This window comes from Diadema setosum, chromosome 10 (genome assembly GCF_964275005.1).
Source record: "Diadema setosum chromosome 10, eeDiaSeto1, whole genome shotgun sequence".
Lineage (NCBI taxonomy): Eukaryota > Metazoa > Echinodermata > Echinoidea > Diadematoida > Diadematidae > Diadema > Diadema setosum.
Genome location: NC_092694.1, coordinates 2,744,600 through 2,888,778, shown reverse-complemented (window position 1 = coordinate 2,888,778; position 144,179 = coordinate 2,744,600). Strand labels below are relative to the sequence as shown.

General features: G+C 37.9%; 5 protein-coding genes, 1 long non-coding RNA gene and 2 pseudogenes across 6 annotated transcripts; 2 read left to right on the top strand and 6 right to left on the bottom strand.

Annotated features, from left to right (window-relative positions):
* Positions 1-50,790: 50,790 nt before the first annotated feature.
* On the bottom strand, positions 50,791-52,680 carry LOC140233673 (uncharacterized). The gene has a single exon (XM_072313772.1). The coding sequence runs from the start codon at positions 52,678-52,680 to the stop codon at positions 50,791-50,793; it is 1,890 nt and encodes a 629-aa protein (XP_072169873.1).
* Positions 52,681-60,784: 8,104 nt separating this feature from the next.
* LOC140234127 (uncharacterized) lies at positions 60,785-62,668 on the bottom strand. The gene has a single exon (XM_072314202.1). The coding sequence runs from the start codon at positions 62,666-62,668 to the stop codon at positions 60,785-60,787; it is 1,884 nt and encodes a 627-aa protein (XP_072170303.1).
* A 2,155-nt stretch (positions 62,669-64,823) lies between these two features.
* Positions 64,824-67,515, bottom strand: LOC140233695 (uncharacterized). Its single transcript, XM_072313794.1, has 3 exons — positions 67,318-67,515; positions 66,453-66,770; positions 64,824-66,191 (listed from the first exon to the last, which is right to left on the bottom strand). The coding sequence occupies exons 1-3, from the start codon at positions 67,513-67,515 to the stop codon at positions 64,824-64,826; spliced, it is 1,884 nt and encodes a 627-aa protein (XP_072169895.1).
* Positions 67,516-84,332: 16,817 nt separating this feature from the next.
* Positions 84,333-86,183, bottom strand: LOC140234405 (uncharacterized; annotated as a pseudogene).
* Positions 86,184-86,656: 473 nt separating this feature from the next.
* LOC140234006 (integrase/recombinase xerD homolog) lies at positions 86,657-87,673 on the top strand (annotated as a pseudogene).
* A 15,115-nt stretch (positions 87,674-102,788) lies between these two features.
* Positions 102,789-108,503, bottom strand: LOC140234404 (uncharacterized). Its single transcript, XM_072314456.1, has one exon. The coding sequence runs from the start codon at positions 108,501-108,503 to the stop codon at positions 102,789-102,791; it is 5,715 nt and encodes a 1,904-aa protein (XP_072170557.1).
* A 1,334-nt stretch (positions 108,504-109,837) lies between these two features.
* LOC140234403 (uncharacterized) lies at positions 109,838-112,193 on the bottom strand. Its single transcript, XM_072314454.1, has 2 exons — positions 110,637-112,193; positions 109,838-109,867 (listed from the first exon to the last, which is right to left on the bottom strand). Exons 1-2 carry the CDS (start codon positions 112,191-112,193, stop codon positions 109,838-109,840), a joined length of 1,587 nt encoding a protein of 528 aa, XP_072170555.1.
* Positions 112,194-136,490: 24,297 nt separating this feature from the next.
* Positions 136,491-141,365, top strand: LOC140234158 (uncharacterized). Its single transcript, XR_011901591.1, has 4 exons — positions 136,491-136,625; positions 139,535-139,802; positions 140,120-140,343; positions 140,865-141,365. It is a non-coding gene; the product is annotated as an uncharacterized lncRNA (long non-coding RNA).
* The last annotated feature ends 2,814 nt before the right edge of the window (positions 141,366-144,179 follow it).

Here is a 144,179-nt window from a genome sequence, read left to right as displayed (position 1 = left end):
AAGCAACCCCAGCTGGCCAAGTCAACAACTTCAAGGAATCCAGATCCAGATGATGTGTAAGTAGAAGTCTACACATGAATCAATGATTGAAGTGGAATGACTTTTTCTAATCTAGTATCAGTAACTTTAGGGCATTTGCGTTTGATCGACAAGTAGGCCTATTTTTCTATGTATAATTCCGCGAAAAACTTCTCTAAGTTCTCATTTATGTCAAATTATGATAAGGCCGTAATTAAAATGACATTTGCTGGGTCAGTTTAATGTCATTAGTCCCATTGAATGAGAAGTTTTTCATATCAATCATGTTAAGCAAATTCCCCAAGAATATGATTGAGGATTTGCAAATAAATCTAAAAAAAAAAAAAACAAGGAAAAGTAGAAGTTACGCGGTGCGTAATATATGTCCCCGCCGGAAGTAGCATTTTGTAGCAAAATGTACAATATAGGTCAAAAATCAAGGTCAAAGGTCAAAATTCTGTGTAGAAGTTTTGAAGCGCTGACCTAGTGCCATCACATAAAGCAAACGGAATCAAAATCGTGTTAGAAATGGCGAAGAAGTAGCATTTTGTAGCAAAATGTACAAAAAATGTAGGTCAAAAATTAAGGTCAAAGGTCAAAGAAGTCAAAGGTCAAAATTCTGTGTAAAAGTTTTGAAGCCCTCACCTAGTGCCATCACATAAAGCAAACAGAATCGAAATCGGGTAAGAAATGGCGAAGGAGTAGCATTTCGTAGCAAAATGTACAAAACAGGTCAAAAATCAAGGTCAAAGGTCAAAGAAGTCAAAGGTCAAAATTCTGTGTAGAAGTTTTGAAGCCCTCACCTAGTGCCATCACATAAAGCAAACGGAATCGAAATCGTGTAAGAAATGGCGAAGGAGTAGCATTTTGTAGCAAAATGTACAATACAGGTCAAAAATCAAGGTCAAAGGTCAAAGGAAGTCAAAGGTCAAAATTCTGTGTAGAAGTTTTGAAGCCCTCACCTAGTGCCATCACATAAAGCGAACGGAATCGAAATCGGGTAAGAAGTGGCGAAGGAGTAGCATTTTGTAGCAAAATGTACAATACAGGTCAAAAATCAAGGTCAAAGGTCAAAGAAGTCAAAGGTCAAAATTCTGTGTAGAAGTTTTGAAGCCCTCACCTAGTGCCATCACATAAAGCGAACGGAATCGAAATCGGGTAAGAAATGGCGAAGGAGTAGCATTTTGTAGCAAAATGTACAATACAGGTCAAAAATCAAGGTCAAAGGTCAAAGAAGTCAAAGGTCAAAATTCTGTGTAGAAGTTTTGAAGCCCTCACCTAGTGCCATCACATAAAGCAAACGGAATCGAAATCGGGTTAGAAATGGCGAAGGAGTAGCATTTTGTAGCAAAATGTACAATATAGGTCAAAGGTCAAGGTCAAAGGTCACGACTGAAATTCTGTGTAGAAGTTTCAAAGCTCCCATGTAGTGCTATCATATAAAGCAAACAGAATCAAAATTGGCTAATAAATGACAGAGAAGTAGCAAATTGAAGATTTTGATCACACACGGACGCACACACGGACGGACGGACAGACGGACGGACGGAGACACGGACACACACACTTACGGAGCCCGTTTCATAGTCCCCTGCTCGAACTCGTTCGGCGGGGACAAAAATGAATAGATCTATCGCACGCTCCATCATACATGTAGTCTAACCCAATAGATCTGGTAGAACTCTAACGTTTAAACAGGGGAACTAAAGGTTCAAAGATGATAGATCTAACAATAATAGCTTCTAGTTTAGGCCCTACTTCGACTTGAAGGTATGTCGGTTGGTGCACGGCCCCCTTCTACCACGGCCACAGTTACACTGCGCAGTGCAACTGTGACCGTTGGCCCTGCACGGGCACAGTCGCTTCCCCGTCCTGAATTTACACACGCCAGGGCAAGTATGGTTGGACCTACTACTAATCGACCGCCTAATGTTTATCTGCTTGATAAGAATATTTAACACTGAAATTCACGTAAAAAAAAAAAAAAAAAAACTTGACCTACGTGATTGAGAAAATCCAGCACTATCAAATGCCGTTGTTCCGTTTTCGATTCGAAGTTTCAGTGCAAAAATATCGCCGACGAACTTGCGTGGCCTCGTTTCAGCTCCCCGCGGTAAATCGCGTTATTAGGATCGACCGCTGTTTTTGCATTGACAATACACGCAAACCGAGTTGTATTGAACACCGTGTTTTACGAAGCTTTTTAGAAGCCTTTTAGAAACTTCCATAGACATTACATTGTGCTGTCATTACGATTCGGTGAAAATATTCATTCGAAATTTTGTCCTTGATTAAAACCATTAATGAACAATGAATTATCGCGTTTTCCCACACCATCCTCATCTACCTTCAAAGCCAATCCATTTTAATGTGCTTTGCGCGCAGAGAAGTGCGTACTAAGTGTTCAGTGCGCGAATTATACGCGGTCGGTTTCAATAAGGGTGGTCGATATGTAGTAGGGCTACCATACAAGACACAGGGTCTCCGACCCAATCGTCCGCGTTCAGAATGGACAACTCGGCGGTAATCCGCTACCCATGACGATGTGTCATCGTCCATGATGGCCACCCTACCAGACCTATATATGATCTGATCTGACGATTACAGTGTAGTTAACGAGTGACGACGATCGACGGTGCGATGAAGAGAAGGCGTACACTGTAGTCGTACGAAGTATAGGCAGCTAGCTACTATAGCTCATGCGAACATTGCATCACACAGTACATACAGTATATACCATACATTCAATTCTCATTACACAAAACGTACTCCCCGCGCTCAGATCAATCAAGTGAGCAAACGAGATACTATAGCGCGATACATTGCTTTAGGGATGTCTTGCGCACACACACATTTCGCTTCGTAGCAACTTCGGAAGCGAGTTTACGTGCTGCCGCCCGCGGCTGAAATATGTCCATGTATCCTCGCGACTGGGTGTCTTTAAGTGAATCTAGTGTATTGGCTTGTCGGATGCTGATTGTTCCATAGTTTAGGAGCAAGAGAGGAAAAGGCACGATCACCATAACGTGTGTTGGTACGAGGTCCAGAGGATAACTGAAGATTGGCAGTGGTGGCGGAACGAAGACGTCTGGTTGTAGAGGATGTGGATGCAGAGCAAAGAGAAACAAGATCTTGAAGGTAGAGTGGTGCAAGGTTGTGGTTGATTTTGAAGATGAGAAGGAGAACTTTGAAAATGATTCTAAAGACCAATTGATTATTGTATAGGGTGTTCAGATAATGGCGTAAGGAAGATATGAGAGATTGAAAAAAAGGCGAGTTGCTAAGAGGTTACACCGTCAGATGAACTCCCTCAGCCCCTGAAATGTTCAAGTTCTTAAGTTGTGTTTGCGTGTGCGTGTGTTTGCGAAAAGGAAATAAAATTCGGTAAATTTGTGCATCAAATCTTTCCACATAAATTTCCGAAATCCCCAAAGCACCCTCGTTTGCCAGATGAATATTTCACCTGTTGAAGGTATTTTTCCCCCACCCCCTCAAAAAAAAAATTGTATATATATATATATATATATATATATATATGATTTTGGCCATTGCCGCTACGATAGTCTATTGGATCATCGAAAAAAAAAGACTCTTAGAGGCACATTACATAGTAAAAGTTGGATACAGCATCTTGCCCACCTTTTGGCATGATTCGGGTATGTTGGGTTAATTGGATCACAAAAGAAAAAAAAACGGTTTGCAAGTAAATTTCCCTCAATCAATTACAATCTTGATAGGGTGAAAAAATGCACCCTCCAGTATGTTATTTCCTCCTTCATGAACACCCTGTACATGCAGCTACATGATTGTAGATGGCGCTGTTCATACTGTCGGTTTCGTGAGTTTTCTTTAGTAGTGTCGGCCTCGTAAGCCTTATCTACGTAATGTCGTAGACTCGTGGACTGCATGGCTTGTGAGTCGTATAGCTCGTTGGCTCATGACTTGAAGAGTTTGTTCGCAAAAACCGATAAGTCCATATTTGTCAAACGAAGATATTTGCGATTAAAGGTTAAGAAAAATGAAAAAATAATAAGATTTTTTTTTTTGCTTCTTTTGACCAGAATTTCAAAAATATACCTTTATATGTAGTGACCAATATACCATTTTAAAGATATCATTTTGTACTATATGATAGAGACCGTACTTCAAAATCTTCAAAGACAGACTTATCGGTTATTTGCGAACAAACTCTTCACTTATAAACCTATCTTTCATGTCGGTCTCGTGGACCGTATGTCTCGTGGGTGTCGCTCTCGTGGGATGACCCCGAAAAAAAAAAAAAAATCACATTTCCTATGCGTTTCTTGATATTTTGGTAAAAAGCGTCCCCAATGTGTGACCTTCAGAAACTTAACGTTCGGCCATGTAGAATACATAACTTATTAGTTGCTCTACCTATGTGCCAAATATGGTGGTGATCCACCTCATAATGAAGAATTTCTATGGGGGGGGGGGGAGGCACGATGTGCCCTCCCCCTTGAACCTGGAAGGTGTCAAAAATAGCTTGGGCTTTATAGGGTTAAAGATGAAACGTCAGGGACTACGGTCTTTAAATATGTAAAACTGATCGAAATTGCCAGCAAAAAATAAATAAATAGATTAAAATGTATTTCTTATTGACTGAACTGAATACTCCACGAACTGGCATGATGGTGATACACTGCAGGTATTGTATTGTGCAGTTTCCTTTATTCAATTCAATTCAATTCAAAGGGGGTTTTTTTCCACTTCTTTCAACAGAATGTATAAACAGTAATAATTCGACATGCATTTGAAGGAAAAATACATAGGTAGCAAATAATAACAAGAATTTCTTAGTAGTTAGAACAAAGTGAGGCATTTTTCATACAAACATATTTAACAACAATGTGCATAATAGAACCTTCAACTCTGTTCATTAACATCGTACTACCAGTGAATTAAACACAGATAGAACGCTACGTCGGGGTGATCGTTAACAGGCCGTTAACGATCGCCCCTTTACTGTTCAGGAGTGCTAACCTGGAAATATGAGACCATTCTGAAGCGAATAATTTTTGCACAACAATAGATATATTCTTAAATGAATCCCACAAGGATTAGAACAATTATCCCCCAGCATTCCCGCTGATTCCCACTGATCAGTTACTAGCCATCCCCTTTAACAATAGATAGTTTAGGAATTGAAAGAGTTCCTTACAGGCAGCATCGTATGATAAGAAGTCCGCTCTTTGTCCACTGAGCAGGGTGGTAGGTGCCATTGTTTGGATGTTATACGAGATTATATCGAAGGAGGATGGTTCTCCATTGGTCTCCAGCGAATAAAACAACGTACTGTAACAAAATCAAAACATGTTAATGCATAAACGGATTCAGCGTACAATTTGAATAGTCATATGTCTTTCATTCATTCATTCATTCATTCATTCATTCATCCATTCAACCAAGGTAGTAACATCAGCCACGGTGACAATTCAACGCGTGCGAAAATAACATTCAAATGGAAATAAAAATTGAAATTGATCTGAAATTGTGAGTTCTCATCATACACATGATTATGATCATTACAGGGAATGCTTTTACACGATGCACGTAACGCGATGAAATCATCTTATGATTTTGTCAGAAATCATCTTAAACTTGTGAAAAGGTTAATCCTTTTCCCTGGGCATAATGTTCAATTGTCCTTTAATTGCAAACAAAGACATAGCTCCACTTTCTTTCTCTGGAAAAGTGTCAACAGGTTTCACATCTCAATTCGGAACAGTGACATGTCATATAGGCCCATGTAAGTATTTCCTACTGCAATTGTCTCCAGTCTCTATTAAACTGCTCATTCAAAGGTAGTGAACAGTAACAGTACTTCATGAAATTGCAAATACAGAACTTAAGCCAGTCCCAGTTATTACCATCCCATACCTCATGGAAATGAAAAAAAAAAAATGTATCACTTTGGATTATGTCAACTTTTTTCTTTTCTTTTTGATAATAGAAATAAATAAACTATCGAATATATATTGAATATTGAAATATTGAATGATTCGTGCAATGTAGAGCAAAGAGGATACCATTCCCTTTTCATTTTCGAAAACCTACCGAAACTCGCCGCACACACCAGTTACTTGTGATGTCATTAATGAAATTAGCAAACAAAAGCAGACTCTGTCCTTCCTAAAGACAATGCACAGGTCTAAAGGTGAGAAGGTGGAACTGTTTTCTTTGGAGAGTGTTTATGAAAATGCTCACTGTGCGACCTGAGCATACGATCTGGCCTGAGTTGATAGCGACCTCGAGCTCCAGCTCCAGATGCGACCAGCTCGCACCAGATCGCTGCGAGTTAGCGCGGGGATCTCATTGAGGACGCGATCTCTTCAATGCCCCCTGCACCACGTCATCATCTGACGGCGACGTTCCAGTGAAATACCTTTTTGCCCCATTTTTGCGCATGCGTGCGCGGTCGAAGAAAACGCAGATTCTTTCGCACGCCGAGTTTGGCGTGTGTCCGTGGAGGAAGGGCGGTATTTTGCCCATGTGGTTTTTGATCTAGGGATAGGTCTGGGGACCGTTTCATGAAAGTTGTCAGCGCTGACTAAATCGATGAAACACCCCACAGGCATGCCTTTTTTTTTTTATTACCTTCGCCAAGGGAGGAAGTTATGTTTTCGTTACCGTTGGTTTGTTTGATTGTCCGTGTGCAAAATAACTCAAAAAGGAGTCAACGGATTTGAATGAAACTTACAGGAAAGGTTGAGAATGACACAAAACGAATGATTAAATTTTTGTAGTGATCCAAGAATTTTTGGGGAATTTATGAAGGATTTTTTTATATTTTGACAGGTATACAGTCAATGAACTTGGGAGTTCAAGCTGCGCATTTTTGAGGTTTACTAACGCGTACTAAAGTGCGTGCTCTAGTTTCTGCAAGGGCGAGGCGCGCTGCGCCGATGAGGGTTTATGAAGTAACAAAGGCTATACAATTGGGAAATCGGGCGATTTTCACCATGTACTAGTATACCTATGAATGGAAATCACTGATCTCTATGGAAGGGCCCAAAGAGCTTTTCCCCAGTGGTGGAGAGGAGAAAGATCTCTTTGGGAAGAGCAAGATCATCGGTGGAAAGTAACTGCTTGCCGGAGGACTGTGCTCTGAGAGTGCTTTTCTAGTTTTATAATATACATTCCTGGTTTTTTGAACGCATGAGTGTTTTTTTTTTTTTTTTTTTGCTGCTTTTTTATTACAGGATTAGCTTCAATTACTCAGCATCTAGCGATAATGGGGCTTTAATGGAACAAACAGTGTTATCTCATTCATTGTTTTATGTGGCTTTGTAAGGAAAATCAGAGTGCATCTAAAAGTGAGTATAAAAGGAAGGAATAATTTTCTAGCAAAAACAATGAAAGTTTGATCACAATCAGATGAAATTAAAGAAAACAGTCAACGGTGAAATAGTGAAATCATGGTTCCACTTTTTTAACCGCTTGCCACGTAGGTTTTTCCTAGATTTTCACACTTCCAGTTTATCATAGGAGAAGAATTTTACCTGGGTTTGAAATCCTGGTCTAACTGATCACTATTCAAGCTATGCAACACGGAATAACGTCATATTTTACACTTTGATAAAAGAAACACCGAATGTTTGTTATTACTTTTGTATACTAACAATAAAGAAAATGAGAGGTGATGACATCGTCAACTCATCTGCTTTTAAAATACCAACTGTACAAGAACTGTGCTGCAGAAATACAATGGAACTGTCATGATTTCCTTTTTTTTTTATATTGGTCAAATCTTCATTGTTATACTTGTAAGATTTTAATCTTTCTTATCAGAATATCTTTAATTTGTCTTTAACAATTAACTTTCATACGATTTCCCCGTGTTCTCTACCCATTTGGAAGGACGAGCAGGTAGGTCCGAATACTTGCGAGCGTGCCCATCAGCTTGCGATCTAGGCCGACATGGGATCGATCAATGTGTTACCGGGATTGCGAGCAACATTTTTAAACATGTCCAAAACCTTGCTACCTCGAGCGACCTCCTCTTTGCGGTGACGTGCTGCTGCGATATGTTGCGCGCTCTCTCGAAGGAGATCGCTCCAGCTCGCGCCAGCTCGCAGGCTCACGGGCATGCACAGTGGGCATTGGGTGTTGCGACACGGATTGTCGCCCCTACACGGATTGTCGCCTCCTGCTCGGGGCGACAATCCGTGACGGGCGTTGGCGGCACGGATTGTCGCCCCCTACACGGATTGTCGCCTGGCGACAATCCGTGTAGGGGGCTGGCGGCACGGATTGTCGCCCGCCCTCGAAGCACATTTTGCTGGGTAATATCGTTCTGGACATAATCATTGAAATACTAACACATAACTTACATGGCTACATCCATGCAAATATGTCATGTAAAAAGTCATGGTGAGGTTTCATGGAAGTGTGTATGTGCGCGTGCACATGATAATTTAGTGTCCGTTTGTGTGTGTGTGTGTGTGTGTGTGTGTGTGTGTGTGTGTGTGTGATGGAAGAATGTGTTTATTATGTCAGTTTTTTGCGTATGTGTTTTTTAGCTGCGCGTGGGGAGGGATACCTAGTAAGCTGTTGCTGGCATAAACGTTGATATTGATTTTATCAGCAGCTTTGAATTTGATGAGTTTGTTTGGCAGATTTGTATAATTATGAATTCGGAGTGGAGCTTGCGTGCGGGCAGATGCTGCTTTTCTGCATACGGTCCATTATGTCTTATTTATCAACATTGGGAAATCGTTTCATCAGGAAGGAATGTGGTATCGGTTCGGGTGTGCGTCGGTATGTGGGAAGGGGGTTACATTTCGTTATTGCAAAAGTTTGTGACTCTGAAGGCTCATTCGTCCGAAGGCTCATTCGTCCGAAGGCTCATTCGTCCGAAGGCTCATTATTCCGAAGGTTCGTTATTCCGAATTTCATTTTTGGATCAACGAACCTCTAGGTATAGGAAATTGTGTGTTTCGGATATTAAAATGAAGCCTCGGAAAAAACGAAACTTCGGAATAACGGAACCTTCGTGTGTGTGTGTGTGTGTGTGTGTGTGCGTGTGTGTGTATTTGGGTTCGTGAATGTGGGTGTGGGATGATTTAGGTTTTGTTTAATCAGGGGTTGGTGGGTTTTGGATTGGATTTGAAGAAGGATAGTTATAAATGGTATGACAGATGTTGGTAGGATTTAAAGGGAAGGTAAACCCAAAGAGCAATGTGGATTGAGTGAAAGCAGCAACATTAGTAGAACACATCAGTGAAAGTTTGAGAAAAATCGGACAATCGATGCAAAAGTTATGAATTTTTATATAAAGGATATTCAACAAAAATTCACTTTTCTAGAATTATGAAAGAGCAGTGGACCAACCGCTTTCAGAAAGCAGGGGGAATTGCTACCCTTAACTTATGTCAATATCAAGTTGATGGAATTTGTAATTTTCATGAAAAATGGATTTTTGTAGTATTTTCTTTATATTTTCTTGATATTGTAGTCCACTCATACGTCATAACCTCTAGTAGTCTCCTCATCCAGCGGTTCCAACACCAAAACTTTAAAAATTCATAACTTTTGCATCGATTGTCCGATTTTCTTCAAACTTTCACTGATGTGTTCTACTAATGTTGCTGCTTTCACTCAATCCACATTGTTCTTTGGGTTTATCTTCCCTTTAATATTTAGGATAATTGTAGGCCCTAGATTTGTTTCGGATGGGGAGGGGAGGGGGTGGTCGGGTTTTTTATGACAGATTTCATTCTAGATTCGTGTAATGTATTTGTGTTTTTTTTTTATGTATATGCCCTTGTAAGTAAGAAGGTGTTACATGATCCAGACCAATGTTTTCAAGGAATATAGGTTTGGTAGGGCCCTACATGTCAAAACTTTCTCGTGAAGAAATTGTTAGTAGGGTTGGTCTATAATCGAGTTATCTATGTTGAAGTGAGATTATTTGTGGTATAAATTGACAAATGGATTTGTTTCTGTTTCGAATTGCCATTTGTAACTTTTTTTTTTTTCATGTTACACCCAGAATGAGTCGATTTATGAATGATTTGAATGAAATCAATGAATATCAAGGAAAAAAGTGTTGAGTTGGTTTATTTGCATTATGAGGATTTGTTTGAGTGTTTGTTGGTGTTTGTTTGTATTACGTATGTATTAGCGGTGTGCAATGGCAGTTCGTTTGTGCTAAAATCAACTAACGATTGACAAATTTTCTATGGCGTGTGGAAATTATTCGCTCATGCATAAAGCATGCCAAACCTATTCTGGGACAAAGAATAGTGGTATGGACGTTCTAGTTTGTAAGACTGATGGAAGAAAATGACTGCAGTGAAAAATGAACAAAGACAAATAACATTTGGGGAGGGTACCTCCCTCGTATGTATTTTCTCTCGGTCTCTCTCTCGCCTAGCCTGCCTCACCGCTGATATTGGTTCACACACCCATACTATTTTTAGATCAACGCTGGTGTGAATTTTTTAAACACGTGCTCATCCACTCTGAAGGCGTTTGTATTGCCACAGTAGCGCCGCTATATTCCACATACACACGTAAGCATACAGGCACACGTATACACACAGACAAACAAACCACTACCACTATGACCACCAAACATGCACAGTTTCTACATATTGTATTATTAAACTCCAAACACACACACATGCACACATTTACACACACACACACACACAGACACACACACACACAACAAATCATACACATCACATATCATGCACCTCACAATACACACACACACACACACACACACATACGTATAACTTACCAGTCATACCCATCCCATCAAAGCTTAACACGGGACGAACCACCCCAAGCCCGGGGCGACAATCTGTGACGGGGCGACAATCCGTGTCGCAACAAATTTTTTGCCAACACGGATTGTCGCCTTCGAGGTCAAAAACTGGGAACTGCACAAGCGTCACGGATTGTTGCCAGGCGACAATCCGTGTAGGGGGCGACAATCCGTGCCGCCAGCGCCCGTCACGGATTGTCGCCCCGAGCAGGAGGCGACAATCCGTGTAGGGGCGACAATCCGTGTCGCAACAATTGGGATTTAGTCGGGATAAATGCCTTACCAGTGCAGAGTGAATGAGATAATAATGATGATAATGATAATAACAATGAAAACAAACAACGACAATAATGATAATACTACTACTATAACAATAATAATGATAATAACTAATTTTTGTATAGCGCATTTCAGACTTGAAAAGAATTTCGATGTGCTTTACAAACAAATTATACCATAATATGAAATATGAAAACAACAAATGCAATTTACCAAACACAATACAATAACTATTTCTTTGATACATACATGCATAAGAGGTACATACAGCTGACATAACTACATTAATGAGTTCAAATTCAACAATCATGTGCTACTTTGTATTGATAAATTTTGAGTTTTTGTTTGAAATCGTCTATTCGCATTTGACTTCCCAGTTGGTGCGGCAAAAAAAAAGGCCCTCTCCCCATAAGGTACTCCAAGGGTTGACGTCTGCAAAGCCTTCGCCGAATGAAACCGAATTCATCCGAAGTGCTTCGGTTACCACAAACATCGCATGCATTTTCTTATTCCTCTTTTTGCATCTCCCGTTCTTGAATGAAAAAAAAAAACAAAAACAAAAAAAAACAATTATTTGTCCTTCTAGTTTCTATATAGCAAAACACAGCATTTGTATTTGTGCCGAACTGCCGAATGGCGATTTTATTTAAACAATAATTACTGCAAAGATTAAAAGGACCCGACTACCACATTTAAAGTCGGAGAGGAAACTGGTTAATTTGTTGTTTGTTTGTTTGTTTGTTTGTTTTTGTTGTTTTTTAATAGTCAGACTGGAATGCGTAACGTTGTTTGTATACCAGACCTCGAATGTATATTTCGTAAGACACTTGCATCATTGATTAGATTTCAAAAGACATACCCAAAATATCCAGTAAATGGAGAGAATAACGGGTTTAATATTATCGTTTTAGACCGTCCCAGGGAGTCTATGACATTTCTGAAGTTTTTATGTCACTCGTACTTTAGATATTATTATGGCCGTCTGGATTCTAACTCAATTAAACCCTTCTATACTGAATTCTGAAATTCTCATAGACTTGATACACAACTCATCAGGTTCCCGTATATAGTGAATTGGTTAATCGATCGTTCACAACTACATTAACAGGTTATACATTTGTATGTATGATTGTATGTATGTGTGACGTTCTCTCTCTCTCTCTCTCTCTCTCTCTCTTTATCTTCCCCTTTTTATCTTGACTTTGATAGTACTAGCCATAATTTCTAGCAATGACATCTGTCAGCAATTCTTTAAATAGACAACTCTTTGAGGAGTCAAGTAATGATAAAACAGATTTCATTTCGGTGCTGTCGAATATTACAGGGGCGGGTCCAGGAATTCCGTAAGGGGGGGGGGGGGGCAAAGCAAGAGATTTAGACCCGAGCCAGGCTGCTGGCTCCGTTTTTCAAAGTGGGAAGGGACAGATTCATGCAGAGGCCTACTATTATCTTAACCGGTTCCATGCGGGAACCTAGTGGCCTGTGTATTAAGTCTATTGAAATTTCAGAATTCCGTATAGAACGGGGAAAACATAAAGGGAAGAGCACTCAGTGCGTCTGCCGATTTTTTTTTCCCATTTTATTTGATAAAAGTACAACGAAATTAAAGGGGGCACGCCCAGTGCCCCCTTTCGCTCCGCCACTGTACAACAATGAAAAAAGAAGTCCAAAAGATATTGTATAGAGAATTGCTCAAAAATACTCACGAAGTGGTTTTGTCGGTTTCTATAGCTAAAATTTGAGAACATTGGCAGGTCATGCCATTGAGACGCTCCGTCGTTGTTTTAGTGCCTGCTCCTGTCGTTACAGATTGTACCTTAACGGGTCCGGTAGTGATCCAGAAAGCCAAACTCAGCATATCGTTTACAACCATTCCAGTCAGGGTGCCACCAACTGTAGCAGAGGATTTCATGAAAGAAAAGACATCATCAGCAAATGTTTCTACCAGATTAACCGCTCGATCATATGGCAAGCCTTTTTATTTATACATTCAGAGTTCATTTCTGATATCACGAATTCCATTTTGTGATATAAAAAAAATCAACTTTCTGATATCAAGAATTCAATTTGTAATATCGAGAATGAAATCTGTGATATCACAAATTCCCTTTAGTGTAGCACATGATCATAATTCGTGTCACAAATGTAATACACATTAGCAGTTATGTACATGTATCAAGACTGTATGCATGGTTGTTTTAATGCGTATGTACACAGGGTGACCAGATTAATGGAGAACATTCTATATTATATAGATATAGTACATACAGGCTCACCAGATCAGTGGAGAATTTTCTAGGTGGTATACAACGTAGCTACAGTACATGCATGTGACAGGAAATAAATTATAGCTCACGCAATCTAGAATGATTTTACCCATTCCAGAATGTTCTAGGAAGTGCTAACATATTTGGCTGAGTGAGGCACTGTCCTTGTAGCCCAATGTAATTGGTAGTTATTTTTGGTAGGATGTTATGCACATAGTTAGGCAGTGAGTCATCTAGGATTTCTGGAACAGTCTTGGACTTGCTAGTACATATAAGTATGTGGCAGCAGGTTGGAGAACATTACAGAATGTTCAAGAAAGGGGTGAATGGATAGTATATAAGCCGGAGAAATTCTGAGGTAGGCAGAGTACCCAACAACTCTGCTCTGAGAGTTACGTCACTTCTGGCTCTGAAGCGACTTGTTATAGTCAGTCCTGTGTTACCTGCTGACCTGCTATGTTTGTGGAGATAAGGCCTGGGAGACATTTTGCCTGCAGAGAATTAATTTGCCTTCATTGGAGATAAACTCCATATTTTAATGTCAACGGACATTGCTACGGCAAAGCTGTGACGGGCTGGATTCCTAGCTGAACATTATTAAGTGAATCATCATTCAACGCATCAACTGGAAGTGGTCGTCATAATGTTTGGATTCTGCACGTTCGCCGTGGACATATATCGTGGATTTTACCCCGGATTTATACCTTGGACTATCGTAACCTGCACCTCTGGATTAACGTCGAAGGTATCATTTATCGGTGCATCGTGGATCATTCATTTGTGCATCGAGCACCGTATTTGGACATTTGCAGGGATATTGCATGTAATACGTGTAAGTGATTCCATTACCGATTTGTATATTGTTTCTATTAATCATTATTGTACTGATGTGAAACCCGATTACGAGTCTGTACCCACAATATCACTGTTAATAAACCGCCTGACCATTAGGTGATTGTTTCTTTTGTGCGATCATTCTCAGAGTGATTTTGGTCGTAACATTCGTGATATCAAGAAATCGAATTTGTGATATCAGACAATCCATTCTTGATATCACATATTCAATTTGTGATAGCAGGAATTTGAATTCGGGATATCAAAATTCAATTTGTGATATCACTAAATGAATTTGAGATATCAGAAATTCGAATTCTTGATATCAAACATAGGTTTCACGTACAAAAAAAAAAAACCCAATGGTAATTCGTGATATCACTAAATGAATTTTTGATATCACAAATTCGAAATTCTGATATCATGAAGTAAATTTGTGATATCACCAATTTGAATTTGTGATATCAAGAATTCTTATTTGTGATATCAAAAATGCGAAATTCTGTATCACAAATGGAATTATTGATATCACGAATTCAAGTATATGATATCAGTAATTCACAGGGAATTCTAGCGTTAGTTTTGCGCTGAAATTCAACTGTGAATTCGAGCGTTAGTTGAGCGCAGAAATACACAGAGATTTCGAGCGTTAGTTCGGTGCAGAAAATCACTGTGAATTCAGCACTAGTGTAGCGCAGAAATACAAAGGGAACTCGAGCGTTGGTTTTGCGCTGAAATTCTCAACTGGTATTTTGTCTGTACCAGTATTCTGGATTCCGGAACGTTCCAAATTCTAAGTTTTGGCTTTAAATTCACTTCCCGGACAAGCCCCCAATTTTGTTACGACCAAAATCACTCTGATAATTACTTGAATTAGTTGAGCGCTGAAATACACAGGGAATTCGAGCGTTTAATAGTATTGCGCTGAAATTCAGGTGTGAATTCTAGCGTTGGTTTAGTGCTAAAATACACAGGGAATTCCAGCGTCAGTTTAATGCAGAAAATCGCTGTGAATTCGAGGATTAGTTAAACGCAGAAATACAAAGGAAATTACAGCATTAGTTTAGCGCAGAAATACATAGGCGTCTGTTTTGCGCTGGAATTCAACTGTGAATTGGAGCGTTTGTTTAGCGCAGAAATACGTAGGGAATAGGAACATCAGTCTTGAGCTGATATTCAAATGGAATGTATACTCCTGCTAACTTTTTTGAACAACGTTCAAAATACAAATAAATGTAAGGATATATGAGAGACTTTAATACACATCCATCATTCCCTAAATGATCATCAAGTTATATTTTTTGATGAATTATTGATACAAATCAAATTGTTTTGCAACATATCATGAATTCAATGATACTTTGTTCACTTAGGGCTTACGTTCAATTCATCGTTCCAGTCCACAAATTGTCGTCTATTTCTACATTACTGTTATTATGATACATTTTACATGTGTATTCCCACTGACAGTATGACTTTTCCTCTAAATCCCCAGAAATGTTTATTTCTTCTTTTTTTAGCGTGTCCCCTTTATGACACGTGGCTTTATCGTAACTTCCGTCTCTATTCATTGCTTTTTATTGTTGTTAACCCGGCATAAATCCGAAGAATTCAACTTGCGGATAAATGCGAGGGATCACCGAAGTTCAAGTTCAAGTTCAAGTTTAGTTTCATATTTTCACTCTCGCAGTGATGGGATAACAAAATGATTGACAATAAAACAAGAGTACAAATTATACAACCATATCTTTTGATTGGAGAAGAAATGAAAACAAACATATTTAACACAAATATAAATGCTCATTATCATCTGAGGGTATCGCAAGTCAATGCCAGAAATATGATGAGGCCTACATAAAAGCAATGATGCTTGTAAAAACTGTAGGTTCCCGAATTCATAGGCATGAAATTGTAATTATGGAGAACGGACGTGTTTATCTCGACCAACTTAAATTATACCACAGCAAAATCAATATTAAGAACGAACTATTGAACCACATAAATATCGCTTAATACCAGACTGCATATTTCGCCGTGTTTACAAAAAAAAAAAAGTGTTATAACGGTACCATCAAATAAGTGGGAGCTACGGACTAAGACAAAAGACTGGGAATATTAAAAATGAAAAAAAAAATTGCTTAAAGCCGGATAGTGTGTATCCATTAAGTAATAGCCGTTTTAATTTGTGTTTGAAGGTGAATAGGGATAAGGAAGAAGTAATATCTTGAGGGAGATCATTCCAGTATCTCGGTCCAGTAAACATAATTGTTTTCTTGGCAAAAATAGTGCGATTACGGGGAAGGTGATAGGCGTCGCTCTGACGAGTGAGGTAACAATGAATAGAGCGATTTCTTTTGAACATGTGGATAAAAACAGATGGTAATTCATTAGCTGTTTATACATGAAAATTCCGAGATTATAATAGGATAGGTCTGAAATTTTCAGAATTCTGCTTTGATGAAAAAGTTGATATGAGCAAAATACCCGGCGTGGTTTATGATTCTTATTGCACGCTTTCGAATACGAAGAAGGGAATCTAATAATAAATCAATTGGATTTCCCCACGCCAAAATTCCATAATTAAAGTGGGGAGATATTAAAGAAGAATACATAACTCTGCAAAATGATAAACAGGGAACAAATGTGTAAGCTTATTTAAAATTCCAATATTTCTGGACAAAATTTTGCTTACAAAATTAAAATCAGTTTTCCAGGATAATTCTCGGTCAATACAAAGCCCTAAAAACTTATTAACCAGTGTTAAATACATATCATTTATTTTGATGTCATGTGGGACAAGATTCAAAGAATTACCATCCAGGGATAATGTGTTCGCATAAATCAAGGACTGCACAGACCTGAGCTCAGTATTCATCATATCAATTAATGCATTAGGGTCTCGATGAAAACAAAACAAGCTTGTGTCATCGGCAAAACAAATGTCTGATAAAATTTGCGATGATTTTTGAAGATCGTTTATGTATAATATAGCTAAAAGTGGGCCCAAGAGGGAGCCCTGTGGGACCCCACATGAAATAGGTTTTAACTGCGAATCATAGCCGTTAATGCTAACAAATTGCTTTCTATCTGTTAGATAACTCTTGAACCATTCGAGAGGTGTTCCGCGCATTCCATAATGGCACTGTTAATAGAATAAAATTTCATGGTCTTAGTATCGAAATCTTTAGAAAAATCAAGAAAAACTCCAACTGTATGCTCAAAATTATCTATAGCATGAGCTACCTTATTTTTAAAGATAAGTAAAGCATGGGTGATGTGGTAATGTTTTCTGAAACCAAACTGAGAATCTGATAAAATATTATGATTTGTGAGAAATTTTAATAATCGCGTGTAAACTAACCTTTCAAGGATTTTAGAGATTGAAGTAAATAAAGAAATTGGTCGGTAATTGTTCATCAAATTTTTCTGTCCCTTCTTAAAGATAGGGAACACATTTCAAACCTTCATTTTATTGGGGACTTTACCATTAGATAAAGATTGATTAAGAATGTACTATGTTAAAGTAGAAATGATTTCATTTAAAACACTTTTTAAAAGAAATATCCTGATATCCTGAACTTTTTTTTATCGTTCAAGATCTTGACGATATCAACAATTTCTTCTTCAACAATAGGTTAAAAAAATATTGATTGAGGATTCCTACAGCTGTATTACCTAAGTATCTATAATATTCATTTGTGGATTTCGAGATTTTACTGGCAAGATGAGGACCAAGACTTGTAAAATAACCATTAAAAGATTCCGCCATAATAACCGGGTCGTTAATCTGCCGGCCGTCCGCTGAAATATATTTTGGAGGATCGGTGTTAGCTTGTGTTAGTTGAGTGTCTCGTTAACCACCTGCCACGTACTCTTCACATCAGATTTATATCCAACAAACTGTCGCGAAAAATAATTACGCTTGGCAATACGAATTAAGGATGTCAATATATTCCGATATCGAGTATATCTTAATTTGTTTAAGGGGCATGGATCTTTGCGATATTTATTTAAAAAGATTGTTCTTGCGGTTAATGGACCTGAGAAGAGATTTTGTTACCCATGGTTGTCGTGGTACTTTTTTGTAATTAAAATGGTGAGGCCTTTGAAGAGGAACACTAGAATCATAATTATTAATCAAAATATTCATAACATTTGTCAAAGGCTAAATCAATATCGCTTTGACTGTATACGGTGGACCAGCCTTCTGAACTTAATTTCTCCCTAAGGTTATTAAAGTTGGATTCAGACATTACACGAATACCAGGATTATGGGTGTGAAAAACATTAGCAGTCACAAAAGTGGACACAAGGGAATAGATTGGAAAATGATCAGTGACGTCAGAAACTATTATGACTGATGTGATGTCAGAAAACTAGTTATTTACAAAATTGTTATCAATAAGAGTAGATACATCACCAGTTATTCGAGTCGGTTTTCTTGTAAGGGGAATAAGTGATTTCGACAACACAAGGTTAAGTAAATCTGCGCGTAAAGGGTTATCATTGTAATTAAGAAGATTGAGGCTAAAATCACCCATGACAAAGCATGTCTTACTATCAAAATAACTGCTCGAGATAAGGCCGCATAATAACTCTGAAAGTTCAGCAGGGTTTGAGCTTGGTGGTCGATAAATCTCCCCAATTATAATATTACATTTACATTACATGACTGGTACTGTGGACAATCATACATCTTTGATAGCAACATGTTTGTACGGAGCCCCTAAGGGGACATGGCAAGAAATAATTTTCCTAAGTCGTTCCCTCGACATACGTAAGTCATTCCCACGACTTATAAGTCGTTCCCTCGACTTACTAAGTCGTTCCCTCGACTTTACGTAAGTCGTTCCCTCGACTTGCGTAAGTCGTTCCCACGACTTATAAGTCGTTCCCTCGACTTACGCATAATCTCATAGAGACTCGCCCCAACTACATCACAACTGTCTGCTGCCCTCTAGTGGTTTGTAATTCAACAAATCAAGGACATGAATAAGAAAAACTTCAAATGAAGGTAGTATTTTCTTTCAAACTTACGGAGATTACATTATAAAGATGAAATAAGGAATAATACACAAATAAGCGTGAAAATGTCCACATGTAGGACAAGAGGCTGGAGTTCATTTTCCTGAAATTTAGTTATAAATTAGATTGGCTTAAATTATACAGCTATTGTGCCTGTCTGAATAAAAGAATTCATTCAAGTATTCTATTGATATCCCCACAATTAAAAACAAGATAGCTATTGTATGGGGGAGGGGTGGAGGAGGAGCTTCCCCAGTTTTGGGGGCAATATCCACAATTCTATATTCTTAACGTGCAAAGGTATCAACAAACAATAGTTTATAATAATGTTTTCATTTAATATACATTGTGCAGCACCTTACAAGAAGTAAATCATCTCTAAGCATTTTACAGCTTTACGGAAGTTTGCGAATGTGTAAAGATCATTTGAGAATAATGCCATTTACCTATTAATTTCAAAATGGAGAGAATCCTCAGGCATGCTCCATCAAAAATGTGAAATTATAGGTTGAACATCTGATGGAACGTACATGTACATGTGTAATTGATTCATCAACATTGTTTGACAAAGCAGATCCTCTTTATGGTGATTAGAAAGGTGGCACATGAATCCTTCAGCACAAAACCTTTTCATGTTTAGAAGTCTGTGGTGCAGGGTCATTGTAGACATGTACTAACTCTGTATACTGGCTTATTGATACTTCAGTAACTAAATTCATTACAATTCCCGCACTTGCAAAATCCACCTTTCCAACTCTTTGGGGAGCATGCTGGCCAGAAATTCACCTTTCAGGGGCATGCATACCAAATCGGGTACCTATACCTAGAGGTTCTTTTGAAGTCATGAAATTCTTCCGTCGAAATGTTTTCATTGCAACTGATTGACAAAATGCCCTACATCGACGTAAATAAGCACTGAATTGATCAGTGTTTATTAGTAGTAGTCATGATAAAAATCATGGGCGTACATACACGAGCAGGATTCGATCCTACAACCTAATGATCACCGGACAGGCGTCATCTCCACTAGCTTTCGCCCGACAGCAAGTATTGGTTCTAAAACACTGATCAAAAAGATGCTTATTGCTAATCAATTGCAACTTTGCGATAGATTCAAGGATAAAAGTTGCAAATTTTGCAATAGATTGTAAATGTCATAATTGCGGCTGCTTATATAAATGCTGGGGAACAAATTTCCAAATTTATTCATTTCTTGTGAAAAAAAAAGAAGAAAATATTCCGTACAAATGACATTTTAATGAAATGTGTGATTGTGTAAGATACACCTTTTTTAAATACCGCACCCCCCCCCCCCCGCATACACAAAGTGTTTAAGGGGGTATAATAAGAATCAGCGTGTGGTAGGTCGGACGGTCCGTTGTAAATCTTGCGTCATGAACTCCGACAGTTTTGAAGCAATTTCGATGAAACTGGTTACATGATACATTGAGATGAAGATATTCAAGACCTGTTTTTTGTTTTGTCGGAGTAAGCGTTGCCATGGTGACCACAATTTTCCAAAAACTTTGTGGAGAATTACTTCCACAGTATTTGAGCAATTTATTTCAAATTTGGCATGTATAATGATGTATAGGTGTAGTTATGTAAGACACACTTTTTGTTTGTACCCTACAAGGCTTGCCATGTTAACAGCATATCATTTTCGTGAAAAATCTTGCGAACTGCATCCACAATTTTGAGGCTATTGAACTATGGTGTACATGATGACATTGAGGTGTAGATATGCAAAACAGTATTTTTTGTTCGTTTGTTCGTGTGTCGGAGAAAGCGTTGCCATGGTAACCACAATTTCCCCCAAACATTGTGGAGTGAACTATTTCCAGTGTTTAAGCAATTTATTTCAAACTCAGTATGTAGGGCCTACAATGATCTATAGGTGTAGTTATGCAAGACGCTCTGTGTTTGTACCTCACGTGTTGCCACGGTTACTGCAGCAGCCAAACTCACCAGGTACTCACAAAGTACTACACACATGTATACACACAGACAGACAGACACACACACACACACACACACACATACCAAAGTCAGTGCTAATTTGTGCTGGACACATTTTTCAAGAGTACAGTTGAAATTCTATTGCCATGGAAACAGTACATTTTGACCGTGAAATCAGGTTTAAAAATGTAGATTTAAATTCATCTGCAGTTCTTAAGAAATTCAGAAGAAATTTTGGCACATGTCGGGATGGTAACTTAGAGCTGCAGAAGAAGTATTTTTAAGCAGCTGTAAGCACTACAAGGACATTTTTTTTTCAATTAAGATGTAAATTATGAATATGATGCATTACATGCTATACATAATTATACACCATACCACACTAAAATTAACCTACTGTATATGCTCAATATTCTGCAAGGTATTTATCTTCATGAATTTCCCAAGACAACTGCTACATGTATCCATGAATTTATAAACACACAAAAATATCAACTCTGACACTGACATGAGAAGGCATCTGCATACATATACACTGTATTTGTACATTCAGTATTGTGTACCCCACAATCATGAATTTAACTACTTGCACAATTGTCTCAAAGTCTTGATAAATACTTGCTAAATATATGCCGTATACAGCATTGCAAATTAAGCTTGTTTCTCAACTCCCCCGCCCCCCCCCCCATTCATATACTCATCATAATATGAAACACTGATTACACCTACAAAAGGATAAGGGGTGAGTAAATCAAAGTGTTACATATTGTTATGATATTTAACATTAAACTACTAAAAAAAATTACTAGTTTCAATAATTCATTACTGCTGATAATCCGTATGTTTCTTACATGTTGCTCTTTACATAGCCCCCTGTTCACTGTGTGATTGACTCCATCACAGCTGTGAACAAAGAGTAATGATTTCATTAGTCCATTGCTTGTGTTTTTTGTATTTGTTTTTATTTTTTTTAAGTCAATAAACAATTTAACCCCATGAATACTTAAAACTGATAAATTCAATGTTCTTCGTATAATTGCCAACTGGGTGACAGCCTGCTGGAAACTCTTCAGTCAACTAGCTATCCTCATGAATAGGATTACTTCACATTCTCTCTTCTAAGGACATGTAGGGCCATCGTTAAATGTGTCAAAGACTCCACATTAAAATCTGTATTCCATACCAAATGTCTTCTCTGCAGTTCAGCACGAATGAACACATACATAAGTAGGCCCTACAGTGTGTGACATGAACATCTTCATGATAACATCATGCAATTACATCTGAATTACACCAAGTTTCTCTTCCCACTGCATAAACCCTTTCTATCCCAGATCCTATTTACACTGAGCTCAAAATAAACCCACATCTATGGCTGAATACATGGGCTCATGTGTGTGTTCCACACTGTCAAACACTCATGCACGTCTTTTAAGCATGCTTGGTTAAAGATGTACTAAAACAGCTGAATATAAATACAACCAGGTATAAAGTTAGCTTATCTACATGTAACTTATCTGCATTTGTATACTTGTGCTGTGATCTACTCATACAAACATGCCTTTATCAAGTTTATGGTAACCAAATGTTACACCGAAAAATAGTTCCAACATGCAGAACTGTTGATTTTGCTCAAAAATGTATGCAAAAATTAATGCCCTAGAAATGTGTACAATTATGTTACAATACCACAATGTCAGTTGGGAAACAACATATTAACAAAAAATAGATTTGCCATTTTTTTCACTATATAACTTTGTACAACTGATTAGTAATCTAATCTGCAGTTTGGTCCACAGCAGTATCTACTGATCCTTTATGCTAGTGTGAAACAGACGCAGCTTGTTGGAAAATATGGTTTATTACGTATCTCGTAACTACCTGAAGGAACCACCCCTGGACCCATGAATGCAATACAATAAGTGGTTTATTTGCTGATAAATCAAATTCAGCGCCATCTTTCCACATCACAGGTTCATCTGCCCCCAGGTTGTGCTTTATAATGAACAAAATCAACATCATCATAATTTTAACCAGTACTTATCTAAGAACTTTTTTCTTTTACCACCGAGAAACATGAAATGTCTCGCAATACATGTATACCTTGGCAGTTTTGAGTTCAACGATGTTCATTATTACACAGTGAAAGGATGATGATGTGTCTCATTATCCATGCTAATACTGCAGAATAAATGAGTTTCATCAGGGGCGAAATATCCAGAGAACTCTTCAATATCTTTGAAAAGCACAATGTGCTATTATTGTAATTATCACACTTGGATGCATTTGATGTAGCCAAGATTATTACTGCCCATGCACTTGTTAAAGCTCTGAAACACTGCTTGCTTCGTGTTTCCCTTGCTTTGTAAGGGTGATGACCTCAGCCTGATGAAATGTGTTTAACAAATCAGCGCCTTGTTTTGTTTGCACCTTTCCTCATTCTTGACAGCGAGCTGCTAAGCCTTTGCAGTGTATACCATCTCCTGACGTCAAGTTTGGCCTGTCTGCCCTCAGCTGCCATTCCCCTTGATTCACAGAAGTTATACCTATACATGATATAAGAAATATTGAAGAAATAAGAAATAGAAAATAAAGATAGCAACATTGCACTCAAAAAGTCATTTTGTGGAGATCTAAAAGGTGTTTTGTATAAAGGTATGATGGTGCCAACATCTTCATTTAAAAATGAGGGGAATTTCACATAACAATCAGTAAGATACTGATGAGTATTACATGCAACTTCATGCGCCAAAATTACACAATGTACCTGAATTATGAAGGCCTGTACTTCTGTCAGGACATGTAGAGTATTTTCAGTTTTCAGAGGGCTTTATGAAGAAATTTGAAGGTCCAAACTCTTTAGTAAACACAATATAAGCTATTACTGTTCAAAACACTCCTTTCATTATTGGTAAATTTGTGTTATGTAAATTTCATTGCATCATTTTAGCTTTGCAATCTTGAATGAACTGCTGTGAAGTCTTCTTTACTCATTACTATGCCATGCTGTACATTTTCTTGTTCAGTAGGATGAAGTCACAGATGTACAAGTATCCTCAAATGAGAAGACTTATAAGAACTTATCCTAAAACAATACAGACAGATTCCAACAAATCAATCTATGAACATTTCAAGCTGTGAGGTTCTTAACTTTTCATTCTCTCTCTATAACTAGAAATAATTGTACAATTTACAATGTTCACTTACTGTCTGTGTGCACTAGGTGGAATTCTTATGCTGGTATGAGTCTCGGCCGTGAAGAAACATGTTTTATTTTTTTTTCCTCTTTTTCTTCCTTTGCCTGTTTGATAAAAAAGATAACATTGTCTTATCATGCAGTACAAAAGAGGAATGATAATTTGCAAACAATCAACGTAGGAACAAAATGGACATCTGATGTTTAGAAGCAGGCACTTTTTTCTCAATATTACAATAATGTAAGAACATTCTTTGAACTGCTTTCATATCCTCCCCTCAGTAGCAATTTAACCCTCTATTCACCGTGCATATTAAAGTCAAATGATCACCAAAGTCTACAATCTTTTCACATCCTTTTCCCTTTATATTCTATGAAATTTAATCGCTCAAAAGCCAAATTTTTTTGAAGCCGAATCTATTTCTTTAGTCCAAATAAATTCGACTTAGGCACGGTTGACTGTACATCAATCCATCAGCCCCCACTCATATTCATATGCAGACATGTACAAAAATCGATTTTTAAAATACTTTATACACATGGTACATATCCTATATCCATCAGGCCCTCATGTGCCTTGCCTATTGCAAGCACTCTCCTCTCATGTTTCTTCATCCCCTAAATCCAGAGGTCACCGTGACTTGGGGCTTGAGTAGGCCTACATACAACTACACTATAGGTTGGCACACACCTTTTATTGAAAGTAGTAGAGTAGGCCTACTATGCAAACTCTGGTATCAATTTGGTAAGTGTCCATGATACCATTTGTTTTAATGCATTTTAACAAGGACTATTTGTTCTTTCCACAAACAGAGCATACAAAAGTCAGTTTGTTGTACTCATATATATAACTCCATCAAGTAAATCACTGGAAATCCAGGCCATTGTAGCTTTCAACGAATACCCCTTCAACCACTTGTTTTCAACAAAAGCACTGATAACTAGTTTTGCTTGGATATCCTACAGTCAGTTTGTTGATCTTATCGTACGCTTCTTGTCTGAAACGTCAGACATGGTGGCTATAGTCAGTACAGACCTAAACACTGTATTACAAGACTTAAGATTTTACTGGCAATGTTTAATACACTTTAACACTACAGTATCATTAAATCTATGATCACTTTCAGCTACTTGCTATGGATATGACTCAATTTCTCTTCCCTCCCCCCCCCCCCAAAAAAAAGAAACAAAACAGATGTACTTGGCCTCTGCTCATTGCACGTCTTACATGTAGCTTTTCATTGATCCAGCAAGTCAACACTAAATTCTAATTGTTAAGATTTAAATTGATCCTTCAAAAAATTCAGCAAGCTTTCGTGTCGCATGGACAGTAAACCTTACGAAATAACTAGCCTACAGCATGATCTGTAGGGCCTATATATGTACAGGAGGGGAATGAGGCCAAGGAGGTGGGTTAGGCCTATGTATATGGTAGTAATTAACTAGGTACCGGTATGTACCAGGTAATTATCCTTTATAGACGTAGCCGTAGGCCTAGCAGTAGGCCTAGCAAATCACGGTACGGATCACCATGCACCAGCACTCTACCGTGGCTCCTGAATCCTGCTTGAAAGTAGCGGTTTTTGACAATGAACATTATTTTAACGTCCTTTTCACTCTTTCTAGTCTAGTTGATATTGATTTTTTTTTTCCGATTTTCTTTTTTCTTTCAGAGCTAGCCTATACTGTACTAGACAGAGCAATGGCAGCAGAAAAAAAAAAAGGAGCTTGCCAATGCAACAACAAAAATGCCAACACAAAGAGCTATGTGTGGGACTATTATCGATGAACTGTGTGCCCACAGAGTGTTCGAGACGGCCACAACTTTGTCAGTTCTAGGAAAGACAAGTTTCTCATTTTCACGAAAATTCGTATAAGAAGTAAGTCTAAGGAACTAGCTCTTTTCAATACAAGACAAAATGAGCAAATAATGGGATCAAAATCGACAATTTTTTAACTTACTCTGTTTTGAATCTCCAGTGATCGCACAGCAGACCTCAACCACAGGAGAGACACAACACATTGAGCTATGGAGCATCTTTATGCATGAATTTAGTAAGTCGAGGGAACGACTTAGTAAGTCGTGGGAACGACTTACGTAAGTCGAGGGAACGACTTAGTAAGTCGTGGGAACGACCTAGTAAGTCGAGGGAACGACTTAGTAAGTCGTGGGAACGACTTAGGAAAAATATTTCTTGCCATGTCCCCTTACGGGCTCCGTATGTTTGACTCCGGGCCTTGCGTAAAGTTGCGCAGTGTCGCGTACTGAGTTCAGTGTTGCGTGACTACGCAACACTACGCAACTACACGTTGTGAGTACTCAACTCTAAGTAACAGTACGCCGAGGGACACACAATTAAGTGCGCGAGATGTACGAAAAAAAAAAAAGTAGAGTACTGGTATGTAGGTTTTACGTAATACTGAAAAATTGAAGATGCCAGCAAAGGATTTCACCTTCCCATCAATATTATTTTTGCTACGTAGTCGAACAGCAGACAATTCATGAGAGAAACGAGAAGAAGAGAGTATACTGGAGTAGCTCTGTACTCATGTGCGTACGCCCGCGATACGCAACTTTACTCGACTGTACGCAACAGCTGTACGCAGTCAGGGAGGAGTACGCCCAACTTAACCCTACTACTTGGGTACCTAAGGGGGGGTCACCGTGCATCCCCCCCAGGACTCCTCGAAACTTACATTTTCAGGATCCTCATGACATACTAAAACATAATCAAGATGTTAACAGGAACGAAAAGTGGCTGTTCTAGGTGAAATTTAATGTATTCTATTGTTTTTCATAATTTCTTATGTATTTCTTTGTTTTTCAACTTTTTCAACTTTTGTTTTTTCTTTGTTTTTCCATTGGAAATTGTCACTGACCACTTTTCTACCATAATGAGCACAAAACTAATCAATGAAAGTGATTAATTGTAAAAATAATCAGGTTTTCATGACTTTCATGACAGAGCACTGTTTTCCATAGGAAATGAACACAAAAGCACAAAATTGTGCCCGTTTTGGGACGACATTCCGTTACAAAAATGGGCGTGACTTTGCAAAAGTATACGCGGATGTTGCAAATTTGGTCTCAAAAGTTGTGCGAGACTTGACCAAACAAAGTCAAGAAGCCTCGCGACAGATTTATAGCGCGAAACTTTGAGGGGGGGGGGGCGGATCCCCCCACCCCCCGTCCTTATGTATGTATGTAATATATAATATGTACTTACATGTAGGGCCTACATAGTAGGGTACCTAAGGGGGGAGGGGGTCACCGTGCACCCCCCAGGACTCCTCAAAACTTACTTGACTTTGTTTTGTTCAAGTCTCACGCAACTTTTGAGACCATAATCTATTTGCAACTTCCCCGCATACTTTTGCGAAGTCACGCCCATTTTTGTAACGGAATGTCGTCCCAAAACGGGCACAATTTTGTGCTTTTGTGTACATTTCCTATGGAAAACAGTGCTCTGTCATGAAAGTCATGAAAACCTGATTATTTTTACAATTAATCACTTTCATTGATTAGTTTTGTGCTAATAATGGTAGAAAAGTGGTCAGTGACAATTTCCAATAGAAAAACAAAGAAAAAACAAAAGTTGAAAAAGTTGAAAAACAAAGAAATACATAAGAAATTATGAAAAACAATAGAATACATTAAATTTCACCTAGAACAGCCACTTTTCGTTCCTGTTAACATCTTGATTATGTTTTGGTATGTCATGAGGATCCTGAAAATGTAAGTTTCGAGGAGTCCTGGGGGGGGGGATGCACGGTGACCCCCCCCTTAGGTACCCGACTATACCCCCGGTATACGCAAAATAGACTACGTTGAAACCATGTCGCGTGATTGGCTTCGGGCGACCCTAATACGCAGCAATTGCACAAGTCGTGTAGTTTACGAGCAGCTTGCCAATGTTTTTGAACGTTATGAGTCATTCATATGAACGCGGTACAAATCTCCATTCATAAGTCTTACTTACGAACGCCGTAAGAGCCTTCTAGAAACAACTTAAGGCATTCTTTCGATTATTTCAAGAATTTGAGGTTTCTGGAATTGTGTAACGACCCTACGAATTCTACACGAATTTGCGTTGTTCTTACTTTGCTCTAAGACGTTCAGGAAAAAAAAAAAAGATCTTGCAAAAGACCATTAACCAGCTTAAGAAACTTACGAAAGGTTTAAGAAAGGTCTACGAAAGGTCTACGTAATCTTAAGAAATTGTTCTTATTCCATTCTTACCAGCTCGAAAAGGTGTTTGTGACCGACCCTTTAAAAAAAAAAAAAAACAGCACTGCTCTTTGAGAAACATGAATGAAGACAAGTGAGGAAAAACATACACTCCGTATCTTTTCCATGCCCCGTTGATACAATACCATATCATATATCGACTGCTTTAAATCATAAATCTAGGAATTGTCTAAAGATGGAGACAATTCTTAGCATGCCGCCAATAAAACATCGTAAAATTGCATCTTTCAGAACAGAGAGATAAAAGGTATCGTTTGCAACACTGATAGCAGTGACTTAAAATGTGCTCGATTATGTGTGGGTCAATTCTATATCACAAACCATCCTACCATCAAAAAAAAAAAATGCAATAAACTTATAAACTTAAAAGAGATATCACTACTTTTTTGAGTAAACCATAACTGTAGACGATTAAGTCTAGAAACAGTTTTCTTAAATAGATTATGGTTATATTTCGCATAATATTTAACATCGGTTATGATGATAAACATTTTAGCATTAGCTGATTCTATCATTAACATGCATTTTGGAAATATTGTAAAGTAACAGAGCTGGGTTTTTTTTTTCTGTATTTCAGCTACAAAGGGTGAATAATGTCTTTGATACTTACCGTTTGCCGTAGGCACAATGATTTCTTCGTTTGCCCCCGTTAGATCCATTCGTGCAATCCCCGTCGCAGCATCCGCGAAATATATCTTGTTGTCGACACTACTGTAGTCCATGAAATCTGGGACTACACTCATCGTGGGTGTTAAGGGAGTGAACATATTCGTAAAAATGTTGACCTCATTGTTCGGTACGGTCGCGGTAAGTATGCGCTGGTTATCTTTGATGAGAACCCGACCGCTCAGCGCTGCAAAAAGAATATGAACATGAGTAATCAACACTAAATGGTAATTAAAAAGTAGGAATAGCAGTTGAATCATTTGAATACAAATGCATTTGGCTATATGATAGTGCAACGATAATATGTAGGCTATAAAAAAAGAAAGCTACCTTTCACATTTCGTATGCAGCCCGTTGTTCTTGACCCTAGCCTAATGAATGTGAAATTATGCCTTTCAATTCTAATATACGGCTTATCAATGAAAAACAAGCGTTGTTCAATGTTTATTTTGGTGTGGACTTGATTATTCAAAATTCTTGATTTTGAACTTTACTGAAGGAGAAATTGCGTACACACAGAAGCAGGGGCGGATCCAGGGAGGACCGCAACCGGCGCACGCCCCCCCCCCCCCTTTAAAGGGACGGTACAGTATTGGTAGAGATGAGAACTGGGCTTTTAACTTTTTGCGAGATACGAAGAAAACACTTATGATATAGTACAGAACATACCATTTTAAGAGGAATTCAAAGTTTATTTGATGAGAATCGGGTTTGGAATGACTGAAACATCCAAAAACAAAGTAAACCAAAGCGATCGTAATAAAGTGTGGGTCCCACACTTTTTTAGAATCGCTCTTTTTGGATATCTCCGCTATTTCAGAACCAATTTTCATCAAATAAACAGTGAATTTCTCATAGAATTACACGCTCTTTCATATTTCATAAGAGGTTTCTCATTATTTCACCAAAAAAAAAAAAAAAATGTTAGGAACCTGAAATTAGGTCTCAACCAAAACTATACGATCCCTTTAATATTTTTAAACGCACCCCCTCTTTATGGAATTCCTGGATCCGCCCCTGCAGAAGACATCCGGGCAGGGAAAAAAGGAAAGTGTTACCCTCCTCCCACTACGCAACGGATATTTCCAAATGGATCAACGGACATTAATTTAGGGCATTTGAAGATGATTTGAAAGGTGATAATGAAACATCACGAGTCATTCCCGCCCACCCTGCAGTAGGCCATGATGGTGAGGAGTAGGGAACATCTTTGTAATGTTAATTGTGCTGTTTTGATTTTGGAGAGCAGTAATCGAACCCAATGTTCCGTAGCCTAAACCTTGTCATTTATATTCACCGGTGGCTCCATAGTGTGCCCAAACTTGGGTGCTTATTATTATTCTACCTCTGGAGAGACACAGTGTATGTTTTGAAGACAGGATATATCATAATAACATGTGTTATACTATAGGTGAGCGGAAATGCATGATTACTAAGTTTGAGCTGCATATAATGGAGAATGATTAATATTGGTGTCCGGCTACTGAAAAAAAAAAAATGACATTGATACTAAACCTCGCTAATGATGAAATTCTGATCCACAAAGCAACTTAAAAACGAATATAATGTGCTGACACAAAGGTGTGAACAATTGGGAAGCGTAATTATTCATAAAATAAGTGCACGGGAGATTTGGAACACACATCAGCCTTAGATATGAACGAATAAACATGTTGTTTAAAACTCATATATAAAATATCGTTGGTGCAACAGACTATATTATTGATTAATTAATGCATGGCTCGACATATTATCGGAGGCCCGGTAGTCCATGCAGTATCACAAAAATTCCTTAATAGTTATCTTTCAGTGGTCCATATCTTCGAAGGATATTTCATATCTCCTTTTGTTTCGGACCACTGTATTTTTATTCGGACCAATAATATTTCAAAACTGAAAAATATTAAGTGTAGAGCCCTACGATTATGAGCGCAGAGACTGATGTATACGGCAAGACACCGAGGTATGAATGACTTGTTTTCTTACCTGGTCTCGCCATGAAGAAGGCGATAATCAAAACAACTTTTGTCAAGGAAAACATGGTTCTGTATGTCGTCCTGTTCGGAATATCTTCTTATAAGTGATGAGGTGCTGCAGATCCAGTCTGTAGAGAAGTTTATTGTTTCATATCAGAGATATTTGCGATGTGATAACATGTTATCCCGGCTTCAGGTGGCCAGGTGGTGTTTTTGCACGGCGAACTCCTGCTGTATGTTGTAGGATATGATGACAGAAGCTTCCAACTCAAAAAAAAGGGGTGGAACCACTAAAATTGTTCCGTTTTAATAGAAGGTAATGGATAAACAGACATCCTTGAAATCTTGAATAAAAAAAAAATAAAAAAACGTAAACACTATTGTTCCGCAGATTTAAGATCCTCCATTCTGAGATTATCTAAGCATGCCTACACATGCCCTTGGGCACATTTTTGTCTGCGTGTGTTTGTTTTTGACTGTATGTGCGTACGTATGTGTGCTTGTGTACGTTATTATTAAAAAGTCAATGTTACTATGTATATAGACTATTAGTTCTTCTCGGTTATGACAAATGTTTTGAGTTAAGCTCATCTCCACACTTCAAGTTTGACGAAGTTTCCTTCTTTACGTTTATAATTATTCACTACATCGCATGTAGTAAGTGCACTTACAGAATGTTCCACTCACGCTAATTTCAACTGTTGCATACCACACAAAACAAAGAATGTCACCGATATTCGAATAGCTTTCACATTGAAATTTTCATATTGAAGTTTTCAGATTTCAAAAATAATCATCACAAGACTCGTAATAAAACGCAGCTAATTTCATTTTTCTTCAAATTGCGATTGGTATCTTTCAAAGAGTCTCAATGGTACATTGTAACAATTCTTTATGAAAATGATATAATTTTGTTGTGGATTTGTTTACCGTTTTTATGAAGACAACGTTTTGAAAGGTAATACCAATATATGTACGCATTCCAAGCAATACATTATAGGTTTCATATATATCTTTATATTGAAATGAATTACGCCCCCTTATGTTGACCATGAGAACTTTCAACCATAACAAATAGTGAAGATTGACTTGCTCTTCCTGTGTAGTAAATATGAAATGACTGATATAAGATAAAAACATATATACTAGGTATAAAGAAATAAAAAGAAAAAACATGATTTTAGCGTATTTTTTATGTATTTCTCTATATTTTGGGAAATAGCGCCCTCAGTGGATGACCTTGAGAAATTTCAAATATTGAGTCATGTGGAGCATGAGTTGCTCTACCCATGTGCTAAATATGACGGTCATACATCATATAATAAAGAAGTTATGTAGGCCCTTTGGGCCTGGAAGGGGTCTAAATAGCTTAGGCTTTATAGGGTAAATCATGTCAATAATGCTCACTTGATAAACTCTCACTGGCCCGAATTCACGAAGGTGATACAAATAAAACCATGGTTTAAACCATGGACAAAAACCATGGAGCACCAAGCGTCGCACGGTCGCTACGCGTCTTGTTGTTGTTCTTGTTCTTGCAGTTATGAACGCGTAATAATGTACGGACATTTGACATGTTGGAAGAAAACAGATAATTACACTTATCTAAATTCAAATTCTATTTCTTGTATTATTTTTTTTTTTGCGTACGATTGATTTCTGGTCTTTTTCTTGAAATCATGTCTCAACGATATTTTCTTTGGATTAAAAAATAAAATAGAGACTCGCATGATATAGAAACGACAATCGATGGCACAGCGTTAGGATTCCATTGTTGTTATATCATGCAAAAACAAAAGAGCCTTGAAACCAAAGTAAAAGAAGAAATGACGAAAACCAAACTATTAATAGTGACTAATTCAGTTTAACCTCGCTGTGGATTTTACAAAAAAGGCAGATTACCTGTATGACCCTGGATGCAGTGGTGTATTGTTACACTCATTATATTGTAGGCATTTTGTTTACACCGACTATACTTAAAATATTTGTCTCTCTGTATTCAAGTGTATATACGCGTATAGTACCGATTGGCATTGGAAATACCACGGCGTTTTAAACTCACACCGAAACCTTCTCTCTCTCTCTTTCTCTCTCTCTCTCTCTCTCTCACACATACACATACACACATACAAATATTATCACCGGTGCGAAACTGATGTCGTTATGACAAGATGAGATGTCAAAGATAGTCAGGACATTCATTACAAACAAACTTACAAAAAAAAAAAAAAAATATAAACGTTCTTGTTTGCTCTAAAAAAAAAATAAATAAAACGCAACAGGATATCCAGCTCTGTGCTGTTTTCATCTGACACATGATTTCTTTCTTTTTTTACAACAGTGCAGAGCGCTTAAAGTTTGTCTTGCAAAAATCGTCAACAATCATACCATTTCATCATGTCTTGTAATGTATAACGATTAACATAATTCTCAAGGTTCCATTTTTATGACGTGAAGCTCTGTTATGAAAGCGCTGTATAACTATTCTCTATCCCGTCGTGGTTCGAACGCGTGATGAGGTGTAGTCTGGGCTCCGTATCCTTTCCTTGGTGCGATAAACCAAGAGAGGGCGCAACTCGGGTGTCACGCCCTCACACGGCTTGTCGCGTACACTGAATCACCGCTACGAGTAAAAAGAGTCCAGGGCCCTGTTTCATAAAGCTGTTCGTAAAGTTTAATACGAACAACTAACGAGCGACTGGTGATCAGTTCTGATTTGCTATACTTATCAGAATGTCCATAATTCAGCACAAGAACTGATCACCAGTCGCTTGTAAGTTGTTCGTAACTTTACGAACAGCTTTATGAAACACCCCCAGAAGCTAGACTAGATGGAGTGGTGTGATGATGAAGTGTCGGGGTGAAGTGGTTTACTGTAAAAAAGAAACATGTATTTACACTTTAATTCCACTGTAAATGCTACATGTTTCATAAGCGACGGTATAGTTCGCCTTGCGTATAATTCTGCTTGGCGAGTCACTAATAAACATTAATCAATCATGGTTTGAATTTGAATCAATAAAGTTTGAATTTGAATTTGAATTTGAATTTGAATGGTACATTTACTTAATGAACATAAACATAACACTTTGACTTAATGATATTTACAAAGAAATCGGACAAAGTCTCATCGCTTCATCATTCTGAAGGGTTTGAACATAATAACCTTCCAATAATCATTATGTAAACTTTAAATGTCCAGGTAATGTGAACGGAGTGTTTATAATCCCATCATTGCATACAGTCATAACAATGCACGGATTTTGCGTGTGTATATATCCTTCATATAATTAAGATTTTGACGTACAAATTGCTCTAAACTTTCCAACATAATTTTATTACACATTTGTTATTATGCATACAAAAGTGGGGAAATGTTCAGCCCTGAAGAAAAATACAATAAACATATTAATCTTGCACACATACACACACACACACACACACACACACACATGTTTTTTTTTTCTAAAATTCTATTCTTCAACTGATAAACACGCGAAAATGGCGTTTCCCTTTACACTTTTGACCAATTTTCATATTACGAAGTACACCCCTCTCTATTGAGGATTGACGCATGTATCTGAAAGTATGCCCTTTTGCCAAATTTTCAAACGCTCTTTGTAAAATTCTGGTATATCTACAGATTTTTGTTTTGTCAAATACATAAAATTTGATTTCTTAAAAGAAGCTCAACGAATTGGCAATATCAAAATATCGGTCTCGAACACTTACCTAATAAGCAATATCATATATTTATATATGACCCTGCATCACAAAGATTAACAACAAGTCACCAGAAATGGATTTTTAGTCAAGAGCAGATTCTGAAAGAGCAGACTTTACGCTGATGCATGGATTCTCATAACCTCTCCTAACATTTGAAAGAAAACACACTTTGGAAAGTGTGAATTGAGAAGGCAGGCTCTGAAGTACAAGGCTTATTCGAGGGCTTAATCTTCACCAAGCTGTGCTAGCTGTGTGAAATGAATGGAAAAAAAAACCCAACAACAACAGGATGTTAACCACCGGAGCAAGTACAATGTGGGGGTTATTACATCAAACTGAAATCAAGCATGCTTTGTCAACACATTCTGCAAATGATTAATGTCAACTTTCAATGCAGTGGCATTATTCTTTCTAAAGTTATGGGAGTTGAAAGTGAAGAGTATGGACAGGGTTTTTTTTTTTTTTTTTTTAAGAATAGAATGTAAAGTTTAGGGGACTCTTTGAGAAACACCTAGTCACATATCCACCAAAACGTGTTCGAGCAAAACAGCTGGTACACAAGTTCCAGTCCTGTTTATGATTCCAAAATTTAGTATGATGTAAAAGAAAACTAGGTCTTGCTCTTTCAGAGAATATGAAAGACTCAAGATTGGCTGGGTTGACCCATTCCACCTAATTTAAGTCCTAACCTCAAATCAGTGCATGCAACTTTTTGTTGCTTTAGTAATGCACAGTCATATAAATTTATGTAGTATATTATGTGTGTCTGTATGTGTGTGTGTGAGAAGAGACTTCATAATACAAGACTACCCTATCTTTAGCAACAATGATACCATCGCAAAATATCTTTTAACTCTCTGGGGTCATTGTATTTTTCTTGGGGATTAGTTTGCTTTACAGTTTCCTAGACCAGGGAGCTCACGGGATATTTGTCAATAGGTTGATTTTATAATCATTGCTTTTCTCTTTTGTTGTCTGTTAGACTAATTCCGGTTATCGCTTAAAACATATGGTGCATGTCGCGCTATTACAAAAGCGTTGTACAACTCCCAAAAGAAAAAAAAAATGGCGGCCCTCTGCATAATCGTTTCTTAACTACAAATGTTATTTTTATCACTGCTGCGTAGACATGCATACTGTATATAATATCATTAATTTTCTGTCATATCGTTGTTTATGCAAGTCAAAAGACTGTGTTAAATTTATTTTATATGAAGAGTTTGTTCGCAAAAAAAAAAGTCCATTAAGTCCATTTTTATAGATTTTGAAGTACGGTGTCTGTCATAAAGTACAAAATAATACCTTCTAAAGGATATATTAGTCACTACATATAAAGGTGCCTTTTTGAAGTTATGGTCAAAAGAGGCAATTTTTTTTTTTTTATAATTCCCTTTATTTTTCTTGACCTTTAATCGCACATATCTCCATTTGGCAAATATGGACTTATCGGTTTTTTTAGTATTAATTTCATTGTTAGTTTATAATACACCAAATTACTTAAATATCACCACATTTCATCTATTATGTAATCATGTAACCAGCCATGAACTGTAACTGTTCACCTGTACCTCGGACTCTCAGTTACAAAATATTTTTGTTCATGCCTTACAGATCATTGATCCAGGTGAATTAACTTTGTGTAAGTGAAAGCAGACAGACCTCACCTTTCTCTTTCTCCTTTCAACTATCCTATCTCTACGCAAGTCATCCCTCCCTCCTATTTTTTTTCTATATGTGTATGTACGAGAGCTGCACGCCAATCAAGCCACGCTTAAGCTGTTAAGTAGCCCTACTTTATTACTCATTGTACGGTTGTATTGTTGATACGTTTCTGCTGCATATTGGGAAAAAATGTTCACAACTGATGTTTATGTATATGTATGGCTCTTTATATATATATATGTATATATATATATATATATATATGTATATATATATGTATATATATATATATATATATATATATATATATTATATATATATGAAGAGTTTGTTCACAAAAACCATAACAAAAAGTCCATATTTGCCAAATAGAGATATTTCATTTCATTTCATTTATTTCCACTTTCATAATTGGTTTACAAACTTTGCATTAAAAACAAACAGACAAACAAACAAACAAAAATACATGGTGTCAAATATGAAAGTGGCGGAATCATGAGAAGCACAAAGTAGGCTTATTGAAAATGATCCCTTAAGAAATATTGTGATGTAAATATATGTAATCATTTATAATCATTGGTTTGTAACTGAATTGAAACAAACATGAATACAAAATACGATAAGATTTACAACTTGAATCAATAAAAAAACGGCTACGTGTAGATATGAAAGTAGAGAAGAAAAGATTAAAGGTCAAGAAAAATAAGAAAAATTTTGCTTCTTTTTGACCATAACTTCAAAAATGTACCTTTATATGTAGTGACCAATATATCATTTAAAATGTATCATTTTGTACTTTATGACAGAGACCATACTTCAAAATCTTCAAAAATGGACTTATCGGTTTTTGCGAACAAACTCTTCATATATAGGAAGCCTTGGTTGAGGCTTTCCGTATTACCGTGCACTTTCATTGACTTATTCGCTATGCTTTACTGTAGGTATGATCGCACTTCTGACATGTTAGTACACATGTACCTCGATACAACTCTTTCGCATCAGTTTTCACCACTCGGCATTCTATGAGCATAATTCACACATATCATCATCGATTACTGTGAAATATTTTCAACGGAATTACAGTACAATTATCTACTCACAACGTTTGGCTCATCAAAAAGATTAATTCATCACCCCAACCTCATGATCGTCTGTCCATTCCAAACGAGGAACTTCAGTAGTATGCACGTACGTATACCGCGCGACCTACGGCGTGGCGTGCGCATGCAATTTTAGCTTTGCCATTGACCAAGTGCTCAACGGTCCACGCGTGCACGTATAATACGTGTACTTGTACTCGTTTGCTTTCTCTCTATGATAACGTCATTGAAATGATATTCTTGATCCCGGTGCGAGAAGAAAAAACAAATGTTTAATTCAAGTAGTAATTTTTTTAGTACAGTATTACTGATGACACTGTTACTCTTTAACAACGTGTAGTTATATTTTCAAATAAAAATATACCATAATATCCAAAAATAGTGTGGCATTTTAAGCAAACACCATTCAACACCCACAATCCTACATGTCAGCTTTCGGGAAAGACTATGGAATGGTTCCAAATTCGATCCCTTAAGACTTGGCTCCCTTTAGGGTTCGGATTTGCACCCCTACATCCATCCCGAACCCTATAAGGTGCCACTTAGTTAGATTTGCTCGTAGGGTGAAAATAAGAACCCTAATAGAACCCTAATTTCTCTGTGTGTAGGTCTTCGCGTTGGGGCGTTCCTCAGAATCACATATCGTGCATGGCTGAATGGCTCCTGCCATCTCGTCTACCAAAGACTGGACCTGAAGGTTAGTCTTAAGGTTTGATACATTCCCGTCTTCCACCTCCGTCTTCTTGCGGCAGAGTGGACAGGAAATATGATTGGGATTCCCGCCTGAAGCTTGAAGGAGACAGAGGCAGTCCTTGCAGAAAGTGTGACCGCATGACAAAAGTTTTGGTGTTTTCAGGAGATCGATACACAGTGGACATTGGAGACTTTTCGACACATCTTGTTCTAATAAAGACATTGCGATGTATTCTAAAGCAAAAACGAAATAAAACGAAAAATACATTTCCCTAAGTACGATATAAGAAAACTCTAAAGGATCAAGTAAACCCTTAACCTCTTCTCTTTTGATTCGTTCTAATCTCGTGTTCCGAGATTCGTAGCAGAAGAATTCTAAGGAAAAAAAAAATCCCTAACTGTGACATATTTAAAGGGAAAACTTACATTCCCAACCACAAACTTCACATTTTCTCCTAGACCTCACCTAGCGACATTTCTAAGCAGGTTTTGGCAAACATTGGTTTTGTGATGTGAATATAGTTTTTGAATTCAAACTGGCAAAATATCGTTTGAAACGAAAAAACGAAAACGCAGGGGCACTGCATCTGCTTGAGTTGTGAAGTCGACTTACTATATAGAGGGCCTACGTTTCGACTATGATATTTTCATACCTAACACATGATTATATATCACTTTCCACTAAGCAAGCAACAAATTGATCTTAACTGACATTGTAAAGGTAACTTCAATAACCAAACAATGTTTTGTGGCCAACATTACAGTCCGGCAATTATGTATAAGAATATAATTATCCACAATATTTCCCAGTTGAAGTTCTCTAAACAGCGATCAATTTCAATTCAATTCAATTCAATTTTTATTTTCCACTCATGGGGTGGAACACCCTCGTCAGCCAAAGGCTGGTTTTCAGAGGGGTCCACACATTGATTAAAAATACAAACATTATACGTACAGTATGACAAGGATATACATCACATAATATGCAAAGAGCAAGAAACAAGGTATATTCACCATGATAGCTTGTTTCAGACACAAAAGTAGAAAAGGAAAGAAAAACATTATCTACAAGGCCTTAGATTACAACATAAAGAAAAAGAAGAAAAAAATAAGGGCATGTAACACTGAATTTCAAATACAGAAGAGAATCGGTATTGCTGAGATATTTTGACTGTGAATTGATGAGTAAAAAAAGGGAATGGCTTAAACTCCATCCGGTTAAGCATCCTATATTTATACTTATTTTATATATTTATGTAATTGTTTTTTGAATGTATCAATAGAATCATCAGAAGAAACATGTCGAACTAAATCATTCCATAAAGAAACACCTTTATATACAAAACATCTTTTACCATAATCTGTTTTAGGGCGTGTAATATTCAATTGCATGTCGCCCGACCTTGTGGCATAATGTGATTGACGTACTCTGAAAAGTTGATTCAAATACGGTGGGGCAGTATGATGAACACATCGATACATAACTTGAGCTAAATGCTTTGATCTGCGAATGTGCAATCGATCTAATTTCAATGAAGAATACAATAATCTACTTCGGAATAACTGGTTCACCTTCAACACTGCCCTCAAGGATCGGTTTTGGAGAGATTGCAACTTATCTAAATTTGTTTTGTTGGTGTTTCCCCACACCACAGAACAATAATCAAAATGAGCTTGTATGACAGATTTGTAAAATAATTCAGCTGTTTTCTGAGTAATGAAATATCGTATTCTTTTTAATAGATACAGATTCTTCACTACTTTTGATCTCAGATATTCAATATGTCTATTCCATGATAAATTCCCATCAATATAAACTCCCAAATATTTACAAACATTCACTTTCATAATAGGTGTGTCATTTATATACACACAAAAATCACCACTTATATTGTTCCATTTCTTCAATCTATTTTCACACTTTGCAACATTTAAAACCAACTTATTAACGTTCAACCACTTTGAAATAATCTTCAAATCATAATTCATCATTTCATATATTACGTTTGGGTCCTTATTTGAATAAAACAAACACGTGTCATCTGCATATAAAGACAGTTTACACTTTTTTACTTTGATAGGGATGTCATTTGTATATAATAGAAATAACAGCGGCCCGAGGAGCGAGCCTTGGGGTACACTACAGGTTACATTTCTCACAGAGGATGAAATGCCATTTATACATGTAAATTGTTTTCTTTGACAGCACAAATAATTTTCAAACCACTTTACTTCTTTATCATCAAAACCATACAATTTCAATTTATGCAATAATATTGCGTGATCCACAGTGTCAAACGCCTTTTTCAGGTCTATCATAACAACACCAACTAATTCCCCTTTATCTATCTCTGAGAACCAATTTTCTGTTACATTAAGAAGAGCAGTCTGTGTAGAAAATTTTCGTCTAAAGCCGGACTGGCAGTTGGAAAGTATATTATTCTGTAATAAATAATGTTGTACCTGGTTACAAACAATTTTCTCCATTATTTTTCCAATTACGGAGATATTGGCCGGTAATTACCCAAAATACTTTTGTCACCACCTTTGAATATGGGGGTCACTCGAGCTATTTTCCATTGATGTGGTAAAATGCCTTCATCAAAGGATCGATTTATAACATGAGTAAGTGGTGACGCAATAATGTGTGCTATGGGAGGGATAACTTTGGCTGGTACACCATCGGGTCCGGTCGCCTTATCACATGGCAGAGCGGTCAAAAGTTTCATGACATCAATAACTGAAACAGTATTAAAAACAAAATTTGATGTTACTTTTTCAAAATGATCAGCTGCCTTTGATTCATGACTTCCGTTCTGAACACTAGTACCAATGTTTATGAAGAACTCATTGAAAGCATTCGCCAGCTCTTTGCCGTGAGTAGGCACATTATCGATCATAATACTATTTATAGGCTGACTATTTTTCTTATTTGGCGTTATATACTTCAGCGAGTTCCATATTTCTTTGGAACTGTTTTTAGCTGAGTTAATCTTCTTGGTTATAAATTCCCTTTTAGCTTTCCGAGCTGCCTCAGTTACATCATTGCGTGCCCTTTTGTAAATATCCCAGTCATGCGTAGAATTACTCTTTTTAGCTTTAGCTTTAAGGCGATCCCGGGAGCGAATCGAAGTTAGAATATCTTTCGTCATCCACGGCGATTCTTTTGTTCTTACCCTCCGCTTGTGTGCTGGTGCATGCTTATCAATGACTTCTATCAACAAAGATATAAAAATGTCATATGCTTCCTGAGGGCAATTGCATTCATACACAGAATTCCAACAAATATCACTTACATCACTGATGAATGCTTCAGGGCTAAAACGTCTGAAATCTCAATTTATCTTGTATCGATGGTTGTCTTGAGGTTCACTGGTTGTTTTACCAATAATACAATATATCATGTAATGATCTGACAGTGATATTTCAATGACTCCGCTAGAAGAACATTTATCCGGACAATTAGTAAATATCAAATCTACTGCAGTAGTGGAGGTCGCAGTTACCCTTGTATATTGCGAAATTAACTGAGTACAATTAAACAAATCCATTATATCAAATAGTCTGGTAGTTTGCCATGACTTTCTGTCACTCAATGCATCACAATTTAGATCTCCAAGTAAAATATAATCCACATTTAAATTATCTATGTTATTGATAACAATTTCAAAATCATTAAATACCTCAGCTTTGGAGTTAGGAGGGCGGTACCAATTAATAACAAAAAAGGGTTTGCTCTTACTTTGTTTGATTTCGATAATAATCATTTCCAGTTCTGAATTATGCTCAATGAGATCTTGCCTAGCGACAAAATTGATCTCATTCTTTACGTAAGAAGCTACACCCCCGCCATGGCGATTTCTATCACGCCTCAGTAAACAGTAACCAGGGACAACAAGTTCACCATCATCTATGTCCGCGGACAGATGAGTCTCACTAAGAGTCAGTATATCAATATTTGTTCGCAGTATAAAATTTCTAATTTCATCAAAATATTTTAGAAGAGACACACAATTTAAATGGGCTATCTTAAAACCCTTCACCTTGTTGAATTTACATTCAGCATTTCCTATAATCCCTTTTGATTCAGACTTGAAAGAATATGTATTTGCCCCTTTCTGACTGGCTTGGACGGGTGAACTGAGTGTGTCATGGAACGATGTGCACCTTCTGTTTTGTGTTATGGTTGGTACATCTGGAGATTCAAGAGGTGGTAATTGATCCCACAAACAGTTGTCACATATCCAATCAGCATTTGATGCGAAAAAATCTAATGACATGTTAGAACATTTCAGATGGCCCCAGTTATCACAGTACACACATCTCATAGCGTATTGATTATTTTTTACCGATTTTCTACAAACAACACATGGAAATTTTACGGGCATGCCTTGTATGAATGCAAAACAAATACAATAACTACAAAATAACCATTTAAATATGAAAAGCCAGAAAATTATTACAAAAGGACGTCGAGTATTGATAGTCAAAAAAGACAGCAGACTTATTTGGAGGCAAAAATCGACATGAAGTCAGCACATGGATGCAAATCATGAAAGCTTTAGAGGGAAGAAAGGTCAGATGCGTTGCGAATCATTCTGTTTATTGTTCTGTTGTTTGTCGCTTTGAACTTCGCAATCACTCGACCATCGCTTGTCCAAGCAGTTTCCACTTTCGGGTGTTTTTGTACATTGTTGAGGAGTTCGCGGTTCACTTTCGTCAGATGTTCCTGTATGACAACACCAGAGCCTTTCAATCGACGGCGATTTGAGATGACTAATTGCCTGGTCCTGTATGACACAAACTTGACTACGATTGGACGTGGCCGTTTCATTCCGTGCGGTCCATTGATGGATGCGGGCGCTTTGTTCGGGTTCCCAATTCGATGCGAACGGTCTATGTCACTTGCTGTCATGGTAACCCCCAGCCGCTTGTTGACAATGTCGCAGACAATGTCATCTGTGTACTTTCGGCGATCCCGAAGAACTGAAGGCAGTTTCTTCTCGAGTATTGCTCGAGCTCATCCGAGGAATGACGAAGATTGCCGAGTTCGCTCTGCTGCCTGTCAACAGTACTCCTGAGACTCTTGATCTCCTGCGCCAAAGTTGTGTTCTCACGTTCCAAATCCATGAGCTTGCTTTGCTGCTCATCCAGGCGATCGTGCAATTTGGAGAATTCCTTTTGGACTGAATCCTCGATTGTTGCTTGAATAGAACGAAGCATATCCTTGTTCTCGGCCTTAAAGGGCGCGAACATCTCCTCAATCAGCCTTTGTGTTGATTCTTGTGTTGATTCGTCAGTCGCCATTTTGGAAATGGAGTTCCCGAATGTAATTGATGCAAACACAGAACTTTGATAAGCAGTACAGGATACAGTTACACTTCAGTGTTAATTGAAATTGAATTGTCAAATTTCTATTGGTCACGCACCAAATAGTGAAACAACTGCTGAATGTGTAATTTTATTCAGAAAACGTGTCTTCGGGGTCGGCATTATCCAAAAGGAGCATCAGTTTCCAAAGTGACCAGGTACTTGAGGTACAGCAAAGTTGCAAATAAAGTATGTGCGTATAGCATATATCCGGTATGAGGTTGCAAATTATGACAGACTCAGAAATAGGAGCAGAAGGCTGATGTTGCAATGAAGTCGTAACAACAATGTCAGAGTCCCACATGTAGTATATGATACTCACAGAGTCACTGCTTTCTTGGAGCCCTTGGTAGTGCATGTGGGACTAGCAGGACTCCTCAGTAAACGATGGCACATTCATTCATGTTGCCGTCTTCACAAAAAGGTCGCAAACTTCACGTTATTTCCAACACTAAGTTCTTCATGAGTTCACATTTGTTCTTCCCAGGAAAAATATTTACTTATCACATATTAAGGTAGTAGTTTCCATGAAGAGCCGACATTTTTCTTTGTAGAGAAGCTTAAGGCGTTACATCCATGACGCAGCCCATCACGCAGCCCATCAAGCAGGGCTATGGAATGATCAAACAAGAAAAGGACAAAAGAGTAAAAAGAGAGAGAGAAAAGAGATGAGGGGCAGGAAGAGGAGGAGGAGGAAGAGAGGGTAGGGAGAGAGAGAGAGAGGTGGGGGGGGGGAGGAGACACGACATAACATCATTACCTTATATTATCCACAAAATTAAAATACATAATCATCATATTTATCCTGCTAAGGTATGGAGGAGACGTATAGAAGTTATGGTATTACTGTTGAAAAAGGGCTGGAAAAAAACTCGCAAAACAAAGCATAAGGAAGACAAGTATACAGGTAATACATGCCAGAAAATAATTCCAATGATGGTTTCAAAAATATAAGAACATTTGACAAAACCGTATGTAGGAGTCAATCTCAACAGAAACTAAGACGAAAAATGCAGTGATTACAAACTGAAATAGGATGTTGATTTTTCATTTCACTTACTCGTGAATGTGTATTCCGATAGATAATCCTGGTGTGTACTCACGGGGTTTCTGTACTGAACTCATACATAGAAAGATGTCTGCCGTAATAGTTCAAACCAAATCAGACGCTTTTAACCGTTTTTGTTCTAATAAGTCAATTTAATGTGCACAAATCTCACACACATGTCTATGGACAGGAAACAAACGTGACACACAAAGAGTTAAATCAGGATGCTCGAGAATCCCGAGTACATTGTGGCAAACGGATGTGAGCTAATGTGAACTTTGGATTAGTCACTGTGTACTTCTAATGGTAGTCTCATATTAATTTTGTTCCCCTCATAGTTGAAGGGAAGGGTCGGACTATTTATCAGTCTTTCGAGGGGAGAGTATAAGAATAATAGAACACATTGGAATTGTATTTCAATCTAACAAAACGCGCCATGGAAGTATCTTAATTATTTTTTTTTTTTTGCAAGACTCAGCCTAGTTCTAGCCAGATGGCTTCATTGCGCAATTACCCACAAACTGTCGTGAGTGACGTAGCAGCCTCACAATCGATCCTCTCGCAGTACACACACTGCGCTGAACTTGGTATCTCACTTTACTCACGCTATTATAGCATACGAGTGTTTGCCAATTTCAGCAGGACAGTTTTATTTCAATTGTGTATTTCACCCGTATGTAATATAAGAAATTTATGAAGCAAAATAAGTTATCATACTGTACATGGCCGACGAACGAAAATTGTAGGTATGGCGTCTGGCTTGATCATCTTTTTCGTTGATTGTCTTGTAATTCATCATCTTCGCAAACATGTCTTCCTAAAGCATTCTACTTCGAAATGATCTTCTCGACGAACGATTCTTACGATATATCATATACGTTTTAGGTCGTATCTGTTCGTTCCAATGCTCACTAGCCATATAGATGTTGAAGCAGCCCGTCCGCCAATAATCATGTACTAGTAGAAAGAGAAATATGTATGCTACATTCGTACCGTTGACCCCCCCCCCCCTCCCCATCCTCTTTACTCAATTTTAAAGTAAAATCTTCATTGAACTGTACTCACGATCATGTCGGGCGCAGCAACAAGTAGGCTTACTGCTGCCAAAGTCAACATGATGATAAATTACGTTTTCACACCTTAAGCACCTGAGACGAAAAGATTTGTTTCATAGATCGCTTAATGTGCAGTCGTCCCGCAGTCGGTCTGCCGTAACCTCTCCACTTCCCAACTAACGAATCGTGCCCATCTCATTACTTTTTGCCGCTTACCTTCGTAAGAGTGGTAATTAGTTACTATTTTGTTACGCAATATGCAGCATGCGATGGCCAATGCCACAAAATTATTGTATCTTGTAACTTTTTTTCCCCCTATGGAATATCAGAATAACATGATTTTGATATGACATGCGACGCGCTGTTGGGTATGATGTTTGCTTTACCATACGCTTCTAGTCGTGTGCCGGTTTGACCAGGAAAATACAAAAGAAAAATCAGATGTCCACTAATGATCATAAAAAGCTCCACTATTTCTTTGAAAACTTCCTTTTTTTCCATTTGTTCTCAATATTGTCTCTCCCTTAGCAATTGCTAAGTAGGCCCTATAGCAATAACTAAAAAGCCGAGGACATTGGCCTATAAGTTTTGATATTTTCCCTTCACTATACAGATGTCATTAAATCTTGTGTAAGTTCTGCCTTTTCTTCTAAAGTGTTTTCTACACTTCGAACAATTTGATTGACAATTTTGTTTCAAACTCTCGAAATATCTATAAATAAATGGTTTCATTCGATATTCATGTTTTGCATCCAACAAGAGCAAAATTTTCAACCTGAAAACAAAATTATTAACAACTGCCATGACTGCTGCTCAGTTAACAACCAAAAATAATTATCATTTAAAAGTTGTAAACAAAACGTTCTGATTATTGTTCATGCACATACTCTAAGAAAATTGAAAGTTACAAGGCAGATAAGTGCACATAGGCCAAGTCATTTCCTCCCATAATAGTTGCAATTTTGGAGTGAAGACCCATCTTCCTTGAAGCAAGGTTAAAGTGCAATACTAGCCAGGCATTACAACAGATATTTCACCAACGTCCTCTTTTGAGATTCTGGACAAGAGTCCCATATTCTTTTAGAACGTAACTGTCTATCCAGGTCAATAGCCCAACAACCAATTTTGTTGCCTCTATAACAAAAACTTTGTTTATATTTCTCTATTAATGATTTTTGTTGATGACACAAGTTCATTCGTTCATTCGTATTTATTTTGCTTCTCATACCAAATCACATCAAAATGAATTACATCAGTGTGTCAAATTTAAAGAAAATACAACCAAATGACAGAGGAGCAACACAAAAGTGCAGTTTATACTACATGCATAATAAATGTCTTTGTTAAACATTTATAGTTACATAATGTAATACAGATAAGGCAGTAAATTTGATTCAATAAGGAAGCAGGGAACCTTCAGCATAAGCATATCTTGACTTGGCTGATGGCCTCATTGGGAAATGTACAGTAATGTAGCAACTGGTCATTCGAAAGAGAAATTGAAAATAGATTCGTCATAAAATTTACATCGAAACAAAGTTTGGCATTCCTCTTTAACTTTGCTTACTATTATGCCCATCTTAACAGAAATTTGTAGAGGTTATACAAATTAGAAAAACAGAATTCTTTCTCAAAGCATGACTACCTTCGTGTCTCGGAATAACGTGGCACACAGGGGGTTTTCGCCATGGCACATAAAGAGTTAAAGGTTTGCCTCTCACAAAAAGTACAGTTTTTATATTTTCCTACTAATTGCAATATTATGCTTTAGAGGAAAAGTTGCATTTATAAATTGTGTCAGAGAATGAATTGATTGACTACTTACATGACTTACGTAGAAAACAGAAACCAGCCCACATGCTACAAAACTTAACAACATGCAAAACATTATAATAGATGATGGCTGGCGGGGAGGGAATATACCGAATGTTCCACCCGAAGGGTTTGAAATGCTATTGAAAAAGGTTATAAGTCCCGAGACGAAGTCGAGGGACTTATAGCCTCCCGAAATAGCATTTCAGACCCTGAGGGTGGAACGTTTGCTACATGTTCCCGACAACAAAAGTCATCATCTGTTATATTAATAATTATGGGTTTAACATTTAATAGTCAAATACGTCAAATACGTCAACGTCAACCACCAGCTCCAGCATAACGCACTCGATCTCTCGCTCGCGCAGCAAAGCAGAGCCAAACAAAGTTACTGTGCCCGCGGTCCATGGCCTTCTGTCATTTGTTACGTGAAAATGTTTTCCCATGGGAGAACGTTACCAGAATGTTCGCCCATGGGTGAACATAACGAATGTACCTCCATCACTTGACTGTGTTTTATGGGCGAACATAACGAGTGTACCTCCATCACTTGACTGTGTTTAGCCAATCACTAACCGGTATTTGACTAACCCATTTGATATTTTCAAATGAACCAGGACACTGCTGCCTGGGATACCCATATAGCTATGTGACTTGTTCTCAATTTCACAACGTTGCCAGTCTGAATGATTTAGCAATTACTCATCGTTCAATATTTCTCTTGAAATATTTTCAAAAGGGCTGAGGAGGGATGACGGAATAAAAAAAAAAATGGTAGCTCACTCACAATCCAGTAAACAACCAGCATTACCGGTATCATTGATGAGCAACACACATACACTGACATCATTAATGAGTAACAAACAAATACTGTCGTACACTGACATCATTATAATATGACATCTTATATCTAAATTCTTTATGGCTCAAATATACGTGCATTAGTGCAAACGGCGCTGTTGGGCTCAATTAATTATATAGACATTGATTTTATACAGTCTTAGTCTACATGTACTACACTTCCTGTATCATTTCGACGAATTGATCACATCATAGAAGATATCAACAAATCAAATACATGTATAATATATATTCAATGTGCTTTGGCTGGAACATCAAGCCCGTTATATAAGAATGGTTTAAATCTAAAACACCCTTATCAACCTTGTGATCGAGTTTGATTTACTCAATATAACAAACCTCACTATTCACCAAACTTCCTTGAAGCTCTGCACAATGTGACTGTTTGATATACCCTTGTGTTGGACATTGGTAAGTCTTTTCAACCAGGGATGTCACCACCCTAATCCTTCCTTGTTATCCGTCAAACATTTACCACAGGGTTTGAATTGCCCTGTCGACTCTTTTCTCGAACAGAAGTATACAGAGGGGACACAGATGAGAGAGTTCGAGCATGATATCCGTTGATACATAACAATCATAATCATAATATTAGGGCATAGAAATCAGTATTATTCATATTTTTTGTTATTGTTGTCTGTCAAAGTGTACAAGAGATGGAAATAATAAAAATAATAGAATAATACTTTATCACATGTATTGCTTTTTGTTCTTCTTCTTTTGTGACTGTAATTTTGGTTTTACATTGTCCTATTTATCATTGTTGTGTTTTCCAGTCTTTTTCGTATGAATAGCACCAGTGTGCTTTATAGAAACACATATATACAGTACAAATACACTATTGTATTTAAATGAACCCTGTTAACTAGGATACCCATAAGATATGATGCTTATGAAATAACACGTTCCCTATTTCACTCTCCATCAAATACAGCGCCGTTTAACAATTATCACTTATCACCCAATCTTCCTCTTTAATAGAATATTTACACAAGGGCTGAGAAGGGATGACGGAATAAAAAAAAAAAAGATTGCTGACCTCACTTACCATCCAGTAAACTGCCAACATTAGTAGCATCTTGATGAGCAATACACAAAGAAGTATATACAGAGACATCATTGACAAGAAACAAACAAATACATTGACATCATTATTATGACATCTAACATCTATATAAGATATAGCTCAACTATTCTTGGGGGGAAAAAAAAACTATTCTTGCATTAAAAAAATCGGCGCTGTTGCTGTTACATAACGTATACATGTACTACATCTACTAATTATTTCAATGAATGGCTCACATGAGCATAAAAGGAGACTTGAAGAAAATAAATATATACACTACTTGTGCTTACACACGACCATTACGCCGGCTATAAAGAATGATTTTCTTTTTCATCTTAAACATTCTTAATGCAACATAATGATCGAGTTAGATTTAGATAACAAACCTCGCAGTTCACTAAACTACCACGTTCCTGTAAGCTGTGTACAATGTGAATGTTTGATATTGCCTCCAGTATGGAAGGTGCTAAATTGGTGCAACCAGGGAGTTACCATGGGTAGACTGAAGATTTCTGTCTCCCTCATCCACTGACCAAGACACCGAGTTATCACGGAGCTTGCATTTCACTGTCGATTTATTCTAGTAAAGCAGCAGGAAAAGATGACCGATGAAGACAGCTCAAGTAGCCATGAAAAGATGCATAAAAAAAAATCTTATTTTAAACGGGACGTTAACAACAGTGTTAACGCACTTTGACTGCAATGTAAAAATACAAAGTAGTATTAAAGAGAAACGGATATGAATGTGGTTCCTCATTGCGGTTCAAATTCATTGAGTTAGCGCCAAGGTATAGTGCAGTGCAGATGTTAATACACAAACAAGCCGTGAATATCATATCCCATTACATCAGTAAAGTGTATTGACTTTTATAAGCGTAAAATGTCATATAGGCCTCCCTCTATAGCCTACATCTCTACAATGTTATAATATGAGCAAGACCCTATTGAATCACCTTCTTTCATGGGAATGCTCTTTTTCACATACATATGAAATGTCTCATGCCATTATTCATCATCCCGTCATCACTTCACCATCCCATACCAGTACACGCACATAATAACTTCGGATTTTATGTGTATGTATGTGTGTGTGTGTGTGTGTTATTCAAAACCAACGACAAATCTATTGTATCTTACAGTTCTGTTACTGATTTCTGAAAAATGTAGAGTTTGTCGGGTGTGCAGAAAGCAATGTCGTCTGAACTTTTGAATTGCTGCAGGCAGAACCACTTTCGCTCAGGGATGTCAATACGCTGACCATCAAAGAGTGTTTGCTTATACTTGAGGCCACTAGAGTAATGATCGATGCTAAGTACATTTTCTTTCTTATTAACCAAGGCTATCAAGATGGAGCCATCGCTGCAAACTGCTGGATAGGCATAATAGATGTCATCCTTCGTAACACTGCTCTTAAACGTGCCGGACTCGTCGATTACTTTCACGGAGTTATCATGGGTTTGCATGACAAACTCCTTGTTGGATTTCAACGGACAGTGATGTGAAGGTTCGTAGTCTTTGCAGGGTATCTCACGCACTGCCTTCCCACCTGACTTCATGAAAACTTTGATCAGCTGAGCTTCTCTGTAGCTGACATAAATGCGATCTTCACCGTCTACCGAAACATCGCACCATCCGCCCTCACTGTATGTCAAAGTGTCAAATTCTACGTCACACTTTTCACCGTTTACAGCGAAAAGGGACATGTTGTTTGACTTGTCAACAATGACGCGGCGACCATCTGATAGATACCCCATGCCTGAAATATTTATGTCCTTATGATCACTTGTCGGTGATAGCTCACCGTTGGGCGTGTAGTAATAAACCCCACCATTGCCAAATCCTACCGCAATCTGGCCTGTAGGTGTCACTATCATTTGGTTCATACGACCCTTTTTATAAAGCTCTTTCTCCGCGACCTTTCTCCACTCTACCCTCTCAAGTTTGCCAAGATAAAGCTCGTTGCTAGCTGCGTTTGACTGAAATCGAATACATTTTATACGTGCCGCGAGATGACTGATGTCAGTTAGATCTGGTTTATCTTTCCAAATTGCACACTTCAATTCGTCGAAAAGTGACTGGTGCATCGCAATTGTGCCGCCCTCTAACGGCGCCTTTAAACTCTTGTTTGCCAACTCCGAGGAACCTTTGATTCTTGAAATATGCGTCTTAGTATCATCCAATATATCCTTGAATTTTTGTTCTGCCTGCGTCTTCTGTTCCTCAAGTTGTCGAATCAGTTTTTCCTTCCTCATCGTCAGTTTCCTCACATATTCGTCGTAAGTCTTATTGATTTCTTTCTTTTTCTCGTCGATATGTGCGATGGTGTTTGTTTTCTTCTGACTTACATTTTTGATGAAAGTTTCTAAATCATCTTTACAAACTTCACTTTGCTCACTAAGTGCAGTAATTTCTTGTGATCTTCGTTTGTTGTACTCGGCGTTGCTCAAAACTTCATGACCCTTCGGCTGGTGATTCAGCATTCGACACCTCATACACATGATCTTCAGGCAATTAAGGCAGACATCCGAACAGTACTGCTCTCCTTCGTCCTCGTCATGACTAGGACATAAAACCTTCTTTTTGATGAGCGCCCCCCCCCCCCCCCCCTGTTTGATGTCTTCAACGGTGGCGATCAGGTGGGTGGTGTTTGCTGGCCACTCATTGTGCTTCACGTGACATTTAACACACATGTAAGCCTTACAATTTTGACAGTAGGTCTTAGCGTCAGGGCGATCCGCCGAGGTACATACCGTGCATGGCTGAATGGCCCCTGCCATCTCGTCTACCAAAGACTGGACCTGAAGGTTAGTCTTAAGGTTTGATACATTCCCATCTTTAACTCCCGTCTTCGTGCGGCAGAGTGGGCAAGTAATATGATTGGGATTCCCGCCCGAAGCTTGAAGGAGACAGAGGCAGTCCTTGCAAAAAGTGTGACCGCATGAAAGAAGTTTCGGCGTTTTCAGGACATCGAAACACAGAGGACATTGGAGACTTTTCGACACAGCTTTTTCCAAGGAAGACATTGTGAAGTATTCTGAAGCAAAAAAACAAAACAAAACAAATGAAAATTTTCTAAGTATGACAGGAAAATGAGACACTCCTTGCAGAAAGTGTGACCGCATGACAGAAGTTTCGGCGTTTTCAGGAGATCGATACACAGTGGACATTGTCGACTTTTCGTTACAGCTTTTTCTAATGAAGACATTGCAAAGAATTCTGAGGAAAGAAAAGACACCAACAAATGATTATCTTAAGTGAGACATGGGGGGAAATATACAGGACCAAGTAGAAACTTTACCTCCACTTTATAATTTAGTCTGATCTTTCGAGATTCTTAGCCGGACTTTTTGATATCTTTGAGCAAAACATTGAGAGCGAAATTACAAGACCATCCTGAAATGTGATTACAGTGTAAGATTTAGACTGTTGTTTTCAAGATAATATTCCTGCATTTGTGAGTTTATATATCTGCCATTTTCCAAGTTTCAATTTTCTCATAAACAAGACAGGTCGCGATTTGGAGGAAGTGGGAGAGGAAAGAGAAAGAGGGGGAAGTGGATCAAGAAAATTGATATTTTGCAGATGAAACTTAGGAGCCAGGCTGAACAGAAATTTAGATAGACGAATAAAGGATGTCAATATAACTACAAACTGATATAGGATAGTACTATTTCGCTTCACTTACCTGTGAATGAGTTTTTTTTTTTTCAGTAGATATTCAAGGCGTGTATTAACGAGGTTTTCTGTACTGCAGTAAGATGTCTGCGGTGATAGTGCAAACCAAATCAGGAGCCGTTAAATACATACTCGAGAACATACTCTTTTACATACATTGTACATAACTGCACACGGAGTGTGCGCGTATCATAAACCAAGATTTTAAGTCATTGTTCACTTGATATCATAATCCAATAATGTCAAAATCATTATCTCCTCGTAGTTAAGCTACTGTCCAATCAGATACATCGTAAAGGACGCTATATAATAATGACATTTCTCGAAGTCGTAAATGTCTAGGGCATTCGAGAATAGTCTGCATCAACGTGATCACATAGGTGTTATAACTAAGGCCGCAGTTAATTCGTCTTTTAGGATGCGTAGGACTTCCATTAACTCTGAAGGATACTACTGAATTAATTATGCTGTGTTTTGGGTATACTGTTGATCACGTGGTATGATGTTAGAGTGGCAAGGTCTCCTAAATGAGAAGAATGTGGAATGGTCTTGAAGCAGTTTTTAAGCAAAAAGAACTTTTTCTCTAAAGGTAATGTCATAATCATGTTACAGGGCGTTGCCACTTACACGTACTTCATAGTCAACATGAGAATAAAATGTTGTCTTTGCACCTTGAACCGAGACGATGGAGCTGTTTATGGATCCCACAATGAACTTTTGTCTTTTGTCTTTTGTCTGCGTACCTCTATCGGCACGCCAATGAATCTTGTACGTCACCTTATACCGTGTGTCAAAAAAAAACAAAACAAACAAACAAAAAAACGGTACCCTCCGCAACGATAACTTTAAAAAATAGTGAATTAATCCAAATACAATTTGAGTTTCAATTTCAATTTCGATTATTTGCCCACATCTTACAGAAAACCCCATTCGATTTCTTTCAGTGGTCAAAGAGAAATGAGGAATTTTGCAGAGTATGTCAAGAATCTCTTCCCTCCAAGTTCTGTCTAAGGTGTTCACAAGTTAGTATGGGAAAAATTTGCTAAAAACGTAGGAAAAAACCCACACAATTGAAATAAAAAAGCTCTATGAATTATGAGAATTGCCTGATCAAAAAAATTGTCATTTATGGTTTGTAAACGGTAAAAGAAAATAGAAATACATTTTGCATATTTGGGTTATTTTAGAAAACATGGCATTATACCCTCATCTTCTAGTGAGATAATTAGAAGAGTGAAGAGAGTTAATTCATGTGCGCTATTGGCGCATGAGGTCCACCTTTAATTCGTCAATAACACTTGGAATACATGTATGCATGAATCTTCGAATAGCGTCTACTTTGTAAAATAATCACGCCGTTTCCTCGGGTATTATGAGTATTTTGCGTGTTGCTTTTTTGTTTGTTTGTTTACTTGCTTGTTTGGTGATGCCCCAGTCACATAGACATCCCGGATCACCCCAGACCACCCCGAATCTGATCCGGAGTGATCCGGAGAGAGATCCGTTTTGACGCATTGGACATCCTTGGACATCCGCGTACGTCCGTGTAGATCCGGGGACATCCGGGAGGCCAACACTGCAACTTTTGGAGGTCAAAAACATCCGGCGTCATCCAGAGATTGCCGTGTTGGTAGAGCAATCCGAGATGGTCCGTGTGGCTGCCGTGTAGCTGCCGTGTTGATCCGTGTAGATGCCGTGTTTGTCCGTGTAGACGCTTGCTCTTCCGGCCTTATCCGTGTAGCTGCCGTGTTGATACCGTGTGTACAGTCATATCAACGCTTGTCGACACTTCATCGAGGTCGATACTATCCCGCATCCTAATTCCTGTAGCTACATGTATAACATAGCAATATTTAGTTTCTCTAGGGCAGATCTTGAAATCAAAAATAAATATTAAAACACTGTAGGGGTCTACATATGGATCTGAAATCATACTCTCATGAGGAGGCTCTTGCACATTGTAAGGACACAGTAAGAACAAACAGGAGCAAAGTCCAGTCATTTTTCACTCTGTACAGAGCAACATTTCTTCCGTCTTTATTTCGTCTCGTGGAGGGTGGCCTTTAAAAAACACAAAACATTACATGCATAACAAAAACCAAACAGGTATAAAATCAAATCCTTTTTGAATTCACACAAGCATCTCCCAGTTACCAACTTGAAGTAATTCGTTAACAAAACATAGGAATGGCCTACAGTGCATTATGTTTGTGCAAGAGGAAAATAATTTTCATTAGAAATGATTTCTGGCACCATCTTATCAACTGTACACTTTGGTAAGTAGGCAGCAGATTGTACACATCTCTGTAGATCGCCACGTCGTATCTCAAAAGGAAATAGAGGCCTTTAAATTTGCAACGGACGTATACAGTATGCTGGAGAAATAGAACTAGCAGGAAATAATTATATGCAGTTCACTGAAGCTTAAGCACAGTAAACTTAAACTGTTAAGACTACTGTAGTCAAATACACGGTAGCATGAAAAAAGAGTAACTGGTTAAATAGAAGAGCCCCACATATAATTTAGACAATGATCCTATCAATAAAAGATCGAAGATTGTCGGCAACAAACCACATCTGGTGTGTTCGTATTTCAGAAAAGTTGGGATTGGGGTCTCAATTTTCTAAAGGAATACGAGAAAAAGGAAGAATGTGTTCTTTTCTATTGGAAAGAATGAGTATGAACCTAACCTAGTCCGTGCATGAAGAGTAACCAGGAAGTTTTGTGGATGTTATTATGTAGTACACTGAACTACAGACAGTTTCTGAACTACTATGTCCAACTAAGCAGGAGGTGAGAATGATAATGGTAAGTTCATACTCATTTCTTTTCATTGTTTTATTCATATGTGGTAATCATGATGATGGAATGAATCCATCTCAAGGGGGCCGTTTAAGTGGAATTTGGCCACATTACAAAAGACGTCTCACCAACGTGGCCTATTGGGGTTCTGGGCAAGAGTCCAATTCTTTTGAAGGGGATGGCTAGTAACTAATTAGTGTGAATCAGTGGGAATGCTGGAGGATGATTGTTCCAATCCTTGTGGGATTCATTTAAGAGTACATTATATATCTATTGTTGTGTGAAAATTATTTTGCTTCAGAATGGTCTCATATTCAAGTAATATGCAGTTTAATGTTTCTATGTTAGCATGTCTGGTCAGTGACGGGACATTAATCTGCTTATTACTTGAATATGAGACCGTTCTGAAGCAAATAATTTTTCACACAACAGTAGATATATAATTTACTCTTAAGTGAATCCCACAAGGATTGGAACAATCATCCCTCAGCATTCCCACTGATTCCCACTGATCGGTTACTAGCCATCCCCTTTGACCTATTGAGGACGAGTCCCGAGTATATATATTCTGGCAGGTGTCTATGGGAAATGCATGTCGTAGCAAAATCAGACCGCCCTCAATGGGTTGATAGGCAGTTACCAATTCAGACTACATTGAATTAGCCTGAGAGTTCAAGTTATTTGCTGAAGTCATAATCTTGTGTAGCAATCATGGGTGTGAAGTTTTTATGGCACTGTTCATTACATTTTGGGGTTATACAGACACAAACAAAAACCAAGACATCCAAAGATCTTGCAAATGCCAAATAGGGAAAAACACACTGTGAAAAGTAAAGAATACATACATTTTCATGAAGTGTATTATCTTCACCTGGATACTGACATCTGATAGACTCACTTGTCTTTTTTATTGCTGCATACTGTATTTGAAGTTTCACAGCATTTCCTTTCTTTTGAGTCGAAAAGCTAGTACCCTTACCTTGAGGTCATTCAAAGTAAAATGTAAGATATTGTGGCTTACTGTTTCTTCAAAGGAAGTCGTAAAACTAGGGAATGTCTGTTTGTCAAAAGCGTATACGAGATTGAAATAATGAAAACTTACATAGGAAGCAGAAACCAACCAACACATTAGCAAACATTACAACATGCACCATATTTAAATTAACCCACAGCTAATTAAGTCGCCTTGGCAGATTACATTGTGCGGAAAACCTGCGGTCTTTTAAAAAGGCGGCGATGCGTCGGGGTATTCAAGCTTTCACTTTGGCCCGCTCTATACAGCGTTTCTTTCAAAACGCCGCGTGGGTCCTTTCTCATCCTTCAATGAGTAACAAACTCCAAGTAGTCAAAAGTGTGACAAACCACATTTTTTGACATTTTAAAAGACACCCATTTCTCTATTTCGCAATGCTACATAACGTACTGCAAAGTTTAACAAAAACCTATCGTTCAATCTTTCTCTTGAAATATTTACACAAGGGCTGAGATGGAATGACGGAATAAAAAAAGAGACCAAAGAATTGTATGTTGACTTCACTGACCAACCTTCAAACTGACAGCACTACTGTATCAATAACGAGTAACGCACAAAATACTATTTATCACGCTTTGACATCATTATCATATGACTGGTCATACGTAGAAAAGACGCAATTATTTTGATATGGCTAAAATATGTGAGCACGAAAGCTATCGGCGCTGTTGTGCTCGACATATTATTACATCACATACATTATTCAATACAGTCTCAGCCTATATCATTTATGAAATATACGGTGATGAGCAGCCGTAAATGTGATTCGTCGCTCTCTGTCCTTTTCCCTGAGATAAGGACATTCGAGCAATTAATGTCTACTTTCAGATAGACACAATGGCAGCCTTCACTCGGAAAGTTGAATATCTTTGGCTGAGTGTATGAAATTTGACAGAAATTGAAGATTTTAAAGGAAATTGTGTGATTTGTGTGTAAGTAAGTACTTCCTGCTTTGATATTTTAAAGGCCTGGATTTAGAAGGACCATTTTTTTTTTTTTTTTTTTTTTTTTTTTAGGAGTGATTGCTGGTTACAAAAAAAAAAGTACGGTAAGCAAACTTTGATAAAGGAACCAAGACGTACTGATGCATTACGTGTGGATAGATACAGTATCAGTGAGATTCAAAACAGATAAATCGAAGTGAAGTTTTGTCAAGAAGCAGTGGGCCAGGTGGCACTGGCCATCTCTTATCCATAAGAAACGGGAAAGCAAATCAAGAAAATTAACTCCAGCAGAGAAACGGTTTATCACCAACTTTGTAAAAGACAAGTGGGGTAGAGGTAGATCAAGCGCACTGGGGGATCCAGAGGGGGCGCTCGCTCCTCTTTATTAGTTGTAAAAACAAAAGAAATAAAAAGAAAAACATGAGATGAAACCCGGAAGTAGCACCAGAAATATTTTTTGCGCCCCCCCCCCCCTTTTTTTTTAACGGAATTCCTGGATCCACCCCTGAAGTGGGTTACTTGGAAATGGTATGTCAGTTCATTCCACATCTGTTCTCCCGTATGTTAAGTGTACAGTTCTGGTCGAGGTGAAGATTTAGCTTTTAACGTTTTGTGAGGTATTCAGAAACCACTCTATGAGATGTCAAAGAGCATGCAATACTAAGGGGAATCAAAAGTTTATTTCATGAAAATCGGTTTTGAAATGGCTGAGATATCCAAAAACAAGGTGAAACAAAGAGATACTAATAAAGTTGGGGCATGTCGCCTTTTATCATTAGCACTTTTTTGGATATCTCAGGCATTTGAAAACCAATTTTCATCAAATAAACGTCGAATCCTTCTTACAATTACATGTTCTTTTATATTTCATAAGAGGCTTTTCATTATCTTACTTAGGAATGTTCAAAACATGAATCCCTACCTCAACCAGTACAGTACCTTTAAGAGCCAGCCATGGGGTAAAAGTATTGTTATCATTGTGTATTTATATCATTGTTATTGTATAGAGACATCTATCATCTTTCAACGCACCACCGTTTACATAGCCTACATGCACTTATTTAGCCTACACGGATGCATCGTTTTCAAATGAACCCTACACACTGATAACTAAGACACCCATACAACTGTGTAATAACATGTTCTCTATTTAACAATGCTGCTTTACATACTTATAATTCATCAATCACTTATTACTAATCTTTCTCTTGAAAAATTTACACAAGTGCTGAGGAGGGATACCAGAATGAAGAAAAAAAAATGTTGACCTCACTTATCATCCAGCAAACTGCCAGCACTATCAGTATCATTGATGAGAAATACACTAAAAAATATATACAGTGACATCATTTATAAGTAACAAACAAAACAGTACTATACCATCATTGTCATAATTATGACATCTAATTTTATCTATATTTGATGTGGCTCAAATATACGTGCGGTAGTGCAAACAGCGACATATAGACATTAATTTTATACAGTCTTAGCCTAAATGTAATACACCTCCTGTATTTCGACGAATTCATCACATGACAGAAGACTTTAACAGATACATTTAAATTATTTTCACGTGTTTCCGCCAGAACATCAAGCCGGCTGAATGGTTTAAATCTAAAACAATCTTAACAACCTCATGATCGAGTTGGATTTACCCAATAAAAACAAACAACATTGTCAACCAAACTGCTCTGCACAATGTGACTGTTTGATATACCCTCCTATTGGACAGTGCTACATCGGTTAAACCAGGGATGTCACTCTGATCCATCCGATCAGAGAAAAAAAAAAAAAAACATTTACCACAGGGTTTGAATTTTCCTGCCTACTGTATTCTCGAGGTGACCCAAATGAAAGAGTTCTAGCAAGATTTCCGTTGATGAATAAAAATTATAAGTCACCAAACTACCAAACTCCTGCAAACTCTGCACAATATGACTGTTTGATGTAGTCTTCAGTTGGCACGTGGTAAATTGGTGCAACCACAGAGTTAGCATGGTTAGACTGGAGATTTCTGTCTCCCTGATCCATTCGCCAAGACAACGAGTTATCACAGAGTTTGCATTTCACTATCGACCTTATTCTTGTAAGGCAGTAGGGAAAGATTATGGATGAACACAGTTCAAGTAACCATTAGAAGATGCATATAGATCTTACTTTAAACGGGACACTGACAGCTAATGTTAATGTACCACAAATGCAATGTAAAAAATACAAAGTAGTGTTGAAGCGAAATTAATATGAACGTGTGTCCTTATTGCGCTTCATATTCATTTATATACCATTAGGATATAGTGCAGTAGAGTTGTTGATTCACATTAGAAAGGTACTTTTCTAATGAATACTATTCCTAATCAGTAAAGTGTAATAATAAGTTTTTTATCAAGGTGAATCTAAGCATTGAATATCAAAACCTCCCTGTATAGCCTACATCTCTACATTGTTATATCGTATCTTACATCCTCTGATTGTTGAATCTCTTTCTATCATGGGAATGTTCTTTGTGAAATGCATTCAGAATATGTCATGCCATTATTCATCATCCCATGTCATTACTGCACTCTCCCATACCACTACACCAACATAATTGGATTGTGTGTGTGTGTGTGTGTGTGTGTGTGGGTGGGTTATATTAAGAAAAAAAATCGTCAGGGTGAGAAATGTATTGTATCTCATACTTCCATTATTGATTTCTGAAAGATGCAGAGTTTGTCTGGAGTGCAGAAAGCAATGTCCCCTGTACTTTTGAATTGCTGAAGGAAGCACCATTTTCGCTCAGGAATGTCAGTACACTGAACTTCAACGAATGTTTCCTTGTACTTCAGGTCACTGGTGTAATGATCGATGCTAAGGAGATTTTCTTTCTCATTAACCCAGGCTATCAAGATGGAGTCATCGCTGCAAACTGCTGGATAGGCACTGTAGATGTCACCATCCTTCCATGCAGTGCTCTGAAATGTACCAGACTCATCGATTACTTTCACGCAGTTTTTAGAGATTTTCATGACAAGCTCCTTGTTTGATTTCAACGGGTAGTGTTGTAAAGGTTTGTAGTCTTTGCAGGGTATGTCACGTACTGCCTTCCCACCTGACTTCATGAAAACTTTGATCAGCTGAGGTTTCCTGTAGCTGACATAAATGCGATCTTCGCTGTCTACCGAAACTTCGCAAATTCCGCCCTCATCGTCTGTCAAAGTGTCAAATCCTACGTCACATTTTTCACCGTTTACAGCAAAAAGTGATATGTTATTTGACCCGTTAACAATGATACGGCGACCATCTGAAAGATACCCCATGGTTCGAATGCCGATGTCCTCATGATCACTTGTCGGTGATAGCTTGCCGTTGGGCATGTAATAATAAACCCCACCTACGCTAAATCCTACGGCCATCTGACCTGTAGGTGTTTCAACCATTTTGTTCATACTATCCTTCTTATGAAGCTCTTTCTCCACAGCCTTTTTCCACTCTGCTGGCTGAAGTTCACCAAGATTAAGCTCGTTGTTTGTTGTGTTTGACTGAAGTCGAATACTTTTTACACGTTCCTCGAGAGAACTGGCGTCAGTTAAATCTGGTTTATCTTTTCCAATTGCACATTTCAATTCGTCGAAAAGTGACTGGTGCATGGCAATTGTGCCGCCCTCTAGCGGCGCCTTTAGGCTCTTGTTTGCCAACTCCGAGGAACCTTTGATTCTTGCAATCTGCGTCTTAGTATCATCCAATATACCCTTGAATTTTTGTTCTGCCTCTGTCTTCTGTTCCTCAAGTTGTCGAATCAGTTTCTCTTTCCTCATCGTCAGTTTCCTCACATATTCGTCGTAAGTCTTTTTGATTTCTTTCTTTTTCTCTTCGATATGTGCGATGGTGTTTGTTCTCTTCTGGCTTACATCCTTGATGAAAGTTTCTAATTCATCTTTATAAACCTTACTTTGTTCATTTAATCCATAAATTTCTTGTAATCTCTGTTTGCTGTACTGGGCGTTGCTCAAGACTTTGTGATCCTTCGGTTGGTGATCTAGCATTCGACACCTCATACACATGATCTTCTGGCAATCAAGGCAGACATCCGAACAGTATTGCTCTCCTTCGTCCTGATCATGACTAGGACATAAAACCTTCTTTTTGATGTGCGCCCTCCCTTGTCTGATGTCTTCAACGGTGACAATCTGGTGGGTGGTGTTTGCTGGCCACTCATTGTGCTTCACGTGACATTTATCACACATGTAAGCCTTGCAACTTTGGCAGTAGGTCTTCGCGTTAGGGCGATCCGTCGAAGTACATACCGTGCATGGCTGAATGGCTCCTGCCATATCGTCTACCAAAGACTGGACCTGAAGGTTAGTGTTAAGGTTCGATACATTCCCGTCTTTCACCTCCGTCCTCTGGCGGCAGAGTGGACAGGAAATATGATTGGGATTCCCGCCTGAAGATTGAAGGAGACAGAGGCACTCCTTGCAGAAAGTGTGACCGCATGACAAAAGTTTGGGTGATTTCAGGAGATCGATACACAGTGGACATTGGAGACTTTTCGTCACAGCTTGTTCCAATGAAGACATTGCGAAGAATTCTGAACGAAAAATAAAATATCGCCAACAAGTTGTTATGACATGGAAGCTGCAAACAGTTAGAGCAGAAATTCCACACCTGTTTCTAGATTCAGTCTAAATTCAAGGCATTACGGTGTTTAAATAAGTATTCTGAAGAAAAAACAAAACAAAATAAAAACAAAACAAAGCAAAACAAACATGACATATAAATATAAATAAATATGACATCAGGAAAATGAAAAGGACCAAGTAAGCCAGTATATATTTTACCTCAACTCTTTTAGTTCGGTCTGATCTCGCGTTGCGAGATTCTTAGTAGAAGAATTCTGAGGGGAAAAAAAAACCCTAACTTTGACTGACGGTTACATTTAAATTCCAAACACAAACTTCTCTTAACTACTGGATCTCACTTTGAGACATTTCTTAGCAGACTTTGAGACAAAGTAGCTATTTGATGTGATTTCTTTTTTTAATTCAGACTGACAAAACATTGTTTGAAACGAAAACTGTGATAGAAAGGGACACATCATCTGCTTGAGTTGTGAAGTCGACTTTCTGTATTGGGCCTATGTTTCCACTATGATGTGATTACCCCATTCGCCTATAAAACGTGCAGCAAATGAATTTTTAATGGACTTTGCCAAAGTATACTTCCCTAACTAAACAATGCTTTGTGGCCAACATGCTAATTCCAGCAATCATGTATGAGAATATATCTGCAATATTTTCCAAGTTGTAGTTTTCTACAAACAGTAGAAAATTTACGCAGGGCTAAAGAAATTAAGCAAGAAAAGAACAAAGAGAAAACGGAGAGAGAGAGGGGGGGGGGGAGACACGACCTAACAACATTATCTTACATTATCCACAAAATGCAATTTATAATTACATATATCCTGCTAAGGCAGAAGATACTAGAACCTTTTGAAGTAATGATATATTACTAGGCATTGCAAACTGGATGGAAAACCTCTTGAAATGACGCAGAAAGGATACAAGTATACATATACATATGCCAGAAATAAGTCAATAGTGGCTTCGAGATATTAAAAAAAAATCTCTGTACGCAGACGAAACTGTATAATTATATGAATCATACTTAACAGAAACTTAGACAAATCATGGTGTAAATTACAAACTAAAGTAGGATATCGATTTTCACTTTACTTACCCGTGAATGTGTATTCCGATAGATAATCTTGACGTGTACCCAGGGGAGTTTCTGTACTGACATGAGATTTCCAAGGGTGTCTGACGAGAAAGTGTAAACCAAATCAGGCGCTGCTAACCGTTTCTGTGTCAGAAAGTCAATTTAACGTGCACATGATATTTTCACACACATGTCTATGGACAGGAAATAAAGGTGGTACATACAGGATTAAATCCAGACATTCAAGCATCCCGAGTACATTATTGCGGCCGGATGTGTGCTGGTTTGAACATTGGACTTGATATTGTAGTCCCATAATGAATTGTTTTGTTTTATTCTCCTCATAATCAAAGGGAAGGATCCCTATTTTCATACCCGCAAGGGCCCACCCAAGTTCGACTTAGTGGAAATTCATTGCGCATTTACCCACAACACTGTTGTAAGTGACGTAGCAGCCTTACAATCGAACCCCTCGCAGTACACACACTGCACTGAACTTATCATCTTCCCTAGCACACGCTCGCATAGGACAGTTTGTCAAATTAAGCAGGACATTTTTATTACATTAGTTTATTTCACTTGTGTGTAATAATAATGATTTAATGAATCAAAATAAGTAATATCATACTGTACATGACCTACATGTAGTTGTTAATACACTAACAAGCCGTAAATATGATATTACATCAGTAAAGTGTACTGACTATTTTTAAGCGTTAAATGTCATAAAGGCCTCCCTCTATAGCGTACATCTCTACAATGTTATAATGATTATCGTATTTAACATTCTATGAGCAAGACCCTATTGAATCACCTTCTTTCATGGGAATGCTCTTTTTCAAATACATATGAAATGTCTCACGCCATTATTCATCATCCCATGTCATCACTTCACCATCCCATACCACTACACGCACATATTAACTTAGAGTGTAGGACTTTATGTGTGTATGTGTGTGAGTGTGTGTGTGTGTGTGTTATTCAAAACCAACGTCAATATGACGTATCTATTGTATCTTACAGTTCTGTTGCTGATTTCTGAAAGATATAGAGTTTGACGGGCGTGCAAAAAGCAGTGTCCCCTGTAGTTTTGAATTGCTGAAGGTAGCACCACTTTCGCTCTAGGATGTCAATACGCTGACCATCACAGAGTGTCTCCTTGTACTTCAGGTCACTAGTGTAATGATCGATGCTAAGGAGATTTTCTTTCTTATTAACCCAGGCTATCAAGATGGAGTCATCGCTGCAAACTGCCGGAAAGGCAGAATAGATGTCGCCATCCTTCCTGACAGTGCTCTTCACTGTGCCGGACTCATCAATCACTTTCACGGAGTTAGAATGGGTTTTCATGACAAGCTCCTTGTTGGATTTCAACGGGTAGTGTTGGTAAAGTTCATTGTCTTTACAGGGTATCTCACGTACTGCCTTCCTACCTGACTTCGTGAAAACTTTGATCAGGTGAGCTTCCCTGTAGCTGGCATAAATGCGATCTTCACCGTTTACAGAAACATCGCAATATCCGCCCTCATCACGTGTCAAAGTGTCAAATTTTACGTCACACTTTTCACCGTTTACAGCAAAGAGTGATATGTTGTTTAATGATGCAATGATACAGCGACCATCTGAGAGATACCCTATGGCTCCAATACCTATGTCCTCATGATCACTTGTCGGGGATAGCTCACCATTGCGCGTGTAATAACAAACCCCACCCAAGTAAGATGCCACAGCCATCTGACCGGTCGGTGTTTCAACCATTTTAGCCATACAATTCTTCACAGGAAGCTCTTTCTCCACGACCTTTTTCCACTCTACTCTCTGAAGTTTACCAAGATGGAGCTCGTTGGTCGCTGCGTTTGACTGAAATCGAAGAGTTTTTACACGTGCCTCAAGAGAACTGGCGTCCGTTAGATCTGGTTTATCTTTCCTGATCGCACATTCCAATTCGTCGAAAAGTGACTGGTGCATTGCAATTGTGCCGCCCTCTAGCGGCGCCTTTAAACTCTTGTTTGCTAACTCCGAGGAACCTTTGATTATTGCAATCTGCGTCTTAGTATCATCCAATATATCTTTGAATTTTTGTTCTGCCTGCGTCTTTTGTTCCTCAAGTTGTCGAATCAGTTTCTCCTTCCTCATCGTCAGTTTCCTCACATATTCGTCGTAAGTCTTATTGATTTCTTCCTTTTTCTCTTCAATATGTGCGATGGCGTTTGTTCTCTTCTGGCTTACATTCTTGATAAAAGTTTCTAAATCATCTTTATAAACCTTACTTTGTTCGTTTAGTCCATTCATTTCTTGTAATCTCTTTCTGTTGTATTCGGCGTTACTCAAGACTTTGTGATCTTTCGGCTGGTGATCTAGCATTCGACACCTCATACACATGATGTGTGTGTGAGAGTGTGTATATACTATGTACGTATTAATGTGATGATTTTTTTTTTATTTACTTGATTTCACACAGAACCAGTTGTAATATATGTTGCTATTGCAAAGTTGTATTTTCATGTGTAGGCAACCTAACACAAGCCAAGATGCTTTCAAGGCTGCCTGGCTCTCATTGTAAACGCCATTATTACATATTGTTGTGTTTTATTTTGCCGAATAAATGGCCTAAATTGGCCTCAATCAATCAATCAATCAATCAATCTTCAGGCAATCAAGGCAGGCATCCGAACAGTACTGCTCTCCTTCGTCCTGGTCATGACTCGGACATAAAACCTTTTTCTTGATGTGCGCCCTCCCTTGTTTGATGTCTTCAACGGTGACCATCTGGTGGCTAGTGTGTGCTGGCCACTCATTGTGCTTCATGTGACATTTATCACACATGTAAGCCTTACAATTTTGACAGTAGGTCTTTGCGTTCGGGCGATCCGCCGAGGTACATATCGTGCATGGCTGAATGGCTCCTGCCATCTCGTCTACTAAAGACTGGACCTGAAGGTTATTCTTAAAGGTAGGGGATACCTTTTACAGACCTCCCAAAATGCAGCAAAACATTAAATATGAACCTCAGGGGGCTTGTTTAGGCCACTGCTGAGAAATTTGGAAGTCAACAGTTATCTACAATTTGAATAATGCACAAAACTCAACTACTCAGTAGTTCTTTGTGTCAGCCACACTTAAGCCTTTTTGTTGCAGTCTTCTATATTTTTTATCTATAAACACAAATCTAAAAGTATAAGAGCTGATGTAATATAGAGTGTGTGGCAAGAATGTATATAGAAATGTTTGTAAGTTTTGATGAACTTTCTTCACAAAATATACATGATGGACACACATGCAGTGCATGGGTCTGCAAAGGTAGCCTAGTAATGTACTGGAATTTACGGTGAGCCCCGAAAAATATTCAATTCAAAATCTAACGGTCAAAAAAGTGTACTAAATGTTACCTTCCACTTTCAATACTTTATGGGAGTTTCTAAAATGATACTCTCTTCAACATACCACTGTATTTATACAACTCTTCATTTAAGGCATGCAAATGGGATTCCCTACCTTTAAGGTTTGATACATTCCCGTCTTTCACCTCCGTCCTCGTGCTGCAGAGTGGACAGGAAATATGATTGGGATTCCCGCCTGAAGCTTGAAGGAGACAGAGGCAATCCTTGCAGAAAGTGTGACCGCATGATAGAAGCTTTGGTGTTTTCAGGAGATCGATACACAGTGGACATTGCAGACTTTTCGTCACAGCTTGTTCCAATGAAGACATTGTGATGTATTCTAAAGCAAAAGCAAAATGAAACGAAAAATACATTTCCCTAAGTACGACATAAGAACACTATTAAGGATCAAGTAAACCCTTTACCTGTGCTCTTTTGATTCGGCTTAAACTCGAGTTCCGAGATTCTTAGTAGATGAATTCTATGGAAAAAAAAAATCCTAACCATGACACGAAGGAAAACTTATACACTGTATTCCCAAGCACAAACTTCACATTTTCCCCTAGATTTAACCTAGCAATATTTCTTAGCAGGTATTGGCAAACAATGGCTTGGTGATGTGATTATAGTTTTGAATTCAGACAGGCAGAACATCGTTTGAAACGAAAAAAAAAAAACCGAAAACACAGAGGAACGGTATCTGCTTGAGTTGTGAAGTCTCACTACAATATAGAGGGCCTACGTTTCGACTGTGATATTTTTGTCCTAACATATGATTATTAGTTTCCACTAAGCGAGCAACAAATGAATTTTAATTGATGTTGTCAAGGTATACTTCCATAACCAAACAACGTTTTGTAGCCAACATAATAGTCCGGCAATCATGTATAAGAATTTTGATAATCCACAATATTTTCCCATCAGTTGAAGTTCTCTAAGCAGCAATCAATTTAAGCAGGGCTAAATGAATCAAACAAGAAAAGGACAAAATAGTAAAAAGGGAGGGAGAGAGAGAACAGATAGATGAGGGGCAGGAAAAGGAGGAGGAGGAGGAAGAGAGGGGGAGGAGAGAGAGAGAGAGAGGGGGGGGGGGAGTAGACGCGACATCATTACCTTACATTATCCACAAAATTACAGCACATAATCATCATATTTATCTCCTGCTAAGGTATGGAAGAGACGCATAGAAGTTATGGTATCACTGTTTAAAACGGGCTGGAAAAACTCTCAAAACAAAACATAACGAATAAAGACAAGTATACAGGTATACATGACAGAAAATATTCCAATAATGGTTTCAAGAATATAAGAACATTAATTATATCCGCAGACAAAACCATATATAGGAGTCAATATCAACAGAAACTTAACCTGTTCAATACTAAATTCTTAAATCTCCATAGACTTAACACACATGTAACCAGGTTCCCGTAGAGAACGGGTTAAACGAATAATGCAGTGATTACAAACTGAAGTAGGATGCTGATTTTTCACTTCACTTACCCGTGAATGTGTACACATTCCGATAGATGATCTTGGCGTGTACTCACGGCGTTTCGGTACTGAACTCAAGTATAGAAAGATGTCTGCCGTAATAGTTCAAACCAAGTCAGGCGCTACTAACCGTTTTTGTGCCAAAAGGGCAATTTAATGTGCACAAATTTCACACGAATGTCTATGGACAGGAAATAAATCTAGGACCCAAAGGGTTAAATCAGGATACTCAAGCATCTCAAGTACATGATTGCGAACGGATGTGTGCTAATGTGAACTGTGGATTAGTCATTGTGTACTTGAAATGGTAGTCTCATATCATGTCAAAATGAATTTTGTTCTCCTCATAGTTGAAGGGAAGGATCGAACGATTTATCAGTCTTTCGAGGGGAAAGTATAAAAATAATAGAAGACATTGGAATTGTGTTTCAATCTAACAAAACGCACCAAGGAAATATTTTAATTAAATATTATTTTTTTATTCCGCAAGACTCAGCCTAGTTCTAGCCATTTCGCGACAATCCATTGCGCAATTACTCACAAACTGTCGTGCGTGACGTAGCAGCCTGACAACCGATCCTCTCGCAGTACACACACTGCGCTAAACTTGGTATCTCACTTTACTCACGCTAGCATACGAGAGTTTGTCAATTTCAGCAGGACAGTTTATTACATTTGTTTATTTAACTGTTATTTAACTGTTGTTATCAACAATGCAATATTATTATTTTATGAAGCAAAATAAGTTATCATATTGTGCACGGCCGATGAACGAAAATTGTAAGAAATGGCGTCTGGCTTGAGCATCTTTTTCTTCGTCTTGTAATTCATCATCTTCGCTCACATGTCTTCCTTAAAGCATTCTGCCTCGAATGGTCTTCACAGACGACGCGATTTTTACAATAGTTATAGGATTTTATATTATATTCGTCCGTCCAAATATTGACTAGCCATTTAGATGTTCAAGCAGTACGTCCGCCTACAATGTACCAGGGGAAAGAGGAGAATGTATGCTACAGTTGATGATAAACTGTATGTCGGGGCGCTGCAACATTTAAGTATGCCTACTGCTGCTTAAGTCAGAATGATGATAAATGACGTTTTCATACCTCAAGCACCTGAGACAAAAAGAATTGTTTCATAGATAGCTCAATAAAACAATCGGCCCGCCGTCGGTCTGCCATAACCTCTCCACTTCCCAACTAGCTGATCGTGCCAATCTTATTACTTTTTGCCGCTTACCTTCGTAAGAGTGGTAGTTTATTACTATTTTGTTAAGCAATATGCAACATGCGATATTGCCAATGCCACAACATTATTATACCACGTAACTTTTTCCTCATGGAATATCAGAATAACTTGATCTTGTATGACGTGCAATGGGCTGTCAGTGGGGTATGATGTTTGCCTTCCATGAGCTTCTTATGGTTTGCCGGTTTAACCAGGAAGAGAATATAATACGTATATAATTATATATATATATACATATATATATATATATATATATATATATATATATATATATATATATAGAGACGATGAAGACAAACAAGTTGACATAATGCATTAGAATCCAACTTCATTTATTTGTAAACCAAATTTTCGACCCTTGCACGGATCTTCCTCAGGGTAACAGTGATATTTGTATTTGAAGCTCAGCACAGAAAAATAATAATAATAACAAAGAAACGCGCCTGGTTGTCAGCTTAGAGTTTGAGCTAGGTTAGCAACCAACACGCACGGTTGTTAGCTTAAAATCCTTAAACTCAATTATGACGTAACAATGCATCATAAAATGCATAAGAAGTAAGACATAGACATTTTCAAATCAAACTGATCGTTTACCAGCCGCGCAAAATACATACCAACACGCACGGTTGTTAGCTCATAATTTGCGCTATCTTCATGAGTGCAAAATCCTTAAACTCAATTATGACGTAACAATGCATCATAAAATGCATAAGAAGTAAGACATAGACATTTTCAAATCAAACTGATCGTTTACCAGCCGCGCAAAATACATACCAACACGCACGGTTGTTAGCTCATAATTTGCGCTATCTTCATGAGTGCAAAATCCTTAAACTCAATTATGACGTAACAATGTATCATAAAATGCATGATAGACATTTTCAAATCAAACTGATCGTTTACCAGCCGCGCAAAATACATACCAACACGCACGGTTGTTAGCTCAAAATTTGCGCTATCTTCATGAGTGCAAAATCCTTAAACTCAATTATGACGTAACAATGTATCATAAAATGCATAAGAAGTAAGACATAGACATTTTCAAATCAAACTGATCGTTTACCAGCCGCGCAAAATACATACCAACACGCACGGTTGTTAGCTCAAAATTTGCGCTTTCTTCATGAGTGCAAAATCCTTAAATTCAATTATGACGTAACAATGTATCATAAAATGCATAAGTAGTATAGTAAGACATAGACATTTTCAAATCAAACTGATCGTTTACCAGCCGCGCAAAACATATAGCAACCCGAAGAGAGCATAACGATTAAAATATGCAGATAAAACATCTAAAGGCATGTTTGAGTAATAGCCGGTAAACTTTATCGAATTGGGCCTAAATTGAGGCGCAGAGACAAAGAGATATACTACTTAAAGAAACTATATTTGCCTAGCCATGACAGGTCTCTGTTCAGCCCAGTCTGAAAACTCTTGCTACGAATTATAGCGCGCAGTTCAGCCAATTTTCTCTCATCCGCGGATTTATACCCGCCCCCGAAGAGGCAGATCTTAAGATCACTTAAGGAATGGTCGGTTTGGCTGAAATGCTCGGCTACTGGGAAACCGGTTCGGCGTTGCCTGATTGTACATCTGTGGTTATTGAATCGCATTCTGAAACTTGTACTTGTTTCACCAATATAGGCTACTCCAGGGCATTTGTTACAAAGAAAACAATACAAAACGTTACTTGAATCACAGTTGTGAGCAGGAGGATAGATGGTATAATCAGATGAGAGCTGTACGGAGTTATCCGTTATTATGTGAGCACATATCTGACAGCGCGTTTTGCCACATTGTTTGTTACCTCTATAGGTTGAGGTGGGCCGGGTAGCTGATTCCTCACCAGTAATCTTTTCAGACTGGGCGGCTGTCTCTGTGCATGTAGGGGGGCCCTAGGCATGATTTTAGCAAGTTTTTCATCGACCGTGATTGTGGGCCACTCTTTCTTGATTGTAAGGGCAAGTTGGCGACCTTTCGGGTGATACGTGGCGACAAAGGGGACTGCTTCTTCCCCTTTGTTTTTTCTTTTTTGTACGAGAAGAGCCTCTCTACTTTTTCGGCTCACCATTTCCATGGATTTCTTGATCAAGTTGATCGGATAACCGCGCTCAATGAAATGCCTGCCTAGTTGCAGTGCATCCGATTCGTAGGTATGAGGGTCGGATGTTATTCTTTTGTACCTCAATAGTTGGCTGTACACTATTGACTCCTTGATGTGCGTAGGATGGAATGAGTTATAATTAAGATAGGTGAAGGAGTCAGTCGGCTTAGTGTACACCGATGTTTGGAGTTTCTGCCCATTTGGGGAAAGAGTGACCGTGACGTCAAGGAAGTGGACTTTCTCTTGTGAACTTTCCATGGTGAATTTGATGTTACCATCGTGTGAATCAAACCTTTCATGAAAGGATTTGAGGTCATTGGTATCATGTGGCCATATCATGAAAATATCATCTATGTACCGGAGGTACAAACTGGGTTGAAGATGGGATTTTGAGAGAAAGTCCTCCTCCAACTCGGCCATGAAGATGTTTGATTTGATCAGTTTGATTTGAAAATGTCTATGTCTTACTTCTTATGCATTTTATGATGCATTGTTACGTCATAATTGAGTTTAAGGATTTTAAGCTAACAACCGTGCGTGTTGGTTGCTAACCTAGCTCAAACTCTAAGCTGACAACCAGGCGCGTTTCTTTGTTATTATTATTATTTTTCTGTGCTGAGCTTCAAATACAAATATCACTGTTACCCTGAGGAAGATCCGTGCAAGGGTCGAAAATTTGGTTTACAAATAAATGAAGTTGGATTCTAATGCATTATGTCAACTTGTTTGTCTTCATCGTCTTCATGCTCTTATTCCAACACGCGGATAATAATACCATTTTATACATCTTGGAATTTTCCACGTGTTGGACTTCGAATGTTGTAATTATTAGAAGAAAGAGTCTCAAGTACGCCATAGATCCAACGATTACAAAAAATTTTTATTACAAAATTTTCGGTCTGCCTCAGACCTTCGTCAGTGCAAAGACAATGATGGACAATGATAAACATGAATCATAACAACAATGCTATGCGCGTCATACGCGTAGTGCGTTGCCCTGGAGCTGCGTTGTCAAGGAGAGCGCTGATACGTATAGGGGTATGGTAGAAAGTGAAATCTCAATGAAGACTGAACTCAGACTCAACAAAAGTTTCAAGTGCTTGTTTGAATCATATGCTATATTATATACTCTTTATAAGAATACATTGCTATGTATACGTCCTTGTAATAATAGATTCTATTTTTTTCGTATATAGATAAACATCGAAGAAAAGACGCATATAAAGCATTGATTACAAATGGAGAAAAAATTAAAAGGAATGAGCTAATAATACAACTAGTTATTAGAGCATCTATTTACTGTAAAAATAAAAATTATATATATATATATATATATATATATATATATATATATATATAATACGGATAATCAAGACATCATATTAAAAAAATAGTGTTCAATACAAATATAATAAAATCTCAACATTAACTCAATTAAAATCTCAATGAAGACTAAACTCAAACTCAACAGTTCCGAGCGTATGTGTATATTATATGCATGCCAATGTATGCTATATATACTATATATAAATACATTACTTTATGTATACATCCATGTAATATTTGACTTTTGTGACTCCATTTTTTCGTAGATAAACATCGAAAAAAAAACATGTAAAGACGCATATCAAGCATCAATCAAGCATCAATTACAAATGGAGAAAAAAAATGAAAAAATAAGCTCATAATAATCATAACCAAATATCGAAGCATCTGTTTACTGTAATGATGAGAATATGATAAATTTGCGGCTAATCAAAACATCATATTTAACATAAAAGGTAAGTGGTCAATGCGAAATATAATAAAATCTTAACATTACCTTTTGTAAATAATGAAAAATATGCATATAATATAGGTCTAGTCTCAGATTCTTAGAGATTCATTTCTTCACTTCTTGTAGAAAGAGAAACTGCTTAACCATCCAAGGTCCTTGTTGAGTCCTGTTTCAAAAGACCTGGTTTGGATCCCTCTCAGCAATTCACCAAAGAGGCAGAGGAAGTCCTGTCATCACTATCGGCGATCCCGAAAACTGAAAGCAGGAACCTTCTCCCCACCGATCCCAGAACCAGTCGTCTCTACCTTCTACCGAAGATCCACAAACTACAAGCGAAAGTAGCCTCACACCTCGAACAACCAGAAGGCGAGATCTCCAGTGACCAGGTAATCGACGTATCTAAATCACATAACATCATCCCACCAGGCCGACCCATAATATCAAACTGTGGTTCTCTAACAGAAATGATGTCAGCTTACGTAGATAGAACTCTACAAAAATACTTGCCCTCGATTCCCAGCTTCATCAAAGACACCACTGACTTTCTCAACAAGATAGAGTCCATTAAGGATAAACTCCCCGAGTCATTTACTCTAGTCACGATGGATGTCACTTCTCTGTACACTAACATAGGTCATGAAGACGGAATCAAGGCCATGTCAGATTTTCTTACTAAGCAAGACGTAGAAGCATCTCTTGTAACTGATCTTGCTAGGTTAACAGAGTTCATTCTCAAGCACAATTTCTTCACGTTTGACGACAAATTCTATCTCCAAACCAATGGCACTGCAATGGGCACGAAAATGGCCCCTTCGTATGCAAACATATTCATTTGTGAGCTAGAACAAAGTTTCCTATCCAAATGTGAGAAGAAGCCTCTACTCTATCTGAGATACATCGACGATATTTTCATAATTTGGACAGACTCAGACGAGTCGCTCATGAAGTTTGTCGAAGACTTCGGAAAAGTCAACCGAAGCATCCAATTCACTATGTCAAAGTCAAAGTCAGAGGTTGCCTTCCTTGATGTTAAAATCAAAATATCTGACGGAAACAAGATTTCGACAAGTGTGTATCACAAGCCCACTGACAAACACACCTATCTTCGCCATGAAAGCTTCCATCCAAAACACTGCAAAGAAGCGGTCGTGTACAGTCAGTTTCTGAGATACCGGAGAATCATCTCAGATGACGAGGAATTTCACAAACAAGCGATCACACTTGGAGGCTTCTTCTTACAAAGAAGATATCCTATCCACATGATAAACCGCAGTCTAGAAAGAGCTAAATCAAAAAAGCGTGCAGAGTTACTCAAGAGTAAAAGCGAAACTGCTAAACCATCTGACAGGCTACCTCTTGTAACCACGTATCATCCCTCCACAAAAGCGTTGATTAACGAAATCAACAAGGAGTGGAAATACCTATCTCTTGACAAATCTCTCCCTGCCACGTTCTCGAACCACCCCATCAACGCTCAAAAACAACCGAAAAACCTACGAGAATTATTGGTAAAGAGCTCAATCTCAAAGAAACAAAAACAGAAAGCTAACCGCCCATGTGGCAAAAGCCGTTGCCAAATCTGTGCCCATATGCTCACCTCTAAAAAAGTAGATCTAACTCCTGGCTTCTCTGTCTCTACCCCTCACGCCACATGTGACACCCCAAATGTGGTTTACTGCATCTCATGCTCAAAATGCCCTAACGCGAAGTATATCGGGGAAACAGGTACTAAGTTCAGACTTCGTTTCAACAATCACAGAAATTCAATTCAGCACAAGTCATCACTACCAGTTGCCGAACATTTCAACTCAGGCAACCACTCAATTCGGGATCTGCAATTCTGTATCATCGGCACTAATTTCAAAGACAGAGAAGCCAGAAAATTAGCTGAAATGAAATTCATCATCCAAACCAGGTCTTTTGAAACAGGACTCAACAAGGACCTTGGATGGTTAAGCAGTTTCTCTTTCTACAAGAAGTGAAGAAATGAATCTCTAAGAATCTGAGACTAGACCTATATTATATGCATATTTTTCATTATTTACAAAAGGTAATGTTAAGATTTTATTATATTTCGCATTGACCACTTACCTTTTATGTTAAATATGATGTTTTGATTAGCCGCAAATTTATCATATTCTCATCATTACAGTAAACACATGCTTCGATATTTGGTTATGATTATTATGAGCTTATTTTCTTGATTTTTTTTCTCCATTTGTAATTGATGCTTGATTGATGCTTGATATGCGTCTTTACATGTTTTTTTTCGATGTTTATCTACGAAAAAATGGAGTCACAAAAGTCAAATATTACATGGATGTATACATAAAGTAATGTATTTATATATAGTATATATAGCATACATTGGCATGCATATAATATACACATACGCTCGGAACTGTTGAGTTTGAGTTTAGTCTTCATTGAGATTTTAATTGAGTTAATGTTGAGATTTTATTATATCTGTATTGCACACTATTTTTTTTAATATGATGTCTTGATTATCCATATTATATATATATATATATATATATATATATATATATATATATTATATATATATATATAATTTTTATTTTTACAGTAAATAGATGCTCTAATAACTAGTTGTATTATTAGCTCATTCCTTTTAATTTTTTCTCCATTTGTAATCAATGCTTTATATGCGTCTTTTCTTCGATGTTTATCTATATACGAAAAAAATAGAATCTATTATTACAAGGACGTATATATAGCAATGTATTTTTATAAAGAGTATATATAGCATATGATTCAAACAAGCACTTGAAACTTTTGTTGAGTCTGAGTTCAGTCTTCATTGAGATTTCACTTTCTACCATACCCCTATACGTATCAGCGCTCTCCTTGACAACGCAGCTCCAGGGCAACGCACTACGCGCATGACGCGCATAGCATTGTTGTTATGATTCATGTTTATCATTGTCCATCATTGTCTTTGCACTGACGAAGGTCTGAGGCAGACCGAAAATTTTGTAATAAAAAATTTTTGTAATCGTTGGATCCATGGCGTACTTGAGACTTTTTCTTCTATATATATATATATATATATATATATATATATATATATATATGTAGCGCCCGCCCGGGGAGGGGGGCGTGTCTGAATAGACAAGAGAAGATAAGACACTGTGTCAAGCTTGGATGCGTGGTACAACAGAGTCATTTTATTCTATATCTCTACTTCAACAACTAATAATCAAATATCGAAATGGAAAATGTATATTTACAAATGAATATTTACATAACAAACACTATAAAATGTACTGATGAACGTCTCATCATAACTTGTAACGCTTCATGATACGAATTGTATCGATTATACCATAATAACGACAACAGTAACAATAACCACTCCTTATAACCCGAAACACTTCATTCTTTAAAACACTATTAACATATCTAACAATCCTCCGATATATCAGTCTATCATTCCTTGGAATGAACTTTTCATAATTCTTGAAACTAATCAACCAAAACTCATTCTTAACTCTCAGATTACCTTTGTAATCCTTTTGCCTTTAAAAACAAACATAACCAAATTAATATTAAATTCACAAAATACAAATGTAAAGTCTGTAGCTAATCAGCCATCATATTCATACCTTCAAAATAACCTTGTTATCTTGCATGAGTAAACCTGACATCTAACATATATTTTACCATGACTAAATTGTCATGAAATAATATACTAAAACATATTCTTCTTTCGATCTTTAACTCTCTTTTTACTTTCAGCAACTCAATGAATATAACTACAAGAATGTTAGCATTATCATCCCTATAATTTCTACTCAATGATTTACTATCTTTAATCTCTAAGACTGCAGGTCATTTGTGCGCACAAGACCCTTGAAATAATAATATTTCACTCTCAGTCTTCATTATTAACACATAATCATTTGCTCTGCAAATGCATTTCTTCATGTATTCTAGAAGCTATCATAACTTCGCATAACATGACTAAACGCTGAAGGTATAAACTGTACCTTGCCATTACTTCTAACTCTCATGACTTTAAATAAAATATATATTAACCTTGCCCTTCTGAGGCCAGACATACGCTATTCACTATAGCATTTATATATACAAGCACTACAAGGTGACAATAAACTAGACATACACAATGTAACCAACTACAACACTACAGCATTCCCACACTCTGGTAGGGGCTTAATCCTAGAACTAAACAAATCACAGACTGCCCAAACTTCCTGCCTCAACACTGAACACAGCATCTCAAACAGCTACTTTTATTCAAGACTGGTAATACACTACATCATGCAGTCTCTTCTCTTTCAGGTGAGGGGAAGAGTGAGGAAATCTCCTCATAAAGCTCAAACTAAAACAAAGAGACTGGCTGACTGTTCAGCACCAACGCTTTCTCAATGAATGGAGTAGAGGGACAGAGTTAGAGAGAGAGAGAGAGAGACAAAGCAAAAGAGGGGAGAGAGAACTAAAGCAGGCAGTTACACTAGTCTATGTTCAGACCCTGTTTGCTGAAAATTCCCTAGCCATTGGGTTCACCCTGTAATACACTATATTTACATTTCTAATCATTTAAAGATGAACAGGTAACATACTGTAACTCCAAATGCATCCTCAAAGCTGTAAGTCACATCAATGTTATATCACCATAACGTTTGCACATATAGAAATACTCCCAGTGGGTCTAGATTGTGAGACTAATCTCTTACTTGGAGAAGTTCTCATAAAGTCTCTTATCAGCATTGTTTCTCACCCCTGAAGCTTTCTGGTCAGTTCTTTGTTCTAGTGTGAATCATGGGGGTGCGTTGGCACTCTTTTCATTACACTCCTTCAATACTCTATGTACTACCCTGTGCTGGGTGTGTTCATACCCAAGGAAGGTATATACAATTATAGTGCTGCATGCGTAACAGCACTGCTTATGACCCAACGTGTATGAAACTATTTTGGATCACACACTATATACATAGTACATTGCCTTTATACATTCTCGACTCATTCATCAACTCACATGTGTCTGACATCATACAATTATCTATCATGTCACACATACACAATCAATAAGTAAATATATTAAAAGTATATATTATAAAACATTACGTCTCATCGTAGTTTTCTTGCCAGATGAATATTATGACATATAATCTTGGTTGAGATGGAACATTCTTGTTTTACCACTTCCAGAAAACTTAGATGGAGAGTGACATGGAGCTTTTCATTCACTCAAGTTTCTTACAAAACATATAATAATTGCATTTCTGTTCACAAAAGCATCTCGTACGGTGATAGCTCTCATTATATTTCTCAAAACGTGTTTGGTTCAATAATCATTCTGAGAGAATAACTATTAAAAGTATGAAAAAGGTATTTTTTACCTGAATAGACAAGAGAAGATAAGACAATGTGTCAAGCTTGGATGCGTGGTACAACAGAGTGAAGAACCAAGCCAACATCCAAGCTGGTTGGGCTTTTCTTATCTCTCTTCCAAGAAAGGGGCTGGGCCACTCTCCAAATTGGGAGGGGCAGCATCTCACTTTGAGGGACAAATAGCTATTTACCTTCATGGCCAATTGCCATTAGGGTAGAGAGGTACAATACAGTAACACAAAAAAATAGGGGGGGGCAATTCTGTGGGGCTCCACATATATATATATATATATATATATATATATATATATATATATATATATATATATATATAGTTGAGACAATGTAGATAACAGAAGATGTCGCATGAAACCGGCAGAGTTGTGAAGCTTTCGACCGTGGTCTTCCTCAGCTTTAATGTCTGTTTGTGAAACGAAATATATGTTTTTGAGCATAACAAATCTGAAGTCATAAACACAATATATTGAATATAAGTTGAGCATGAGTTAATAGTTACATGACATACTTGGCAATATTTTTTGGCACTTTGCAACATATTCAACAATGTATAACTGAAAATGAGTGTATAGTGAGTATATATAGCATACAAACATATCATACAATAAAAATTATCAAACATATATCATAAATAAACTAAATAATATGATTACCTGCTAAGCAGACGTTTGCGTTGCCTGGATGTCTTGTGGTTGTCTTGTGGCGGGATGTGAGTGATCATGTGATATTGGGGGAAGGGAATATCAGCTATAATAATCTCAACTATAATTTCACTTAAGATGACAGAGGCGTGGGGTAGGAATATCAGCATCATCACACTATATATATATATACATATATATATATATATATATATATATATATATATATATATATATATATATATATATATATATATATATATATATATATATATATATATATATATATATATATATATATGTGTGTGTGTGTGTGTGTATGTATACTCTCTAAAAAAATCGAGTGAAAATATTCACTCTTTTCAGTGAATACAAAAAAGAGTGAATTTTGAGAGTGATTCCTGAGGTCACTCTAAAACGAGTGAAAATGAACATTTTTACTCAAAATTCACTCCAATTTCATTCTAAATTCACTCTTTTTTGTATTCAATCCTTTAAGAGTGAATATTTTCACTCGATTTTTTTTAGTGAGTACTCGTTTATCTTACTACATATTATTTCCTTGAAAACTCTTTTTCTTTTTGTACTTTTTACTGTTTCACCCTTAGCAAGTATTGCTTAGTAGGCCCCAACAATGATAAAAAGTCAAGGAATAATGGCCTTTTGGTTTTGATATTTTCTTTGACTATACAGTACAGATGTCATTAGATCTTAGGATAGTTGTCAGTTTTCTTATAAAGTGTACTCTACACATCAAAGAATGTTAATTGATAATTTTGTTCCGAACTTTCCGAAATATTCATAAATCAATGGTTTTATTCAGTATTCATGGTTTACATTCAATCGAAACAACAACAGCAAAACCTGACATCAAATTATCCACATCTGCTGCTAAGATAACAACCAACAGAAATTGTATAGTACAAAAGTTGTCTCAAGTTCAATGTACTAAATGATAACACTCCACAAAACTTTCTGATTATTTTTCATGCACAAACTATAAGAAAAGGGAAAGTTGGACGGCAGGTAAGTGCACATAGGTCAAGTCATTTTCCTCACATTATAGTTGCGGTAATTTTGGAGTGAAGACCCATCTTCCCTTAAGCAAGGTTAAAGTGCAATACTAGCCAGGCATTATATTTCACCAACGTCCTCTTTGGGGATTTTGGACAAGAGTCCAATATTCTTTTAGAAGGTAACTGTCTATGCAGGCTAATAGCAACGCAACCAGTTATGTCGCCTCTTTACCGAAAACTTTGTTCATATTTTCTGTTAATGATTATTGTTGATGACACAACCTCGTTCATTCGTTCGTTCTTTCGTTCTTTCGTTCGTATTTATTTTGCGTCTCAAACCAAATCAAATCAAAATGGATTACATCAGTGTGACAAATTTAAACAAAACATAACCAAATGACAGAGGAGCAACACAGAAGTGCAGTGTATACTACATGAATAACAATAATAAAAATCTTTGTAAAACATTTCTAGTTGCATAATGTGATACAGATAAGGCAGTATATTTGATTTAATAAAGAAGCAGGAAACCTGTAGCATAAGCATAGCTTAACTTGGCTGATGGCCTCATTGGAAAATATAACTAAGGCTTTTTTTTCCCTACTAATTACAATAGTACCGGTATGCTTTAGAGGGAAAGTTGCATTCACATCGTGTCTGAGATTGAAATAATTGACCACTTCTGTAGAAAATAGAAAACAACCAACATGCTACAAAACCTAACAACATGCAACATTTTCAAATGAAACCTGGACATTGCTAACTGTGATGCCCATAGAGCTACTATAATGACATGGTTTGTTCTTTATTTCACAATGTCACGTAACATACTACATAATTTACCAATTACTCATCGTTTAATTCTTCTCTTGAAATACTCACACAAAGTCTGAGAAGGAATGACGGAATGGGAAAAAAAAAGAATGTTGGCCTGACTCACCTTATCAAAACTGCCAGCATTGGCGGTATCATTGATGAGCAACATACAGACAGTATACACTGGTGTTGCAGATGAGTAACACAGAAATAGTATCACAACACTGACATCATTATCGTATCTACATTCGATCTCGATCTCTCTCTAAAAAAAAAAAAAAAAAAAAAAAAAAAATGTTCTTTTTTAACTCGTTTTAGAGTGACCTCAGGGATCACTCCAATATCTTCGAGTGATCCCTGAGGTCACTCCAAAATGAGTGAAAATGAACATTTTCACTCGAAATTCAATCCAATTTCAATCTAAATTCACTCTATTTTGTATTTACTCCTTCAAGAGTGAATATTTTCACTCGATTTTTTTTTTTTTAGAGAGATGGCTCAAATATACATGCATTAAACGGTGCTGTTGCGCTCGACAAGACATTGATCTTATAATAGTCTTAGCCTACATGTACTGCACCTCCTATATCATTTCGACGAAGTGATCATATCATAGATTTCAACACATCAAAAACATATATAATATAACATTATGTCCTATGTGATTGGGCTAGGACATCAAGCCGGTTATATAAGAATGGTCTAAATCTAAAACAACCTTAACAACCTTATGATCGAGTTAGATTTACCCAATATAACAAACCTCACTGTTCGCCAAACTGCTCTGCACAATATGACTGTTTGATATAGCCTCCAGCTGACGGTTGTAAATCGCTTCAACCATGGAGTTAGACTGGATATTTCTATCTCCCTGGACCATCCGATTTTAGACAAACATTTACCACAGGGTTTGAATTTCCTTGTTGACTCTATTCTCCTAAAGCATTACAGAGGGGACACAAATGAGAGAGTTCTAGCAAGACTTCCGTTGATGCTTGAAAATCATAATATTCGGGCGTAAAAATCAGCATCATTCATATTTTTTGTTATTGTTTGCATGTCAAATAGCACAAGAGATTGAAATAACGATAATAATAACAATAATAATGATAATAATAATAATAATAATAATAATAATAACAATAATAATAATAATAATAATAATAATAATAATAATAATAATAATAATAATAATAATAAGTTCTTAGAACGCATAATACCATAAGATGCGTTTACAAAATTAATGAAAACAAAATCTATCACATATTTTCTCTCGTAGGAAACAGAAAACAGCCAGCACATTACAAAACGTTACATTATACACTATATTCCAATGAATTTCTTTAAAAAAATATTGTTGACCTCACCGGCCATCTACCGCCAACACTACTAATTTCACTTATGAGTAATGCACAAAGAAGTATACAGTGACATCATTGATAAGTAGCAAACAAATATTATACATCATACGCTGCCATCATTATCATGACATCTAATATCGATATTCGTAATTGATCACATGAGCGTAAAAGGAGACTTGACAGAATTAATACATGTACTATATTTTTGCTGACACTAGAGCATTACTTCAGTTATAAAGAATGTTTTTTATTTTGTTTTTAATCTTAAACATCCTTAATGCAACCTAATGATCGAGTTGCAGTTAGATAACAAACCTTCCAGTTCACTAAACTAACAAGCTCCTGTGAGCTCAGCGTTATGTGACTGTTTGATATAGCCTCCAGTTGGAAGGTGCTAAATTGGTGCAACCAGGAGTTACCATGGTTACACTGGAGATTTCTGTCTCCCTCATCCACTGACCAAGGCAACGAGTTATCACAGAGTTTGATTTTACTGTCGACTATTACTCAGCAGTAGGGAAATATTATCGATGAAGACAATTCAAGTAACCATGAAAATATGCATAAAAAACCCTACTTTAAACGAGACACTAACAACTATTGTTAATGCATCGAGACAAAAATGTAAACATACAAAGTAATATGGAAGAAAAATTGATGTGAACGTGGTTCGTCATTGCGATTCAAATTCATTGAGTTAGCGTTAGGGTAGTGCAGTAGTTGTTAATAATTTATACTAAAAAGGCGTGAGGTAATCAGCAAAGTGTTTAGGGTTTTTTTCTCGAAGTGGATCAAGAGTTAAAGTATGGTGAACGAGACATTAAAATCAAGAAAGTCATATGAAAGAAGATGTCAAAGCAGAATGAAATGTCTCCTAAGGCAGATTTTTAATGTGACTTGTTAAAAGATGTTCGCGCCACTGAGAAATCGCGAGTTAAAACTGACTAATATACTTCACCGATTTTCGCTCCGGAATAGCGGCCGTCTTTTTCGAGCCCTAAAATATGACGTCTTATAGGCCTCCCTCTATAGCCTGCATCTCTACATTTTTTAATCGTATTTTGCATCCTCTGATTGTTGAAGCATCTTCTTTCATGGGAATGCTCTTTTTCAAGTACATCATTACTTCACCATCCCATACCACTACACCCAGTCATAATAGCATAGGATTTTGTGTGTGGTTGTTTGTGTGTGTGTGTGTGTGTGTGTGTGTCTGTGTGCGTGTGTGTGTGTGTGTGTGTGTGTGTGTGTGTTATTGAAAATCATATTCATCGTGAAAAATGTATTGTATCTCACACTTCCATTATTGATTTCTGAAAGATGTAAAGTTTGTCGGGCGTGCAGAAAGCAATGTCCCCTGTAGTTTTGAATTGCTGAAGGCAGAACCATTTTCGCTCAGGGATGTCAATACGCTGACCGTCAACGAGTGTTTCCTTGTGCTTCAGGTCACTAGTGTAATGATCGATGCTAAGGAGATTTTCTTTGTGATTAACCCAGGCTATCAAAATGGAACCATCGCTACAAACTGCTGGATGGGCATATTAGGTGTTAACATCCTCCCTGACAGTGCTCTTCACTGCCCCGGTCTGATCGATTACTGTCACGGAGTTTGTATGGGTTTTCATGACAAGCTGCTTGTTTGATTTCAATGGGAAGTGATGTTGAGGTTTGTAGTCTTTGCAGGGTATCTCACGTACTGCCTTCCCACCTGACTTCGTGAAAACTTTGATCAGCTTAGCTTTCCTGTAGCTCACATAAATGCGATTTTCACCGTCTACCGAAACATCGCAATGTCCACCTTCACTGTCTGTCAAAGTGTTAAATTGTACGTCATACTTTTTACCGTTTTCAGCAAAAAGTGATATCTGGTTTGAATTGTCAACAATGATGCAGCGACCATCTGAGAGATACCCCATGGTTCGAATGTCAATGTCCTCATGATCACTTGTAGGTGATAACTCGCCGTTACGAGTGTAATAATAAACCCCACCTAATTGAGATCCTACGGCGATCTGACCTGTAGGTGTTTCAACCATTTTGTTCATACAATCCTTCTTATAAAGCTCTTTCTCCACGACCTTTTTCCACTTTACTGGCTGAATTTCGCCAAGATTTAGCTCATTGTTTGTTGTATTTGACTGAAATCGAATACATTTTACACGTGCTTCGAGAGAACTGGCGTCAGTTAAATCTGGTTTATCTTTTCCAATCGCATACTTCATTTCGTCAAAAAGTGACTGGTGCATAGCAATTGTGCCGCCCTCTAGCGGCGCCTTTAAACTCTTGTTTGCCAATTCAGAGGAACCTTTGATTCTTGCAATCTGCGTCTTTGTATCATCCAATATATCCTTGAATTTTTGTTCTGCCTGCGTCTTCTGTTCCTCAAGTTGTCGAATCAGTTTCTCCTTCCTCATCGTCAGTTTCCTCACATATTCGTCGTAAGTCTTATTGATTTCTCTCTTTTTCTCTTCGATATGTGCGATGGCGTTTGCTTTTCTCTCATTTACATTCTTTATGAAAGTTTCTAAATCATCTTTACAAACTTTACCTTGTTCATTCAGTCCACTCATTTCTTGTAATCTTTTTTCGTTGTACTCGGTGTTGCTCAAGACTTTGTGTTCATTTGGCTGTTGATAACATATTCGACATCTCATACACATGATCTTCAGGCAATCAAGGCAGACATCAGAACAGTAATGCTCTTCTCCGTTCTGGTTATGACTAGGACATAAAACCTTCTTCTTGATGTGCGCCCTCCCCTGTTTGATGTCTTCAACGGTGACGACCTGGTGACCAGGTTCATTGGGTTCCCAGAGAGGAGAACCGTTGTGCAGATGCACTTAGTCGGATTATTGATTTCGATGACTGGGGAGTTTCTGTTGAATTCTTTAAATTTTTGGATGAGTTGTGGGGGCCCCATACTGTTGACAGGTTCGCAGATGATTTTAATTTCAAATTACCAAAGTTTAATTCTAAATATTGGTGTCCTAATACGGATGCAGTAGACGCGTTTTCGTGCGATTGGGCAGGCGAGAATAATTGGCTGGTGCCCCCTATCGATACTATTGGGCAAGTTTTGAATCACGTTAGAGTGTGTTCTGCTATGGGAACTCTAGTTGTGCCATATTGGCCCTCTGCCCCATTTTGGCCCCTTTTGTTTTCGGAGAATAGAGAATCTCGTTTATTAATATCACGTGTAGTAAAGATTGATAATCCTGAAGGAGTTTTCGTTCAAGGCAGAAACAGGAATTCTATATTTGGGACAAAGAAATTCCAAAGTCCAGTGTTATGTGTACGATTGAATGGGGTGGCGAGCGGCAAATAAAAATTCTGCATAATTTCATAACATATCAGTCGTAGGACTATTATTATGGTATCAGCCGCCTGGCTATGGAATCAGCCGCATGGCTATGGAATCAGCCGCATGGCTATGGAATCAGTCGCATGGCTATGGAATCTGCCGCATGGCTGAATGAAAGCTATGTAGCTTTCTTTCCGCGGTTTGATGAATATTTATGCTGAGCTTGGCAGTGGCGAATGAAATTCATCAAATATTTAAGTCTTTGGGGTCTATGCACCATGTTGTTTTGGTGTCGAATGTATAGCATGTCTTGTAATGACCACACAGGATAGGTATAAGTTGTGCTATTTCTCTTTTTATATTCCCCCAGATTTTCGCCACAGGACGAATATGGTAAAACATTGACGAAGATTTTGGCAGCTTCAAGAGCTGATAACACGGTTTATAAATACAAGAGAGCTTGGTTAGCCTGGGAAGAATGGTGTACGCAATTTTAGGTAAATTCAGCTCAGGCTGAACCACAAGACATTAGTCGATACCTCATTCATTTATATCAAAGTGGTGCTCCTTACCCCAGGATGGAGTCGGCCTTTTACGCTATAAAATGGCATTATGACTGTAATCCCAAGGTACACATTAACCCGTGTGATCGGAAGTTTCTACACATTGTACTTCAAGGATTGAAGAAGCTGCTGTATAAACCAATTGTAAAAAAGGAACCTATTACACCAGAAATTTTGAAGGCAGTTGTAGAGAAATATAGTTCTTCCACTAGTATAGTGAATATTCGTTTATGTGCCATGATATTGATTGCATATGCTGGATTTCTACGATATGACGAACTGATAAATATTCGAAGGTGCGATCTTGATATGTATGTTTCCCATGTGAACATTTTCATTATGAAAAGTAAAACTGATATTTATAGACAAGGAGCATGGGTCCTCATAGGTGCTACTAATACATCAACCTGTCCAATTTCGGCTTTGCGGAAGTATTTGTTGGCTGCGGAGTTAGATGATCCAGCTGATGAGAAATTTCTTTTCAGACCCGTCAATTATTGTAAGTCCAAAGAATCATACAAATCAAGGGATGGACAATTGTCATACACTAGGTGTTTGGATCTGTTGCGGGATGCCCTGTCAGCAGTGGGTTTAGAACCGAAAAAGTTCGGCATGCACAGCCTTCGAAGCGGCGGTGCCACAGCGGCCGCAAAATTTGGAGTCCCAGATAGACTGTTTAAGAAGCATGGTAGATGGCGTTCAGAAAGATGGATACATTAAAGATAGTATGAATGATCGTCTCTCGGTATCTTTGAATTTGGGCCTCTAAAACATTACGTATGGATATATCGTTGATTGTATATGATAACGTTAGTAAGCAAATAAACTGCCTTGTTTATTCTGCATTATATGAAGCATGTAAGATATTACTGACACATTGTTTATGGAATGAAACTTGGATTAAAATCTCCTAAATGAAATTGTATGCGTTTTGTTTCCTTGTTACCCGTTCTTTAATTGACTGAGAGGGGAGGGCATAGGAATAGCCCTGTCTTGCCGTCGAAGCTTGGTGCTCCCCTAGGATTCAGGTATTATGTATATATTATGTTCTACTGCAGGTTATGCGTTAGGGAAGGGAGGCGGGATTGAAAATAATTTATTCACGTTTGAGTAGCGAATTAGGGAATAACTAAACTTCTCAAACTTAGAGTTCGCCCTTCTGTGATTCCATGGATCGCTGATTTTTTGTCCTCGCGTCAACAATGTGTACGTTATAAAAGCACACTCTCCGACTGGTAAAGTATACACGCAGGTGTCCCCCAAGGTACTCGATTAGGTCCTATTATCTTCCTCGCAATGATCAATGATTACCAACCACCTCCCGGTATTCAAGCGTATAAGTACGTTGATGATGTGTCCCTCGTTGAATGCCGCTCCCAAAATCAACTATCCAACATGCAACTAGCGGTTACTCGGTTCTCTGAATGGTCTCAAATGAATGGAATGAAACTCAACCCTGTTAAATGTACCAGAATGGAAATCTTTTTCAGGCGTGACCCCCCGACAATTGTCCCTATTCGAGTTGAAAACTGTGTCCTTGACTGTGTAGACACAATTAAGCTTCTCGGCATCATCATACAAAAAGATCTTAAGTGGGGCTCTCACATTGCAGACTGTGTGAAACGTGCCAACAAAAAGCTTTACATGCTACGTCTATTGAAGCGACATCATCTTCCAATACTGACATGATCGCAATATTCCACGGTTACATTAGGCCTATATTAGAATATGGAGTTCCCGTATGGAGTGGTGCCATTAACAAAGAGCAAATCGCGACACTGGAGCGAATCCAGAAACGCGCCCTTCGTATTATCTTTGGCAGTGATTACACAACCTACGATCAAATACTGCTCGAGCATGATTTTCAATACTTGGAAGAAAGGAGAAAGCTGCTTTGTTTGTCCTTTTTCAAAAAGTCTATGAGAAACGTTCAGCAATTCAGAGACCTTATCCCACCAACCCGTCAAACTGTACGTCATTTACGACACACTCGTAGTTTTCAAGAGATAAGATGCAAAACCAACAGAATGAAGCAAAGTCCTATTCCATACCTGGTTCTGCTATACAACTCTCAGTAAAGCTTCATATTAATTGTTTGGTCTTAATGCTAAGACCTTGCTTATGTTAATCTATTCCAGGAAGTAGATGTGCAATATTTTTTTTTTTTGGACTTCAATCATTCGCTTCTTTGTGTGTTGCCAATTGACCGTCTTGTTTGTTTCTCTCTTCCTTTTCCCTCTCCTTCTCCTTCTCCCCTCCTCACATGGTCCGATTACACAATTCACAGTAAAGCCTTAGCATATCAATCCCAATGGTTTATTGGTCACACTCTGCTTATGTTATTTTTTTCTATAGATGTAAATGTGCAATATTAATTTCTTAAGTGTTGCATTGTGTTGTATTGAGCTGTATTGCAATGCATTCACATTGCGCTTCCAACATGGAATCGTCTATGATTAAGCTGTTATTTTTTCTTCACTCTCTCTCTCTCCTTCTTGTCTTCGTGACAAATACTTGTACTTATTGTACATTGTACTTAACCTGCAACATTTTTGCATTTTTTTCTCATTTGAGGTTTATCAATGTCTTTTGAGCAATACGTCCGTTTGAATATGTAATGTATATGTATGTATACGTGGAGTTTTTTTTTTTCTTTCCATATATGCACGGTCCGTTGTTGTTGTTCTTTTTTCCCTATGTCAATACTGATGTTTGAAACTCATGTTGGTATTATCTGATGGTTACAAGGCAGACTGCTATGTTTCTGTTTTCGGGGTATTTTTGTAAGTCTCTCATATCTTCCCTCACATCCGCTATAGTTTTTTGTTACATGAATTCCTCTTACTCTTCACTAGACTGTAACACTCCTCTTCTTCTCACCTTCTTTCTCCCTTGCATAGTTATCCCTCCGTTCTTTTGCGCTCTCTCTCTCTCTCTCTCGCTCTCTCTCTCTCTTTCTCTCTCTCTCTCTCTTCTTACTAAATACCCTTACGGTTGTATCGTTTGTTTCCAAGATGGTACGGTTACCGTTTCCAATCCGGCTTATGCATGGATTCCAATGTGTGGGTGTGTGGTTTGTTTGTTTGTTTGTTTTTTTTTTTACGATGATTTCGAGATAATGCGAAGTATTTTACTAGGTGTTTCAAAAAACATTTCCCACTTTTGATTCTTAATAATTCATAAACTATGTATCAGATAACACTGTCATTGGTATGAGTAATTGCTGAATAGTGTACAATTTGGTTGGAGGTGGTTTGAATATGAAAACACAAATCAGTTTCATGAAATCCATGATTAATTTCACAGTTAGGTTCCAGATTTTGCTCTATTTTCAACCCTCTGTACAAAATTTCACTTTGCACAGGGGTCAAAAGGTGTGTATGGGAGTGTGTGGTTAACAACCTGACAATGGTCCTAAACAATGGTTAGGGTTTGAATGCTTCATTATTTATTCATGAGAAATTCCACTATCACAACTAGTCTTTATTCAGCCTCTGGCAGTATCTGTGTAAAGTCAAACGCCTGCCGATACTGTCGTTGGATCTCGACAGTGCTCTCCCTACTTCTGAAAAACGAAATTACAATGAATACCTTCTGTTCTATCGAAAACATGGTGACAGGAAGCAAAGAAAATCAATTAGAGTATACACTTGTGTAAATGGAGCCTTAAATAAATCTACTGTGAAACATATCGCCCCAATGATAAATGGTGCTGAACTCTTAACCAAAAATGATTTCTTTTTATCAAAAAGCGAAAAATTGTCAGACTATCTAATTAGTAGACAGTTGTACTAAAATGAGGAACTTTAGATCATTTATGCTTATTTACATCCCAAATTTAGTGATATGTGAAGCAAAAATTGAAAATGATTGCCAACTGGAATGGAATGTGGTGTTTGCGAGCACATGGAAACGTGCGCTTCCTTTTTCCATGTGCATGCAGTTTAGCCTTTACCGTGCATGAATCCAGACTGTGCCCAGGGCAATCCACATAAATTATTGATTAAGCATTCATGTGCCAGGGAGCGCGAGACTGACCCCTAGTCAACAGGTGGTTCAGGCATGTCCATTGTTCAGGGCCATTGTTAGCACACACTCACATACACATCATTGGTTCCTGTGCAAGGTTCAATTTTTGTACAGAGGGTTAAAAATTGACCAAAATCTGAAACCTTACTTCAAAATCAATCTTAGATTTAATGAAACTGATTTATGCTTTCACATTCAAAGACGCCAAGCGAGTCAGAATCTCATCTGCACTGGACATCGAAAATATGTGAGACTGATCGTTAGTATTTTTTGTGTATCAAATGTATAGTAATATATATAATATGCCTTATAATGTCAAATACCCATGTATAAGTTGCCGCAGAGATGTGAAATGGGATCAAAACGCTATTTTATGTGTATCATGTGATAAATGGAGTCACTTAAAATGTTCGAGAGCATCTCGAGATATATTTAATTCCGAGGTAGATTGGGTTTGCGACAAGTGTATTTTTCAAGAACTTCCTCGATTTATTCCATCAACAGAAGTTGAAGATAACTCAGATGGTGTATCATTACACAGTAAAATATGATTATGGTAATGCCAAGAATATATTTGATAAAATTCGCTCATTACCTGGATTTAATATTGCTCATCTTAATATTTGTTCTTTAACAAAGAATATTGACGAGATTCGTCACATTGTAAGCAATGAGAAAATTCACGTAATGTCATTATGCGAAACCAGACTGGACGACACGATCTCTGATATTGAATTAGATATTCCAGGCTATCAATGTATAAGGTTAGACAGAAATCGAAGTGGTGGTGGCATTGTGACCTACATCAACGAAAATGTTGAATTCAGTGTCAGAAAAGATTTATTCATTGGCGGTCTAGAGCTTATGTGTATTGAAATTTTTTTGCCAAAGCAAAAACCTATTATTATAGTATATTGGTACCGTCCTCCAAACTCCCACGATGCGATTTTTGATCAGTTTGAAACTTTACTACAGTCGTTAGAATTTTCCTCAAAAGATGTTATAATTTACGGAGATTTGAACTGTGATTTAATGAAGAAACCTTGGTCATGTCAATCGAGACGGCTTCAACTTTTAGCTGAAGATTTCGATCTGAAGCAATATGTCGACAAGCCGACAAGAATCACACCGTCGACAGCTACACTGATAGACGTGCTGTTTTCATCTTGTAAGGATAAAGTGAAATTCTGTGATGTACTGCCGTTATCAATTAGTGATCATTATATGATCGTTTGCTCTTTAGGTAAAGCCAAGGCTGGGAAAGGTTACCATAAGTTTACATATTGCCGAAATATGAAAATGCTTAATCTGGAGGACTTTAAGGCTGATTTAGAAAAGATTAGCTGGGATGATGTACTGGGTGAGTCAGATCCGAACAGTGCGTATGACAAATTTTTTCATAAGTTTATTCCTCTATTGGATAAACATGCCCCCTTCGAAAGAAAAGAATACGGCATCGAGAGTCACCGTGGATGCATATTGATATATTACGTAAGATGCGTGAAAGAGATCACATGAAACAACAAGCCCTTCGCTCTAAAATCGACGAGGATTGGAAATTATATAAGAGATTTAGAAACTCTGTAACTGATATGATACGGCGAGCAAAACGAGCTTATGTGTCTGAAAGCATTGTAAGGAATAATGGTGATACAAATGCAATGTGGAAATCAATACGACGTATAATGCCAAAGAAAAACAGTGATACTCCCATTCAAAAGTTGATCATTGCGGGAAATGAAGTTAAAGGTTCAAAAGAAATAGCGGCCTCTTTGAATGATCATTTTGTAAGCTTGGCTGCTAGAAGAAAACAGGAGTCTAATACGAAATTTGGTAAAAATATGCAACAATATTTATCTAGGATTAGATCTCAGTTCACTTTTACTCAAATTTCTCCGAATGATGTAATGAATGTTACAAAAATATTTCAAGGAACAAAGCTACTGGTTTGGATCAAATTCCTGCCTGTATCATAAAAGATACTATTGATTTTATTGTCGAACCTTTGACCCACATTCTAAATCTGTCATTGAAAACTGGTAAAATTCCAAGTATATGGAAAAGGGCACGTGTAACACCTATCCACAAAGGTGGTGATAAAGACAACCCATCAAATTATAGACCGATATCAATTTTACCAAAATATTAGAGAAAATTATATTTGATCAAATATATTGTTACCTGTGTCAAAATGACATACTCAGCTCGCATCAACATGGTTTCCGCCCTGGTCATTCCACTTTAACCGCATTGTGGTATTTAACAGATGAAATGTGTAAACAAATTGATAATGGAAATGTAATTGGTGTCGTTACTCTGGATTTAGAAAAGGCGTTCGATTTGATTTCCTTTGATGTTGTCATTGAGAAATTAAGATATCTTGGATTCGACTCACAAGCATTGCATTGGTTCAGTGATTATTTCAATAACAGAGAGCAGTCAACCTTGGTAAACGGAAACTTGTCAGCAAGTAGGACGGTTACAAGCGGAGTGCCACAGGGAAGCATTCTTGGGTCCCTTTTGTTTATCTTAGCTTTAAACGATCTGCATAAATCTGTAAAGAAGTGTGCGCTTTCCCTATATGCAGATGACACTTGTTTATATTTTCCTTCAAAGGATGCGTCTTGTTTACAGAAAACAATCAATGATGACCTAGTGTCACTTCTTGAATGGTTTAAAAGTAACGAATTATTGTTAAATGTAAACAAATGTCAGTTTATGTTGATTGGATCTAAACGGAATTTGCGAAATTTTCAGAATGTTCATCTTAACATTCAAAATACACCTCTGCAAAGAGTTTCAGAATGCAGATATCTCGGGGTCATTCTCGATGAAAACCTAACATGGACCCCACAAATTGAAAACGTTAGAAGCAAAACGCTTAAAGTCTTTCATGCAGTCAAGCGTATAAGAAAGTACATTGATAAGGATACCTCCCTGTTGTTATACAAAACTCTAATCCAACCCCATTTGGACTACTGTAGTGTAATCTGGAGGACTGGTCACTCGGGTCAACTACATCGATTGCAAGTTATTCAGAACAGATGCCTAAGAATGGTGCAAGGTGTTGGCACCCGTTACAATAGGGAAACTCTTTATTCTTCTCTTCAGGTCGACCGACTCAAAGAAAGAAGAGGAAAGCAAGCCTTAATCTTTATATTCAAACTGTTGTATAACCTTGCTCCAACAACTTTGTCTTCTAGTGTTCAACTCAGATCATTTGAAAATTACACTCTACGAAACTCAAATACTCAAATTGTGATGCCAAAACCTCGATCTAATTTTGTCCGAAATAGCCCATTATATGTTGCATGTAAAGCTTTCAATAACCTTCCTGTTCATTTAAGAAGAATTAGTGACATCAAAAGTTTCTCGAGAGAGATCATGAAGTTAGCGGAAATCCCTTAATGTGTCCATAGAAGTATATCGATTTTCTCTTTTGTTTTTAATATCTGAATTTTTTCTTCTTTTTTTTTTCTCATTGATCTTCTTTGTAACTTGTTCAGTGTTTGTTATTTATTGTATATCATTGCATATGTTTGCATTATCGCCGTGTGTATGTATACTTTGTTATTCGATGTGAAACACGGCCTTGCTGAAAAACAGCTGTCCAGCTGAAAGCAGGCTTTCATTTCCGTGTATAAATAGAATAAACTCAACTCAACTCAACTCATTCAAATTACCTCCAACCGAATTGTACACTATTCAGCTATTATTTATATCAATGACAGTTTTATCGGATGAGCAGTTTTTGAGCTATTAATGATCAAAAGTGGGAAATGTTTTTTGAAACACCTAGTATTTAATATGAAAGAGTGTAAAATTTTATAGAGGAATTTGATTTATTTTATGAAAATATGTATATTGGTAATTCTGTTTATTGTTCTATGTATCTTAATTGATGACGTATATGTTCTTTTTTTTTTCTTACGCGAACTCCCTCTTTCCCTTTCTCTCCCACCCTCATTTATGCCTCTATAATCCCTATCAGTACCACTGTCTTTCTTCCCTTCCTCACTTCCTCTCGAGTCCATATCCTGGCTAAATATGATGTGTTCATAATGGATTTTTTTTTTGTAATTTTGTAATCATTTTATCTATATTGCGTATGTGTTATACTTTTTGTAACATCGTGCAATTCGGTCTCTGACTGCAATTCGATTGTAATAAAACCATTATTGAATTGAATTGAATTGTTTATAAAGAACTTGCATTTTTTTTTTAGTCCACACGTAGGATAGCCTTCGGCATTTGATAAGGCAATGTAAAGATTAAAAAAAAAAAAAAAAAACGAAAAATTACAGTCCCTGCTGGAAAAGCACAGTGTCCCATTGTAAAGTGGTGGAGTAATATGCCCACTTTACTGTAGAGATAGTACTGGCAGAAAGCTGGAAAATATTAGTTTTCATGCCAAGACATGTAATATAAGTGATGGAGCAACTTGCCCATTTTACTTGTTTGTAGAACCAGAAAGCTGAAATCTATTCATTACCAAGATACAATAGGTGCTTGGTACGCAGTGTATTACAGAATGCCACCATGCAACCTGGAGGGTGAATGAGTTTATGAAACAAAAGAGGTACTGCCACCCTACTTGAATAGTGGATTTAGTTGCAATGACTGGACAGTGGCAATGACTGGACTGTGACTTAGAGATGGAAAACCACATTAAAGTGGCTGGTATTGTTCTATGTTACTTTGAAGTTTGCCACCCTGTGATGCCGTACAAAGAACCAGAGTACAGCATACATGTAGAATGCTTTGTATTAAGTCTCTTTCTCAATCTCCCCCTCTCTCCCCCTATTTCTCTCTCTGCCTCTTTGTCTCTCTCTCTCTCTCCCTTACCATTCATGGTCAGTTTTTGTATAAAGTTTTTGTATAAAGTTTCTTTGAGAAGGGTTAGTCAGGAAAGCTTGGGTACGATACCAGTGAGAAGTATTATGGGATAGTAGGAGCAGGAAAGTATATAGCATATATTGGAGTTAATACTGGATCAGTCTCTCTCCCCAGGGAGGTGGATTCCCACCCCCCTGCTCTCCTCCCCAAGCTCTGTGAAGTGGAAGGACGTTTTCAAATTTCTCAGAGACCAAGCTGTTATATACGTGAATGTTTTAGTGGAGAAACTCAACCTTTTGCATCTATACACCGAATTCCGTCCTGACATAACTACTAGTAAGTCATGTCTACTGTACATCAGCTCAAAGTTGATAAGATGTTTCGAATGATATTCTATGGACGCTTTGCTGTACATTCGAAACGGTCTGTTATAATTATGTTGGTCGATCTAAGGAGGAGTCAAATGACCACTTAGTGTTTTGAGGACCAGACATGCAGCTATTTGAATGTGCAGCAATCCCGAAGTAACTTTCATTTGGACGAGGACCCCCCCCCCCCCCAACTGTATAGATGTTTCGAATGATATTTTATGGACGCTTTACTGGACATTCGAAACGGTCTGTTATCATGTTGGTCGACCTAAGGAAGAGTCAAATGACTACTTAGTGTTTTGAGGACCAGACATGCGGCTTTCGGAATGTGCAGCAATCCCGAAGTAACTTTCATTTGGACATGGACCCCCCCCCCCCCAACTGTATGTGTGAGTCAACTCAACGCAGAGATGTCTTGAAGTCATCATTCGCGGCTCCTCTTCACTTCATGAACTGAGCGCTCCAACGAGATTCGCCATCAGTTAGCATGTTAAGTCGACCGCGATAACTGTATTTGTGAGCATTTTGCGCGAAAATTGAATGGTAGTGCATGACCCAATCCCCTTCATTGAATATCAGTGGACTTATATGTGAGTACATTCTTATCTCAGTCAATTGTATATGTATAATAGCTCTTTTTATTTTTCATGGTTAAAAGAGATCAAACTGGTTGCTCTGATGCGTGACTTTGAATAAATCTCAACACCAACAAGGTGATTAATGTAATCCAATGTGTACCACATTGTCTTTGTCACTGCTTTGACGCCCACATATTTGGTTTGTTTAATGTTTCTGTGTGATGTATCCATTTGGATGAAAATATGTTTTCGGGGTGAGAATAAGCCATCCTGACAAGTTACCTTATTCTATAACATACACCTCGTAACAACCCCCTTACACCATCACAACGTGAAACACAGTGTGAAATTTCTTCATACGGGTAAAATTCGAGCGTTTTAACAGTGTGAGCACAGCAATTCACAGTGTAACACAGAAAACTCCTGTTTGAACAACTTATGGAAAACCACACCACATTGTCAAATAATCTTTACACTGTTAAATTCGAGCGTTTTTACATAGTCGACCCTGTGAACACATAAACAGCAGCATGAACACACTGTGGGACATTGTGTTCTTTTCAACAAGGTCAGTTCTATTATTGAATTGAACTGAATTACTGAAACTGCACTGGTCCTACACAGACACAGTGACCAGTTCTAGCACGTTTATCTTCATATTTCACTTCACATCTGTATGCATGTAATAAAAAAAAAGAAAGGAAAATGCAAACAAGCAATATTAGCAAGATACAAAATATAATATGAAGTTGGTCATGACAGATAGTGTGTTACCATATGTACATAAAAGACAATTTTCTATAACATGTGAAATGTGAAGAAACCGCAAAAGCAAAGCTTTTTTACCGCTCGTTCCAGGGGGGAAAAAAAAAGTACCAATGTAAATCAATTTTGCGATGTAGCTATATATGGGACACAAAGTACTAAGGACAAAACTATATGAAAGATAAATTAGCAAGGTACAAAGGGCAGAAGAAGTAAAAGAAAAGCAAAAGACAAGGGAAAAAGAAATTAAAGAAAGAGAATAAACATTGATCGATAAAAATAGCATAAAACTACACAGGTATAAGACCATGTATCTAAATAAGTCTTTGACTCTTTGCTCATTCGAGTCGCAGTTCTAGTTGCTCGACTCATACGTCAGCAATGTTGACAATCTGCGGAAGGTATATAAACAATGGAAAAGTAACACTATAACATATATACAAGTCCCTCTAGTATCCACGATCTGGCTCATAACGAGTTCAAAGTATGAGTACTATGTGTAGTGATTATAATAATGGGAGCACAAACACGCAAAATCAAACCAAACGTACACTTCAGATTGATCCGCAAATGCATTTGAACTGCCTTTAACTCTTTGTACACTATAATCTAAAAGGATTGTTGGGTTTCGATGTGAAAAAAAAAATACATCGGAACCATTGGCAAAAAGGACAAAACATAAGATGATTTTTTGAAATAATTAATGTAAAGAATCAACAAAAGCGGGCCCAAGAGAGAAACTATTATAGAACTAAAGCCGCACTGACAAACTGTTTCCTGATTATCAATAAAAGCAAGCAGAGCGTGAGTCGTAGAGTGATTTTTTCTTCTCTATACCCGAATTAAGAGTGACAAAAATATTGCATTCAGTTCAAAACTTCATTACACGAGAATATATAGGTTCAAGAATCTTGGAAATTGTGGTCAAAAGAGAAATTGGACGATAATTACTTACATCTTCTTTGTCACCTTTCTTTTGGTAAACTGGAACCACTTGAGCAATTTTCATTTGACTACGCACTGTACCAGTAAGTATGGACAAATTCAATACACATGTTAAAGGAGAACACATTTCAGATATAATATTTTTCAGTAAGAAATTCGTGATGCCATCGTGTCCAGCACACTTTTTTTTCTCTTTTTTTTTTTTTGGCTATTGATTGGTGAACTACGTCACCTCGTATTATTGAATGGGAGTTAAATCACAGAATGAAGATTTGGATCAGTTTAGAAATTGTGCAATTCTCTATATGTTGCTTGGATATTACTAGCAAAGCTGCGGCCGATAGTTCAATAGCAAAAAAATCATTTAACGTAATAGCTATACATGTACAGGATTTTAGATCAAAATACCATGTTGAAATATTTTCTTTACCTCTTCCGATCTATCTTTTACTCGGAGAACTACATGGATCACCTTCCACGGACTCTTGGTATCATTATGTCGAATTGTTCAGGAATGCAATGAAAATAAGTAAGCCTACTGGTGTGTGTATATATATATATATATATATATATATATATATATATATATATATATAATATGTGACCCTGCACCTCAAAACAAACAAAAAAGTCGCCAGACATGAATTTTTAGTTAAGACCATATTCTGAAAGAGCAGACTTTAGGCTTTAAAATGATGTATAACTCAAATAAAATGGACTCCCGTAACCCATCTAAATATTGGAAAGAAAGCACAAACTCAGGAAAAGTGTGAACTGAGAAAAGAGCCTCTGAAGTACAGTGTCTATTCAAGCGCTTAATCTTTACCAAACCGTGCTGGCTGTGCGATGAATGGGACAAATAACAGGAAGTAAACCACCAGAGTAGCAACAATGAAGGGATTATCAGATTAAACTGAAATTAAGCATGCCTCATTAACACATTCTGTCCATAAGTAATGCCAACTTCCAAAGCAGTAGCACTATTTTTTCAAAAGTTATTAGAGTTGAAAGTGAAGAGTGTGGACAAGGTTTTTCAGATATGAAAAAGGGATTCTAAAGACACACCTAATCACACTATTCTACCAAAAATTTTCAAAATAAACTGCTAATAAAAACACACTTTCCTGCCCGTTTTATGTTACCAACTTTTAGCATAATGTAAAAGAAGACCCGCTCTTTCAGAAAATATGAAAAAGTCAAGTTCGGCTAGGTTGACCCATTTCACTTATTTTCAGTCCTCACGCAAAGTCAGTGTGTGCGACTTTATGTTCGTTTTGAGGTGCACGGTCACACACATATATATATATATATATATATATATATATATATATATCGTAAGTTTCAAACACAGATCATACAAATACCTTGATGAATGTTAACAACACAAGCTAATCATGAACTGCCTGACCGTCGTCTACATAAGAGGAGAGTCAAACATTCATACAAATTTTGCAAACATTCTTGCAATACAGATACCGTTTACTATTATATGATCTTATATCAGTGAAGTCGAGCTTTTTTTCATCGGTTTTTTTTTCTTTGTGTGTATGTGTGTGTGTGTGTGTGTGTTATCATACAGGCCTACTTTTTTATATCATGTAAAAAAAAAAAACCTTACAGCATCTTTCAAATGCTAGAACATGAATGTCAGTACCTTGAAATTCAACATTTCAACACTTGCAAGCAAAACATATGGAATATTGATTTCTGTACACAGACATTACTTGACTGATATTCTACTATACCACAAAAAAATATGAACATCAGTCAGTAAAACAATATCTCGTAATCTCTGACACTAATACTGAATGTCTCAAGTACGAACATCTACATATTACAAATCGCCTATAGTATAGCTAAAGATAGGGACCTGCTCGACAGCGAACCTACTGTATTATACAACTACCGTTTCCCCCTATAAGAGGCATAACCAGGGATCCTATCATTTTATCGCGACGTAGACATGAAAGTTTGAGCGTAAAATGCAGAAAACATTCGATGTACAAATTTATGACAATGGATCAAGATTCACTCACCAAGCCAGAGATTTTACGAATATTTCATTATTTAAAAAAAGCAACAACAAAGAGATGAATGTAAATTTTACAACTGCATTCCAAGAAAACGACAGTGAAATGGGTTCAGCAGTGTGTTGATAACACACAGTTTGGAAGACGAGCATCTATTCACCCGAAATACTCAAAATACAAGTAATTATTTATTTATTTTTTTTACTGTAGTTTCAGTATGTTCAGCCAATTGCTCTTTGGATTTTAATACGCGTAAGAGAGTCTACACAAACAACAACTGAAAATGTAACAACAAAATATCGAAATACTCAGGAGTTTGTATATTTTGTATAGTAAGAATGATTAATATATAGTATATACATATGGTTATGCATATATATACAATGTATATTATATAATATCTGTATACACGAAATGTATAAGTTAATGTGGAACAATAATAACGAAAATGGGTCTTTATACTGGCGATCTTGCGTACGTATCGTAGACAGCGCGAATATCCTTGAATTTTTTTCAACGTAAAAACCTATTAAAATACATGCAGTATTACGGGGTAATGATAACACCAAGGCTCTCTGGATGATCAGTACTTTATTTGAAGAGGTACCTCTAAGTGAATATACCAAATCATAAATTGGTAATATGGATCCTAAAAAAACGATTGACTGCGAGCTGGTCACAGAGCAGAACTATTTTTAATTAAAGCACGATTACTTTATACCGGTATTTTAAGCTTATGCACCGTTTGTGTGTGAAATCCTGCAGGTAATTTAAAGGGATGGTGTAGCTTCACTACATTGGGTGGGATTCGTTCTTGTAAACGCACTGTTGCATCACCGGCACACGACCAGTCGTCAAGAAAATAATGAAACACTGTCCAACTCGTTGTTTGCTTGAATCAATAATCCAGGCCTGTCCTGATTTAATGATCGATTCATCAAAACATTCCTTGAAGAATCACAACTGGACATAAATACACCAATGTGTATCACGACGTGAACTTAAGATTCGAACGTGGGATGAAGTGATGTGATGAAGTATAGTGTCGTAGAGAAGTGTCCTGAAAGTGTCTTGTGGGTGAAGTGGTTTACTGTAACAAAGGAATATATGTATAATACACTTTAATTACACTGTAAATGCCTACTGCAAATGGTACATAAGCGTCGTTATAGCTCACCTTGTGTATACTTGGCTAGTTACTAATAAACCTTAATTGATTATAGTACAGTAATTAATGAACATAAACATAACACTTGAACTGAATGATATTTACAATGTAATCCGACAAAGTCTTATAACTTCATCATTCTGAAGGGTTCACTTCATAACCTTCTACAAATCATTATATAAACTACAAAAGCCTGTACCTGTCTAGGTAATGTCAACGGAGTGTTTATAATCATTGCATAATACAGTCATAACAATGCATAGAATTATGTGTGTGTGTGTGAATCTCCTTCAAATAACTGAGATTTTGACATACAAATTGCTGTATAGCTTTACTACTACAACTGTACAACTGTACACACCTTTAATCATACCAAATTATGATGACAACAATCATTTCTTCTTGTATCACAATTGAATCAGCACAATTATTGATATGTGGCTGAAATAACAAGTATTAAAACTTCTATCTCAACTTACCAACTGTTTGAGAACCCCAGTCAATTATTGCCATACAGTCCCATACTGTATTTTGCAGCCTCCACTGCTTCGTTGATTCTGACTGCCTTCTATCACCGATAGTTGCACAGTGAAGAAGTGTCAGAAGTTTTGCCTGTTTAAAACCAATTCTCCCTTTTCTCTATACAAATTATATCAAAAAGGATTTCTAGAAGTGAAACTACTTGAAACAATGCCGACAGTGGTGCTAAGTGCACTGGGTCGGTCAGATTCCCCTTAGTGATCCGTCATCTTGACACGGTTAGTCCTCTTTTGACCTCTGTCATAACCCTTATGACCCGCGTTTCTCTATGAATATATTTGAACTATATACATATCAGATCTCCTCTACTGACATCTCATTATTCTGAATGAGTGTAGGCATTATAAATCAAATACAAAGGAAAAATCACACTTCTGCCGCTACATAACCGGCCCCAATGAGCTAACTTCTTCCAGTTGCTCATTCTCATGAATACTAATTCTAGCGGCAAAGTTTACAATTACAATCAACTTGAATCAAATAGGCACAAACATATTGCCTAATGAATGTATCATGTTGTGTACAAAATCAAACAACAAATGTAACAATCAAAAGCCTTCACTGAAAGCTACGTATCACGGCAGTCTCTGCTGTGACAATTAAGAATCGCATATTATTCTTATTACTCATTTGCTTCAAGCAGGCAGAGCTTCGAAATAGGACGTCGGTAGTGTTTTACGCCGACTCTAACCTCCACTTGCCTGACTAGACCGTTTTTGTCGGGGTAGGTGGACACAATTTTGCCCATGGGCCAGTGTCCACGAGAGCTGCTGTCATCTGCCAACAGCACTAGGTCACCAATGGCGAAGTTCCTTTTGGGTTTTGCCCATCTTTGGCGAACTTGTAGGAGCGGCAAGTATTCCTTTACCCATCGCTTCCAGAATTGATCTGCCAAGTGCTGGACCTGACGCCATCTCCTCCGATGGTAACTGTCCTCCTTCGAGAAAGCTCCTGGTGGTAGGGAGGGGTTCTGGCGCAACAGAAGCAGATGGTTTGGTGTAAGTGGCTCATCGTCGTTCGAGTCCATACTCAATTGGGTGAGTGGCCGGGCATTCAAGATGGCTTCAACCTCCGTCATCAACGTGGTGAGTGCCTCATCTGTTACCAACTGTTCTTTAAGAAGGCCTGACAGGATTCTTCTCACAGCCCGTATGACCCTCTCCCAGATTCCCCCCATATGGCTGGCTCCTGGGGGGTTGAATTCCCAATCTATGCCCTTTTGTGTCAGAAACCTTCCGACCTTCTGGGAGTTTAGTTGGGTGAGACTTTCTTTCAGCTCGCCATACCCGCTTTTGAAGTTGGTACCATTGTCACTGTGGATTTTCTTTGGACGTCCTCGCCTATTGATAAACCTCCTCAGAGCGTTTACAAATGAGTCCGTGTCCAATGAGTGGGCTACTTCGAGATGTACTGCTCTCGACGCCAAGCAGGTAAATATACATCCGTATCGCTTCACCTGGCTTCTTCCTCTCTTAACCTGAAACGGTCCAAAGAAATCCACTCCCGTATTGGTGAAAGGTGGTGCGTTCGGGGTCACTCTTTCTCGTGGTAGATCGGCCATAAACTGTTCTCCTCTTGGGGAGTTTCGCCTTTTGCATTTGAAGCAGTTCCCGATCACCTTACGTACCGTTGCTCCTCCGCGAAGTATCCAGAATTTCTCCCTTAAGGCTGTCCAAGTCATCCCCGCCCCTGAGTGGCCTACTTCCTCATGGAAATGTGAGACTAACAAATTTGTCACATGATGATCGTGTGGTAATATCAGTGGATGCTTCACATCATCTGAGAGTGGAGCCTTTGCAAGTCTCCCTCCCACTCTCAACACCCCATCATGCACAATGGGATTCAGTTTTGCAAGACGACTTGACCGCTGGAGTTTGACAGAATCTGCTTTGCTTCTTACTCCCATCTCCTCAGGGAAAGCATGCCTTTGAACCTGCTTAACAATTTCAAGCTCTGCAACTTCCAGCTCCTTCGCTGTGAGGTCGTGTCTCATCTGTCTTGCCAGTGGGTTTCCTGACACCCGCATTCTCAGATATTCCTTGTACCGCAGTATCCACGCTACGCCTCTCTTCAGGCCATTCCATGTGGAGTACCGTTCTGTGAGCTTCTGTACAGGATCAGCAGTTGTCAGGTTTACTAGACCCTTTTTGACTTCTGGGTCATTGAGAACTTCTCCGCTTGCTGCCAGGTCATCGTTTTCACCCAAGTCAGTTGGAGGTTGTGGCCAGCATTCTTGGGGTTTCTGTAGGAATTCTGGACCGCATATCCATCTACAGTCACTTGTCATCTCTCTGGCTTGAAGTCCTCTTGATCCATCGTCAGCCGCATTTGACTTGGTGTCCACGTGACGCCATTCAGATGGGTCAGATACACTTTGGATCTTTGTGATACGATTCGCCACAAATGTGTGGAATCTTCTACTCTCATTGCGTATGTACTTCAAAACTGAAGTAGAGTCTGTCCAGTAAGTAGTGGTCAAAATCGGTAGCTTGAGTTCTGCCTTGACAACTTCCACCAATGAACATGCCAGTACTGCCGCCGACAATTCTAGTCGTGGTATTGTCATCGTCTTCAATGGACACAGTCTGGTCTTTCCCATGACGAAGGTGCACTTGATGCTTCCATCAGTAGAAGTAGTGCGGAGATACACTGCTGCAGCATATCCACGCATAGATGCATCACAAAATGCATGAAGTTCGTACTGACTGACCTCCGACGTTGGTTTTAGACATCTGTCTATGGTGATGCTCTCCAGCTGGGGCAACTCTTCCAGCCACTGCTGCCATCGCATGCGTTCAGAATCCCCTACTTCTTCATCCCATCCTAGACCTTTCGCACAGATGTCTTGCAGCAGGATCTTGGCTACCAAGATGAATGGTGCTGCAAATCCGAGAGGATCATACAGGGAGCTTGTGACAGAGAGGATCCCTCGCCTTGTTGCTGGCTTGTCCTTAACAGACACTCTGAAGCCGAATTGATCAGTTCCAACGTTCCACAGTACTCCTAATGTGCGTTCAACAGGCATGTCATCGAGATGCAGATCTAGGATTGAGGTTGATCTTTCAGATACAGGGATAGTCTGAAGAACATCGTGATCATTACTCACCCATTTGGTGAGTCGAAATCCTCCCTTCGAGAGCAACTCTCGCAGGTCGGCGCATAGTTTCACTGCTTCTTCCTTAGTGCCAACTGATGTCAAACAGTCATCGACATAGAAATTTTCTTGTACGGCCTTGACAGCAGCCTCATTTTCGTCTGTTTGGTTGTCTTCTGCTGTCTTGCGTAGGGCGTAACCCGCACAACTGGGGGATGAGGTGGCACCAAACAGGTGGACGAGCATCTTGTAGTGTTTCGGCTCCTTAGTGTAGTCTCCACCAGGCCACCACAGAAATCGAAGCGCTTCACAGTCTTCTGGCGTCACTCTTACCTGGTGAAACATGGCTTCTATGTCGGCGACTAAGGCTATCTTCTCTTGCCGGAACCTTGTCAGCACACCAACTAGGCTATTGGTGTAATCTGGTCCCTGCAAGAGTTGACTGTTGAGTGATGTGCCCTTGTACTGCGCTGCGCAGTCAAATACCACCCGTGTTTTGTCTGGCTTTCTTGGATGAAGTACCGGATGGTGAGGCAAGTACCAAGTCTTATTGGTTCTATAGTTCCGCGAGTCTCCATCATGTGGCTCTCCTTGGGCCGTCTTTTCCACTTCTTTGGCATAACCCTTATCCAAGTATCCCTCCATGGTAGCTGTGTACCTTTGGTGGAGCTGGGGATCCCTCTTTAATCTCCTTTTGAGGTATTGCAGCCGTGCCTCTGCTTGTGTGAGGTTGTCTGGTAAGCATGGATCTTCATGCCTCCATGGAAGACCCAGCTGATAGTGGCCATCGACCTTGGTGATGGATTGGTCCATTTTAGATCGCGCTCGTTTGTCTTCGAGGGACTCTCCCACTTTGGCACCAAGTGTGGAGCCCCCAAAGTCCATGTACCAAAATCGCTCCACCTGCTGCTGAAGTTGCTCATCTTTGTTGTGGACAAAATTCACCTTGAAGTCAGTTTTCCTCTTCATATTGTTGGTAGGTCCGATCAAGGTCCAACCCAGTGGTGACCTTATGGCGTATGGATCTTTTCTTCCTCCGCGCCGTTCTTCCAGTACCCAGAACGCTTCTGGGACGTCACCACCAATTAGCAGCATGACCTCCTTGTTTTCCATGTTTGGGAGTTCTATCCCCTTGAGATGTGGCCACCTCTCGACATCCTCGGCATGCGGCATGCTACTCTCCGATATTGGTAATTTTTTGACCGTCCACACTGAGTCAAGTTGGATGATCTCAGTTTTCCCAATTCCGGTAACAGTCATGTTGACTTCGACACTCATAACTTTGTGATTCTGTTGGTTGATTGTTGTTAGCTCAAGCTCCTTTGCCGACCCTTTGAGTCCTAGCTCCTTGACCAGCCTCTCATCGCACAGGGTGACATCACTTCCCTGGTCAAGAAGCGCACAGGTGGTCACTTCTTTTCCATTTCCGCGTACCTTGACTGGGAGCACCCGAAGACACACTTTGCCTTGTTTAATCGTTGAAAGATTCGTACCCTGAGGTTGAGGGTTATTGTTGCTGGCGCCGGCCCCAGTTTGGTTACTGACACTGCTACTGTCCCGTTGAAAGTGAAGGAGGGTGTGATGTTTCATGCCGCAGCCATCATTTTTACACCTTTGTGAAGACCTGCATTCACTCGCAATGTGAGACGGCTTCAGGCAGTTGTCACACAATCGTTTCCTCCTCACCTCTCGCAGCCTTTCCTTCTGCGTCTTGGCCAGGAAGTCCTTGCACTTGAACAGATCATGGTCCTGTGAACACAATGGGCATTTACGTCTAGGCCGCTCTGTGTTTTCTTTCGTTGGCTGTCTCTCTTCGCAGCCTTGAGTGGAGAAGGAAGTCAGTCTCTTACCACTAGAAGACCTACCACCTTTCTTTGCTTGACTAACGTCTCTCGTGGACTTACCTATGTTCTGGCCATAGACATTGCTTGCTACTTGTGAATGCTGTTCTATGAACTCCGTCATGTGAGAGAAATTGGGTTCCACACGTGATCGAAGCATTGTCTGAGCGCGCTTTGCCCAGTCCACTTGCATGTGAACTGGGAGAATTTGCTGTATCTTCAACAGAGTTTCACTACTGTTCAAGTTTGCAGTGTGACCCATTTGTGTCAAGGTAATTTCACACTTGCGCATTTGACGAGCAAGCTCCACGAGCTTGGCTCCATCGTTTGGTCGAATTTGGTTTCTATCCAACACTTCTCTCATCAATGCATTCGTGATCACGTGTGGTTGCCCGTACTGCTCTGCCAGTATCTCCCTGGCTTTCATGTAACCCATGTGAGGGTCCATCAACACACAACACTCAATGCTCTCCTTAGCTTTACCTTCACAAAATTGCACAAGATACATCAATTTCATGCGATCATCTGAAATCTTACTTGCTACATTGATGTCAAAGCTGTTCATGAAATTCCAATATTTGATTGGATCGCCATCGAATGTTATCATATCTGGTTTTGGCATATTCATACTCAACATCAACATATTACACAATTGTGTTGTAGAAACAGTTTCATCACCTGGTTTCTTGCTATCGAGAGTCTTCTTGTACATCTCACTCTCGGCACAAACATTTTCATGTACTACTTGATTGTTAGGTAATTGTACTTCTACGTTACCAAATTCTACGTCTCTCTCTGCAGCGATGTTAGCTGAATTGCCTTCGTCTGCAATTTCTTGTGCCCAGAATTTAGCTTCCAGGTCGGCATTTTCCTTCTCATTAACAATGTCCATCTCGGCCATGCGCGCTTCCAGATCAAGCCTTTCTCTGTCCAGTTTCTGCCTTTCCCTTAGCTGTTCAAGCTTCTGCTGCATGAGCCTCTGCTTTGCCCTTGCCTCGCGGAGCTTCATACTACTCGTTGTCGAACTCGCAGTGCGGATGGAACGAGCTGATTGGATCGACCTCACAGATCGGCGCCCTTCGTCGTCGTCGTCTCCACTATTCTGCTGTTTCGTCGCTTCCTCCATCCAGCCAGACAGCCGCTTCTGGAACTCCTCTTTATTAAGCTTGTACGACTCAAACTGCTGCATAGCGTCCTGTAATTCATCTCCACTAAGCAGAGCAATGTATTGATGGTACTTGTTCTCATAAAGAAGAAACATTCCTTTCAGCTGATCATATTTGTGTTGCACGGCATCCTGATTTTCATAATTCACAAAGAGCTGCTCCAACTCTTTATACCTCCTTGTGAGGTTTCCTAGGTGACCGATGCAAGACCGTTTCAGCGCTGTCACTTGCTCCATTGTTGTATCAACAGGGTTAGATTGTTCCATCTTAGTTGTAAGTGTTCAAAGCCAGTTGAAAACTTTAGTTCAAAGCACTTGTAAACTGAAATCCAAACAAGTTGTAAACTCAAATGTAGCTTCACTACATTGGGTGGGATTCGTTCTTGTAAACGCACTGTTGCATCACCGGCACACGACCAGTCGTCAAGAAAATAATGAAACACTGTCCAACTCGTTGTTTGCTTGAATCAATAATCCAGGCCTGTCCTGATTTAATGATCGATTCATCAAAACATTCCTTGAAGAATCACAACTGGACATAAATACACCAATGTGTATCACGACGTGAACTTAAGATTCGAACTTGGGATGAAGTGATGTGATGAAGTATAGTGTCGTAGAGAAGTGTCCTGAAAGTGTCTTGTGGGTGAAGTGGTTTACTGTAACAAAGGAATATATGTATAATACACTTTAATTACACTGTAAATGCCTACTGCAAATGGTACATAAGCGTCGTTATAGCTCACCTTGTGTATACTTGGCTAGTTACTAATAAACCTTAATTGATTATAGTACAGTAATTAATGAACATAAACATAACACTTGAACTGAATGATATTTACAATGTAATCCGACAAAGTCTTATAACTTCATCATTCTGAAGGGTTCACTTCATAACCTTCTACAAATCATTATATAAACTACAAAAGCCTGTACCTGTCTAGGTAATGTCAACGGAGTGTTTATAATCATTGCATAATACAGTCATAACAATGCATAGAATTATGTGTGTGTGTGTGAATCTCCTTCAAATAACTGAGATTTTGACATACAAATTGCTGTATAGCTTTACTACTACAACTGTACAACTGTACACACCTTTAATCATACCAAATTATGATGACAACAATCATTTCTTCTTGTATCACAATTGAATCAGCACAATTATTGATATGTGGCTGAAATAACAAGTATTAAAACTTCTATCTCAACTTACCAACTGTTTGAGAACCCCAGTCAATTGTTGCCATACAGTCCCATACTGTATTTTGCAGCCTCCACTGCTTCGTTGATTCTGACTGCCTTCTATCACCGATAGTTGCACAGTGAAGAAGTGTCAGAAGTTTTGCCTGTTTAAAACCAATTCTCCCTTTTCTCTATACAAATTATATCAAAAAGGATTTCTAGAAGTGAAACTACTTGAAACAATGCCGACAGTGGTGCTAAGTGCACTGGGTCGGTCAGATTCCCCTTAGTGATCCGTCATCTTGACACGGTTAGTCCTCTTTTGACCTCTGTCATAACCCTTATGACCCGCGTTTCTCTATGAATATATTTGAACTATATACATATCAGATCTCCTCTACTGACATCTCATTATTCTGAATGAGTGTAGGCATTATAAATCAAATACAAAGGAAAAATCACACTTCTGCCGCTACAGATGGTATAGTTTTGGTTGAGACCTAATTTCAAGTTTCTAACATTTTTTTTTTTGTGTGTGAGATAATGAGAAACCTCCTATGAAATATGAAAGAGCATGTAATTCCATGAGGAATTCAACATTTGTTTGATGAAAATTGGTTTTGAAATGGCCGAGATATCCAAAACAGAGCGATTTTAATAGAGCGTGGGACCCACACTTTTTTTACGATCGCTTTGTTTCACTTTATTTTTGGATGTCATTTCGAACCCGATTTTCATCAAAGAAACTTTGAATTCCTCTTCGAATTGTATGCTCTGTACTATTTCATAAGTGGTTTCTTGGTATCTCACAAAAAGCTAAAAGCCCAATTCTCATCTCCGCCAATACTGTATCATCCCTTTAAAGCTAGTGCTTGGCCTGGGAAACTTGCGAAAATGGCTGATAAATAAGGCAAAATAACATTGCTTGATGTGGCGTTAGAAAAATCCATCCACCCTCCGCCGTATCTCTTGAACAGTCCAAACATTAGCACCGTAAGGGCATTCGCAACTAGGGGAAGAGTGAAAATTGGTTACATGGTTTTGCATGATAATACGTGTATAACGTCTTTTGTAGATGGCGCTCCGACCAGTGCCGCAAAGCACAAGAAAGCCTGGTGATAGCACGTACAATGAGGAAGGAGAGAAGTCTAAATGCAATGACCATTCCGTAACGTTACGTGATACTTGACAGCCGTTACTATCCAAAATCTTCATTGCAACCCACACATTACGCACCTCGTCAAAACATAGAGCGTACACGCAGTCACTCGCCAGATCGACTGTAATTGCCGACAACTGGAATCGATCAGGAATGCAAGGTTTACGCTTCATCACACCAGATCGATCGAACACACAGACATGGGTTACAGAGAGCACAACTACGTCACCCGTTGGCATGGACTTGAAGTCGTTTATGGTTGTGGGCATGTTAATAGTGTGAAGGCATTGCCCATCTTTGGGGTTGAACACAGAAATAGAGGACCCACCGTTCTCTGCTGCGAGAATCATCCCATCTTTGTCGATGGTAACTATAAGTGGTTTGTTGTACTTGGTTGCAATCGTTCTCTCATTGTTCCAGTGCTGATCGCGTATCACGAGTTTACCACACTTGGTACCGAAGACATGCCAACCATCAGACAGAGAATTGTAGCAGACGGGTTTGAATGATGGCATACATTCGAACACATAGAGAGGGCTTTGTTTCATGCCATCGATATGCACGACGGATATGATATTCAAGTCCGATATAAGCACCACATTGTTGCTGCTGGTGAACCCTAGGATGTTCCCATTGTTCAGCGCTTCTGTCGATGGAATGTTCATAATCCATCTCTCTCCCAACCCTTCTAATCTACCGAGAAGTCCACTTCGTTTGAACTTAATTTGATCAATCTCCTCTTTCACTCTGTCCAGTCTCTCTCTGCTGAGCTCTACATCGAGATGCTCATTCATTTGTCGGGTGACGTCTTGGAAGTCCTTCATTAGATTATCTTGTTTGATGAGGAGGATTTCAGCTTTCATACATCCATCCCTGATGCTTTTAGCTAGCTCTTCAAGACCAGGCATGAGGTTGATTTGACGTGCTTTCAATTCCCGTTCAACTATGTCTATATGCTTCTCAAGAGAGTATTGCTCGTCTCGGATCTTCTGGAGTTTCACCACCTCTTCATCTCGGTTCAGTTTCAGCTTCTCGTTTCGCATTTCATTTAACTTCCTGATCTGCTCATCATAATCTGCGTTGATCCCCTCTTCCCTCTCGTCTCGATCTTTCACAATTTTTGATTTCTCATCTCCAGCTGCAGCGGACACTTGCTCTCTAATCATCGTTAAATGTTTAACCGTCTGAAATTTCAGATGTTGTATTTCTTCATCATTTTGCTTCAGTTCCTCATCTCTAGCTTTAGCACGACAAATGAGTTCCGCTAGTTCTTTTTCCCTTTCTTTTCTCTCATCATTAATGTCACTTTTTTCGCAATCTGCGTGGTTCCTGGTTAAGGCACACACCTGACAAATTGGATAATCATGAGTGACGCAGAAAAGCTCGGCTGTTTTATCAGGGTGCTTCTTACAAGTCCATTTCGCTCTGTCTGCCAGTCCCTTGATGCAGTCCTGGTGTGTAATGACACAATCAGCGCACAAGTTTTTCTGGATCTCGAGGCGATAGGACGCTTCGGCAGGCCTCAGGTCAGGATGGCACTCATCACACGTGATGGTATTTGCTGGAGTAAAACTACAGGCCATGATGACGATGTGACACACAGGTGCTCTAGCCGGAAATGATCCACCTACACAGTCATTTCGGTAAAAAAATACAGGTAAAGATTTGTGTCAATTATTGTATTCATAGTTTTGAAATGAAAAATTGTCATAATATACTTAACTCATTGGACCCGTCGAAGGAATTTCATGGGGTGAACCGTGAGTGGAAAGAACAATGGTAATGACAACTATACTATATTATAATGTCCCTCATCACTAATTCATCATTTGTGTGTATCTGTGTGTGCACATCTGTGTAAATACATGGAGCTAAATGTGCATTATGTGTATGTGTTAAATGCATGTAAATGTCTTCCATCTGTCTCTTTTAAGTAATAATATGTGGACAACATACGAAGGAATCGCTAGAGGTACCCCGCTGAAACTTTCCACATATATGAATAATCAAGTGGATAAAGCTGTCCACATCAACTCATGGTTGCACATACCTAAGGTCAAAGGTCATTGGTCAAGTTTAAATTGCAAAATGTCACAATTTTCCCCGTGTCTCTGCAGTGTGGGAAAGTATCTCAATAGAGTTATAATACACGCGTATTACTAGAGATCTATTCTCTGAATCTGTTTGGTCATTTGTTCAAAAGTAAAGTAAAAATGTTGTCTTTTTACTATAGTTTTTCCATCTTCTAAAATAGATTGATTGCTATATTTCTAGCTACTCCTTTATTCAGACCATAGGCCTAGGCCTATAACATGAGCACTGAAAATAAGAATTTCTGCACATAATTCCCCAATAATTATTGTATGTAACTCAAATGGCAGGAACTTGGTTCTTTTGCAAGTTTTGTACCTCCCCCCACTGCTCTAAAGCCTTTGCTCTTATTTTGCTTCCATTCTAACTAATTCCTTTGTTTTTCCTCATCACTGTCCAGCAAGGCATGTTCATTTTGTGTATACAAGTTGTACATGAATAGGCCTGGACAAGGAGTGATGAGAGAGGGCGCTATAATTTGAATGTAAAGATTCCCCAAGTCCTGGACTTCCCCCCTCCCCCACTCTTTTCCATGCAAAGTGGGAGGGAAGTGGCAGCAAAAATATGACTTGTTGTTCTTGTTTTTGTTTGTTTGTTTCTTTTTCTTGTCAGCCGACTTTCGGCGGAAAATCAGACCTTAAAAGTATGAAGACTTTTTTGTTGTTGTTTCTCTTGTCTTTTGATGTTCTTTCTTCTTGACTGACAGGCGATTTTGCCCCCCCCCCCCTTTCAAAAACGTAGCGCAGCCCTGAATAATGTCCATTATATTCAATAGAATGCTGATAAGCAGGGCTCCACACTAACGGTGGTCCGGTGGCCCGGGGCCACCAAAAACGCGCGTCGGGCCACCAAAATTTCAGAAATGAAGATTTTGGTGGCCCAATCGGGCCACCAAAAAGTCGGATAATTGCCTTTACTTTTGTAGATGGACAGCGGTAACAATTGGCTCCGTAAGATGCTAAAATAAATGTCAGATGTTTGCTTTTTATTTTGGAAATGAATAACGGTAATATTCGACTTTGTATGATACTAAAATAAGTGTCGGATGTTTGATTTTGCGTTCGGAAATGAATAAGGATAACATTCGGCTCCAGAAGATGCTGAAATAAATGTGGAATGTTAGCTTTGACGTTCGGAAATGAATACTAATAATATTCAACTCCATATGATGAGAAAATAAATACCGGATGTTTGCTTTTAAGTTGGAAAGTAAATAACAACAACATTCAGCTCCAGAAGATGCTAAAGTAAGTGTCGAATGATCCCTTTGACGTTCGGAAATGAATAAACATGATATTCAACTGCATATAGATAGTAAAATAAATACCGGAAGTTCACGTTCAGGTGAATGATAAGAATAATGTCTCATGTTTGCCTTTATATGTTCGAATGTATATAGCAACAACATTCAGCTCCGGAAGGTGCCAAAATAGATGTCGGATATTAATTTTGCTCTGACGTTCGGAAATGAACAACAATAATATTCAACTCCATAAAGATAGTAAAATAGATACCGGATGTTCACGTTCAGGTTTGACGTAAATAGCAATAACAGATCAGCTGCGGAAGATGCTAAAATAAATGTCGAATGATCCCTTGCCCTTGACGTTCGGAAATGAATAACAATGATATTCAACCCCGAATTATGATTGAATATATGTCGGATGTTTGCTTTTACTTTCGAAACTAAATAGCAATAACATTCGGCTAAGGAAGATGCTAAAATAAATGTCAGATGATTGCTTTTACGTTCGGAAGTGAATAGCAGTAATATTCTGCTCCATACGATGCTAATGAATGTCGGATATTTGCTATTACATTTCGAAATGAATAACAGTAACTTTCAGCTGCGTTTGATGGTAAAATATCTAATGTTTGATGTCTGCCTTGACGTTCAAAAATGAAAAACGGTAAAATTCGGCTCGTACAATGCTAAATTGTCAGATAATTCATTTCACTTTCGGAAGTGGACAGCAGTAACATTCGGCTCCGTACAATAATTAAACAAATGTTGGATGTTTGCTTTTTTAATTCTAAAATGAATAACGGTAATATTCTGCTCCGTACGATGCTACAATGAATAACAGATTATTGCTTTTACATTTAAAAATTATTAACGGTATCAATCGGCTCAGTTAGATGCTAAAATTAATTGGGGATGTTTGCTTTCACGTTCAGAAATGAATAAGGATAACATTCAGCTCCGTAAGATGCTAAAATGAATGTCAGTTCTTTGCTTTTACATTTGAAAAAAAAAAATAATAATTAATAGTAACATTCGGCTCCGTACGGTGTTAAAATACTAGTAAATGTTGGATAATTGCTTTTACAGTCAGAAATGAATAACGGCAAATTCCAGCTCTTTATAACGCCAAAACAGATGTCGGATGTTCACAAATGTCTGCAAATGCTCCCACTCTATCGTTTCAAACGTAAGTTTTGACCACCTAAATAGGCATCAACTTTTATAATAATCTATAAGCCTATTTGCTAAATCTTAGAACTCAGAATAACGGTAAGATGATTGAATGTTCTCTTCATTTATTTTAGACATGGGTACATGTATCACTTCAGTAATACTTAATATTTCATTTTTTTCATGTTCACTAGGACCGATTTAGTATTTCTTATATTTTCTTGATTTTTTTCGGGCCACCAGATTTTACTTTCGGGCCACCAAAAAATAAAAATTAATGATTTTGGTGGCCCGATCAGGCCACCAAAAATAAAAGTTAGTGTCGAGCCCTGTGATAAGGATATCAATTTCTTGAATAACGTAGTAGATATTTTCCTGTAGCTATTAATTGTATTCTTCAATTTTTTTTTTTTTTATTTAAGTCAGTGAAGGAATCATCGCAGGGGTATCGTTCCCTTTTAATGATGGGGGGTACGGGAGGCACTCTGAGTTTGAATATCTGTGCGAGGGAGCGAAGCGGCCTGGGGGAGGGTGTGGGTTAGGGTTTTGGCATTTTCAGACCTCAAATTCAGCGATCTGGTGCACACTTTTGGTAAAATTTGGGTTTGTTTTTTTCCTATAAAAAACAAGTAAGAAAAAGAAATATTCATAGATAATTGAATGACTACATCGTGGTATTTCAGCTCTTGCTCTGCCTGTGCGACATCACTGTGAAGGCCTACTAAATAGTGGGGCCTATCACCGGCGTAGCCAGGATTTAATCTTAGGGGGACCGGTTACATGCGAGGGAGAGATGCGAGCGAGGGGGGAGAGTGTGGGAGGGGGGTTTCCCCCTCCCACAGTGAGAACTTTTTGCATATTGATGTTGTAAATGGTGCGATTTGATTCATGTTTTTTGCGTGTTCTATCGACTTGAAACAGTCCAACATGTTTAAAGTAGCAGTACATTTTATGTAGATTATTATTGAACAATTTTGCCTATAAAATGGTATCATTTAGAGAAACTTCTTGTCTTAATTCTTGCACTGAAGATCAAGAAGGCAAACCCATTTGGGTAGGATATGATGTGGGTACCATACTGGAATGAACTGGGCAAACCCATCTGTAGAATAGATGAGCATATCTATTTGGGTATCATATAGTCTAGTAGGAGAAAGGGGTTCCCATGCACCCCAAACATATATTTTTTAATCTACTTCATCTAGACCAGTTTTGTGCGTAGATTTCAAAAATGCAATGTTAACAGGTCAAAGCGTGTCCCATAGTGGTCAAAAATCCGTTTCCATGGTAATGCATGGTGAAAATGTCAGTATCTCATAAAAATACATGTAACCTTTGATAAAATTGTTCAATTATCATGGCTTTGGTATCAAATTAAAGAAAATTAAATTATCTATATGATGATACCAATTGTGTAGGGGGTTATACCAACCTTCATCTTAATTTTGAGGCCAGAATACAATTTTTTCACATTTTTTAGCAAAAATTCAATTTTACCATAAAACTTATCTATCTCTAAATCATACTAAAACATATTCAATTTGTTTGAATATTCTTCAAAATTATACTGAATATGTAGGCAATACAATGTGAAAATTTCATAGATATTGCTCAAATAATAAGAAAGTTACAGCCATCCAAAGTCGACATTCAAGCATATCAAGAATGTGCAGGTGGGAGTGTGATGTACGCCCTCTATTGTTGAATAATCTCATTTAACCATTTCAGTCATCATAATTTGGTTCCAAAAGCATGAGAATGAAGTTGGATGTGATAAAGTGGGTCATCTAGACCAGTTTTGTGGGTAGAATTTAAAAAAAAAAATGCATTAACAGGTCAAAGAGTGTCCCATGGTGGCAAAAAAAAAAAAAATCTGTTACCAAGGCAACGCATGATGGAAATGTCAGAATCTCCTTAAAATGTAATATTTGATACAATTGTTCACTTATCATGATTTAAATGTCAAATTTAAATGAAGAGTATTAAATTCTTTGAATGATATACCAATCATCACACGGAATTTATACTAATCTTCATATCAATTTTGAGGTCAGGGTATAGTAGTTTTTGCAGCGCGCTGCTGGGGGGGGGGGGGGGGGGGGGCGAGAAAAAAAAATCATTGGTTCACATAGGAGTACAGTACAGTACTAGTATACTATTCGGTATACGGTGCACGTTTTCGATCGAGGGCATGCGAATAGCTTGAATCGAACAATAGGATTTCGTAATACCGGGGCCCTGTTTAAAATTGATTATAAAATACTAGTAGTTGATTTCAACTGTAAGTCTATAGAGCAGGGAATTGAGGCTGAATTTTGGGGTCAACTGGCAACTATCGTATAACAAACAAATTTTGTGTTTGAAAGTATACATGTATGTCTTAACAAACTTACCAGTAAAATTTACCCAGAAGTTTTGCTTCGGAACATGCCGAAATGACATCATCAACATGGCCATCCCACAAACCAGATAAATGAATGGGAATTTTAGGATACCTCAAGTGTTCATTATACAACTGACATTAAAGGGTGTGTACAGTTCTGGTCGAGGTAAAGATCTAGCTTTTAACGTTTTGCGAGATATTCAGAAACCATTCTATAAGATGTCAAAGAGCATGCAGTTCTAAGGGGTATCAAAAGTTTATTAGATGAAAATCGGTTTTGAAATGGCTGAGATATCCAAAGACAAAGTGAAACAAAGAGATCCTAATAAAGTTGTGGCATGTCACATTTTATTATTAGCACTTTTTTTGATATCTCAGCCATTTGAAAACCAATTTTCATCAAATAAACGTTGAATCCTTCTTAAAATTCCATGCTCTTTTATATTTCATAGGCTTTTCATTACCTCACTTAGGAATGTTCAAAACATGAATCCCTACCTCAACCAGTACTGTACAGTCCCTTTAATCATGAGATAAGTTTCTAGTGTATGTATTTCTTATTTCCTGCCTTTCTTCAAACAAAATTGGGCACATTTGTGACCTCTTTTTCAAAAAGTCTGAGCCCAAATTAGGTCATTGCCATTATAACACAGCTGTCCAGAAATCACAATTTTCATTATTAGTGGTGTACAATATTATATATTCCATCCCAGTAGCTGGATTTTCATTTTGAAAATGAAATCTGTGCCCAAATTAGGTCATTTCTATGGAAACTTTATGCTAAAAATGTTTTTCTCAAACAAAAAAAAAATGCAACACCTTCTCAACGTTTAACATCATTTTAAATTTACATAAGTATGCAAATTCATAGCTATTTAATTGACTGGAGTTGAGACCTAACCTGTTAGAGACCATAGCTACCATGGTTACACTCAAACTTGCCTGTAGCCATTATAACACAGCTGTCCAGAAATCACAATTTTCATTATTAATGGTGTATTATATTATATATTCCATCCCAGTAGCTGGATTTTTTGTTTTTTTGTTTTGCATTTGGCGCAAGCTGACATTTTGTTCAAGTCAATTAGGCACAGAACATAGATTAAGTCAATTTTCTCATAAAATGAGACCCTCCTCTACCTCCGCCACCAATCCCAATAAAAATGGTTAGGTCATGCCCTTTCCTTTCTTGCAGTCCTGTAGGGTGTTTCAACAAACTTTTCATTGGTTTCAGTTTCACTTCACTGGTTTCAGTCTCGCTATCTCACTTTTCTGATTGGTATGTTTCAGTCACGAGGACTTGCTAAGTGAAACTGGAAACACTAAGTGGCACTGAAATCAATGTTGGTGAAACGGGTCCCGCATGAACTTCTGCACGATACCAGAGCAAGCTCATTATACTCGATGGACTACTACAACAAATACTGTACTTCTGAAAGAAATGAAGCACTGTTAACAGACACCTGATACACATTTTGTCATAGATCACATTAGTCCAGTCAAAATAGGGTTTCACCCAACACTAATTGCAACAGTAGGAATTCCACTGCAGTTCTATACTTGTTATGGGCTCCTAAACACCATACTAAAAGTCCCAAGAAATCCAGTGGGGCAAAGTGGCTAAATTTCCGTAATATGCAAATTAGCTCCCATTATGATAAAAATACAGTGTTTCCATGAAAAATAGGTTTCTAGTTTTCAGATTGGAACACCGAAAGTGTTGAAACTTATGTTTACAATGTCACTAGTGCGATGCAAACATTTCACCATGTACATAGTCTGGGCCTCATTTGCATAATATGCAAAGGGTTCCGAGCCAACGGAATATTCTGATGCATCAAAGTACCCGATATGAGATTATCAAGAGTGTTCAAAATGATATTTCATTTTCTCTTCACCAAAAACAAACTTTACAGCATTAGTAAACTAGCATGAATTATTATAAGATTAGAGTTTGTTATCAGACAGATAATGATAGCTTATCCATTAATATTACGTAGAATCAAAATACGAAATTAAACAAGTGTCAACATCTATAATTTGTCTACGGTAATTTTGTAATGAATGAACTCTATTTGGAGGGTGGTTTGTTCGAATCTTGATGATTAAGCTCTTGCATCCTTGAGGGTTTTGAGATATTGAACAAAGGAAACCCTGTGGGTAGTGCCCAAAGTTACCCCAGTCGAGCATAATTATCCCACGACCATTAATTTACAAAACATGCATCAACCAACACGATTTCCGTTGTTCTAAGCGTACAAGATTTTATTCCAAAGTCGTTTCGCCGTCTAGCAAAGACTTTGTTATTTCCATGAAATACAATTGGCATTGACAGCGGACACATTTTTCTACAATGTGTACATCTTTAAAAAGTGGTGCACAGTCAAAGTGGCTCGCATGCAGGGAGGTACCCGAATTTATCCCTATACCCTCACGGCCCGGTACAAAACATATACACACGTGAATACAGCTGTTTGAAGCGAAAAAAAAAAAAGAACCTCTGTGCATAACGTCCTATTCATTTCATTTCACTAAAATTCAGTGGAAATTCTCGAAGAATTGTTGTTCTACAATAAGGTGAAAATGGTTCACATACGAAGACAACCACGTGGAGGGTGCCCAAAATTACCCCACCCAAAGACAGTCTGAGACATGCAATAATCATGTACCAGCGCAAATACATGAATATGTTCTATGGATACATGCCTTTAAACAGTCCTTCTGGTCCTCTAGCCCAGAAACTTTTATTTAATAAAATTCAATGGAGTCAACAGACGATGTATTGCTCTGTAATTTTTACTTACTCTGACATAGTTAAAGTGGTTATCATTCGAAGGGAGCCTACTATATGGGAAGTGCACACATTGATTGCCTCTATACATGACCTTTGTAACGCAAATATCAACGCAATTATAGTATATAGGCCTACAGTCGTTCCAAAAGTGCATGTCTAAAAAAAAAAGGTCGTTCCTTGAGTTTTAGGACTATCACTTGAGTTTTGTGATTATGTATAATCATCGTATGGTGCTATAATCATTGCACATTCTTCTCATTGGACATAATTTTACTCACCTCATTTTCTGTTACCAAGAAAGTGATGTCTATCTGTTCTTGTCGAAAAATGAAATAGAAATTGAATTGAATTCTATTGAATTGGATTCCTGCCATATCAAGACACTTTTTTTCTATAAAAACTGCCGGGGTACAGATAAAATAACAGCATTGATCCATAATATCTATGCAGTCCAAAGGGTTCACTTGCAGAGACCACCTTGTGGGAGGTGCTCAAACTAATCCTAAAGGCAATGGAAAACATGCAGTATACACTGTACAACCGCGAAAAATGTTCCATGGTTACATGCCTCTGAAAAGCTTTTCCGTCTGTGTAGCACATATGCTTTCGTAAAATGCAATTAAGGTGATAGGAGACGTTGCTTTACAATATCTATTTTGTCAAGCTCTTGGGAAGTGCCCAGATCACCCCTGCCCTGACCGTCGTGGTCCCAAAACAGATTAACAAAACATACATTATATGCCACAGTAAACTCACTTGTACATGCATGTAAAGTCGTTGCCGAGTGGTAAATAAAGACACTTTGCTTTTCATGATTATTAAATGGTATAGAAACACTGCTTTACAATCACCATAGTCAAAGGGGTGCACATTCAAAGGCAACCGAGTGGGATTTGTTCAAAACCATCCAACCCCCAGGGCAATATAGGAAACATGCACCAGCATATAGCACAAATATGTTTCAATTTACCATGCCTTCATATTGTCGTTACGGTTGTACAGTGATTGCCCTTTTGTTTGTATGAAATGCAATATAATTACAAAAAGTAAAAATGCTCTACATTAACTATATTGTTAAAAGGGTCAACATTCAAAAGCAATCCCCCGGGAACTGTCCAAAATAAACACCGCCGCTCAAGCCCCGTAATTACATCACACGGATACTATGAACGCAAATACCAACGTTCTTTCGTGCATGGTTTTAGAAGTAGTTCCAGCAATACAGCTACACACTTTTATGTCAATAAAAGTCCTGGAAATGATAGGAGAAGCAGTGCTTCAAAATATCTATTTAGTGACAGTAAATGCCAATCCTGTTGGATGTGCCCCAATTCCCCCCCCCCCCCCCCGATCCGCCACCTTCAGTGCAGAGGCATGAAAATATACCTCATGAAATATTGCAAATTTAGATAAAATTTGGGTGCTTCTGTTTGCTTTTAGTTTTCACCATCAATTAATAAATGAATACAAAATTATGTGGAGTCTACAGAACTAAGGTCTACACCAAAACTAGTATTATGTTGCAGACAGTATAATTCCATCAAACTAATCTTGTAATCTGTTACTTTCACACTCAGCAAAGTAACTATACAAATAACAATCTATTCATTGATGTCCTCTTGAAAAATTAGTAAATTCAACTAAATTTAACACAGCACATTAACAAGTTCTGATTTCATGTCATACCTAAATCCTAACACATTTTTAAACATGTGACACTGAAGTTCACTGAACATAAACTTGTAGTGGAAAAGCTTCAATAGATGAAGTTGTTTTTTTTTTTTTTTTTTTGGTACTTTGCTTTCAGGCAAAAATAAATGTATGTTGCAGCATGGTTTTAAAAACAATAATATGACACAAAATGCAATCACATACAAGGGTCAGAGGTTTGATTTATGGCAGATTTCTTTGACTGATCCCGGTCTGATCCAAACAATAAAGCTTCTCACCAAAATTTTTGTCCTATCACAAGCAAGCTTGCTTATTTCTCCACAATAGAGGGCGCGCATCATCATCCATCTGGAAATTCTTGACCAATTCTTGACAGGTGTCAATGTCAACTTTGGATGGCCGTAACTTTCTTGTTATTTGAGCAATATCTACGATTTTTTCACATTTTATTACATGCATATTTGGTATAATTTTGAAGAATATTCAAACAAATTGAGTTTGTTTTGGTATGATTTAGAGATAGATTAGTATTATGGTAAAAATGCATTTTGAAAAAAAAAATGTGAAAAAATTGAATTCTGGCCTCAAAATTAATATGAAGATTGGTATAACCCCCTACATAATTGGTATCATCATATAGATAATTTAATTTTCTTTAATTTGATACCAAAGCCATGATAATTGAACAATTTTATCAAAGGTTACATGTATTTTTATGAGATACTGACATTTTCACAATGCGTTACCATGGAAACGGATTTTTGACCACTATGGGACACGCTTTGACCTGTTAACATTGCATTTTTGAAATCTACGCACAAAATTGGTCTAGATGAAGTAGATTAAAAAAAAAATATATGTTTGGGGTGCATGGGAACCCCCCTTTCCGACTGCACTAATAGGGAAATGACCTTGGCAAACCCATCTGGGGAATAGATGTAAATGCTTATATGGGTTTCATATGGGGTCAACCTGGGTAGAACCATCTGGGTAAGATATGCAAATGCCCATATGGGATTTACATGGGAATGAACTGGGTAAACCCACCTGCTCATCATAACACACCCCTACCTGAAAATGGAACTGACCCAGAATTTGAAAAGAGGGTCCGGTTCATGCCCGTTATGCAGTGCAGTATATGCCTTGGCATTAGGACTGATTGATCTCCTTCAGTACAATCAGAGCTTGGTGATCATCTGTCTTCGCCTCATTTTAGGTAAGTAAAGAAACTTATTTTTGTCAGCATGTTGTATTTAAAGGTAGGGAATCCCATTTGCACGCCTTAAATGAAGAGTTGTATAAATACAGTGGTATGTTGAAGAGAATATCATTTTAGAAACTCCCATAAAGTATTGAAAGTGGAAGGTAACATTTAGTACATTTTTTTTTTGACGGTTAGATTTTGAATTGAATTGTTTTCGGGGCTCACCGTAAATTCCAGTACATTACTAGGCTACCTTTGCAGACCCATGTACTGCATGTGTGTCCATCATGTATATTTTGTGAAGAAAGTTCATCAACACTTACAAACATTTCTATATACATTCTTACCACACACTCTATATGTTATTACATCAGCTCTTGTACTTGTAGATTTGTGTTTATAGATCACAAATACAGAAGAATGCAACAAAAAGGCTTAAGTGTGGCTGACACACCAGAACTACTGAGTAGTTGAGTTTTGTGCATTATTCAAATTGTAGATAACTGTTGACATCCAAATTTCTAAGCAGTGGCCTAAGCAAGTCCCCTGAGGTTCATATTTAATGTTTTGCTGCATTTTGGGAGGTCTGTAAAAGGTATCCCCTACCTTTAAGGTACCTAAGATGTTGATTGCAAGTTATTGAAAAAGCTAATCCCAAGTCGGCAAGCTATAACGGCAATAACAAATATGTAAGTTGGGATGGTATGTGAGCATGTTGCCTCCATGGATCATCCATAGAATTATTACACATGGTGATAGGTGTATTCAAAGGTTGTAGGCCTGCTATATTATATGATTTTGTTTAATTCTGGATATTGCTTTATAGATTTGATTTGGGGTTTAATCTCATACTCTATGTATAGAAATTAATGCTGTTTAGCATTACTTCATTTTCATTTCAATACATCATATCATTGAGTTTCATTTAAACAAAATGGAGTAACAGTATTTGAGAAAGCATTTACGCATACAGAATTTTACAAATAATTGGAATAAGGGAAAACACTAGCTGTGAGATGTATTGAAACAAAGGGAGCTGATGAAAGCACTCGATCAGTGATTGTAATTGCAGTTCACTCATAGTTTAAAGTGTGCATTACGATGATATCAAATCAGAAATTACGTTTTTACATATTATAATGGAAACATTAACTGTAGGATAACTAGACTCGCTATATCCGGGTTCACCACGAAAGTCCAAGTGGAGAATAAATTTATGCGCAGTACTGTGTAATGGTTTGGTATGAACACGTCCCACACAGTATTGATAGTATACAGCTTTTTAGTATTCAATCCTGAACCATCTAAACACACCCACACCGTAAGGTACTTAGTATGAGGAGCTTGCAAGGTCATTCAACCTCCCCAACTCCACAGCATCTCTGCAGAAGGCTATGGTCAGTTGTTTGGGTTATAAAGTCACAAAGGTCACATTCCATCAGGGAGACTCACCTCCCTGATTCCATAAGAAAACACCAATTCTCAAATGAGTGGACAACATATGCATATTACCTAAAGCTTGGCTCTATTAATGTACGTCCTGACAACTGGAAAGCACAAGTATTTTTGCAGTTACCATAACCAAATACTAAGCGTGTGAGAAAGAGTCTTAGCTTCTGAAATATTGCAATTAGTTTTACTGTGACATGCATAAAATGTATTTAGGAGGAGATCTGAGTGAGTGAAGCCCAACTGCGATTTTCATGCTGCTGTATTATCAGAGATGTGTATATACAACGTGTACGTAACACTTTAAATAAACACACGTATATAGGCCTACGTTTCACAGTAGTAATCAGGATAGCAGTGGCATTTGGAAATATATGAAAAGAAGTATATACATATAGGCCTACTGATATTTGTGTCATCATAGCTCTAGTTGGCATATTTTTTTTTCTATCTACTGTAAATATGTTTAGTTTATATTGTTTAAGTTGTATTACTCCTTCTCAAAAGAGGTAATTAATAAGCATAATTTTCCCTCTTATGATAGAAGTACAATTGTAAGATATTTGGGGGCTTAAAGGCTATCTAGTGTATTGTTATGTCTCAAATTCCTTCTAAGAAATAAGTCATGTATAGGTTTATAAATCATACCAGATTATGAGCTTAAATAGATTTAATTTATAGGCCCTACTGGTAGTCAATATCGAGTAAATAGCAATCAATTGTAGGTTTAACTTCATATCGTTTGTCCAAAATATCTATTGACCACTCGCAATCTTTTTTTAATGTGTACACATATTCCTTTCTCCATGTCTGCCTTTCTGTTCACTTAATCAAATTATACTCAAAATTTACTCAAATCATAGCTTCTCCTAAATCTTAATTGTCATTTACTGTTTAATGGATAATCAAAACTCTGCCCCCCCAAGGAAAAACGCAGTATCTAACATTTTTGGCGATTTTCACTTTTTTGCATAAATATAGTCAGTGGGCAATCCTTCTTCTTATGACATATTCAGATTTTTGAAAAAATGTTTAGAAAGCCACTTTTCCGTAACTGCCAAACGCAGTATCTACACTCAACTTGCACTTTCCCCAAGGAAAAACGCAGTATCTACATGATGAATATTTCCCCAAGGAAAAACGCAGTATCTACAAAGCTAGTCTTAATTACCAGACACTGTTATTTATATATGTGAATACTTTGCCGGTTGTTCTGTAATTTGAACGTAAATTACTTTCTTTAGATATACTTGCTCAATAATAAGACATAATGTTCAAAATATCTAACCAAAACAATACTGATTAGTAAATATTTTGATGAGATAGTGATCCTAATATGAAACACAGTGTGTGATTAAGACTAACCGAGTGCACATTAAACAATACAACACTGACAGCTTGCAGCTAGCTGCTGCACTGATGCTGTGCAGCAGTCAGCACAGGGCCCGGCTAGTCAGCATACAGTGGGAGTGTGTACTTGGAATAAAACAAAATGTTGTCGTGGGGAAAATTACTCGTGAGCCTAGCCCTCAAGAAAAATTTATCTGCAGATAATGAGTAAGTTATTCAAAACTATTTCAATATTGAAAGAATAAAGCTGATTGTTTGTCACACGAAGCGAAGTAAACACAATGCATGTTTGTCACACGAAGCGAGGTAAACACAAATGCATACATTTGTGTTTACTTCGCTTCGTGTGATAAACGATCAGCTTTATTCTTTCATATTCTACCTCAATGATGAACATTATCCGTACTATAACTTGTTGTGAAGTAACTTTGTTAGGCCTAGACCCTTGTCAAAATTCCTCAGGCTCCGAATCCGAAAGTTTCTTCGAAAGGCAATAGGGCCTAGATCTATTTGTGTTGTATCGGATAAACGTCAGGTTATTACCTAGTAACATGTTACACCCTCCCTTAGATTTTAGATCTAAGTCTAGGCCTAGGCCCTAAGTCTTTTATTGTCTAGACAGTAGGCTATGCCTAACGTTTGAGTCTTGCGTCTCTTTTCTAATGTTAGACTTACCGTTAATCAGAACTTTCAGGCCCAGGTCCGTATTCCGAAAGTCTAAAGAAAGATCTAACAAGTGTAGGACTTGAATAGGCCTACTCTAGGGCAGGCCTGTAGTAAGAAGTCTAAAACTTAACCACTTTTTAGAATCCTAAGTCTAGTGAAGTGTCAATGTTCAATTATCTACCATACTTATGTCTTAAAATTACAGAGTTGACAATACTATAGATTAGGGTCCATGGGAAAAATAGGTACCCACGGTAAATAGACGAAATAGAGAAAGTTAAGAATAGGCCTAAGTTGTATTTTAATTCTTATCGGATCTAGACAGTGTCTAGACCCTAACCGGTTTGTGAGACTGGGTTGCGAAAAATGCATGCATGATCCCATGCTGCATGCTACATAACTTACAAGTAAAAAAAGTTACAGGTACATTACAAATTTACATGACGTTAAACTTAGGTTCAATCCAGAAGGAATAGGCCTAGAGAGCGGATGTCACTTCATTCTAGACCGGTTCTAGATGTATTTTTTTTTTCTAATCAAAGAGTCCTGGCTCGTGTAGGGCTTAAACCTTAATTATCTGCAGTTCTAACGTTAGGCTATTTTTTTTTTCTGTGAGCATCGTGCATGTATAGCCTGAGGCGGTAGACTCGTGTAGCCTGCTACGTAGCCAGCCTAGAATAAACGATATAAAAACTAGACCTAGTCTAGATCGATCTAGGTCCAGACATCCGATTTAGATTTATTTTGGTCTAGACAGACTGTAACCTAGACTGTACAGATCTAGATCTAGTATTCTAGATGCTAGTTAGCGGCTAGGCCATGTAGCATCACATTACAGCCCTGGCAAGCTTCATATTAAACACGTATCGACGTAACGTTAGGCCTACAGCAAGATCGGTCTGGGATACACTTAAGCAAAACGTTCCAAGAACGATCTGTTATTTAATAATCTTATGAAGCCTACAGGGCATAATTGGGGGGGGGATGGAGGATGCATCCCCCAGGGCCAGAGAATACTTGAACAATGATGTTTACATGCATACATAATTATGGCAGAAGATTAATCCTAGTCATTCCGCTGTAGATACTGCGTTTTTCCTTGGGGAAATTCGTTCCATTGTAGATACTGCGTTTTTCCTTGGGGAAATCAGTCAATTGCGTGGGGTTTCCCCAAAGTATCTACATTTTCATCAATAACTGAAAAACAAAACAAAAACACAAAATGATATTTTCCAGGAAAATTGGTAGCTAGATAGACTAAAATTCCACAATGAAGGAATTTTTCAAAAGAGTATATTTTCCAGGGGCTTTGGCAAAAAGATAAAATGGTGAATATCTCGGTTGTTTAGAAATGGAGCTGGATGTAGATACTGCGTTTTTCCTTGGGGGGGCAGAACTTGTCCTTTGATCTTCCTGGGTTTGTTTTACAGTCAAATGAATTAAAAGATTCATTCAAAAAAAAAATCTTCGTAATGAGATGAGGTGTAAGTTGATATCTTTCTACTCACGCTCAAGCAGTAACTTATTTTGAAATGTTCTAAGTCGTTTATCCTAATTCATAATTGTTGCAATTTCCTTTGCTCTGGATGTATAACAACTATATTTATCCCTTGACTGATTTTGTTTTCTTGTTTCACAATCAAATGAAGATTGAAATACATTGCATTTGCAAAAGATTCTCTAGTGTACAATTCGATATTACTGTATTTCCATTATATGAAAATGAAAACCAATGGTAATACATGTACACCGAAAATATTTCTGTCCCTCTCTTCCTCTTTCTCTCTCTCTTTCCCTTTGAGGCTTATTAATTTTGATAGTTTTAAATTACGTATATGACCCTCTAGTTATGAAGAAAGTTGAACAAATCCTGTAAGAGTAGGCTAACAATTGCATACTGAATTTTTTAAACCCACGTAACTATGCATTCCTTTATACAGTCATGTATTCAAATACTGTACAATGTAACGTTGCATGCCTGCATCTCTCAATAATTGAATCTAGCAATATTTCTGATGAATAACATGTGTAACACATTCTATTATGAAGATTGTAATTCCATGAAATATTTCTCCCTCTGTCATTGCAGATCTGGTGAAGTGAAAAGATGGACAAACACAGCAACACTTCACGCAGCATACATTTTAAGGTCTACACAATAAGAAATCAGAACAGTGGAATAAAATAGCTGGATGGACAAAAACAGAGGCGGTTTGCAGCACAGGTTCAGGGAGAATTAGATGGCAACACCTAAATTTCAAAAGTGCATCAATTTTTACAGAATTGTGCAATTTTCTTCAAACCTTACTGAACTGTTCTTTTCATATTGCTGCATTCACTCAATTAACGTTTAGTTTGGGTATTCCCCTTACAGAAGTTGTTGAAAAGATCTCACCATTTCTAGCTTTTACGCTTGTTTATCAAGTAATATGTGACCGTGCACCTCAAAACGAACATAAAGTCACACACACTGATTTTGCGTGAGGACTGAAAATAAGTGAAATGGGTCAACTCAGCCGAACTTGACTTTTTTATATTTTCTGAAAGAGCGGGTCTTCTTTTACATTATGCTAAAGTTTGGTATCATAAAACGGGCAGGAAAGTGTGTTTTTTTAGCAGTTTATCTCGAACATTTTTGGTAGAATAGTGTGATTAGGTATGTCTTTAGAATCCCTTTTTCATTTCTGAAAAAACCTTGTCCACACTCTTCACTTTCAACTCTAATAACTTTTGAAAGGATAGTGCTACTGCTTTGAAAGTTGGCATTAATTATGGACAAAATGTGTTAATGAGGCATGCTTAATTTCAATTTAATTTGATAAGCCCTTCATTGTTGTTATTCTGGTGGTTTACTTCCGGGTTTTTTGTCCCATTCATCGCACAGGCAGCACGGTTTGGTAAAGATTAAGCGCTTGAATAGACACTGTACTTCAGAGCCTCTTTTCTCAGTTCACACTTTTCCTGAGTTTGTGCTTTTTTTTTGCAATATTTAGATAGGTAAGGAGAGTCCATATGATTTGAGTTGTACATCAATTTAAAGCTTAAAGTCTGCTCTTTCAGAATATGGTCTTAACTAAAAATTCATGTCTGACGACTTTTTGTTTGTTTTGAGGTGCAGGGTCACATATTATATGAATGCCTATATTCAGCTGAGGGACACAGGACAACAGATTTCAATTAGAACAATGCACAAATATATCCACTTTGAGAACTAGAGAGGGGCCGTCAAAGGCGGCAGACCCACGCCTGAAGTACAAAGTCGGGGTAAACATAATGTGCATTCGGTCATCTACCAGAATTCGGTCACTTAATTGCCAGTGTGCTTTATCACCAGCCAGTGAGTTCTACCAAAGATCGTACACTGAGGTGTACGATCTTTGGTTCTACAGTCACATCACACGCAAAGTCACATCATTTCACATACGGTAACACTCATTCACGATAGGAAAGTCCTTTAGTCTCCTCCAAAAATCCATCGAATATCCCAAATTCCACCGTCAAAAGTGCAGAATCGGAACTTTTCCAAGCGCACGCGAATTAAGTCCAGTTTTAAGAGTATTGTCTACGCGACGGGTCGCCGAAAAAGCGCTAAAAATCGAGAAATACGCCGTTTTCTTGCGGGATATTTTGATTGTAGCAAGCCGAGAGTGTGATGATATCAAAGGTCGTATGAGTGTACGATCTTTGATGGTATCCACAAAAGCGCAAAAGAAAAACAAAATTTACGTACCCCCCAGGCAATTACCCCTATAGTGTCTACGGGAATTATCCAATGCAAGGGTTGAATGAAAATGTCTACTGCACCAGCATTCGGTCACTAACGAGCGCCGCAACGTCCCCGATGCAATTTTGCACCAACAGTGTAGAGCGCGATGCATTGTCAGCGGCCTTGCACACGCATTGACATTGAGCGCGCATATCGTGCAGTGTGACTGCGACCGAGCAAATGCTCCTCCAACGAAAAAAACAATCAATGTTAATTTGAAAAATCATCAAAATACGGGTCAGTTTGTGACGACGGAGAACGAACTTTCATAAATCTAGAAGGACATAGTCCCTCAAATAGGCCTAAACGTAAATTTCGGAATTCTTACGAACATTTGAGCAGCGAAGTCGGATCGTTTGGGAGTTTATGTTTTCGTATGGTAGCGGAAAATCGCAAAGTGAGAAACGAAAAATTTTCGGAGTGGTCACTACTAGAATATACCATGGGGTCAAAAGGTCACACAGAATTTGCAAGGGTCAACCGATTATCACCAAAATCTAATCGATTCTTTCCTGCCATTATCCAAACATCCCCTGAACATTTCGTGCAAATCCGTTTACCCGTTCTCTTGTTATCTTGTACACAAACAAACAAACAAACAAACAAACAAACATACGGAACCCTTTACATAACCCCCTGCCGATTTTCATCGGCGTGGGTAATAAGATACTTGATTTATTGAGTACATGTACATTCAAGAGTGAATTGAGGGGAACAATACTTCTCTATGTGTAGGTCATTGGTGGTGGTGGATGTACAGTGTATATACAGTATAGTCCAAGAGTATTAGTTTTAACCTGGACATTTTTGGTAACAAGCTGATTTTTTCAGGATAAGTCCGGAAAATTGTCTAGAATAACATACTAAAAGTCCTCATAAATCCACCTTAAGCGTTTTCCGCAATCCAAGATGGCGTCCAAAATGGCCGCCATTTCCAGATATTCTTGTAACTTTTCAACCAAAGAACCCAAATACGAAATTTAAATGTCTAAATATATGTTTTAAAGCGTGAAGAACTCAATAAAATACATATCAAGAGATGTTGATGCACGCAAGTACTGAAATCCAAGATGGCGTCCAAAATGGCTGCCATTTTCTGAAATTATTATAACTTTTCAGCCAGGTAGCCTAAATACAAAATTTAAATGTCTACATATATGTTTTGAAGGATGAAGAACTCAATAAAGTACATTATTAAGAGTTGTTTAAGCTCACAAGTACCGTAATCCAAGATGGCCTCTAAAATGGCCGCCATTTCCTGATTTTTTTTCATAATTTTGCAAGTAGATTTCAACTGTACACACTTGGAATGTCGAAATATACGTTTTGAGTCTCAAGGAACCAAATATAATACTTATTCAGAGATTTTGAAACACAAATAAAGCACTTGAGCACTTTCAGAAATCCAAAATGGTGTCCAAAATGGCTGCCATTTCCTGTTTTTCTCATAACCCTCCAACTACGTACTCGCGATACGCATTAAATGTATAAATATATATTTTAAGACATGAGAAACCCAACGAAATACTTATTTAGAGATCATGAAGCACATAAGTACAAATAAAACCACGTGAGTTCTTCCCGAAAACCAAATATTGCCCAAAATGGCCGCCGTTTGTTTATCAAAAATTGCTGTTTTTAGCCAGTTTCAAGAGACAAAGAAATTCAACATAATCTTCGAGATTCAACAACTCAGAAGGTCCAGTGGAAAACGGGTATAGGTTGGGTTGGATGCATCACCCCCCCCCCCCCCCTCCTCCTCCTCCTTGGGGAAGGTGGTGGCCTGTACAATCATTATTTTCCAAAAATTCAACCTTAAGTATTTGCACTTTGTCATTCAGTTGCAATCATAAAAATGCTAAACGTCCCTCGCTCGGCCCCTTTCCATAGACTTTGTACACTTTTGAGATTAACAAATTTCCGAATCTGTCATCAAAAAGTGTGCACTAGATCTTTCACTTACAAAATGCAAAAATTAGTTCCCTCATATTGAAGGGTAATTTGCCCTAACTCTTCAACCGCTCACTTCCCCCAATATATATTAAATTCCCTTTTGATTAACAATTCCCAAATATTCCATCAAATGTGTGTAAATGATATAATTATTTCATTTCTATTCAAGTGTAAAAGCTCCCTCGTTTCGGTGGGGGATGGGGATATTGAGACTATTATTATCTACTCTTCGAGGATGGATAATTTTCTCTATATAACACCAAAGGTGCATTAGGCCGTTTAATGACGATCATCAAAATGCAAAACTCCCTCAAATCGAAAGTGACCCCCCCCCCCATCATCTACTAGCTCATTGCCTTGAATATACTAGTCTTTATTCTACTTACACTTTTTAATATAAACAAAAATGTAGTATTTCATCAACAGAGCGCACCATGAAACTCGTAACCTGAAAAAAAAAATCTCCATTTTGTGGGAAGGTGCATCACCTCATACACCTCCCCCGCATATTTCCTTAAGTACATATGAAGAGTTTGTTTGGAAAAACCGATAAGTCCATTTTTGAAGATTTTGAAGTACGGTCTCTGTAATAAAGTACAAAATAATACATTTTAAATGATATATTGGTGACTACATATAAAGGTACATTTTTGAAGTTATGGTAAAAAGAAGCAAATTTTTTTTTCATTATTCTCTTTATTTTTCTTGACCTTTAATCGCAAATATCTCCATTTGGCAAATATAGACTTATCGGTTTTTGCGAACAAACTCTTCATATTTTCTTACTTTTAGGACAAAAACAAATCTAAGATATTTCACCAAAGAGTGCGCTAAATCTCTGAATTTCAAATTGGAAAATCCAAAAATTTCCGAGGTACGGGAAGGAGTATTCTCCTCTCACACTTCTCCCTCCCCGACACTTTCGTGAATATACATTTTTCCTAACGTTTTCAAATAGAAAACAAATATCGGGTATTTCACCAAATGGATGCAACAGCTCTGTGAATTTCTAGTCCGAAAATACGAAATTTTTCCTCGTGTGGGAGCAGGCAACCCTATAACCGCGCACTTCCATGATTGTATATCTTTTTGTTCCTTTTTTGATGGAAACAAAAATCTAATATTTCACCAATAGGGTGCATCAGAAGTCTGAATATCAGGTCTGAAAATGCAAAATCCCCCTCATGTTTGGGGGATAGGGGGAGGGGGAGGGGACCCCCCCCCCCCCCCCTTCCACATTGGCATTGGACATCATGGGCCCTTTCCCCCGGACCAAGCATGGGAACAAGTACATCCTGGTGATTGGCGACTACTTCACAAAATGGATGGAGGCCTACCCTATACCAGATGAAAGGGCGGAGACCGTGGCAGAGAAACTGGTGGTGGAGTACATCTGTCGATTTGGGGTACCAAGATTCGTACATTCGGATCAAGGCCGAAATTTCATCTCTGAAGTCTTCACCCTTATAAAAAAAAAACCCATGGTTTTACAACCGTAACTACGGTATAACCATGGTTATGGACGGTTTTACAATGGATCGATGGTAGTCCATGATTTTTAATTCATATCCATGGTAAATGTGTGGCGAAAGTGTGGTAATACCATTGTTAAAATACCATACTTATGATAACATGATAAAACTTTCATTTTACGACGGTTTTAAAACCATGGTGAAAAAAAAAATCATTTTTATACCACAGTTTTAAGAAATTAAAAAAACAATGGTGAGAAAACCACGACAAAACCATCGTTCTACTTTGGTAAAAATAACATAATAATATAACAATGGTTGTAACCATGGTTTCACAATAGTATAAAAACAATAGTTAGGAAACCATGGTGTAACTCTCGTTCTACCAAGGTTGAAAACCATCGTTATTAAACCATGATTTCATCATGGTTTTATGATAGTGTAAAAAAGATAGTAATAAAACCATGATTTTAACCATGGTATTATGATAGCACAAAAACACAAGTTATAATACCATGGTTAAACTTTCGTTTTACAAAGGTTAAAAATGATGGGTATTAACCATGGCTCTAACAGTGGTTTAATGAAAGTGTTTTAAAACCATGGTTAAAAAATCATCGTTATACCACAGTTTTAAGAAATTAAAAAAAAACCAATGGTGAGAAAACCACAACAAGACTATCGTTCTACTTTGGTAAAAATAACATAATAATATAACAATGGTTGTAACCATGGTTTCACAATAGTATAAAAACAATGGTTAGGAAACCATGGTGTAATTCTCGTTCTACTAAGGTTGAAAACCATCGTTATTAAACCATGATTTCATCATGGTTTTATGATAGTGTAAAAAAGATAGTAATAACACCATGATTTTAACCATGGTATTATGATAGCATAAAACACTAGTTATAATACCATGGTTAAACTTTCGTTTTACGAAGGTTAAAAATGATGGGTATTAACCATGATATTAACCATGGTTTTATCATAGTTAAAAAATGATGGTTATATAACCATGGCTCTAACAGTGGTGTAATGAAAGTGTTTTAAAACCATGGTTAAAAAATTATCGTTATACCACATTTTTAAGAAATTAAAAAAACAATGGTGAGAAAACCACAAGACGACTATCGTTCTACTTTGGTAAAAATAACATAATAATATACAATGGTTGTAACCATGGTTTCACAATAGTATAAAACAATGGTTAGGAAACCATGGTGTAACTCTCGTTCTACTAAGGTTGAAAACCATCGTTATAAAGCCATGATTTCATTATGGTTTAATGATAGTGTAAAAACAGTAGTTATAAAACCATAATTTTAACCGTGGTTTTATGATAGCACAAAAACACTAGTTATAATACCATGGTTAAACTTTCGTTTTACAAAGGTTGAAAACGATGGCTATTAACCATGATTATATTAACCATGGTTTTATCATAGTTAAAAAATGATGGTTAGGTTATATAACCATGACTTTAACAGTGGTTTAACAAAAGTGTGAAAACAACGGTTTTAAACAATCGTTCAAATTCCATTTTAGCAAGGAAAACGATGGTCATAGCTACACCAGGATTTGAACCATGGTTTTATCATAGTGTGATGTGCCAAGGATGGTTATGAAACATTGATTGGTTCTACGAACCGTGGTTTCATGATAGTGAAGAGGCGGTTTAAAAGCCATGATTTTCACCATGGTTGTATGATAGCTCATAAGAACAGTGGTTATAAAACCGTGGTTTAACTTTTGTTTACCCACGGTTGAAAAAGTGGTTATTTTAACAATGGTTTCAACCGTGGTTTCATGCTGATCAGATATAGAGTGCAGAAAAACCATATTCTAGAATTTCTAACCATGGAACCTTGTATGATAGCATAAGAACAGTGGTTATCAAACTATGGTTAACTTTTTGTTTTACCAAAGTTTAAACCACGTGCACTATGATTACTGAATGATGTCGATCACAACAATCAATATGAAAACTCTTAATTTGATGGCCGCAATGCCAATGCAAGTCATGACGGACATATTTCATCTAACGCAACCACCCGCACCCGTTTGGCTTCAACAGGATTATGTAAACAAACAGTAGTCTTACCATTGCAAACAAAAAGCTGCTTCACTTGGTTGATTTACAGCATTCCTAAAATGCAACATCTATTCACTACGGAATAAAGCACGTAAAAAACCTTAAATGAGATTACATACTCGTGAAAAAATAAAAAAAAAAAGGTAGTAACTCATTGCCGCCCGTTCGTTCCCCGTAGCTTTGACATGTACACACAACAATAGAAAACTATATGAATGCAATCGGCGTGTAGTAATTGTGTACGATGAATGGGAGATCCGGGTTGTTGATATGAGGCTCGTTCGTACCAAAGATCACAACAAAAATATATTTCAAAATATATGGAGCACAAAAAATATTGACACATTAAAAAAAAATTAATTTGCAATATAAAAAGTTGTAAACATATATTTTTTTATTCAGAACCAAAAATTTAATGATTACAAGTTTTTTTGATAATAATGTAACGTAAGAGGTCATGTGCGTGTTGTTGTTGTCGCTGATTGAACCTTACGTGTATGTACTGCTGAACCGTTAGTCCGCGACCGCGCTCAAAAACCACACACACGGCTACGATTGATGTTCATTATTCCAAACGCTCTTTCGTTATAATCTCTGACCGGAGTCAAACATCTCGACGTACGAACCATCTGATATTTTCAGAAATGGCTAGCAAACGGCCCCTAAGAAAAAGAGGAACTGCTCCTTTGGGATTCTTCGAGGAAGGTTGGTCAACGTAACTTTTAATACATTAATGTCATTATTGGTAGACCTAATCTTAGCTAAAATAATTACCAGCGAGATTTGCATTGAATTGTCCCGACCGACCCGGGGCCGGCAGCGGCCCTGCCCCTGCTGTGCAAATTTCGCATGATCGTATAAAGTGGGGATAACCAGTCCAGTAGACTGTTCTGTATCTGAAAGTGTGACTGAGTCAGTGAATGTGAGAGTATGACATGAGAGCTCAAGAGTTTGGAATGAGTTGTTCTAACTCAGCTACTGTATATGTACTGAACTGTTAGTGTTACTGTGTCACGTAAATTCTACAAGTTATCTACGGTAAATTTAACTAGATTCTATACACAACCCAGTCGCTGTAGACAGTGTAGATCTAACCCTGTTATAGTGGTAGTATGGTTGGGGCACCACCTACCGGCAGGGCACCTTCCCATTGGCACCCTGCGTATCATGGCTGTTTGCGTATAGAACGAAAAGGTACGCGCGGGATTAAGGACTAATAAGTGTCATGAGCTATAAAAACAATGAAAACGAGGAAACGAAAATCAAACTCAAACAAACCAAGCTAAAAATTACACATCCGCTCAGTAACGACGCATGGCTGTGAAATTCACGTGTATTTACTATTACCTATGGCCTGTGAAATTCATGTGTATTACCTATGCTGTGAAATTCACATGTATACCTATGGAGGTTAAGGGGTGCCGATCGCAAGGTTCCCTTAATTTAGCTGCGCGAAGAAAATGAAACGCACGCGCTAAAATTGCGCTATTTTAAAACGGAGATTCATAATCAACGAGACGGTCACGACATTCAAAACTGCAGTATTTATGGCATATTTGAGGTAAGAATTAGGCGGATTTGTGTTATATTTTTAGAATAAACGAGCTACAGATCCTTAGGATGACGATACGTGGTACCCCCAACCCTACTAGTAGCGACAGGCTATAATTTATTTGCACAGCGTACTCTAACAGCGTCTGGTCGGGCTAACAAGACGGTAGTCGGTAGTTCTAACAGTTAGGCGTAATCCCTAACAATGTTAGTAGGCATAGGCCTACCTCATATTGGGTGGTGATACAGTTGTATCAGGTTCGGTGCAAGCTACATCAACAACACGATTTTCTGCTAACTCTGTTAGGACTTCTAGTGGTAACTGCTCCAGTGAATCAAGAGTATCAGTAGAAGCTACGCTAAGACACAAGGGCTTACTCCTGCGAACTAGTACGCTCATGGGCGAAATACGGACGCCATTCCGCCATTGAAAGCAACAGACCGATAGATTGATTAGAGGGCGTACTGTATATTTCGCGATCATGATATCAGTGCCGTATCACTGGGTCCTCGTATTTCTGTCTCCCTTTCATTTTTCCCCTTTTTAGGGGGCATACAGAGGAAGATATGTACGATATGTACCGATGTACATGTATGTACTTAGAATCTTGTTTTGTCGTAAAGAAGTATCATTCCTGTCTAACCATGAAATGTATTTGAAAAAAATGTCATTTACTTTCCAATCGCAATCTGCAGGCCCACAAAGTTTGAGCTGAAGTAGGTAGACCAAACTATGTTTCGGGAGGGAGAGAGAAAGAGATAGGTGGCGTTTGTCAGCTCAAACACAAACTTGCTGAGGGACTACTGATAAAAAAGTAATTACATTACTTCAATTTTTTTTTTTTTTTACATATTGACAGAAAATATACTTTTTGTGATATTTTGAGGTCTGAAATGCAATTCTACCGCTGTGTGCTTCCTTTTAAAATGAAGAAAATGAAAGGAAGGTAGGGTTTGCTCCATAGGCTCACGTGTTTAAGAAGCTTGCGGTATTATTACTAAATTGGCTGCCATTGGGCTCCATGTTGGGCTCCCGCTCCATGCCGTACTACACCCGCTTGCGTGCGAAGTCGTGAGAGTACGCCCTCTTAGCTTCTATACTCTTTGATTGTGTCTCAGCACTAACTTAAGCGCTGGCAGCCACTGGCACTGGCGATAAAACTGAAGTGAACTTGAAGTCCGTAGGTGCTGGTAGGATGACCTCAAAAATATGTCATAAATTTCTGGTTGCTGGTGCTGGGCAAACTTGTGAAAGATTCGTCTGTCCGAAGGAGGAGTCTTTTTTTTTTTTTTTTTTTTTGACGTTACTTATGGCTCTCTACCTCCGGACTATGTCTATAGGAGGGGATCCGTAAAGCCAGATGCAGTCTCTGCTCTGTGGAACATATCCCCGTCGACGAGATACAGACCAATCTTTCGGTCAAGTGCTGGGCTTGGTGTTGAAATCAAAGAATGTCGTCTGCTGAACCTAGCTCCGCCATTTCGTAGTGTAAGAGTTAGGCCTGTAGCATGTACATTCTATGCTAATGCAATGGTCACCCACGCCACGAAACGTAGGCCCTACACGAGCATGTGGCTTCATAAATCTGAGCCTGGAAGCATAAAATTAAATATTAAGTTGTGTTTTGAAGAATGGTTGAAATTTGGGGCATTTTAGTCTGTCTTCCTCACTTTGTGTCTAAAAACTAAGCAGTCCTGCATCTTTTAATATTCGAGTGTAATCATGCGCCATCACTTTTCGTCGTGCGATTCTCACGGACCTTGCGATGCTGCGATTTCCAACACCTATTGCTGGGGATCAATAACTTTGATAAGTATCGCTTAGTTAATCCGACCGTCGGTGTTGGAGCTCAGTTTAAGTCAGTCATTTGGGAGCTAGCACTAGCACTGATCTTGAAATCCCCCAATGGCAAAGGATGCTGTATTTTGTAATTTGTATGTTATACCAGTATATCATTCACCTAACGGATTGTTGTGTGATTTTTCTGGCTAACCTTATTTTCCTTCTCTCAATCATTAATAGGTGTATTATTGTTATGTCGTGTTGTTTTTTTCCTCATTAGAATCAAAGATTGACTGTGCAAGTGGCTGATGTGAGAAGGTGTTTCCATAGAAGACTTGCAGTCCATAGAAGACTTGAGGTCCATCCATGACCATTGATCGTGCTGTCCACTAGCTTGCTCCTTTCATGGGTACAAGTACATGATACACATGCAGCGCTGATTTACATCAATATGTGTACATGGCATCCTCCTGGCTGAATTCTGGTGCAAAGAAGTGGATCATCTGATGTCATGTTTTTTCCCGTTTGACCATGTCATCAAGGAGAAGGTATTCCTTTTTCTTTGTTTCTTTATTTCAACCCAGTATGGTTCATTAGGAATTTGAGCATATTGCTGTAACATACCCAAATTCTTGTGCAACATCCTCAAAAACCAGCAGCATGCTATGCGACATTGTAGAATATTTGGGAGTCTTTTATTCCAGCAGTCATTTGGGAGCTAGCACAAGCACCAAACTTTAAATCATCCAATGCTGTATTTTGTATGTTACATCATTTTCCTGTGTGATTTTTCTGCCTAACCTTATTTCACTTCTCTCAATCATCACTATTATCGTTATGTTGTGTTATTTTTTTTCCTCGTCAGAATCAATGATTGATTGTGCCAGTGGCTGACACGAGAAGGTTTCTCCATAGAAGACTTGAAGTCCACCCATGACCATCAATCAGGCTGTCCCCTAGCTAGCTCCTTTCATGGGTACAAGTACATGCAGTGCTGATACGTGTATGGCATCCTCCTGGCTGAATTCTGGTGCAGAGAAGTCCATCTACTGATGTCATACTTTCTCCCGCTTTTCCATGTCATCAAGGGTAAGATACTCCTCTTTCTTTCTTACTTTGTTTCTTTCTTTTTTTCAACCCATTATTAGTGTGGTTCATGAGGAATTTGAGCATTACACTGCAGCATACCCAAATTCTTGTGCAACATTCTCAAATACCAGCAGCATGCTATGCAGCATCCTAAAATATTGGCAACCTGCTTAAAATAGAATGTGATCAATTTTTGAAAAACATCAAATTACTCTAGGCAATTTGTGCACAATACATGATATGGAATGTTGAACGTAATGGCTTCACCTGTATGTGGCACTTAGGGGTTAAAATGATTGTAAAAGTACACTGTATTTTAAACAGTATCTCTCCAGCACATTAGAGTGATGAAATGATGGCTAGGTGTACCACATCAATCTAATCCCATTCTTCTTATGTTTTTTGCAAGGTAGCTATTCTGTGCAAGAATTTTGTGTGTTGAGTATTTGAAGTAGAGTTTAACACGTACTACATGTTATTATTATTTTAAAAAAATAATAGCGTAATGAATAAATTCTCAGTTCGTTGCAGGAGTGATCTTCCCCAAGAAAATTCTCACGGCTCACGGTTGCAAAAGAAGGACATCTCAAGGCTCCACAACGACAAAGGTCACACTAACCAAGCTATATCAAGACCTAGTTCCTGCGAAGCCTCATCCAGAAGTTGCACCAAAGCTTACTGCTGGATAGTCTTGGACAGTAGAAGTACAAGGACAGTTTTCAAAGCATGTGAAGTGTGCATGTATGCTCTCATGTCAGGACTGTTGGTTGCTAGATAATTTTTTTTTTTTGATGCTGTTTTGTTCTGTTGTCCAGTGCTCCTGGTGTCACTTAAGTCCAAATTTGCATTATCTATACAAAGCTACAAATGATCATGTACATCAAACATGCACTAATATATGTACACTGTATTTAATTATCCAACTAATTCTTTGCAGGTGATATTGTTATAGTTTTAAATCATGTGACTGGCAATAAGCCATACCTACGTACAGTCAAGATGCTGCTCATGAAGCAATAAAAAGCTACTTTTCAATCGTAACAGCAAAGTGAGCAGATGTGCATTCTTATGTCTTATTTGTTGACTGAGGTTCATTAAGAGTACATTTTCTTCATTGATTTGTTTACATAAACCTACAGTTTTGCAACTGGAAATAATGTGATATTTGTATGATACTTTGACTTCTCACACCCAGCTGCTGAAAAATAACTTTTGAATGTATAATCATAATTGACTGTTTCTACCCTTGTGTACTTTCTTATTTTAAAGGTGCCTAGACCCGGTAGTTGCTGCAGCGCTTTTGGATGAGAGTGCCGATCACCATTAGCATTGATACAAAGACTGCCGAAATTGAGCTGTCGTCAACAGTAAAGCGCGTAGGTGTTGCTAGATAATGTTGCCTTCATTGTCTTCTCTGCGTGTCAGACAGTCCGTAGAATCTGAATGCCAGGGTGCATGCTTCTTTGTTTGACTTCAGAGAAAAAAATATTAAAGCTGTCATCATCAGCAGTGGATTGGACTTCTTCGGACTCATGGAAATGGGTCAAAGCGTAAGCGCTAACGATAAAGAGGAGTCGATAGCATAGGTCTCTCAAGGAAGCTTGTGCCGTGCGCCGTGTACGCTAACGATAAAGAGGAGTCGATAGCATAGGTCTCTCAAGGAAGCTTGTGCCGTGCGCCGTGTACGCAAGCAAACCACCGGGTCTATGTGCCTTTAAATGCTAATGACAGTACAGTCAACTCCAGTCAGTCAGTTTTGACTGAAAAAGCGCATCAAATTGGGCAATGTTTGACTTCTGCATGTTCAGAGGAATACACATGACTAGGCCATGAAAATTGGGACTTATTGGTTTCCTCAATTTGGCCATAGTGTATTCGATATACATGTATGTTTTGGGGAGAGCTTTGGCTGTGTGAAAGTCAATGCTGGTAAGAGCATCGACCTACTCATTGCTACATATAGCTTCTTTTATTAAACAGTGAATCAATTAACACTTACAATCTGCACCCATCCACCAACACACACATGGAAGTCAGTTTTTAAATACAGCTGTACATATTTTTTAGACTATAGCTAGAAGGAAAATAATAGAGAATTGGCTTTCTCCTGTGTCAGAGTCCAGGTTCATATACATGTTTACAAATGTACTGTATCACAATACATATGTATAGGAATTGTAAGAATTATTATTCTGCTCCAGGTAATTTACTGAAAATATTTTTATTTCATCACTTTATGTGAAGACTCTGCTGTGCTATTTATTGATCATTATTCATCAAATAGCAAAGCAATTGTGGAAAAATATATTTCTCCAACCAATTTTCCCCATGGTTTCTCAAAGTACTTGTGAAATACAACTGTAGTTAAAAATACATTTTTCTACGATATTGCACTGTGGTTAAATAGTGGGTTTACTACTAGTATGTACAATGGATCATGGTTGTATCGTGATTTGGGTTGTAATTCTGTGGTTTGGCAGCTGTAAAACCATGTTTTCATCTTTTCCTAACCAAACTTTCACCTTTACCTAACCATGGTTTTACACTTCCTTATCCATGGTTTCACTTCTTCGTAACCATGGTTTGGGCACGGTAGAAACACAAGTTAGTGACCATGGTAAAACCACAGTAATGTCATGGTAAGTGCGTTCCAATTTACCACCTTTAAACCATGGTTACCATGGTTAACCCATGCTAAACCTATGGTTTAACCGTGGTTACCATGGTTTGACAATAGTGCACCATTGTTTAACTATGGTTAAACTATGGTTTAACACTACTGCACCATGGTTTGACCATAATTAAACCATATTGCCCTATGGTTAAACCATGAGTTTATCATGGTTTCATCTTTTCCTAACCGTAGTTTCACCATTTCCTAACCGTATTTTCACCATTTCCTAACCATGGTTTTACACTTCCTTTACCATGGTTTCACTTTTTCTTAACCATGATTTTGGCTTGGTAGAAACACAGTAGTGACCATGGTAATACCACAGTAATGTCATGGTAAGTGCGTTCTAATTTACCACCTTTAAACCATGGTTACCATGGTTAACCCATGCTAAACCTATGGTTTAACCATGGCTACCATGGTTTAACCATAGTGCACCATTGTTTAAATATAGTTAAACTATGGTTAAACACTAGTGCACCATAAATAAACCATATTGCACTATGGTTAAACCATAAGTTTGCCATGGTTTCATCTTTTCCTAACCATTGTTTCACCATTTCCTAACCATGGTTTCACACTTCCTTAACCATGGTTTTACTTTTTCTTAACCATGGTTTTGGTACTGTAGAACCACAGTAGTGACCATGGTAATACCACAGTAATGTCATGGTAAGTGCGTTCCAATTTACCACCTTTACACCATGGTTACCATGGTCAACCCATGCTAAACCTAACCGTAGATACCATGGTTTAACCATAGTGCACTATTGTTTAACTATTGTTAAACTATGGTTAGACACTAGTGCACCATGGTTTGACCATAATCAAACCATATTGCACTATGGTTAAACCATGGATGGATCCAATGTAAAACCATGGTTATGCCTCATAGTCAAACCATGGCATTTTTTTACAAGGGCAGTGAAGTCTGTAAGCTGATGGGGGTGAAAAAGACCAGGACCACAGCCTACAACCCAAAGTCAGACGGGTTCGTAGAAAGGTACAACCGCACCCTAATAGACACAGTTGCAGTTTCTGCACTACTGGACGTGGAGAGGCAGGAAAAGGATTGGGATCAACTTCTCCCCTTCGCCACCTGTGCCTACCGCAGCTGTGCTCAGGACTCGACTGGGGAAACTCCCAACATGCTAATGTTGGG

Bases quoted from the DNA above. Each gene is read 5' to 3' on its own strand.
- LOC140233695 (XM_072313794.1), bottom strand. From the start codon at position 67,515: ATGTCTTCATTGGAACAAGCTGTGACGAAAAGTCTGCAATGTCCACTG. The intron at 66,771-67,317 runs GTATCAAACCTT...GGTCTGTAAAAG, and splicing joins CGGAGGTGAAAGACGGGAAT to GTATCCCCTACCTTTAAGAA. The intron at 66,192-66,452 runs ATTGATTGATTG...TCTCACACACAC, and splicing joins CCTGCCTTGATTGCCTGAAG to ATCATGTGTATGAGGTGTCG.
- LOC140234403 (XM_072314454.1), bottom strand. From the start codon at position 112,193: ATGGCCTGTAGTTTTACTCCAGCAAATACCATCACGTGTGATGAGTGC. The intron at 109,868-110,636 runs GTATCACGTAAC...ACACTCATTCAG, and splicing joins TGGATAGTAACGGCTGTCAA to AATAATGAGATGTCAGTAGA.
- LOC140234404 (XM_072314456.1), bottom strand. From the start codon at position 108,503: ATGGAGCAAGTGACAGCGCTGAAACGGTCTTGCATCGGTCACCTAGGA.
- LOC140233673 (XM_072313772.1), bottom strand. From the start codon at position 52,680: ATGTCTTCCTTGGAAAAAGCTGTGTCGAAAAGTCTCCAATGTCCTCTG.
- LOC140234127 (XM_072314202.1), bottom strand. From the start codon at position 62,668: ATGTCTTCATTGGAACAAGCTGTGACGAAAAGTCTCCAATGTCCACTG.